A 143565-nucleotide genomic window follows, 5' to 3' on the forward strand; every position below is an offset into this window, starting at 1 on the left:
GGGCTGCCGGGAGGCTGTTTAACTGCTATATTAGGTGTTGGACATGACAGCATTTACAGCACATACCGTCCTCACTTTAAACACAAATAGTGCAGCATATGAGGGAAACCTCACAATATTGTTTCCAACGGCAGTTGAGCGGCATGAAATTGTATCCGGACCTCTGATTCAAAATATCTTGTAATTACTTGATAGCATCAAACAAAGGTTTTCGGCTGCAGAATCGCGTTTGTTGTTTTGAATGTATTCAAGTAGCAAAAATGAGTGTGACAAAAAGATCATGGCAAAATTTGAATTTCACAAACACAATGTGAAAAGCACTAACACGTTCTGCCGGATAAAATTACATCCGACACATTTCAGCGTGAGCGCACGGCCAGAGTTGAAGCTGTGCAGATATATTTTTCACCGGACCGCTTGGAAGAATAATTCCGACATGCAAAATCAGACATTTCAGCATACAATTTGAAAACCTCTGTTGTGCCGTATCCATGGCGATTAATTATATCCATTTGTGCCCTTTCATTCCCTGTCTAAACCCGCTATCTACGTAGAGAAAGAGAAGAGAAGAGAAAAATATAGTAAGAGAGGAAGTGGGAGCGATGGTGAGGCAGTTCAAACAACAGACAGGCATTTAAGAAGGCAGCGGTTGCCATGCGACAGCGCCATACAGAGAGGTGATGGCTGTGGTAATGCTACCTGGCATGCTGTTCAGTGATTTAATAAGCTCGCCCAGGCCAGCCATAAATCATCATCAGGCCAAGTTCTTGAAGCTTAAAGGAGAAACGCGGACAAATACTAGAACCAGAGGTAGTATTAAGATTTTATTACATTTTTAACGAAAATTTGATTTTAAAAAAAATATTTTTCTAAAATAGTTGGTGTATATTTCCTTTTATACGCTGTGACTTCTACCCCTACATTTTTGGGCATTTTCGTATTGATAAGGGCATCGGTATTTGGTGCAGTTGGATCGCTGCATTTCCTGTGCGGGTGGGCGCTGAAAATAGTTTAAAATGTCACTTCAGCCAACAGACAGGTAGCATCGCCTGCGTTACTCCTTGACCACACATGTTAGTCCCTTCTGCTGCAGAGACTCCACCAGAAAGGTTGTTTAGCTGTATATCAGAAATGTTGGTTTATCTTATGTTTGGGTATAATTGGTGGATCACTGAAATGATCGTACATAGCAAATAGGAAGAGACTATCTCCCTTTTTAAAGGTGTTATGTCATTTTACCTTTTTTAACGTTTTTTTCTTACAGTGTAGGTGTCCCGCTCTGGGACACTAAACAAGACCACGGTCCGCAGTCTTATGTTGGTCCCCTAAAAGATTTATAACGTATCATTCTTGATTCTACTTTTAAATAAGACTGCATTATGTTTGATGTAATAAAAAAGTTAGCTAAATTGAGATCTGAATGTAAAAATACACATTAATATAAAACTAATATGATTTACCTTAAAATTACAAGGAAAATTGCTAAATTGTTGGTATGGACATAAACCTTATATAACGAGGTAAATATTGTTATTTTACATTATTTAAATGTAATTTAAGAAAACAGTAAAATACTTTAATTTGTCATTATTAGCATAACTCTTAAATTTAAGTAGCGCCCTCCAACTCCCCTTTTTGTCAAGTAACCTGTTTCAAGAAACGCACACAAACACGCCTGCAGGCAGACATGAACTGTAGGTCTTAACAGGTTGTGTCTCCAAACGCTGGCCTCCACTGCCGGTCTGTCGGCCCAAGTTAAACTAAGGGTGTTGAAAATTAGATTTAGCATCGATCATTTCCCCAGCCTGAAAGGGGCCCGATGTCAGGGGCCGGCAGGGACAGTCCCTCACCCACTGTCTGTCTGCCTCGCCTCAACACAGCATCAGTCAGGCCCGGGAGAAATTGCGGTAGGATTGGGGAGAGAGGGAGACAGAGGAAATATCTTGTGAAGGAAGCAGTTGGGAAGGAGGTAGAAAAGAGGATGAGATGAAGAAGCTCAGACCGAGATGAGGAGCAGATGGTGGAGTTGTCTGGTGTAAGAGAGAGAGAAGGAATGAGTGATGGGTAGAAATGAAAGACTAGAGGAAAGGAAAAAGAGACGAGATAAAAGATACAAATAAAGGCAAAAATAAAGTCCTAATTTTACCATGTTGGATCAATTTCAAACATTATTTTTCTTTTAACCCTTCCATGGCACACTGTTGCCGTCAAGCAACACAATACTTTTTTGGGACCTTACACTGCCCCTCTACATTTGTTAATTAAAAACAATTTATATAATGTCAGCAGACATCTCTGTCCAATCAAATGAGGGCCCAACGTGGGTGTGACCTTTTCTCTTGGGGTGCCTTTTATGGCTGCCAAGCTGCATGGGACAGGGTGCCACAAATGGGTAAGACAAATTTACTTTTTAACCTGTTTAAATTTAAATAAGTTGTTTACATGTGCATGAGTATGTAAAGAAGTATCTTTGATGGTTAATTCTTTCTTTACTAATACTTTTTTTTGTGTTTGTTGCCTCAAGGCAAGCTGTGCAGTTTTTATCTGTACCAACAACAGATATTGAATGGGAATGGACACAGGAACATTTTATGGGCGAAAGGTTCAGGATCAAGCAGTTAGGGCCGTTTGAAAGGAGTCAGGAAGATTGGATCCCCGCAACAGTTTTGCCAGACAGTTTGGAGATCAGGGGTCAGTCAGTAGAACAATGTGTGTCATTCATTTTAAATGTGATGTTGACATTTGTGCTCTCTTATTTCCTTTAGGAGAACGCGAGTCAGATGACAGTGACAGTGAGTCTGTGGATCAAGATGAGGATGAAGATATAGTAGAGGTTGAAAATCCACGCCCACCCCGGTGGACAACACCCCACCCCACAATGCATTCTGGTCTCGCCCGTAACATTTCTTATGATACCATGTCCCCCCCTACAGTATTTTAAGGTGTTTTTCTGTGAAGACATTCTGCAGGTATTGTAGGGCATTCTAATGTTTCAGTGCCCACGTAGCATATTGCCCTGAGCCCAAAGCAAATGAAATAGTTTTCATCCCCAATATAAAAAGTCATGCTATATACGGGTCGTCGTGGTGCAGAGGTAGAGAGGGTGCACCGGGACCCACAAGGTTGTTGGTTTGAGCCCCGGCTGTCCCATGTCGAAGTGTCTCTGAGCAAGACACCCAATCTGTAATTGCTCCCCGGTTCAAAATGTAAAAAGCTACGGGTTAAAAATGCAATGGAAGTTGCTTTGGATAAAAGCGTCAGCGAAATTACCTGTAATATAGAGGGTTAAGAAAACAGGTATTCCTTGAAGCAAATTGAGGTTTGGGGACAGATTAAAATAGTCACTTTTAATTATCACATGCATGTGAATAGATTGGGCAGCAGGTTTCTGCAGTGGTGTTATTTACAAGAACTATTTGCATGGTAATTGTATTTCTCTGCTACGTTTCCTTTTATGCAGTGTCCCTGCCGAGTGGAGGAAGGTGATCTGCATATTGTCGCGTAACAGGATGTCCCCTATAGGGCAGGCTAGCAAGGGAGCTGAAAAACAGACACAATCAAAAGTGTGAAATAAAGATTTACTGATTATTGCAAAAAAAGGCAATCATGACATCGGCATTTATGCTTTTGTAGTCGCCAATATCTGATACTGTTACATTGCATGTAAACACAAAAGAACATTGACTTTTTAAAGTCACATCTCTAATATCTGACCCGTTCCAGTCCATCAGTAGAGCCTTTTATCTATTTCCAAGTATGACATTCACCCGTTAATGCCATCCATCCACCACACCTCACTTACGGCTTGCAGCCGTGATGCCCGCTCTCTGGACTGTGGTTATTACCATCAGCATCCTTGTTATGTTTGTGAGGCATAGACTTGCCAAATGCAAGCAACACTGCTTTTTATACCCCTGCTCCCAACAAGGTTTTGTTAATGTCTTTCGTCTCCTTGTCTGGCCTCACGTCTGTGATATATTTTCATGAGCTCGGTAATTAAGCCGTTAAAATACATTTGATTGGCAGTATGGTCACCCGTTTCCCCCCCCCCATAGAATAAATACCCAAATCTGTTTTTCTTCAGTTGAATCCTAAAGTGTCTTTCTCATTACTGTCTTGATGACTTTTCAAATGGAGTTACCGTCACTTTGAATTGAGAATGAATTAGCTTAACGCTGCAGTCTCTGAATCCAACTCTTTGCACAAAGGGGCCATTCAGTGCGTGGAAATGAGTTATACCTCAGGGACGGAATCACGGGGCTGTTACAATAATGAGAGACTAGACAATGACTGTAATATAATGTAGTGTGAATCAATGGTCCGGCAATGTGTACAAAATGGGCCGAAAACATTCCGTTCCTGTGCACGCAGTAAATGTATTGTGTCTGTGCACACACATACGCACTTGTACTTTTGATTTCTAGGCCAATTGTGTTATTTAGTGTACATCTTATTCCCCCTAGTTCAGTGCAAGTTTGGGCCGATTGCCTCGTCCCTGATTGACCAAAGTGAGGTGAAGAAGGCTTCGGTTGAAACATCAGTATAACCATCATCAGGCAGCTAAGTGAACTGTTCTACATGACTCCCACAACTTTCTGTTTAATATTGAGCGCGTCATCTGTTCGACTTGCACCAAATTTAACACGGCTCTCTCTTGGGTCCCCACCAGTACGTTTGCCAAGAGTGAAATAGATTGCATTAGCGGTTTCTGAGATATGCATTCACAGTGCAACCTTGAAAGTCTTTTTATGAAATATATTGAAAAATACCGGTTGGTATAGTCAAGAAATTTGGGGCTAACAGTAAGTCAGTAAACATGAGAAACTTAAGTTTTTAATGTCTATTTGATAAAGTGACACACATTTGGTACAGATATTATGGTGTTTCTAGGAATCCTACAGACTTTACTGATGTCATGACCTGTCCTCTGGTGGTTTCCTCTTGGTATCCTAAAAATGTCTTCATCTGGCTTTCCGTTTTTAGAGATTCCCGTCATTTCTGATTGCAAAAAGCCGAAATGGCATTAGCCTAATCTTAATATGGCCAAAATGCAAACTGAAGGCTTCAAAAGTACAATCAACCAACCAGTTTGTTTTGTAATAATGACTATGTCCACTTGTATGCAAGCGCCTTCATGCAGCGGTGTAATTGTATGCATGCAACGTACTGCATGAGAGGACAGTCCTGTTTAATAATTAATAACGCGTCTTAGCCGTCTCTTACAATATCTCTCCTTTACATCCATCCAAACTGCCTTCTTCCCTTTCGACCCCTCTGCGATACCCATCAATCCCTAACTGTTGAGAGACACACTCATTTCACAGGTCAATTAATTTTAATCAGAGTGTGTCAATTTAATCTGAGTTCAAACCACTAGACGGACACTTTGTAAAAATCTCATTAACCTTCCCATTTGCAATCTGCTCGCTTCATCAGCGGGGTTAGGGCAATGACTCAGTCATTTTCTAACCACATCTTTTCGGTTTTCTCAGTAAACAAACTCCTGAAATTGGATGGTGTCAGAGGAAAAAGAAACGCCAGGGAAGGGAAGCACACAACATCCTCTCACACCAAACACGACACTGACATTGACTTATTGTCCTCCCGTCTTTTTTTAATAGCAATAACTCTGGAAAGAAAATCAATGTGATCTCCAGATAAGGTTAAGGTTAAATGATTGCCGTGAGGATAAGGACGCAGGAAGACAGTATAATATAGAAAGCACAACAAAGGAGACAACGCAATGTAAGACAATGTAAAAGAAAGTATTGAAGGTCAAACAGCAACAATTAAAACAAGGCATGTCTTCATCAGAGCAACTAAGAGTGAAAAGGCTTTTTACTAAGTCGACAATGAGGAATACGTTTGTCCTCGCGGGGGTGCTTTTCACTACATGACACACATCAGACGTTTACTGGGATGTTCTCAGATCTCAGTTATATCACTGCACTCTGTAACGGACTAAATCTGTTTCCAGGTGAAAGACACACATCAATCAATCGAAATTGAAATATAAAACTAGTAGGAAACTTGTTGTTCACGTGTGCATAATTAGCTCATCACGATTATCAGATTATCAGAACTATCACAAACACAATACAGGTGATCCAAGGCTGGTAATCATTTACATGATCATATTGCTGCTTTCACTTAATGGTTCATTCAATATACATCAGACTACAAAAAGAAACTACTGCTGAAAATATTAGATATGTATATAGAGATATTCGCTGGCTCTTTCTGCACAAAGATTACATCCCGTAAGCCGAGAGTACACACACCCCATTAAGCCTGGCTCTCATTGCTACTCCAGCTTAGGGCTTTATATTCTGCAGGTTTCAATGTGCTTGACAGACCAAAGCAAGCGCACCCGACCACCATGGCCAGGATTCATTATTTTTGACTCTGGTGTCGGGACGAGCTGATAAGATGCGAGCTCATTTGCATGAGGGGCCAAGACAGCCTTCAGAAGCCACAGAGCCGTGCAGACCAGCCGCTACAGTTAACGCTGGCCTTTCATCTCCATCGCTACCTACTTTACTCTCCTGTTCGCTTTCTTCGCACCGGCATGCACTCATAGGCCCAAACTCCAAGAAAAGAGCAAGGTTGGCAAGAAGTTTTATTTGCCATCAGCTTCTTTTTCAAGATTGTTAGTCAACTCAATCTACTGCAGACTCACAGAGTGAGAGTTTTTGTGTTGTGTAATAGGTCTTTGAGGTAAAACTAGAAGAATTTAAGAGCAGGAGCAGCATTTTCATGAAAAAATACGCACGGGCAAGAGTGAAGATTCTTGCTACAAAATACAAGCCCTCACTAAGCTTGTAGTTTTTACAGTGCAGGAAGGACATGATCCCTCCCACCCACTCCTGTCCCCTTTATCTCCCTCTGTCTTACACATTAAAACACTCTCTGGTCTCTTTAGTGTTCTGATGAGGTTCGTGATTCTCTGTCAACATTTGACTTCACAGGCATGGGGGGGTGATCAGACTGCGAGGGAGACGCCAGCCGCCTGTGGCTCACGGCCCGCAGAGGACTGTGGGTGGAGCTGACGGGGAGGGAGAGACCCTCCGACGGGATGACATACAGACTCCGTCCTGCTTACCACTCGACAAGCAATCGGTTGAACTGTAGCTGGTTCCTGACCCCCGTGTCCTGTCTCATGACGGTGGATTGTGACGTCCGATTGTGCCCCAAAAGAGACAAAAAAAGTGCCAATAGCAGCGGAGGCCTGCCGACTTAATGCTACTCGGCAGTAACAGTTATGGACCCTTTAACATTCATCTCACATGCAGTTTGCTCAGCTCAAGTACATTTACGCCTGACATTAAAATGCGACTGTGGCATACACAGGGAAATTGGATTTCTCTTTCCCTCACCCAAATGCCGAATGGGTCCTTTACGTCCTACAAAGCTGACAGTAAACATCTCATCTTGCTTGTTGTTCACCCACAAGTGTCCCATATTTTACTAGTATTTTATAACCAGAGCTGCCTGTTGGCAGTTTGTTTTGTTGCTGTCTTAGAGTTGGCTTTATGTCTATGTTTCTTCACATGAACTATTTAGGGTGTCTGAGTATTACTGAGTGCACACGCACACCCTTGTTCATAGAATAAGTAATCAAACGCGCTGGTGCGGTTGTATGCAAATAGCCAAAAAGCTGATGATCAGCGGAGCTTGTGAAATGTCAAATATCTCAATACACACGTTTGCTAATGGCTCAAACCTCCAGTGGAGGGTGACGGAACGACGAGGGCTCTGCGTCCTCCTCGCTTGCCACTCCAGTCTCCTCGAGCAAGGCACGTCGGTTGTGTCTGGTGCAGGTTCTTATCCCTGCTGTTATGCTCAGGGCTGACATCCCCATCTGTTTCCATTAGCCCAACACACACTTCTATTTCGTCATAATGCATGAGAGAAAAGGGTGAGAGGTGGGAGGGGGGGGGGGGGGGGGGTAGCATCGCGTTGTTGGATGTCACCTCCCATAGAGAGCTGCAGGAGCAACCATGCACAACACAAAACAACACCGGTCGGTCTTTGTGTGTCACTCAGTGTGTCATCAGTCAACGCGGTCGCTATGACACTGACTCTCTCAGTACGCTAACAGGGGAAAGTCTGTCTCAGACATAAGAAGTACTTGTCAGCAATAAGGTTTCCCTGTGTCTAGTGTACTCTGGTAGTGTTACCGCACATACCTCTTTTGATCACTTTGTGACGCTTTATCCAAAAAGTGGCCTCAAGCAGCTCGTCAAAAGTCTGCTTCATATGACTGCCTTTTAATTCAAAGTTAATCATTACTTCTTGCGTCATGTCGTCTCGCACTTTACGTTTGCCTTGAGAGCTCAACGGAGCTCTTATACTTGGGAAATTGTCTCAACCTTTTTCTAAATAAAACCTGCTTTGGCAGTGGGGACTTCCCAAATGATAAGAGCACATTAGCAGAATTGGGTAGATTGCCGCTGGTCCCAGCCGGATAGATAGGTGATTTTGTTCACACAGCCTCAAACAAAGACTGCGTTCCTCTTCCTCTAATTGGCAGAAATTAATCCGAAACTAATCGGGCTTAGTGTTGTACCGTTGTGGGGGACTAGCGTCTAATTCATATTTTTTTTCCTAACAACTAATCCCGCTATCACATCACCATATTGTGTCAACTTGATTACGTTTGTGGAAACGCTTCAGAGGGAAAGATAAAGGAAATCTGATTGGGAAGTGGTGTGTTTAACCTTCTGTGTGCACCCATACAATGTATGTATATGGATGGGAATTTTTGTGTGTTTGTGCAAACGTCATTCAAGACACGCAAAGCTTCGAGGACTTGATCTTGTGTGTGAACACTAAAAGGGAGTGAGGGATTTATCCAAAAGAAATTCTTTACTTTTTGAGAATAGTTCAAAAATGTAAGATAGTTTTTAACCATCAATTATGATTTGAGCTTACTTATTAAAGCAGCCAACAAAGGAAAGGAATGCATTCAATGTTTGGTAAATAACACTGTACGTAAACATTGTTTCTTTACATGAACTTTGCAGCAAACTTTTAAATGTAGTAAATGTTAAAAGTTATTTAACTAAATTCCAGTCTGCGTCTGAATATCACTATGTCATGTATAGTCTATGCAGCTTGAAGCATATTTAGTAGTCCAACAGCAATAAAACGAGCCTATCTGTAAGCATGATTGATACCACCTGCATTTTTGTTTGTCTTTGAGTAGAACTACTGCTTGAATAATTCACTTATCTTGAATTCTGAGCTCCTCCAGACCATAAGAATTCATAAGATGCAATTGAAACAGAAGCTCCCTGCGTTTGCTGGCTGTGTGACTTTAAATCTGGTTTCCACTTCCTATTAAGAGGAAGGGTGTAGATTGATTCATTTAATTAATTTTCATGCCCGTGAGGAGCCGCTAATCCCCCTAAAACACTTTAATCAGACTCTGTTTCATCAGAGAGTTTTTGTTGGAAATCCTGTTTGAAATTCTGTTCCAGAAGATTTTCTGTCCATAGATTGTACGTGTGCAGGCTGCGCTTATAAACTACCCCTGGGCCACCATCACCTAAAGGCGTGGGCCACCACCGCTGCACGGTGCTAAAATGAATTTGCTCTCGCCTCTTCTCTGTCTGCTGGCCCCCTCTATCCTTCTCTCCCCTTGTGCTGCCCCTACATACATTTATCTTTAGTCTAGTGGGTGCTCTGCCTCTCCCCACCGTCTCTCTCTCTCTCTCAGGTTTTGTGTCTTAGTCTCCCTGCGATGTCGCAGCAGGCCGGGCAGCAGCCTCTATCAGGTTTGTGAATGCCCGGCGATGGGGGGCGGGGGCTTTTAGACACTTAGCGGCTTGAAAGCATTTGCAGAAAAGTAGGTCCGAGCGTGCCTGTGTTCTCGATTAGAACCGTGCTTACACACATCCAGCATGCATTACTTCCTCGCATTGTGCAAACAATGTGACGGTACCTCGTGCAACCGTTGCAAATGAGCGCTCGCCAATCAGCCGATGTTAATATTTAAGTTACGGGACGAGCACGAGAGTGGGAAAATGAATGCAGAGTCCTTCAAGTCCTCAAATGAGACAACTTCCTGTTTTCTCCACAGCAGGCGATTCTCCCGGGACGTTGTGATTCGACCAATTAAAATGACCCCCCCCCCTCGATCTGCAGCCCATTCCCTCATTAGTTCACCACTATTTAGGTCCCCGCTCTTGCACTTGCCCTCTGCCAGATTGTCTTGTGTGTTATTGCCAAGCTCTCAGCGTATCTTGATTTTGTTCCTGTTCTGACCCTGTTTGCCTGACCACTCGACCTAGGATTTTTGCGTGCCCCCCTATTTGGATTTGTTTGCCTGTTGGACTGGCATCCCGTTTTTCACCCTGCCTGAACACGAGTAAAGAACTTTACTTGCATTTATGTTTCCGAGTTGTGCTTTCATGTTCTTGTACCTGTAATCCACATACACACACACACCGCTGCAGTCCACCCTCATCAAAGCGTGCCGTCTGTAAACACAAGAGAAGTTTAAATGTCCTCATGGGCTGAAACTAATGTGGCCATCCCCTGAGTTTCCACTAGTTTGTGTGTAATTGCAGCCGACTAAGATCTCTCCCTTCAGCCTCGTCTGTCTATGATGGTTCACAACCAGTCGAGAGGCTCCATTTCATTCTAGGCTTAAGAAACTACTTGAGGATGACACTGGATGAGTTTGCCAAATATCCATGACTCCGTCGATCTGTACACCTAACAACCCATCCATCCATCCATCCATCCATCCATCCATCCACCCATCCGCCCAATCATCCACATAATAGTCGTGATATTTACAAAAAAATTGTACAAAGACAATTTGTATTAGATTGACCTTATCGTTTAAGGCGATCTGTTTGGCTTCACCAAAGTACGGCAAAGGTACGTACAACACACACAACACAGCACACCTTCAAGAGAACAGTTGCCTAGCGAGGAGGATGTCTCAGAGAGGCTTTCTTCGTGCAGAGAAGGCCTACCATTACGACCCAAACAACTTATTAAGCAATCACTGCTGTCGAAATCAAGATAAGAAATTCATCTTGAACTGTGTGTTGTTGACTGCCAATGTGATTCGTAACTCAGTTTGTATCAGGGGACAGAAAATCATTTGATTGCAACCACTTTACTTAGCGAGGGCTAATGATGACGCCAATCGGTCCTCACCATCTCTTTCTCTCTCTCTCTCTCTGTCTCTGTCGTTCTCTTTTTCAATAATAGCAGTGCCACTCTGAATTTTGAGCACACTTATGTTGGCCTCCACAGCATGATACAATCACACTGACCTCATGCGATTTAATGCAATCAGCCCTCACAGCTTGTGTGAAATTGCATTGTTCTGTTTCAAAGGAGAAGGGCTGTGAGTCTGTGGAAACGATCCTGCAGCGTCGCCCCAGAAGAATTCTGCAGCGAAAGATGTGGCGATGTCATTTAGCAGATGGCTGTGTATGAAAAGCGCTCCTTCAGAGATTACTGAACGTGTTAATCATTGCATGGAGCAAAAAAATGATTGTGTAATAATGGAGGTTTTCAAGGCAGCTGCAGCAGGGGAGGAAATTCAGTTGTTCAGCCGTTTCCGATGTTGCTGGTCGTTAAATAAATACTCTGCTCCCCCATCAACGGCTGCCATTATAATTATGATGATTGTATTCATCATTATAATCACAAAGACGTTCAGCATGTTTGATTTATGGATTATTACCTGACTGCAGTTTAATACTGTTTGAAGGAGCTGCACAAGACTAAAATCCTAAACCTAGAATAACATTTTTTATATATTATTAATATTTTAGGATTTAGGATTTTAAATCCAAACTAAATTCAACTTCATAAAAAACAAGTTATTTCCAGTTTGCACAATAAAGGCTGAAGCTAGGTCCCTGTCTCGAGCCACAGTATTTCCATACTCATTTGTATTTCTCACACCTCTTGGTCTCTTTTGCTCTCTTTCTCTCCGTGTCTCTCTCTTTCCCTTGATCAAGTGTTTCTTTCCCTTGGGTTTTTGGTGAAGTCAAGCTCGGCTGCTTGACATTGGCTTCCCTTTTAAATGTTGATTCTATTGCTCCACTGTCACAGATCACTGGCCAGGGACTGGAGTGGCGATGGAGGCTTTCACACTGCTCATACACTTCCAGTGATTCTCACTGAGAAGAAGATTTTCTGCCTGTCTGGAACAATAAGACGGCTTGACATATTTGAAGCTCTCCTGCGAAGAATGATGCAAAATTGGGTCACTCAAGAGCAGGATTGTAGAATGAGAGTGAGGTCTGATGCGCAAACAGTCATTCTAATTGTACATGTATCATAAAGGGGGCTTATGCAGGATTGGAGAATGATGAAAGGATTCTGTTGTATTGCTTTGAGAACAACATGCTATGTACTACTAAGCAACAGTTGTACTACCACATATTGCATTTGTGACTCTCTGTTTCTGCCAACAGTTTAAACTTAAATACATAAAAAAATTGTATTACATTGCGTTGTACATGTATTCATTTTGCGTGTACTAGTTCTTAAAACACGTAAATATATGATAAACACATGTCACAAATAGTATAAACCCCTCCATCAGTATGAAGACCTTCTAACCTTTCCGCCCATGTCCTGCTCTTGTGTTTGTCAGGGATCATTTTGACACACATTTGGGGACATCTGTTCCACTGTTAAGGGGATACGACACACTGACCATTGCTTGCGCACCACGGAACTACTGTGGTAAATAGTTAATTAAATAGTAATTGTTTTGTTGTTATACGCGTGTCTGTCCTTCTTTTCACAGCCTAAGAGTTTTAAAAGATGTTATCTTCTGAGGCAAAACTGGACTAGAACATCTCAATGCAGGCGCAATGCATTCAGCATGAAGCATAAATAAACTATACTGTTATTTCACAGATATTTCAGTATCAGTAAATCATCTTTCTTGAAGCACGTCTGTGCATGTAGGCTTCAAACTAAATTGATAATGTTACTTTGCATTATGTTTTTGGATGAGGAGAAGAAACAACTACGTGGACTGACTTAATGGTTTTCCAAAATGTAACGTTGCATCATGAGGCGTTAAAATTATATCCGTATCACACGGGCGCTCGGCTTCTTGTCAGGCGGCGTTTTACGGCAGTCAGTAGTTACGACAATGAAAGTAGCTTTACGGCAAGCGTGTATCCGTATGGAAAGCTTGTTGTTAGCCGTGTAGCTGTTGAAGTGCCCCTTACGCTCTTGTTTTTTTCATGAGCTCGACCAAAACACTCTCACGTTTAGGTTTTTAACCCGCTGTCATGGATGTCGGAGAGCTTCTAAACTATCAGGTAGACACTTTATTCAGCACACTCACGAGGAACCGAGCTAACAGCTAGCCTCAACAGCTAGCGCTCGTGTGTTGCTCACAGTAACATCGCTAGCACTCAACTTACCGGCGGCCGCTCGCGCGCTTCAGTTCAGTCTCGGTATTTAACGGTTACTTTGTTTTGTGTCTCTTTACGTCCGCTTTGTGAGACAGCCGACCGAGCCTCGCTTTGTTCCTCCTGCATCGACAAATAGCGTTAGCATTTAGCTGCGTGATGCTGCGACACCGACTGGCACCTCAGTTTGCAGCATTCTGCCAAACCAGCGTTAGTTTACGGACTGACGCAGATCGACTACTAACAAAATGCTTCTGCTCACACGGACTCAGATGGATTAGGAAAGCTCTCCAGAAGTTGTCATTTTTGTAATCAACCAAAGGTAGTAACGTAGTAATAACGCCATGTTCGCTCTCCTATGATTCATGGAGATAATGATACTTGCATGTGCGATTAAACGATGCTTTTATATTGAAAAGTTCTACCTCTCTCCTCCTGCGTTTCACAGCACCGTGCTTGGCCACACCGTGGTAATCCCTCTTTGTATCGACCCGTCAACAAATTAAATGATTGTGTTCGATCGTTAATGTGAAATGTCTCCATCCCCTGTCACCTGGCAGCCTGATAGAGGAGCGAAGCGCCCCAGGGGGGAGGATGGAGGAGCAGCGGGAGGAGGTGAGGAGACCAGAGGAGGGAAGCAGCAGAAGGGACTCAGTGCCAGGGAGCTGGCCCGATACCGGGAAGCAGCAGCAGGAATGGAAGGAGGGGGGGGCGCCGAAGATCTGACAGGGGACAAGAAGAGGATCCTGGAGAAACTGATGGACCGAGACGAAGAAGAACCTGAGGTGGGAAATATTATTATTGATAAATTCTTGATTTTTCTCCATGTCCAGTACCTTGTATTTGATACCCATTGAGACGCAGGATAGGGAGAGCAAGCTTCACCCCCCAACAGTCACACCATTCCTCTTATAAGAGCCTCTGCGTAAATAAGGGGGGGGGTATATGCGTACACGAAAATGAGATGTCTTCCCAAAGATGCTTGTTTTGATCAAGATTGAACACATGCCAGCAACAAAATTTCATCTAGCCGAAAACAAACGTGCTCTCTGTGACAGGTTCCAAGGGTCCAGGTTACTCATCCGTGTTCACTCATTGCGAGTTGGGTAGAATTGCAAGTACTACAGCAGTAGAACAGTGAACAATCTGTGGATCTGGACCAAGAAAGTTTCATTTTTTTCTTCAGGTGAAAAAAAGAACGAGTTGTCAGTCCCGGTGTTGGTGCGTCACTTAGTGCATTAGACAACTGAATATCTATTATTCTGTTCAAATTATCCCACTCGGCAGACTTTTCAGGTGTCAAGAGCTACTGAGAGTGAAGTGCTGCACTCTTCCATAATGTCACACGATTGCAATTTCCCAACCTGTCATTATCCGTCTAACACTTGACAGGCTTTTAAGCCATCAGCCAGTCAGAAGCACTCAAAGTTCTGGCTGCTTTTTCTTTTTCTAGACATGTATTGCATTGTTGCTGGAAAATGCACATCCCATATGGATCTTTCTGGATCTAAGATATGCAGAGACAAAATGTCCTCTCTATGGGTTGCGTAAACGCAAAGTGGACATTCTTTAATTTTACAGCGCTGCACTCTAACTCCTCCCCCCTCCTTCATGTAATCAGATCTACTACAAATCCTGTCAAGACAATCTAATAACCTTTTACAATGAAAAGTGATTTAACAGGAAGTTGTCATGAATTTGAATGTGCATTGTCCAATCTGCTCCAAGTCTCCTTAGTGTCTTGAGATTCCAGGCCTGAAGACACCTACAGACCAATATTCCTACTGGGAACAGGAGGTTGTTGTAAATTGAACATCCATTGTCCGTTCTGCCTCAATGATGATTTTTCCCGTCCCTACACTTCAGTGCCGGCCCCGTCCGAACCCTTAAACTCTCGCAGAGACGTTGCATTCAGCAGATTTATTGTGCCGCCTCAGGCATTTAGCCAATACCTCTGATTCGAGGGGAGATGTGAGGGGCCCGCTCATCGCTTTTAGCTTTAATGGGTCTGTTACTGCAGCAGTTTCCTTCCTTAAAGGCCATTTCAATAATTGTTTCTCTCCGTCTTCCTTGTTAAATGTTTTGCCTCTCCCGTATGTTCTAAACAGGCAGAGCCGGTGGATGAGAGTTCAGTGAAGAAAATGATCCTGACCTTTGAGAAAAGGTCGTACAAAAATCAGGAGCTGAGGATTAAGTTTCCAGACAACCCGGAGAAGTAAGCTCATTACTGACTGTTCAGTGCTTTGCTTTCATGTTTGAATATGAGGATGTCATTAAAACTCATTTCTACTATGACAAAGCACTTATGATCACCTAATTCATTTGGTGCCCTTTAAAGATGCATGGTCCCGTCGAATGCTTACATGTTTTCCAAACCGTCTTCCTCCTTTAACCAGGTTCATGGAGTCGGAGCTGGATCTGAACGACATCATCCAGGAAATGCATGTCATTGCAACAATGCCGGACCTCTACCACCTGCTGGTGGAACTTAACGCAGTCCACTCCCTGCTGGGCCTCCTCAGTCATGAGAACACTGATATCCTTTCACTTCTCAATGAGAGCATATATATATAACAAGAAAGACGCAAAGTAGCTGCTGGGGGAGGAGTTAGCAGGCAGTCAGTTGCAACGTAAAACAGTCCATGAAGGGTGTATTAAGAAAGCATGAGTCACCACAACCCGGGGTGGTGCTTAAAGCATGAGGACTTAACCACCCAAAGTATAATTGCTGCATTAACCATGGCGAGTGTTGTTAAATGGGCGGAGTACGTAGTCCTTAGCCTGAACAACATGTTGCCATAGCAGTGGTGGATCTGCTGCAAGAGCTGACGGATATCGACACCCTGCAGGAGAGCGAGGAAGGTGCTGAGGTGCTCATAGATTCTCTGGTGAGTTGAGTATTTGTATCCGTCTTTGATGGTCTGAATGAAGCAGCACTTTTTGGACTGAATGCGTAAGCCTCTGGGCTCCAGAGTGCATGCGAGGCACATGGGGGCTTATCAACCACATAGACCAGTTTAATGGGATGGAATTGAAAGGCAACATCTTGGGTCCGTGTTTACTTCCTGTCAGCTGATGTCATTCAGTGCAGAGCTATACAGTTTTCCTTCTGTAGGGGAGATCACTAACCGATCATTTAATGTAGAATTAGGTTGTAAAAAATAATAGTAACAATAGTAATACTATGCCATATGAATGACTATTTACTGTTGTAAAACAAATTGTTTGACTGTGAAAGCATCCTGGAATTAAACTGCGCCACAAGGGAGAAAAACAACATTTCAAAGTGAGATGTCAACCATATAAATATAGCTACTACGCTCACACCTTTCAGTTCTCTAAAGTTCCTCCAGTTGCGTCTGTTGGCACCTCTCTGTGTTCATCATCTTCTATCGCGGTCTTTCCTTCTCAACTGTACATTGAGCCTCTCTGCCTCTTTCTTTGATACCCCAGTACAGAAGCTGACATTTAGAGTGAGACAGACAAATGTCAAACTGCAAAAATGTGCTGATATTCCTATAACTGAGGAACGTGGTGATTTCCCCCCCAATACTTAATTCATTATTTAAGCGCCAAACATTACAGGAAGGCACAAAGTGAGATACAGTAATCCCTCGTTTATCGCGGGGGTTACGTTCCGAAAATGACCCGCGATAAGTGAAATCCGCGAAATAGAAAACTTTTTTTTTTTTTTACAATTAGCAACTATTACATGTATACAAATACAGTGACTCGCGTGTAGGCCGTTTCACTGCTCTTCAGACTGGGCCGCTGCATCCTGACTGCGCTCTGCAGTGTTCTCTTCTTCTGAAGCCCGCGGTGCAGGTGTGTTTGTTCGGGAGAAGAACATAGTGATAGGCAGCTGTTGTCGCTCTTTTTTCTTCTTTGCAAAAAGATCCTTGTACACCGACATGCCACCATCGATTACGTTGGAGAACTGTAATGAACGGCTCGGGAGTGAGTTTTTAGCGAATCAGAATGCAGAGCACAATGCACCAAAAAAAAAAAAAATGCAATATGAAAATCCGCGAAATAGCGAATCCGCGATAAGTGAACCGCGAAGTGGCGAGGGATCACTGTATAATATATATATATATATATATATATATATGAATGAAGTGGAAAAATGTATAATGCGTTACAGAACACATTCTTCACAGCCAAAAAAACAATGGTTGGCTTTGTAGGCATTGCAGAGTGTTTTAGAGCTAAGAAAGAGATTTCCTATTCGCAAAGTATATCTACGCGACAAGCTCTCTCTCTCTTGCTCTCAAAGGTGCAAAGTACATTTTCCTCCCATTCTCGCGCCGCGTGTAGTTGGCAGCTGTTTGTCACGGCTCCCACAAACACAATGAGTCATATTATCGGGTTGTTTCACACACATGTGCTCGAGGCTGCAGTAAAAAGCACGTCATCAGCTCAATAGACCATCTCACATAATGAGTCTTTTCGTGTCAGCATCTATTGATGGTTGAAATACTATAATGTCATTTTCAAGGTTTCTGGGATCATTTATTGTCATTATGCTACACAGAGATGCGCAACAAAATGCAGTTGTTGCCGATTTTTGACACAATGAAAAATATGACAAACAGAAGCCGCCTAGTGCATTCCTGTCAGGGATCCTTTGGTGATTTGCATTAGGAGGAATTTAAACCACAACAACATAAAAACACCAAGAAAGCATGTCCATGTCCACAAACTGACTGCACAAACTGAAAGCATCATGATCTCCACACAGATTCCACGTCCTTTGGTCCTACTGGATCTTTGCAAATGAAGACAAAAATGATTAATGGCTGGATGGATGACAGATGTCTTGACTGAATTTCTGCTGTGCCTCTGCTTGAGAATTTGTGGGTGCGGAGCGCCGGGGAGGCGAGATGTAAACGCGGTCCGTTTACCATGCAATGGAGCGCTGTGCTTTGGGGTTGCTTCAAAGGGCAGCGAGGTGCGCGGAAACCCATTTGTCTCTCTCTCGTCTACGGTGTGAGCTCAGGCTCCTCTGTCCTCGCTGCCAGAAGACCAGGTGCTATCCTCGATAAGATCAATCAAAGTGATCCACGCCGGGTATCCGGTGGCTCATGAATCAATGTTTACTTCTTTCATCTGTAATGGTACTCTTATCCAGCTGTTTGACACCCCGAGGGTTCTGTTTAGTTTAGAGTCTCCAGTCTTGCCTTGTAACTCCAGGACTTGTTCATAGACGCTTAGACAAGAGCCAAGCTTCTTCTGCCAAAACCGAGGCTCAGGAGTAAAGCTTTCTAACATCGCAGCACGTTGGAAATTATAACGACACGGACTCTGTCCAGATCCAGTCAAAATGACGTGTTTGGGGAGGATACATTTTATTTTAATACGAAAAAGAGCTTTGTGAGGGTAAGCCTGTGCTTGATTGTGACTTGATCTTTCTGTGTGTGCAGTTGGAGGGTCAGGTGGTGGCCTTACTGGTGCAGAATATGGAGCGCCTGGATGAACAGGTGAAGGAAGAGGCTGACGGCATCTACAACACGCTGGGTAAGGAAATGATACACTGGGCCTTAAGCCTAGTTTATGCTACTGTGTTTTCAGAGAGACACAAGGACACGCAGACTCAAGAGCCCCTTGAGTGTCCCTTGCGTGTCCCTTGCGTGCCTTTTCACACCACCTTGTGTGCGGCGACCCATTTTTCTAGGCTTGCGTCACTTTCAACGCAAGGCTGCGACTGGTCTGCTAACTACATCCTTTCCGCGGTCTCACATTTCCGTTTTCATAGCACAATACCGCCGTTAATAAAACAAAGAATGTTTACGAGAGAACGGATCAGATTGAAGAGCTTTTGTCGGAAGAAATGCGGAAATATGACCGCTTCTACAAGCCGTCATTGGCGGACTATAAGGACGCGCGGATGGCCTCTGATTCATGGAGGGAGATCTCCGCAAACGTCGGTTTGCCGCTCGAGGGGAACAAAGTTGTGGAGGAAAATGCGGGACAAACAAACGACTTCCACACACACAAAGACGTGACTCTCCAGGTCGTCTTCAACAAAAACACGTTACTCCAACTGTTGTTCTGGCGGCGAATTGCTCTGCAACACACGCAAGACTTTTAGAACCATGGATTGAAACGAGTGCGTTTCAGGTGCTGTTAGTCACAGAGAATCACAGCCATCATTAAATGTGGACAGGAGGGCGAGGAGAGGACTCGGGCCAGCAGAACTTGACTCTTCTGCCTCTCGGCTCTTTTATGTGTTGAATGACTCCACTGAGATGGTTTCTCTCTTTTTTTTAGTTTTCTTTCTTTCTTTGTTGCCAAATTGAGGCTGTGTGTCAGGAGAGCTGTTTCGGTGTGCACATTCAGCTCTGTGTGCGAGCGTGGCTTATATATCGAGAGAGCAGCTTTGTGTGTGTGTTTGTGTGTGTGTGTGTGTGTGTGTGTGTGTGTGTGTTATCAAGGGAGCTCTCCAAGCTTGAAAAAGCCTTTTGTCTGCTGCTCTCTGCTCTGAGCCTGCTGTCCACCAGGACGCTGTCTGTCTGCTCCGTTTGAATCCCTGATAAAGGCCCTTCCTCTGTCCCCCTCGGCGTCTCTGCCTCGCTCATCGTTCCTCAATCTACTGCTGCCCCTCTCTTCAAATGTTGCTCTTTTTTTCCTTTTTGTTCCCCCCCCCCAACTCTCTGCCCTGTTTGTTGTACCAAGTTTACATCATTCCCTCAGCTTTCCATTCCTCATCTTTTGCCTCCCTTCTGCTTTTTCACACCCTCTCTAGTTGCCTCCCCTCAGCCCCTTAGTTATTTTTTTTCTTAGTCTTACCTCTTCTTTATCACCGCAGTCCCCCCCCCCCCCCCCTTACCCTCCCTCCCCCTTCTGCTGCAGTCTGCTTTGATAGAGATATCATGTAGCAAAGACTTTTTAGGCTTTCTAATATAGATATAGTATTATACGTAGCTGGGACATGACCCAGACAAAACCTCTAATAAAATGATGACTGTTACAAAACGTAAGACGGTGAATAGTTTTCCTCAGATTTGTCTTTTTAACAGACAAACGTCACTTTCAACTTTGACTTTCCTCTTTAGATTAATCTCGTGTCTCTCATAGGTCAAAATTGCTCAAAAAGGGCATTTGAATATTCTCTTTATTCGTCAATAACAGGACAAATTTACACGAGACATAACTACTTGTATAGGTAATTTCTTTAAGTTTAAACCTATTTAACAACATATTACCTGCACAAAAATAAGTAAATTAAGTAATGGCCACGACCGCAGATCTCACTCTCTCTCTCTGCGCAAAGCGGTTTAAATTAACGACAACAATAAACAAATGCTGAGTGCTGATAAGAGTTTTGTGCAAGCAATTTAAGGTCGCGATTCATTCAGTGAATGAAATGTAAAGTTTTACAGTACCGACATTGAACGCTCCGAACTTTTTCTTTGCATGAAACGGCAAATAATCAAACCAGTGCATGAAGCTGTTGTAGCCGATCTAGTCTGTTTTTATTCATACAGAAAATACAGTTTTCTCACATTTGAATAGTTGTTTTCAACAACTATTTGAATATAGAATATTCGTTGACAGCCCTGGTCTCTCATGCTTAACATTCCCCAGCACACATTGCGCAGATAATGCCCCTTCATGCAACCACTCGAGTGTGTCACGTGGGGGCGTGACCAATAAACCACACTGGAAGATACTTGTCTAGAAATATTACGTGTTGACGGCTGTCAAGGTTAATAAAGGTTGCCATTTTATGTCAGACTACAAAGCCTCCACGTTACGTCGTCCATTACCTACATACAGTCTATGGGCGCAGCTCAGCCTTTTCCGCACAACTCGATTGGTTGTTTCCTTTATTCGCAGGGACCAAAAAGTAAAAGAGATGATTATATATGGTTCAATAATAGATTCTATTTGTAATGGCAGAGGAAAAAACAACCTCTGGTGTGTAAAGTCCTTTTAAGTCTGGCACCTAACCGGTAGTGTCCAAGCAGTTTTCTGTCCCAATACCTCAGCTGAGGATATTTGCTGACACTGATCTATTAACCACACTCATTTCCCCCCCGCAGACAGTGGACACGTCGAGTTCTATGATGACCTGAGTCAGAAATGTCATGTCGATAGCCTGTCCACTTAATGAGATCAATGTCGGTACGGATATGGATCCCCCTTTTCACATCCCGACTTACTTGACGTCTTGTTGGGAAATGCTAGGTCTCAGTAACATAGTTACTGAATAAAAATATAGAAAAACCTTAGCATAGGGTAATAAGGTCCTGATACTGAATAAGGTTTTTAGTCCCTTAGATGGTCAGGGAGACCACTGCCCAGCTCGGGTAAACTTTGGCAGTGCAGACACCGAACATGAAGGTTGGGTTTTAAATTTGTGATGTCACTTCTTCAGCAATCACAGAAAATATGGCGGAGTTCAGACCGGGCCTGTGCACCGAGGCAGCTCAGCAGGGACTGATGCAGTGGCTGCTCAAGAGAATCAAGGTGAGGATGTAATAGATCTATCTGGAATATATTGATTTTTTTAAAGTCATAATTTAAAACAAGATCACAATATTCTCATGGCATTATACAAATGTTGTACCACAGTTAGTTTTAGAAAACAAGACTACTCTAAAACTCATGAGAACAGACCTAAGATGATGGATTTGGGGCCTCTTTTTCACTCAGGCAAAGATTCCCTTTGATGCTAACAAGTTGTACTGCAGTGAAATCCTGGCCATCCTGCTGCAGAACAACGACAGTAAGTGTGCGTCACTAAAGGGCTCGTGGGATTTTAGCTTCTACTTCCGCCATCTCAATCTGACATGGAATCACATGCACTCTTTCATGTTTTCCCATTGTGTTCGTTTCTCCTTTCCTTCCCTCCCACTCCTTCACCCCTCTTCCCGTCTCACTTCTTCTCTTCCTCTCCCATTTGTCTTCCCCCTCCCCCATCTAAAACCGTGTGAAGCCTCAGGGAGCCACAGGGCCATCAGCTCTGTTCTCACTAATGATACTAGTCAGATGTGGGAGTGTCATTTTATACTCATTCTCTTCCGCCTTCATTCGTCCACCTGCTGCCCCTCCACCACAAAATAACATTTCACAACACATATTTTTTTTTTTTAATGAAAAATGTTCCCGATTATATTACTGTTGGTGTCTAAGGAATAAGGCGAATCACCTGGCCTAGGAAAATGATCATTTTGGGAATGTGTAACTTCCTGCTGTCACATTCGACTGTAAACTCTGAAGGGTTTATGTGTGAAAATGTGAACCAGTGCTGCGAGATCAGCTTTACTAATTAATTATGACCTGAAGATTCACTACATTTCTCACATTGAAATCTACTTTAGTTGTGAACACCTCATAGAGAAAGTCTCACAATGTGAAGCGGTAAGAAGCCTCGTTAAAAAAGGTATTTTAGTACTCACTCTTGGATAGAGTACCTTGTGAGGGGGTATTTCTCAGTGCGCTCTGCATGCCTTTGTAGTGATTCTGTCATTCCCTCAGTCTCTCTTCCTTTTTTTCGTTCCTTCATGTAAGCGCTTCAGCTTTTTATTCTTTCTCTTAGTTTCCTCTCCTGCTTCCTGCTCCTTTTTAAATGTCTATTTTCTTTAGTTTCTTTGCGACTGTCTGAATTGAATCTTTGTTGTCCTGTTACTCCATTTTAAAAAATTTTTTATCTTAGTGCTCGCTCTCCATTTCTTTTCCCCTCTACAGATACCAGAGAACTATTGGGAGAGATGGATGGCATTGATGTGTTACTGCAGCAACTATCTGTAAGATTTATCTTTCCCTCTATTTTCAGTGTGCGGTTTGCTTTGGCTCGCAGGCGTTTGTCAAACATGAGCCCAATTTTTAACCTTATTTGCAGTCTCACTATTAAGACCAATCCTATGGATTCTCATTGAGCAGTGGCTGTTGGCTTTTTCCCACCCACATAATTATAGCACTAACCTCGCTAATGGAACCTGTTTCCCAGGCATATATTCCTTCTCATCTTCAAAGTACCTCACATTGCTACCATTCCCAAACAATCGGTCCCCCCCCCCCCCCCCCCCCATCTCTCCCAGGTGTTCAAGCGTCACAACCCGTCCACCGCCGAGGAGCAGGAGATGATGGAGAACCTCTTCGACGCCTTGTGTTCATGCCTCATGCTGCCAGCCAATCGGGACCGCTTCCTCAGAGGGGAGGGGCTACAGCTGATGAATCTCATGCTCAGGTGAGGCTGCCACTACTGCCTCCCAGGCTTCTCTACTTTGAGAATGCATTTCTTTCCACATAAAACAAAACATCTGGTTTCCCAGGTACAATACGCTGCGAGGAATTGCATTGCCTTTAATGTGACGTATGTATAGATGGTGAGGGTTGTTGAGGATTCATTCTTTGCAGTTTTAACTATTTTCTAAATATTCTGATAGATTTGCTGTTCAGCAGTCAACTCTTGTCCGCAGTCTTAAGTACCAGTAAAGCCTGTTCAATGGCATGCCGGGGTAACGAGATTCCAGCTTAAATTAAGATACCACACAGAGATGAAATCCACTATTTTTAACGCAACTTCCTTGTTTGCAATGTTTCAAATGTGCAGCAGGGAATACTGATGGAAGCTGATGTGATTTTGACCCTAATTGTTTGAGGAAAAAAGGGTACCGCCGTTGCTACATTGAGGAAAAGCCCTACATTTTTCCCCAGAATGTCCAATGCGAGTGACTCCCATGATCACACGTCACACAAGGCAAAGATTCCCTTCACTTTTGGTGTGAGCAGACAATACCACACACGCATAAATCCACCGTTGATTACTAACGTTCACCTCATTCCAAACAAATACTATGTTCTGTGCAATTCAAGTATTAATTGTTTACAGCCGATACGAATGTGTTGTATCGGCCTTGAAGTTTTTGCTTTTGCACTCAAATCATTTTTCTAAGCTATTGTCATGAGTACAGAATGCTGCTCGGCAAGAACGGTTTTGTTCATTTCTGAAATGCCAACATTCTGCCAACGTCGAGTCAGTGATACAAGAAAATATTTGTTGCAACGCCACAGTTAATAGGTTTGAACTTCTGCGACGTATGAACTATTTTCCCGGAGAGCTCAACCTCCCTCTGTAAACAAAGTGTGAACACTCCTAAGAGCCTGTAGCTCGGCACAGAGCAGCGCGTCTCTCTGCCGTCGCATGATTCAGCAGTGGTGTGACCTTATGGAGTCACATTTATGAAACCTGCACAGCCTCCACGCCGCTGTTCCCATAATCACATCATTGAACACGTGTATTTAAGGCAGATCAATATCCCATCATTACATGCAAACCCCCACCCCCCGCCCCAAAAAAACGTTACTGGTAAATGATCCACCAGGCAATCCGAGGAGGAGGAAGACCAAGCACGGTGGAAAAACAAACCTTTTAGAATGACCTTTAGAAACTAATTGTGGACTTCTAAGAAATCAACCTGAATTTAACTTTGGATAGTTTGAAGGGATGCTAATCTATATGATTGATAGCTGACCTGATAACGAATGGGACTTGTGCCTTGCAACGATAACCAATGCATAAACAGACTAAATCCGCCGCGTGCGTGTGGACCATGTGGCGTTTTCGGGTCATAACGAATTTGGGTCTAATCCAAACCCCTCCGCTGGCGTCGTGCCAGCAGCGACTTGGCACCTGCGACGGCGTAGATAGCGGCACCAGACTGCGGCGTTAAGTCACCTGTCTCCCAACTGAATTGCCTAGTTTCCTGACGAAAAGTACACCGTGTATATCGGCACCACCTCTCGCCCACCGGCCCCTCCAGCCGTCCATCATACATAATGTGTCTGCCTGGAGAACCAGACTTAACTGCTTGAAATATGTGTCTCTCTTCTGAGATAAACACTGTCGTCTGTCATTGGCAGAGAAGGAGGAAGTGACACGATGACAGACAGCTACATTTCCCGAGAGGAGTTGTGAATTCGGGGGGTTGAGGGGGCCGGCGGTGTGGACAGAGCATGAGACTGTTGGTCTCCGATATCGCGCCAGCACTTTGATGGTGGAAGTGAAAGGATGCGGCGTTCAGACTTATGTGCTTTGACAGAACAATTTTAGTTCAGTTTATTATTTTGCTGAATGTTTTCAAGATTCCCGTGGAAACAATTGCTTGTTTTATCTTATTCAAAGTTCTTTAGTTCTCGAGGTTCCATTGTGATAACGATTGAGTCTTTTTCATAAATACCAATTATTTAAAAAATACACAAATGGCAGCTTACACATCTTATAAACCTTTTCAAGGACCCTCATTACAAATATGTGTCTTCTTTCTATCTACTGTGTTGGAACAAAGAGTAACTGTGACACCACCATTGTGTCCCCTCTGCTGCAGAGAAAAGAAAATGTCTCGAACCAGCTCGATGAAGGTCCTGGACCACGGCATGATTGGACCGGAGGGAGCAGATAACTGTCATAAGTTTGTGGACATCCTCGGGTTACGAACCATCTTTCCCCTCTTCATGAAAACCCCAAAGAAGATGAAGAAAACGGGCGCTTCAGAGAAGGAGCATGAAGGTTGGTCACTAAGCAAAACAACAGCGGATGCGGTTCCTTCATGAAAACCGCACTCTGCTGCAGATTGTCACTTTGTCACCTTGTTTTAGTAGAGTGACCCATGTAGACCCAGCGGTGGAAGCCATGGTCTGATATTGTGCACTATCAATAAAATGCCATCAGCAATTAGATGTGATAAGAAACCGATCGAGGAAACAAGTGAATAGAAACCAAGCCACCGAGGTAACGAGATCTTAGTTGTTTGAAATCAATATCTTCCACACATCCAGGGAGAATGGGATTTTTAATTTTGGTTTTATTATGTGAATTTGGATTGAGGACTAATTATTTCAGTGCCAATTGGCAGCCTTTACTTCAATAGTAAAATGCACTTCTGCCTTGTACAGCGTGCTAATCCCTTAATCCATTGTTGATTGTCTTGGTCACGATTCGCTTAAAAATCGCTAATTTCAGAACCCACACACTCCACATTTTTGCCTACACATGAGGCGACAGGTGACAGTGAAATATATTGACGCACTTTCTTAGTACTGCAGTTATTTCCATTTCAAATATGTACACATTGAAATGCTCCATGCAGCATGTTACTGAAACGTTCTAACGTGAATAGAAGGTGTTGATGGTGCAGATGTTGGCGCTTTTTAATTCTCCAATTTTTGTCCTTTTTAAAGACGTCTTTATTTTTCTAACTGTGTTAATGTAAATGATCGCACTAATCGCCGCCGATTCATTTCTCGTCCTCGTTCCTTGCAACATGCAGTCCGCCCCGCAGACACACTCAATCCTTATCTGCCTGCGTGCCGCGGTTGGCTGCCTCTTCGGCCCCTCAGTTTACACGATCCATCCAATCTTGATTGATTTTTCCTGCCCGCTCTGAACGTCTCTTGTCAGCGGTGAGAAATGAGAAGAGCTAACAAGAGCTAGTCAGAGAGAAACTGAGAGCACGTCCACAGGACAGAGGGGGGGTGAAACTGAGAAAAGAGTGAAGGGACAAGAGGTAGAAACCCCGTCCATCTCGCTGCTCTTAGTGAGAACCCACATATCAAAATGTTTCTCTCCCTCCGTCTGCTTTAATTAAGTTTGATTTGTCCGGCGGGGCTTCCCGGCCCTGCAGAGGAGAACAACTTGTCTTTAATTGTGTCTCGTCTCGCCCGCGCACCGGTCTCATTAACCTTGGACCCCTCCTTCGTTAGTAGGGAAGATAACCCGTACAAACAGTTGCGCCTTCGCCCCATATGTGCACTTGGGCTTTGGGAATCCATCCACGTGGCTCTTTTTCCGCTGTGTGGTGTAGACTTATGTGATTTTTCAACCAAAACTATATGTCGAGAGGAACAATATGATGATTCATGACGAGACACACGTTTTTTTGAGAGGTGATTATTGGTGCTTCACTGGTGTCTGTTGACACCTTCTGCTTGCAAAGGCCATTTATGATACTTCAAAGCTGTAAACGTAACCACATAAATATAGACTAATTCTTTACCGGCAAATATGCCCGAGGCATCTCGTTGCCACGTTCCTGTTAATGCCTTCGCATCTTGTTGTCTTCAAATCACTGAACTGAGAATACTGCGCTACAGCTGCACCTACAATAAAGCTCAAATCCAGTGGCAAACTAAAGCAACGTCTTTCTACGACTAAATCTTTATGAAATCTTTATTCCAAGACCACAGTTTCTGCATAATGTCTCGAAGCCGAAGGAGAAGATTTCCACCCACATATTTTAATATTTCTAAGACAACATCCATTGCAGTCTTCAGATTCATAATCATGAGCTAGAACATAATGGAGATTAACCTTAGACGAAAATGACGTTGTTCTGTGAAGCTTGTGTGATGCCATGGAGTAAAAATTGAGTAGTTTCTCAATAGTCAATGTTTTGTGTTTTACTCTGAAATGACCTTTGCGCTGTTGTGCGGCTCTCAGCTGTGAAACAACAAAGGTGGCTAGGCTAATTTTACCCATTGTAGCGCTGAATATTCCCCTGGATGTCAGAGACAAACATCTTTTCAGACTTAATACGCAATGGAATTTTAGCACTATTGTTTTTGGATTTTCAAAAAGTTTTTCAGATGATACAGAATAATCCTGTATTAGCCAGACAGCAGGGAATCCGCAAGAAAACAAACTATGAATAAATAAACTCTGTTATAGCAGACAAACTGAATGATTGATGGTTACTTAAGGTTATATTTTTGGCAAGTCCTGCACTACAGGAACAACAAAAATGTAATTTTAGTATCGACTTTAAAAGTGAAAAGATGAAAAAAGAGGGGTGGTCATGAATAGTCACACAGTGGGCGCGATCCGGCAGATCAGCCCGTATTCAAACGTACAAATGAACAGTGAGCGCAAGCAAATTTAACTTGGAATGCGTTTTTAGTTAAAGCCCCCCCGTTTAGGGTTTCCCTTCATGCCTCCATTGATTAGTCCGCTATAAGCAGGTTGAGATGCTCGTCATAATACAGGCCTCTCTCTTAGGCGACTAATTGAAATTGCTGCTAATCAAGTGGTTCTCCAAAATAACACAATGACATCGTAGATTAATTATCGGGCGCTTCAAACAAAAGTAATTAGGAGGCAGAGACCTCTCTCTCTCTCCCTCCCTCCCTCCCTCCCTGCGCTGCGCATAGATAGATCCCTCTAAAAATGCCGTCTGACATTGACACAAACCAAATGACCGCGGACTGCAGAGCCCCCGTCGGCGTACAGAGCAGCATAATTAATAGAGAGTTTGTCAGGAGATTAAAAAAGTTGCATTGCTCCGTCAACATTCCGCTCACGACTCGTCTTTACGCCGCCCGTTCGTTCTCGCATGTGCTCCGAAACGGGGTCTGTTTTGGGATGAAGATTGGTGGCAGCCGGCTGTTTATATTCCAGCTAATGATGCGTGAGAGCAGGAGTAAACATCTCATTTACAATAGTCCCAGCACTAAAGAACGCTTTTTATCGTGGGCAGATGTTTGTTCGGGGGAGAGGTCGTTGAATGCCACACGGACGCCTTCGATTGGGGCGGACGCCCTCGCCGTGAACCTTATTTTCTAATGAAAGCACTCCGAGGTAATGAGCGAGGCATGCTAGCAGGAAGAGGCATATTGCCATATTTTCTGGCCGTGGTGTTGGAAATATACAGCGGGGGGGGGGGAGCAGATGTGAGGCTTTTTATTAAAACCTTTTCCCTTCTCAAATTATGGCAGTTTCATTACAAAGACTAAAGGGGTTTTATCAGTCCGTTATTTTACAAAGGAGATTCAGAGAACTAAGTAGCAGAGTGGATGAGTGTACGATAAAACCTGCGTCCGACAAAAGCAGAGAATCAAATGGAGCCCTCGTTTGATCGTCTCCCCCCTCAGCACTGTCCGCCTCAGACTCAGATCATAATCATTTTACACGATTCAAGTGTGATTATAATCTGTGTTGTCAGAAGCACGCCGTGTAATCCTATTATTAGTCTATTTCAGAGCGAGAGATTTGCCTTCAAATCTCTGTGTAAAAATCCAATTGGCGTCTTCACGTCTGCTGCCGGGGATTGATCATGTTCTCTCTGCAGTTCTGCACACTGACTAAATATCCCGAGGTACATTTAGTTGTATCTGAAAGCATTTACACTGAAATATAATGTTAAGGGCCGGATGTGCTCGACATTTAGAACAATGGTATTGTTTAAACGTTTTAAGTCCAACTGCACTTTGTTTTCATGCATATCTAATTTGAGAACTGTATAAAATGTATTCTTCCTCCAAAAGGCTTGATCAAGTCTATGCACAGACGGTGAGCACAGAGTATCACATTGTTTCGTTTATCAGCAGATTTCCCGGCTGCCCCATGTCCCATGTCGAAGTATCCCTGAGCAAGACACCTTACCCCTAAGTGCTCCCCGGGCAAAATGTAAGAGCCATGGGTAAAGAATGTCTTGTAAGTCGCTTTGGATAAAAGCGTCAGCTAAATGACCTGTAATGTAATTTATGCCACATGGGAACATCGAAATCCATTTGTGCATCCGGCCTGACGCGTACCGCAGAAGGAGAACGAGTGAGTGTTGGCGTTGGGCAGCCGGTGGGCAGCGCAGTCCTGTGTGGTAGACAGCGGAGTAAACCGTTATTAACACCGGTTCTGTTGATTTACATCATGGTGCGTTCATGCGCGATTGAGAATAAAAGGCTCTCTGCACGCTGGTGCGAGCACCACGCCGCCGCATACACAGACGCATGGCCATCGGAGCACACAAGAAGCCATTACTTATTCTCAATTGGACCTAAATGGGTCAAACCCTTTTGGTATCAGCCATTTTTAAAAGTGGAACTTGTTTGTACGTAGTAGAAATGTGCGAACGATTTTCTATATCTCTTGGCAAAGCGATGAAAGCGACCACGCTGTTTAATGTAGTCTGGGGCTGCTACAGATTATCTGGGGCTCCATTTAGTCAACAGTGCATGATGGTAAATTACAAAATATAATAATATAATCATTTGTTCAGCGTTCTATTTGCAGCCTTCTGAGAATTCAGTTCAATGTGGACAGACGCTCACTGGTTCTTTTCACCACAATTTTTTTTCAAGCTGAAAGCAAAGCCTGAACCCTTCTGTGACCATCATCTCTGTAGCTTCCACCACTATTTCAGAAAGTAATTCTGAGCATTACAAGGTCCCCGGGCCCCAGGGAAAGTTCCGAAAGCAGAAAGGCCCTCAAAAAGTACTTTCTGTGTCCCAGGAGGCCTAATGGGAGGAATATTGTATTGGGAAACACCATGTGTGGACACGTGTGAAAGTAAGCGTTCCTAGTATATGGACACTTTAAAAGAGTAACAGACAGGAAGAATAGTTAGGCTCATTGTAATTTGAATTACCTAAATGTTAATGCAAAAAAGTATCCATTCTAGTCTTAGCTTTTCATTCTACGCATTGTGTACTCTGTACTTCAAGCTGTTGTTATTTACATTGACTGCCAATCACTACATTCTGATGAAAATAGCAGCAATGTGTACATCAGATACAGCTGTTATGTGTCCTTTGCTTTCCTTTTTCCTGGGAGTTGGAGGGAGAGTTCATTCGTGGTCCTTGACACACTGAGTGCTGTCTCTAAAAACCCAGAGCGTTTAGTCTGTGGTGCTGGAAGGGTGATTGCTCCCCCCAGGGCACCGTTCTCCCGGTCTCTCTGCAAAGCACCACACATCTATCCTCTTGTTACTCAGAACTACACAGCACTTCCTTCAGCTGTCAATCCGTACAGTCCAGGCCACTCAGGGTTATTTGCATGTTAACTTGGTGCTCTGGATCCCCCGAGGTAAAGGCGAGGTAAAGGCGAGGCATGCGGCGAATGGTTAGTGGAGGATGAGTGAACGGCAGCTTTCGGATGTGCAATCTGTATGCAAACCTCCCTCAAGGAAAAGGTAGTTTCATGTTTCCAGGTTTCAAGGATCGTTTATTGTCACTATTGGCGCGTTTCCACTGAGCGGTATGGTACGGGTCGGGTCTGTTAACCACGATTTGGCGAGTGTTTCCACCGCCAGCAGTACCCACTTGATAGGCGTGGTGTATTCCAGAAAGTAGTGATAACGTCACTTGATAGGCGTGGTATATGACGGAAAGTAGTGAAAGCTAACCGCAAACAACAATGGAGGACATACAGCTGATCCTGTTCTTGTTTCTCGATATGCGGCTGTTTGTCACAAGGAGACGACAATCTTTGTTTGAGCAAAGGCTACATGCTGCAGGTGTGTTACATGTGTTGTCTTTCCCCTTGCGCAGTCTAGCTCCACCCTTTAGTACCAAACAACTGTGCCAGGTACCCCAACGGAAGGGTACCCAAAAAGTGGTACGGTACGGTTTGGATTTTTGGTACCATTCTCATCTTTTGGCAGTGGAGACACACATAAAAGGGTACCGACCCGACCCGTACCGCACCGCTCGGTGGAAACGCGCCATCTGTAACGGAGGGCTGCCCAGCGAATTGGAATCCATACACAACCGATACTGCATCTCTACCAGAAGGTTAAATTATAACATGGCAGACCGCTGATAAATGAGAAAGCATCTACACTTCAGCCAAGCTACTGTCAGTAGCAACGCCCATTATTTATTATACTCTACACAGGTAAAAAAATAAAAAATGGCATTCTGCAAAAAGCCACCGAACAGTTTGCGGGGGTTTTAAGTGGAAGCGCTTCTGTCTGGTTGCCAATGAAAGGATTCAACAATTTTAACAATGAGGCTGATTGCGGTCCTTGCAGTTTCTCGTAGAGTGCATGGGAATCAGCGAGAGAGGACGCCGAGGACCTGGTACCAGATGAGCCACACAGAGGAAATGAGGCATATGCGACACCACTATGCAACAAATTGGTCTTGAATGAAAAGTCTTATTATATAAAGGTTATTTATTTGATTAGTGTCATGAATAGAGATTTTGAGATATTATCAAGGGTAGAAGATTTAACCGGTTTCTTGTTTTTAAACTTTTAAAGAAGTGTGTGAAGCAAAGCATGTAAATAAAGTATTGATCGGGCTCCTTTTAGCAGCCTTGCCCTCCATCTTGTACCCAAGCTGTAATCCTGCCTCCACCCCTTCACGGATCTCAGCAGAGCGGTAGCTCTTTGTAAACTCTTTGAGAGAATGTTCCGCAGCGAGCGATCAATAGCCTCCCCGGCAGGGTGTCGAGGTGTCGACATCAATTACCACTCGGATCAAGTTGAACAGTAGCGTCCTTCCGGAAATGGCAGTTAGCCCCCTTGTCATTGTGTAAGGCCGGCTACATTAAAATAAGGGGACGTTGTGCTGAGTACAACGTTTTAACGGTATGTCGAACCAGAAATGCCAATCACACAGTACAACTGGGATTCAGTGTTTACAGTTTTTGTATCATTCATTATATATAGACATTTAGTGAGCATCATTTATTACACTATTAAACAAAACAAACCTTAAATTCCCCCCTTCAAACACACCATGATCCATCAAGTCGTTTAACACCCTCCGTCCTTTAACTTAAGCACTCATTCGGAAAACTTGCTGCCCGGGTACCTCGTTCTCCAAGGACCACGGCATTTTTTTTGGCAATTCTTACATTATTTGTTGAGACCCTTATGTTGAGTGTTTTGGTTCAATGAATGAGAGTTCCAAGGGTTGAAATCAATATCTCTGAGTCAAAGGAATCTGGCCCCGACTGAGGGGGTTGAATTGGCAGAAATCTGATTGAAGTCCGCTTCTGGTAGGATATATTTTTAATGGACCTCCTTTGTAAAGGAAAACCACTCCGGTTTTGCTTCAATTGTTTTACCGCGCATCTCCCTTCTTTAAGTGCAGCCACTTGTTTGTGTGGATAGATTTGTGTATATTCTGTAACATCTGACACTGGCAGGTGTTCTGGCCTTGAGTTGTTCTTGTTAGAAAGGGCCCCGCGGGTCGTAGGGGGACTGCAAACAGCGAGCCGACAGCAAGCACGTCACCCTTTTTAAAAGGAGCAGAAACGGGATTGATTTCTGTTGTTGCTTAGCAACTGCATAGCCTCGATGCGAGAGGATATTGACCTCTTGTTGATGAAGTCCAATTACATTTTCTCCACACTGTGTATCCAGAGATTTTTACAGTGTCACATTCGCCCCTACTGTGTGCACAGTGTATCGGCCATTCAATATAATAGAGAAATATTACACGGTGATTGTCCTCGACTGGTGCAGCCTGTGCGCGAGAAGGCCTTGAATGGGGTATCACATCTCGCACAGCATGAATTGGCTTAACAATGGCACTGGATGGAACTAACTAGCTTTTGTCGAGGATCTCGTAATTAGCATATTTCCTTAGACCTCCCCCTCGCTAAACGGCCCCAGAGTGCCAAAGACATTTAATGTGAGAAATGTAATTCAGCCACATCCCAAACTGTTCCACTTGTTCCAGCGTGTCCTAAAAAAAAAAAAAAAAATCTAAATTGATTTCTGAATTTCATTAGTTTCTCCTCCTCCTCCTGTGCTCGGTTTCACTGTCATCAGGCTTAGCTGGGATTGCTAACCTTCGTGTGCTAATCGATTTGTACTGTCTGTCTATCTCTGTGGGTGTCAATGAATATTCTCTTTTGAGTGTAGCAGCCTGTTTATTGGTTAAAGCACACACACATGTGTTGGGTGAGGTGGAGGTACAGGGATCCTAAACCCTTCACTGCCAGCGGTGTTTGAGGTGTTCGCTGTGACGGCTTGTTCTCACACTTCACTTTACTCTCCGCAGAACACGTCTGCTCCATCATCGCCTCCATGCTGAGAAATCTCAAGTCCCAGCAGAGAAGCCGACTCCTCAACAAGTTCACAGAGAACGACTGTGAGAAGGTGAGCTTTCCCCATCTTCATGCTCTGCAATCCTGCCCTCTCATTTCTATCGACCCGTGCAGACGTAAAGAAACCTTATTATAAGCAGACATACACAATATATTCATATGCTTACCGTAGTTTTACATTTGTCAAATAATAAATTCATGTTTTACCTCCAGTCTTTGGCACTTTGCTTTGGAGGAGGAACACGGCTCGTTTGCTTTGATTGTTCATTATTTGGCCAGAAAAATAATATTCAATGAACTGCAATTCATGGACTCTTGGCATAGTCGTGTATGTGTTTATCAAGACCGCTGACTTTCAACGACATAATATACAGGACATTGGCTGTACAATGACCATAGCTGTGTGTGACATTTCCAATCCTATATTTAGGAAAGAGGCAGATCAAATACACTCACTTAGTCCGAGAAGCACCACTCAGACCCAGTGCACACTAAGCTCTGCTACAGGTTACAGAACTTGACAAAGACACAGACATATTATTTCAGCTGCAATTTATCCCACAATTCCCTTCACACACTTCATATTCACTGTGCTGATCGAGGCCATTTCAAAGGACGCACGACCTTTGGTGTAAGAAAGGTGACATCTTCATTTCCATCATCCCCATCTTTGGTTGTTTGTTTGTTTATATATGGGGTGCTTGATGGTTCTGACCATATGGTAATGAAACAAATTATATTCTAAAATGTGTTTCCATGCCAGTGTTCCCCTTGACAACCCTTCCCCTCATCAACCTACAGCAATTGGTAAAAAAAGAATCAATGAATAATTGATGTGAATATTTTCCTTATTTTCTCCCTCTCTCCCTTTCTTTCTCTCTCGCTCTCTCTCTGCGTCTGCCTGGGTTTTGTTTTCCCTCCAGGTTGATCGACTGATGGAGATGCATTTTAAGTACCTGGAGGCTGTTCAACAGGCCGACAAGAGGATCGAAGGAGAGAAACACGTAAGTCCCCCCTTCCGCCTCTTGCAGCTGTCTTGTTTACTCTGGCGTTGTATCGGGCAGCTTGTTGGATGAAGGTCTTCAGATTTGCACAGTATGTTTTAGTTAGTATTTTATTTTTTAGTAACCATGTACTGGTTGTAGCGACCCTTGGCCAAACCTCCTCCAGCTCAGACCTAGAGACGTAAAATTGCAGGATTCATTATTTCAGACCATGTTGACTTCACATCATCAGCATCAATTTGTTCCTTCCAAAAAATCACCCTCCCAAAAAGGTTCAGTGTACCTCTCCCTATGCCAAACTGTGTAATGATCATCATCAGTGTTGTCAAATTAGTGGTAATGGAAACCAGTAGAATCACAAAATCTTTTTACATTTTCTTTTGTAAAAATAAGTTTTAGGAGCAGTTCAGAGGTCTTCAAACCAGTTTTAACAAAATAAATCAAATCCATCAAATAATATGGTGGATTCGAATTGTCTACGGATAAAGACACTGTTTGTATCGGCACAGGAGGTACAGTTTAAAGAAGTGGACTGGAGTGAGACGTGGATGAGGGGGGCAGAGGGATTTGAGAATAAGGAAGGAGGTGTGGATGGACAGTCATGTGTGAAAGATCCCCATCTGAAGATGACCGGAGATTAATTTCTCTGGCAGACATTGTGGTGGGATTGCAAAGAAAACACAGTTTGACATTCCCTCTCACTCCCTCTTTTTTTACTCCTCTTATTCTCTTTTTTTAGAACCCTTTTTACATTAATAAACTCATTTAAAAAAACAGGGGGAAAAATTCCCGAAGAGAGACCAAAGCTTGATTGTATGTTGCTATGGTGCTGGGAATAAAATTATTATTACTATAATTATTATAATTTTTGTTTACTATTTCATATCCTTATTCTGAAACGGCACATGGCTCTAAAATGAAGCCTTCTCCTAATATTCATTGCATTGCATGTTTAAACCATTTCATGCAGGTTTCAGTAAAAAAAAAAGAAAAAAATTGTGTCATCACAAAAAACCTTTTGTGTTTCTTCCTCTGCAACATATAATCCACCGATTTCTCAGGAAGAGAGCAAAGGAAAAAAAGCTGTGTTTTCCGACTCCAGCACGGCCCCTTTTGATAAGCTGCTTATTTTCCTCCAACCTTGGTATCTCTCCTCTTTCTATTCCCTCAAAGCTACGTTTCCTGTCCCTCTCTATTTTCTGTGTCTTCGTCTTTATTTTCCTACGGTCTTTCTTTTTGTCGCATTCTCCCCCGCTTCTCTTACTTGCTTGTGATCTCCCTCAATCCCATCTTCTATCGTTTTGCGTCCTTTCCTCTCAGTCTGCCGTGGCCTCCTTCCCTCCTTCAATCCTTCACACCTTCTCCCTGTCCTTCCCTTCCCCTCTAAAGCAACTGCTCTCGCTCGTCCCTTTTCCTCCCAACCCTTCCTACTTGCTCTCCGCTGTTTGGTACCTTCTCTTGGAGATTGATGAAGCTCAGCAAAACCGGGCCGGTCTGACCTCAATACTGTAGAATGCCCGAGTGCCTTCGCAGAGCCTAAGAACCGCGTGCGTGCAGCACACATGTGCCAGTTGAGCAATGCTGATGGTAGACGTTTTTTTCACAGGTCTAAATTGGTTTTGCACCTTGATAGGATATATTTAGTGTTCTTAGAATACATTTCCTCTCTCTCTCTCTTTGGATGTCCTCATTGTTCTTCAAAGTGGACGTGATCCCTGTTGATTTGTGGACTGCCGTTTCACGATTCCTTTTTGGAGCCAGAATTCAGCAATATGTTGACTCGGGAGTAAAGCTTGGGATGGGTATACATCGCTATGCGCTCTATCCATATCAATGTTTCCCCAACCATTATATTTGAGGGTCACGCAACTCTCCGCGCTCTCTGTACCGCGCATGGCCGAGTCGCCATCCGATACACAAACACACAGGGGAGCAAACTCTCACTGGTGGACAGAAAAAGTGACAGAAAATTATGTTCAGATCCAAACATATTTGTTATGTCGTGTACGTTTTGGAGGAAACTGCACCCTTTTTTGCAACACCAGGAGCCCCGGCGAAGGACAGGAATACATTGTCCTTTGTTAATGGCTCCCCTGACAGACATCGTGGGGGCTGCTAATTCTGCCGGGCTCTGTAATGAGGGATCAGTCGTTTTTCTTCACCTTTTTGCTTTGCTTTGCCCCACTTTGTGAACCAACTCTTAATTGATGTGCGTCCCCAAGCACAGTGCAGTTCTTTTTCTCTTGGAAATAATCATGAAAGTCAGCACGCTGCCTCCTGTAAAGTTCATTTTTGATGTTTTTTTTCCTCAAAGTTTACCTCATTATCAACTTCTGAATCTGTTTTTTTTTTTTTTTAGTGAGGATATCTAACCCCTCTATCCGTCTGGTATTTTCTTTAGCCTGATAAAGCATTACGTCACACACACACACACACCGTGTTTTTTTTTTGCTGACAAACAAAATCAGTATCCAAGTATCCAAATTTGAAATACACACACACACACACACACACACACACACACACACAGGAAAGCAAACCCCTCTGCACACAATTGTGGAATACTTTCTACATTTGAACACAGACTTGGAGAAAAGGTCCTGGTTCAGAGACACACACACACACACACACACACACACACACAGGCACAAGCACCCGGTTTCTAATATGTACGACAACTCCTGCATCGCACACAGCGCCTTCCATAAATCATAACCACCCCCCCCCCCCCTGCTGCCCCCATTGCACAAACGCCTGCGCCGCCACGTTACAGTAAGGTTACTGAGACTGGAAATCACAGCTTATTACTTTGTCCGTAGTGCAGCCGGGCTCCCTGAGGGGGCAGTAATTGACTTCTCCAAGCCCCCCCCCCCTTCAACACCTCATCCTTCTGCGGCTCTATCTGCTTGCTGTTTGCCGGAGGGACCGAGGCGCCACGCTGAAGGTATTAGACGCCTTGTCAAAACTCACGGGTGGACAAATAGCCGGCCGCTTGTAATGAATGCTGCCCACGCAGCACCGGCTTTTTTTAATATCCTAAATGTCCCGATAATGAGTATTTAATGCACCTGTCATTCGTGCAACCCCCCCACGTCATATCGTGTGTGCCGAACATCTCTGCTAAGTTCCATCAGCATTTTTAAACTCTTTGATGGGGACAAAACTTGTCTGGAAAATATCAAAATCCTCTTCGCCCCCAGCTAAACCTTCAGGTGTCACTTTCTAACTAAGCGTGTGACGCTCCACTACAGTCGCAGTCAACGTGCGGTGGTCGTCCCCAAAAAAACATTTGACGCCACAAACCACTAAGTCAGGCTTGGGGATATGTCAAAGCTTGGATTAAAAGAGCTGTCTTTGTTGAAGTGCTCACTCGGGCCTTTCTTTGCGCGACTCGTCCGTCCTACTTTCAACAAAGCCTGTAGTCGTCTGTCTTTCGTTGGTCTCTCATTGGTCAGGTGTAATGGTAAAATGATATGTGACCCTTTTAAATGCTTCATTTGTATAACCAGTTTATTAGTTGCAAGTGCTTAGGTCACAAAGGCCCTGACATAAGAACTGATGTCTCCCACTTGGATTAGATGTTTCCAGCGTCATAGCTGTAGAGATTGAACAAAGTGTTTATGTCTATGACCACCTTTGTTTTAGCATGTTGGGAGAGCAGGGACACGGTCAAAGAACTGACGTGTCTTACATGGATAAGATGTTCCCAGTACCCTGGCTGTAGATACTCAACAAGATGGTTAACGGTTTCTGTTGACGCCACCGATATCTAAATTTAGGTATAAGAACTGCCTCGATGTGTTGGGGCAAAAGGAGGTTCTTGACAGTCTACTGACCACGTAGCTGTTGTGACCCTTTTTCCCTTGCAAGGAAATAAACGGAGAAAAGACACACTTGACTCAGAGCCTTTGTTTCTTACTTAACGATTGTCTGTGCAAAATCTTCCACCACACAGGCCTTGATAAGCCACACATCACAACAGAATTCTCTTTTAGAAACGTACTGTAGCTGCTGAAGCACTTAGGACCGTAATACAGACGAGACCTTTTCTTGTTCCTGGCTCTCGCTCCTCGTGTTATTTTATCTACGACATGTTTCTTCGTGTGCACTGATGAAACTGAACCGTCTCTGACTAGATGTCGCTGGTTAACCAGGTTAAATCCTCAGTCATGCTTGTGTACTAGAAAAGTTATAAACTCTAGTAATTTGCAATTCTGCATCGCTGTGAGATGATTCCCCTTCTTTAAGATGACCTTCCAAATGTGTTACTTTCCATTTGTTTTAGGGTTAAGAAGGTCGTTTAAAATTAGACTGTATGTGGATATTTTTGTGAATTTATTCCTACAGTTAATTCAATTGTCATTATCTCGCTTGGTTTTCTATTCACACTGCTGCTGCTTAGAGTAGAAGAGGCTGCTGGCTCTCTTTCAACCAATGATCCTTTTCTTTAAAAACAAAATGCAAACGGGGGAGGTCGCAGATATGCACGTATATGTATTTCCTGCTATTGAGGCCTAATTTGACTTGTGTTGCTTTTTCTAACTTCAACTCAAGCGTCTGTATGTACTGTACTCTTGTGACAGAGTTGTCCTGGAAACTGGGATCATTGTTTCTACAGGGTAGAGCGAAGACACATTTTAATATCAAGTAACTTTGTTTTAGTTTTGGGGGGTTTATTGCATCCTTAATGCAGCAATGAGGACAGGCCACTGGGAGTGTTTTACAATACTTTATTATACTTGCTTTGTAATAATACAGTATTCTCCCCAGAGGACCCAGATTGGCCTACATATTGAATTATCTCGTTTTAATCATCAGCATTGTATTGCATCTTTAATCAGCTGCGGTTGACGTCGAACAGTAGCGCTTTGTTTCCGAGTGTCTGCTTGTATTCTTGTATCAGGACGGAGGCTGACGTCTTGCTCCAGGACAGCGTGTCTCATATTGGAACTGTCGTTCTGCGTCCCCGCGCTGCAACATGCTGCTCAGAGGTTTCCCCCGAGCAGCCTCGCGCTGTTTTCCTCAGGATTTGTCCTTTGATTGAGGCATGTTAATGAGCTGAACTTCATGACTATAATTGGCGTTTGCGGTGTAATTGATCTTTATGGACAAGGCCTTCTGAAAGCTTTCTCAGAGATTAAATCATTGGGATGTAAATGTCATGTGTGTGGTACCCTTTAGCTTGACGCTGAGAGCTATTTGTTCTCATTAGGACCAGTTTGAAAACCTTTTTCGTCATTTACTGATTCTTGTATCTTCTCTCACTGCAACAGACATGGAAATATGTAGTAGTGCATCTCACAATTGTCAATATTGACATTTTCAAAAGGTACACCCTCTGTGTAAAATGCGTCTTTAAATTAAAATTAAATCCTAAATTTGATTTGGAAATGTAATCCTCTAGTTTAAAGCATTTTTTATTTTATTTTATATATTGAGAGCCTTCAAAACTGATAATGCCCAGAAAAAAAGAAAAGAGCCCGTGCAATTCTTTAATTGGGCCATAATGAAAGGGGTTTCATTGCTTGATAATATGCTACAATAGATGAGTGTTTAAATGTGACCTCAGTTTGTTTAGTGGCCTTTCTGTTGTTATATTGCCCTGTTGTTTCTGTACTGTTTTTGAATGTACCATTATGAAAAGTTGTAGCATTACAGGGATCATTATTCATGAGGTAGTTGTCCTCCTTCTAGCAGTAGTGAGGCACTGACTCAGCAGTTCATGTGTTTCGGACAAGTGGCTTCATTATTCAAAAGTTGCCTTCCAGCTTTAATGTTGAACACCAACATGGTTTAGTTGTTAGAGAAGTCATCAGTGCTAAACATCACCCGTCACCCTCCATTACCAATTCATAATGTATCGTTGCCAATCGCAATTTACCGCGACGGCCGATGTCTCCAGCGCTGCACATGCTGTATGTTTGCCTGCATGAAAGAGTATGTATTGAAGATTTGGGTTTAGAGGAAGTTAACATGCTTTGTTTTCCTCACTGCAAGAGTTCAAACCTCATGTCGGGCCTGCACTTTGAAGGTAAAGGTAAAGTGTGTGACAGCACCTCATTCATTCCGTGCATGTGAGCCCCTCCACCGGTCTACATTGTAGACCCCTCCTCCTCCTACCAGGGCCTGCTAATGATGATGAATGTGCCCTGTGTGCTCATTGGCAGCACGGTGTTATTGGCATTCTGACAGGGTTGTTAAGATGAATAACTATGCAAGAGTGAGCAGGCATGAGAGCAACACACCTTTATGCTGCTTGGCCCCAAAATCAATTGATTAGTGTGTCTGGTCGATCGAGAAAAGGGATTTGTGGGGGAAAAGCTGAAAAACATCTAAATGAAATAGTGTTTTGTTTTTTAAGGGTTCGGAGAGCAATAATAAAGCAAACGTGATTTATTCACAGAGTCATCCTGAGAAATGAGTGGTGTTTTTATTTTTACACGTGTGTGTGTGTGTGTGTGTGTGTGTGTTTGCAGGAGATGGTTCGCCGGGGGGAGATCCTGGACGATGGCATGGAGGATGAGTTCTACCTACGCCGCCTGGACGCCGGACTATTCGTCCTTCAGTTGATCTGCTATATTATGGTAGAGATCAGCAACTCAGGGATTTCACAGGTACACACGCACGCACGCACACACACACACACACAGAGGTTGATTGTTGTTAGGGCATCTGGTCAAAGATGAATCCGTTTCACTCTGTTTACGGAATAAACACAAGTTAAAACCCTGTTGTGGTAGACCGTTCAGGTGTTTGAGCTCAGGCGTTGCTAGGAGACGCGCTGTCGTCTTCTGTGTGTGTGTTGAGCCCCGCGTAGCTTGTAAACGATGATACTATGCGTCGCTTTCTTTTTAATAAGCCCACATAAACGTTCTACGTGACGGTAGTCAATATTTGCAAGACCCATTCAGTTTGTATTTCCTTCTGACCAAATAATTACACAAATATATATAAATATATATATATATATATATATATATATATATATATAATTTGCAGAAATGAATTTTGATTTTACAATATCTTCCTATTCTATGGATTTAGCTGCAGCAGAGGGTGCAACAAATTCTCAACCTAAGAGGAGGCTCTGTGAAAGTAGTGCGACACATCATGAGAGGTAAGTTACTTAGTTCTTAAATACAATCTTCTGTTAACAGCAGTGAGAAATGTCGCTATTATGTGTACCATCAGGGTTCACTTGGTAAATGAATGCCAATGTTTGGCCCATCCACTCCAGTGAAGTGAAGAACGTTTGGCTTTTAACGTCCAGCATCCATCAGCAAAAGGGAACTGAAATGAATCTGATGCTGTGGCCGAATGAAGCCTGCGTATATCAAGTTTATCAATATTTACATTATATTACTATTATGTATTACTACTACTACTACTTCCATCGATTCTACTTTGCTCTTCACAACGAGTCATCACTCCCCTCCACACTGCCGGTGTACACGTGACACTTATGGGGGCATTGAAAAAATCTACGTATAGAATGCGGTCTACTAGAAATGAAGGCATTTGCCGTGATGATTTTGTGGCTGTCCTCAACCGGCCTGGATGTGACTTTGGTTTACACATCTCAATGAGGGAGAACAAATTGAGCATGGAAAAGGAAACGTGCAATTAACTTTTTAATCTTGATTCTTCAAAGTGCTACACACAGGCCTTTCTTCAGTTAAAGCACGTATTTTTAATATGCTTCTTTGTTAAGAGATATGCGGTTATTTTCAATTAACCTGAGCTTTACTTGTTTAATTTCAGCATTGTACTTTACGTTTTATAAATGAACTAGGTATTGACCCCATAAAATTAGTATCTACACCTACAAATCTCTATCAGATTCAATAGCCCCAAAAACCTAAATCCTTTAGCCAGAGGTGAAATAGGCTAGAACTGTGTATATTCACATAATATCTACACTAGCTGCTCCAAAATCTATTAATATTGCTTTCAGAGAAGTGTTTTATTGATCATTTTTTCCTCGTTTCTTCAATCCTGCCCTTTTAGGGGGAAATGCTGCTGTGCTAGTTATTCGATAGTAAACCCCTGCTGTTCTCCTGCCAGAGTGGCCGTGTTGGAATGGAATGTTAAGAGTAATGTCACTCTTCCTTATTCTTTTTAAACAAAGTTTAACGTCCACAACAAACTTAATGCGAAAAAAGACTGCTTGACAGTTCATCACGTTTTGTCCATGATTCTGCTCTTTGCAACCCTCTTTGTAATAATGCAAAGAGGGTACAATAAATAGTGTTTCCCACAGATCCAACGTCAATGTGTGGGGGCTGACCGGGGGAGAGGGTTGGGAATGCTGGAGCTGTAGTAAACATTTCACACCCTACACTACTTGTTGTTACAGCCTACATGCAAAGTCTGCAGCTTCTGTCAGAGCGGAACGCAGAACGGATTTTACGGGGCTTGCTAAAAAAAAAAACACGCAAGACAGACGTGGTGTGCACGGAGGGGAGGGGTGTGTGTGTGTGACAGAGAGCTGGGAAAGGAAATGCAGCTGAACGAATACGCTGCGTGATTTAAATAGCGTTAAAAAAAAAATTAAAAATACACCAAACGCAATGTGTGGCGACCGGTGTTGAATCCGTGGCGCACCGCCACATATTAGTCTATGTGTGGGAAACACTGCAATGTGCCTACTGGAGCCGAGGAGGATACGTCTGAATAATAACGTGACTCCTAAAGGTCATAAAATACCGAGTGCACCTTGAGAGCAAATACAATTTGAAATCTATTATTGCAGCAATAAACAAACACAGTAAGTTTCTGCATGTGCAATGTCCAGGTTGAAGCATTTATTGCTTTTTCTTCATTTTCCCTGTGTACGGATGGTAAAACAATATGCACGCTTCCCTCTGTGCTGCATCGAGAGGGGCAGGGACTGCCTGGCTGCCATTCGTTCTTCACTTGTGCACAGTTCTGAATATTTCCTGTTCCGCTGCATTTGTTTATCCGTTTTGGTTTTCAAAGACCCGAGCAGGTGTGTTGTGTTCCTCCCCGGCGCAAAATTCATGCATCCATCCATGCCGGGTGGAGCCTGAGGACGAGTCTCTGCTCACACACCCTCTGGCTCTCTGTGGCGTGTAGCACCGTAGATGAAGACATCCGTCACGCAGGGCCATGCCAGCGAGTGTGGCAGTTCTCCAGTCATCAGTGTGTGTGTGTGTGTGTGTGTGTGTGTGGGGGGGGGGGGGGGGGGGAAATGTGCTGGTGTGTTGCTTTTGTTTTCATTTTGAGATTTGCGTACACGTGTGCCGGGCTTGTCTGGGTAGTTTCCACAATGCGTTCCTGTGAAACACCTTGAGCAAGGTTTTTTTTTTTTTTTTTTTTTTTTTTTGTTGACATAAACGACCACTTGGACTCTTCACATTGTGGGGTGTTCCCGTCATGAGCTGCGCGGTGTAATGCAAGGTGGTGACCACTAAAATCCCAGAACCCGCGCTTCGTAACAACCGTCCACAAACCACGATGTCGCGATCACTACGTCCACTTATGTCGATGGCCGTAACTTGTGACTCCTTCAGTCAGTATTGAACAGGATAAACCGCAGCATGACTCGTTGGCGGCGGAGAGGGGCGGTTCTAGCTGCACAAAAACCATGTGCGTGTTTGTGTCCCATGAGCACCTCTAGATCTTTACATGTGCACACGTTTCCATGCTTTGTTTCTTGTGCATATGTTTCATGTTTTAACATCTCTGAGAGGACGACTGCATGTGTTTGTGTGGGTGACTTTAATTTTCCTTTGTGATGCAGCTTACGTAATTTATTCATGTGCTGCGTGTGTGTTGTGAGATCTTGATTTATTTATTGTCATGAACCGTCTTTGGGACACAGGTTTGTCAGTGTACATGACATCGCTGTGTCTAGCCTTTCAGATAAAGCTTATGAAGCACTTTATGAAGAGATACAAAGGGGTATTCAGGTGTACAATGACAGAACAAAGAAGTCCTTTTCTCATTGACTTCTATATAATCTGACTCTGATCTGAATTTAAAGAATGTTAGTTTAAATGGATCTTAGCTTAGGTTTCACTTTCAGACAGGTGGGTAGGTTTACCACCTGGTATGAACCCCGATCAGCATGTGCAGCGGCATCTCCCCACCAATGAACTGATCCAAGTGGCTCTTTTATTAGTTGGCTCACTTGCAGTATTTGCTAATGCCTGAGATAAACTATTTTCACCAAACGGCTAAACAGATGGCTGACTATAAGTAGCCATTCTAATTTAGCTTATGATTTGATGACCATATTTTAGAGACATTTCCGACAATTTCCCATGTCACATTTATAGAATTGTGATGCACGGTATGACTTCACAGAACACAGGTTCATTCATTTATTTTTTTTGATGATTCAGCTGACCTCAGTCAACATGACAACTTCTGATGCATTTGAAAGCATTATTGCTGTTGCATTAACACAGCGCGGAATAAGAGGTGCCAGCCGGTGTCAGACCAGTTTCACACTGTTAAAGTGTTTATACAGGCGCAATAACACTCAGGTCCTACAGGGAGTGCCGATCCTCGGCTGCTGCAGACGACTCCTGGAAATGATTCTCCTTGTACTCATGGCAGATCAGTCCCAGTCACGGACCTGAGTAATGGCAACGCTTAGCACTGTATTGTCCTCTGCCGTGTTGCCGTGGTGACGGCAGGAGAGAGTAGCAGAATGATAGAGAAAAGCTTCTGCAGAGAGTTGAAAAGTCACAGAAATCTGTGACCTTTTCTGTCGGTGTGGCTGACTGCGCCGCCGCATGTAGACACACACAGAAGCTCCACGACCGGCTGGCAATGAAAGAGGATGTTTGTCTGCATGTTTTCACTGTTTCCTTCATCTTCCCCTACCTGCTTTTCTCAGTATCCGACGCATGTGATGGAGCATTGTCTTTATTATTAAAATCATGGTGCGAGAGAGATACAGACCTTTTTTCTGTACCACTGCTCTAAGAACGTCTAAAAACTGACAGTAGGTTTGGGAGTTGATTTTTAGTCCATGTTCAACCTGAAAAGGTGATCACAGACTTTTTACAATTTTTGACTTTTTGGAGTCAGTCAGATCGTTTTTTTGGCCCAAAGAAGCTGCCTAATAATTATGCCCACCTTGATATAAGGTGTTGATCTCCTTAGGCCACACCGCCCCTCATTGCACAAATGCACATCACCGGATATACTTAAATCCAGTTAGCCCTCAGGCTTAAACAGCTTGGAGTTGGGAACTATGCATACAAATGATGATATGGTCAAAATACTCACTTGCCTAATTGTGCACACAGTGTAAAGTTTGCACACGTTTTCTCATTCAATTCAATGAGAAAGTGTGTCCAAACTTTTGACTGGTGCTGTATGCTTGTGATCTTCCAGCACTCGTACACAGAGGCGGCGTGTGCTCTGACCTCTTTCCCAATACGCCTGTCACTATCCTGTGACTATTCTTTTCTGTCTCATAACATCTGCAGCGCCTCCCAGAGAGAACTAGTCTTTTCCATTTCTCCGTCTCGACGTCCCCGGGTTTAGTGTGTAATCCCTGCCTGAGGAGGCCGGCTGGCAGAGAGACGCAGCGAGATGCCTGGACTCCGCGGGGGAGCGCGGCAGCTTTCTCTTTCTGCACATTAGACCCTCAGATGGAGCGCCGGTCAGAGAGGACGTACTAGCACTGGTTCCTGCTCGCAGAAGGAACTAGGGGGGGATTTTAGTACCGTTTCTATTCGGCATGAACCGACCGGAGACAGTTATGTTCAGAAATGCAAAAAATAGTAAACACATAAAACAAGAACAGTTCTCTTAACTTCTCCTGCGGAATATATTAAATGATGAATAGTTAATTATTCATTTTAATGCCAGAGTATAACCAACTACGAATAATTTATGTTTTCAAGCAAATATTTGCTAATTGACTATTTTCTGCTTTGCTTCCTTTTCATGTAATTGTAAATTGTAACTATTTTTCTTCATTGTTCAGTTTCTGCTTCCGTGTTTCTACATAATCTGTCTTTGTTCTCAAATACTAACCCTGACCCTTTTTTATTCGTCCCCTTCGGTTGTTCAGTAAGTGGAACTTACAGCGATCCTGACCCCTGTGTGGTTTACAACTCCCATTCATGCTTTCTTGTGAGCTGAAAGCGCCTGTTCCCCTGTGACCTCATAGATCAACCCGTCCTCTGAACCGTCTCCTTCTCTTTTTGTCTGTCGCAGAGTACGCAGAGAGCATCGGAGACGGAAAGACTGACGAGTTTAAAGAGGCCGAGCGGAAGCGGATCATGGACCTTGTAGAAAATTTCTAATTCCTCTTCCTCTCGCACACACACACACACACACACACACACACACACACACAATATATTCTCACACTTGAGAATGTCAAAAAAACGTGCCGTCTTATTTGGACTGATGGTGACCGTGAACCGTTCTAGGAACTAAAGCGTTCTTCTGTAACATTCCAAATCAAGTAAAGCCATTGTGCACGTGCACATGCACAGCAACACGCAGCTACTGGACCGACTCAAACAGTTTTTTTTAAATTCACTTTAACTTAATCTTTGGCATCAATTGTCTGATCTGAAATTGGCCAAATGTAATTAAAAGGTATTTTTTAATGAATTCAGTTAAATTAATCTCAAAAGCACAATACTTTTGTGCCACATAACTGGTTGGAGTGAATGTTTGCTGTGCATGTTGCGCTGCTCCCTGTTGGAGAGCACAAGGCTCGACCGAATCTCTCAGCGAACAGGACGTTGTTCTCTGAGCCGCGGCGATCTTTGTTTTCAGCCCAGCGGAATAATTACAGACAGATCTGCAAATTCAAACTTCAATCCCTCAGCTCTACCGCTTGAACTCTTGCGTTGGTTTTGGATTCACGTGTAAGATATTTTTTTTCTAATAAAACATTTGCTGATAAAATCCCAACTGCGTGTTTGGTTTGTTTGATTGGTTTAACGTGCGAGATTGTAACCGCTAGTTAAGCCGCTACATGCCGTGCTGGTCGTAAAGCTTATTTGTAGTTTAAGAAACTTGTGGATGTTTCGCTGCTTCAATTGGTTGAACTTCTGATTATTAGTAATACATACATACTGATCAACCTCCACGTGCATATTCAAACTCCTAGTTCTATATGGTCATCCACACATACATGGATATACACACATAGGCATATATCCTCATTGGTATCTATTAATTTGTATAAATTAGAATAAATAGAATCTGATTAGAATGATAAGGCACTTAAAATGAGCCTATACATTTTACCAAAACTTGCGCATTTTAACGAAGATATTTTATGGTCTGGAACTCCTCATAGGCGTTCATCATCTCCTCCTCGTCTTCCGTTCGTTTTATTTGCCGTTGTGCTGTCAGATAATCATGGTTTCTGTGATCGACTCTTCCCCCTTTTATAAGTAGGACGCGCACGCACGTGCGATTATCCTGATGACTGACATCTGGTTTGAATTAACAAGATTGTTTGAGCCGGATCAGCCTCTGAGGAACTGAGAAAGCCTGACATTGATCATCAGGTTAATTTAAGCTGGCTAATTAGGACATTTGATTGACTTGGCGTTCAAGGAATGGAGCCCTGTAGTGAAGACATCAACACACAGACACTCTGCAGTGTTGAAAATGGAACAATAGAAAGCGAAAAAACATCTATTCAAATGGACTTTAGATTATTTGGTTTGATCAGAGTGCAGGCGGCTCCAACATCAAGATGAGACCCATCCGTCGCTATAGTTACCTAACCGCTACTGGTGCCGAGCTTCGTCAGATAGTGGCTATCAGACAATAGAATCTGATCTTACAATCCTTTTTAACACATTGTTTTGTTGAATCTGATTATTTTTTTATGGTTTCTTTCTCTACCTCTGAAATGGCCTTTGGGCTGTTTGGTTGTTCCATTTCCATCAGTCTATTTCGATTGTTTTTTCTATTACATCCACTGCAATAATAACTATTTTGTTTTTATCATTATTGCTTTTTTAAAGAAATCAGCTAGTTCACTGTAGTGATGTAGTTGATTGTATTCATTCTGGTGAAATGTAAAGCCGGATGACAAAGTTGAGTTCCATAAAAACAGAAAACTGCAGCGGAGGAAGTTGTTTTAAGCTGTTGAAATATAACCAGTGAATAAGAAAAAGGACTTTGAACAGAGATCGTTTAGTACAGCACTAAAGTCAAGAATCAACAGTCAAACTGACTGAACTTGTAAACAATGTGGTGAAAATGTGCTTCAGTGCTCCAAACCGTAAAAAAACGTAATATTTTTTGGGGAGGGGGGGTTATTGAAGGAGACGCTGCAGCTTTTTGCTCAAAGGGACCAGGGAGGAAGAAGATGAAACTGCACTTTCTTGTTTCTTGTTCTTCTGGGTTTGTGTCCGTACCGTTGAAATGCACTTATCGTAAGTCGCTTTGGAGAAAAGCATCAGCTAAATGAAGATCAGTGGAAGACGTGCTGGATTTCATCTGAATGCTATAGTCTGATGTCAAAGTTCTTTTGGGCTCATCTTTCATAGGAAAATACGGGGCGCCGCCTCCCTGTGCTTCTTTATACATTATGACAAACAAGAACGCCAGGCAGAGCAATCAGCCACGTTCTGAGCGGCCCTGCTCTAGTAGAGCAATGCATTTGGTTTACCAGCTGTGCTGCTGGCGTTTTCAAGCTTTTGCCAGTTGAGTCACCCACGTGTGTCCTTGAGTCGCCCCGAAGTTGAACAAATTAAACAAATTGGCAAAAAATAAATGTTTTTGGGGCTCTAAATCATAATGAAACATGCCCAATAACATTTCCCTTGCTTGTCGCTGAGGTTGTGTGTCAGACTGCAGATAGTCAGATTGCCATAACATCACAAGGAATTACTGTATCATGACCCATTTCACACTTGCACCCTCGGTGATTTCTTGCACCCTGGCAACACGTGAGAGCTGAAATATGATTGAATAAAAGCTCTCACATAAACACCACCCGGCCAAATCTCAACCTGAGGCAGCAAGAGCAAGGCAATGAAATGGAAATTGACACCAGTAGAGACGGCCTTGCTGACCCTGAAGGCCCGCCGTGATTGCGGTTTTCATTTCTTGTATTGATGGGTCATTTGAGTCGATGCTTTACAACAAACCGCACATCGTAATCGGTTTGTTGCAATTTAAAGTATTACTATTTTGTGCAGACGGCACTTAACTGCCTCTCAGTTGAAACCAGACGCAACATCCATATGTATTAGCGTCCTGTCAACGGTGTAATGTTGTTATTAATCACTGTTAGTGTGCCACGCCCACTCTGGTTCCCCTGACCGAGGTCTGGCAGGGAGCCGCAGTCAACGGAGGCGCCGTTCGCTGCCACATCTATTCCCTTTCCTAAGTGTCTTAAGGAACTCTCATATCATTGCGTAACAAGATGGGTAGAGCGGCGGGGCATCGTTTGCATTCCGCATTGCCGGAGCGGCCCCGGCCCCATGCATCTCTTATCAGTGATTATGACTGTGGCGTGTTTAACAGCGGTTGTACAGCAATTTCACAGCCGAGGGGAAGAAGAATAATTGTATTTTCCGAATGACTGAGTGCCAACACTGTGCACGGCTGTGCTTTAGGGGCTCTTCTCTGTTAGCAGGGGCCGAGAGGAGACGCTATTCTGTTATTGAGATTCAGCGCAGCGGTTGATGAAAGGTGTAATAACAGGTGGCATTTTGACTTTAAAGTCACGGTGGTGCTTCCTTCATTCTATCCTGCCAACTTGTGTGTTCCCTGAAAGGTCGTTACAGTTAAGTCAGTCGACAATTTGTCAACGTCATTCGCTGATTGCAACAAAATGATTAGGCTCAGGAGTTGTGCGTCTAGGGCATTTAAATTACCTAGTAGACCTTATGGCAAAAACAAAAAAAAAAAGGTCATATCTTGGTGGTGGGGCGGCTTGTGAGCCCTGCGGAGCATGTCGGGCCGAAATTCCCACAAGAACTCAAATAAATGCCCTGTCAGATATTAAAACACATTTGGGGGGGGGGGGGGGTCATTTCTGTTCTTGAATATTGATGAATGAAGAAAAAAATGGGCTCCAACAGAAGGACTAGACATCTATGGGACCAGAGGAGTCATTCAAAACACATGGTCGCTTAATGCGACGCTTGGAGCGTCTTCCCGTCCTCACACTCACCTCGTCGATCAGCTTGTGGGCGTTCGCGGTGCTGTAATCTCAGGCGAAGGAGACAAAGAGGCAGGACTCGTCGCTGGAGATCCAAACACACTTGAACTCGGCCTCGAGGCCCGGAGGCGGCACTGACTCCAGGATGGCCGAGGCCTCCGGCAGCAGGCTGCAGTTGGTCTCACCCACACGCGGCATGACGTCGTAGAGCTTGCTCCAGCTGTTGTTGAAGACGCTCAGCCCGGCGTCCTTGAAGTGGAAGGCCAGCTCGGGGTAAAAGTACTGGAAGCAGCCGAACCTCATGCCCATGGACAACTCGATGATGGGCTGCGTGGCGCAGCACAGGAACACCTCAATCTTCTTGCAGTCCCGCGTGCGGAACTGCTGGCAGGCCACCACGCACTTGACGTCCTTGCAGTCCCGGAAGAACACGCTGCCCGAGCACGATGCGGCAGTTGACACAGTCGTCGATGGTGACGGCGGCCGAGTGGTCGAACACGTAGATGTCGCAGTTTTCGCAGTCCTGGATGACGAACTGCGGGCCGTTGAGCTTGCCGAGGAGGCGGCCCACCGCCACGTCCTTGAGCCCCGTCAGCATGTAGTCTTTAGGGTCCACCTGAGCGCAAAGTGGTCACGGGTTCAGAGGTCACCTGCTCACACGCCATACTACATGTGTAAATTAATGTACGCTAAATGAGGTACAAGTACAATCAGTAAAGGGAAGTACAATGAACAGGACCGACCACCCTGTCAACACATCCAGTCGTCCAAGGAAAAACGATTGAGAAGAAGATTATTTATAAAAAGATAGATTATTTATTTTGACAACATAAAAGCAAAAATGCTGCAAGTGACTACGCTTGAAGCCATTTTAGAAAAAGCAACGACATGAATAAACTGAATTACAGATTAAGGTCGGGACTAACGAAGCACATTGACTCAAGTAATTCACATAAGAACATATTTACCAAGTACTTCCTCCTTCTCCTCTACTGCATATTGTACTTTTATAGAAGATGCCATGCTGTAGATTGAACTGGCCAACGGGACATAAACGCGCACACACGTTCACTTGTATGCTTCCTCCACGTGTGTTACTCTCCTAGCCGTGTGTGGTAGCTGATGTTATTTGATTTATCGAGCCGTTTCCCCGGCGACAGTCTAATGTGGTCGATCACGGTTTTACAGTTTGACTCCCTACGAGCAGAAGTTGAACCACCCTGAAGAAGAAGAAGCAGCCATGTTGAGTGTGTGATAATCCCATAATGATGTAGAAGAGTGAGAGGGACCAGCTGAGACCTCTCGGCCCAGAGTGCAACATGTTGTCGCACGCCACTCAAGCAACGGGAGGGGAAAAAAATCACAAGCTGAAGACAAGGATTTGTAGGATTGTTTTTTTGGTTTTCTTTAAACACAAATCTTGCGTGTCCCTTGCGTGTCTTTTCACACCTCCTTGCGTCCTTGCGTGCGTCGACCCGTTTTTCTAGGCTTTCCTCCCGCAGCGCACAAGGCTGCGATTGGTCTGCTAACTACATCCTTTACAGAGTCTCACATTTCCGTTTTCATAGCACAATAACGCATTATTAAAACAAAGAATGTTTACGAGAGAACGGATCAGATTGAAGAGCTTTTGTCGGAAGAAATGCGTAAATATGACCGCTTCTACAAGCCGTCATTGGCGGACTATAAGGACGCGCGGGTGGTTTCTGATTCATGGAGGGAGATCGCCGCAAACGTCGGTTTGCCGGTCGAGCTGAAGAAAGTTGTGGAGGAAAATACGGGACAAATGTGTCCGTGATGAAAAGCGGCAGTGGCGATGCACGGGGCAATAAAGTCTATGATAAATAAATAAACAAACCAACGACTTCCACACACAAAGACGTGACTCTCCAGGTCGTCTTCAACAAAACACGTTACTCCGCCTGTTGTTCTGGCGGTGAATTGCTCTGCAACACACGCAAGACTTTTAGAACCATGAATTGAAACGAGTGCGTCGACGCAACGACGCAGAAGCACGCGCCAGCCTTGAAGCTGTGTTTCAGCACCACGGACAGTTGCTGTCGCTGTCCAGGGTTCTGAAGTTGAGGAGGCGGCTTGCAGCTCCAGACCAGGGTGTTCATTTCAGTTCTCTTAATGGACCTGTGTATTTATTTAAACCGGACTTTCAACGTCACAGTGCAAGTAGTCCTTTTCTTTTGCTCTTTAGAAATGTACCTCCCACTGGTTGAGGCAGCCGGTCACAAAAAAAGCCGAAACAAACCTTAACCCAAAAGTTGTTTACTCCAACCAAAAAGCAAATAAGCCCATTTTTACACAATACATTATTGTATTGCATTTTGACAGTAAAATGTTCTTTATATCAGAAGAAAAAAGACTTTTCATTGTCTCTCTCTGCCAGTGTCCGGCAACCAGCGTTCTTGACCACTCTTAGATATTTTCATCACGCAATTGGCAGCTATTTGAATATCTAATGTTGCTTAAAGAAATTGATAAACATGGCAACACGCGAAAACCAAGATGGCTGCGGACAAACCGCCAAAGTCCACAAACCAACGGGTGACGTCACGATGATTAAGTCCACTTATATACATCTTTGTGCTATAAGCCAGATGCGCATATCCGGCGAAGTATCCCGCCGTCCCAAAAAATAAACGTCATCATGTTTACTGACAGCAAAAGATTTTTTTTAATTTCATTTTTAAAAACTAAATTGAAGCGATTATTCTTTTTCTTTAACTCTAAGAAAAACAAAAGAGAGAACATCAATTCCTTCTGTTGGCGCCAATAATTTGTCATTAGTATTCAGTTCTTATCTTTAATTAGTATTGTTTAATTATTTAGGTTTGATTGAATGATATATCAAGATTGCCTTTCTGTTTGCAGTCAGCCACTTATAGGCCCCGCATGCACCGGGGTGAGATACACCATTTTACCAGAAGAGCAATGGGGGGGAGGCAGCGATCGGATTTATATGTTTGTGTGTTTGATTGTCTTTTTGGCCAAATACATATCAAACAAAACAAAAAGCATGCATGGACGTTGTTTTCTTGCTGAGTATAAGGAAGAACATCAGTGGCCCTTTGAAGTTGTTATTGATCCCACAGACAAATGGCCACCACACAATCCTTCGGGGTAAAATAACTTTTTCCTTATAAATTTGTTTAAAAAAAAGTCATAATAAATTACTGACCCAGCAAGCCAGTGATTACTGAGATAACTTAGGCTAGAGTAAAACACTTTGTTGTTGCACTCGTATGCTGCCGTCGCCCTTTAAAGTCTTTAAAGGAAAGATTGTCAAAATAATTTCTTTGCAATTTTACTTTCAGGGCAATAATAATCTTATCCTATCTTTTTTTACAACAATATAGCTCAATTAAAGTAAAGATAGAGATGGGTTAATGAGATTAAATTAGGGTCAATACATTTTTCAACCATGTACAATGATGACAATCGTATTATTAGCAACTATAATAATAATAGTTGAGTCGGAGTCGACTGTCGTTTCACAAAGCGCATTGTCGTGTTTCTAATATCACTCCTCTCAGAACTGACATCCCCCGTCGAAAGCCGCGGCACCTCCCATTTGGGAGGAAGTCCCTCCGCTGCATGTAGACCCGACTGAGCGGAAGCGGAGCGTCAGTCGGTCCCGCTGCCACACCGAGAGGCTGCAGCCTCCCCCCGCCACTCTGCTCCTTCCTCGCCACAACGACTCATCTGGATTTAAAAAGACAGAGAGACAAAAAAAACCCAACAACAAACAAAGGAGAAGAAGAAAAACAAAAACCAATTTGATTTCCGACGTTACATGAGAGGGAAAGGAGAGCGGCTCCAGCAGAGAGAAGAGACATGGCAGCGTTCCGAGTGCTGCTGGGGACTTTACACTACATGGGACTCTACATGCAGCTCGGAGTCTCCACGAGGCAGCCCGCACGCGGCCAGCTGGAGAACCACGTCTCTGGGAACGGTAGGTCACGTGTCCTCTGTCCGACCCCCGCGGTGTCCCTTTGGACTTCGGACGTGTGTGTGTGTGTGTGTGTGTGTGTGTGTGTGTGTGAGCGCGCGCGGAGAGGTGACTGCACAGGTGACACCCATCTGCTCCCACGCCTGCGGGAGGAATTAAACAAAAGATGCTGATCATAAAGGGCAACTGATGCTGATGTGTGTTCCCTGTGACTGTGAGCAGCTTGTGGTTTCTGGCTGGGAATAAAAAAACTAAACTTCCAAGTGTGCGACGAGAAGATGAAGCCTGCTGACACGTTCGATGCTCAGATCGTCATGGAGGTGGGAGGCTTGGCTTCTTTGTAACAGTGGTTCAGGCTCAACCTGACAGTCTTTTCTGAGACCTGCAGCGACCCCCCCCTCACCCCCCCCCCCCCCCACACACACACACACCCTGATCCATGGAGCGTGAGGTGATGTCAGCTGATGGATGTCATGACATGAACGGCCCCTTCCTCAGATCTGCCTTCTTAATCCGTCTCACCAGGATCTTCCCTAAACGGCCTTACGCTTTGTTGCATCACACACACACACACACACACACACACACACACACACACACACAAAGGGTCACGGCTCTCCCCCGGAAACTCCGGCTCGGCGCCGTCATCTCCTCGGGTGTCTGGCTGCTGTCTGCGTGGGTTGCAGTTGAAGTCAGGAGGTTGAGGTTGCCTCATCGAGTCTCTCTCACAGTGTGGACCTCATCTTCATCAGGCGCTTCCCAGCATAATGGATAAAGGTTTAGTGACACAATCAGGATCGTATATTGATCAGCTTTATTTTAGCCAATGCCTGAAGCCTGATCATCTCCTGACTCTGACTTCATTTTCTTGCCATAAAATGGGAAAATTAGTACTTTTCTGTTGACCTTTTCCGTAAACGCAAGCATCACTTCCCTGCTTTTCTCCCCTGACCTGACGATCTATAATCGGGGCACTTTTCTGGAGCTGAGTACAACCAATGTTGAATATGTTTTTTTCAGGCAACCAAAATGTTACAGTTAAAGTCCTCACAACTCTGTGGAAGCAGCCTGTCAAAAGGAAGCCACACCCTGCTGGACGGCCTGTTCTAGTCCAAATGGACTATAATTTACTAAATAAACATCATGCTGTAATGGAGAAGCCTTGGAAATGGTATTAAATCCATCACAGAAAACCAAGCTTTCACACGAGAGCCTGACCGATATACCGCTGAAGGATGTCTCGGCGTTTCTCCATTCAGAGCAACAGCAGTAATGTCTGGTGGCAGCGCGGCGCATCCGTAACACAAGCCTGTACCATCTTTCAAGCTGAATAATGCGCTCGCGGGAAGAGATATTTTCTCATAGTGGGTGTGGGATTTTTATGGAAATGAGTGCGTGCGGATACACTTGTTTTTTTGTTTTGTCCCAGCGGCAGAATGGAAGTTAAGAAGGGCGGCAGTTTCGTGTAGTGCGATATACCTAACTTGAAAGTGTTGCCATGACGACGAGCAAAATCGTCAGAACCCGGTTATTTGTACCACAGCAGAGGAGTCTTTACCTCGACTGTTTGGATTGCAGACATGCAGACAGTCAGTATCATTAAATAAGTGCCTCGTCATCATTTATCCCCCTTTTAGCCTCCGATGGAGCAGAGAAGGATTGGGGGGGGAAAAGGAAGTGAGAGAAACGAAAAGAAAACAGTTTAGACATTTTCAGGACGTTGTACATCTGTTGAAACTCTGTTTAAGTCATTGATCGGTTTCAATTAATCCTAATTACGGCACGCTTATCCAGCCAGGCGATTATTCCAGCCAATCAATCGCCTTCGCTAAGCCAGGCGCCGGGCCAATACGATGCTCAGACTTCACCAAGGAAAAGCCATTGAGGTTTGACAGCAGGAGCAATGTTACACACACATTTAGAATGTTCATCATTTCTCATGAAACCAGATCTTCCCTATTATTTCAACCACTCTACCGACAGGTCTACAAAAATGCATCCAGTCTTCCATCATCACTCCATTTTGACCTCCAAACACCAGAGAAAGCAGCCCCATATTAGATTTGAACCATTCTCTCCAATCCAATAGGTGGCTCATTTAGCATTCAGTGAAGAGAAGAAGCCTTTATGGCTGCCGGGTCTCCTTGAAAGGCCTCAGGCATGACTGCTCCTCCTGCATGTGAGCGGAATATACTGGAAGGGTATGTGAGGCTAAAGCCAGGACGGTGCAACGGTTGAGCCTCCGTCTTTAACACACATGTGCTAAACTGTACACGGCAAAATACCAGAAACATTTTTACTGTCGTTTTACCATTCCTATTATTAACAGGCAGTATTGACTGTCACTCCTGCAAAAAGCAAAGTGGAGCACGAGGAGGCAATGACATCACGCTACTGTTTCCTCCATTAAAGATTTAACAGTGGCCGATGCAGTAGCACTGGCAAACATTCAGCAGCAGCTTGTGGGGTTTACTCGAGTCTTCCGCACAATTCCACGCCAAATATCCCCGTCTGCTCCTCGCTCCCACTTCAGATCTGACGGCGGCGTGTTGCCATGATAGCGGCGATCCAGACATGGCCACAGCGGGGAGTGCTGGAGAGCAACCGCTTCAATGGAACCCAAAGCGTGGCATGCTGATGAGTTCTTTCGAAGCGTTACATCATGTTATTTGTTTCGCAGTAATAATTATTAGAAAAACCAACCAAACCTGAATTAACGCTCATGATTTTCCCGCTATAAGTAACATTATGATTTTACCCAATATTGTGATATTCAAGTTTTACCGTTGGCCACCAGCAGCTGGTAGACTCCCGAAGATCTCGGCACCCTGCTGTTTTCTCTCTGTGAGGCTGCACGCACGCACACATCTGTGCAGAGAAGAAGGCAAATGTAGTTGTGAAACAAACCTTGAACATCTGGCTGGTTGAATCAGCACATCTGGATGTCTGCTGTAGAACTCCGTGTTACAAAGGTGAAATTTAGAGCAATAATAAATTGTTTTATCTCTATAACTAACACAACAGCTACAGGTGGTGGAATATTTTATACAATAGATAAATTAGTCGGCCGACCCCTACTTAAAGGTCGCTTAGCTGTTTGTCACTGGCTCAGTCTTCAAGCAGACAATCGCTGGTCCAATCCCGGGCTCCTCTTGGCGCTGCCGATATGTCCTTGGGCAAGACACTTAAACCCAAATTGCTCCCGCAGGCTTTTTTTTTTTCGAGTCCTTTATGGGCAGCTGGCCCGTAGCATGGCAGCCCACGACATCAGTGCGTGAATTTGTGAACGATTGCATGTAGTGTCAAAGCACTTCAAGTTGTCTGAAGACTAGAAAAGCAATATGAAAGTACGCTCCATTCTCTAAACACAAGCTAAGAGCACACTGGGTGCAGAGTCAGTAGCTGCCTTGATGTTCTCTACGCGGTGCAGCCTAAATGTACTTCAGACTGAAGGTACGTGGGCTTGCTTGGCTGTCGTCGCTCTGCCTGTCTGCTGCTGTGTGTAAACTGAACAGAGAGAAACGTTAATGGAAGGAGGGCCGGTGCGATTCAGCCCAGGAGAAGCTGTGACAGGCTGGCGCTTTTTAGCAGCGGGTTCCTGGGATTAACTACAGGCCAGAAACGATTACAGTAGCCGGGTCCCGTCTTCACGCGGTGCCCCTCACCTCACCCACAGCTGTCTCAGCGCTTCCATTTCAATCTCGTGTGCATCGGCTTTCTCTGCATACCCTCTCATACGCTTTGTGCGCTCAAAGTAATAATCCATTTTATTATTAATGGGTGTTGACTTACTATCCGCCATTCCTAATCCCGACACGCTTCCACAGTGATTCAGGTTCTATCTTGTTCGCCATGGGACTATAGAGGAGTCACATAGACATTTTCTGAGAGATGATTGACCCGGAATGAAATGGTCAATGTATTGTATGGACACATACAATACACATTATGGCTTTCAAGTTATTGTTGATGCATTTTTATTTGTGGAGCCACAAAAAGTCTCTCTAATACCCACTGGGCTCCATAAATCCATCACATTGCGATTGTTAATTATGTTGCTTGGGACATAAAGAAAAAAGCAAACAAACTGAATTGAGACTGGGAAGCCTTTAATAGTTCTTAGTCTTGTGTTGTTGCAAAATAAAACACCAAAAGGTCCCAGCAGAGCTATTGATATATTTGTGACTATGACTTCCTGCCATATTTTATTCTCTGTGAACATACTGTGTATCCGCCTATGGATGCAGAATCTGAAGGCAACGGAGCAAGAACTTTCATCAAAAGCGCTCTGATTTACGTCTGTACTTGGTGGAATGAAAAGAAAGACTTTGAGAAAAAGGAGTGCAATTGCTTTGCCGAAATGCAATCTGAAAGGTTTTTTATTCATTTGTATTTTTTCTGCATGTGTATTTAAACATGCCAGGTGGGATAGAATGGAGCTGGAGGGGAAGGAGGAGGGGAAGCCCTGACCCAGGGTTCCCCATCAGTGGCTGCACCAGAAGCTCTGGAATATTGGTCGTTGTCCCCAGAGGCTGAATCGCCGTCGTGTTCTCATGCGATTTGCAGTACATTTCTATATTTGCATGCAGAAGTACAAAGGATTCAGTGGCGCCCCTGAATTTCTTTTCTTTTATTCATATGAAAAGAAAAAAAAAGGTCCGCGGCTCAGATGAGACATCCTATTTAATAGTGTAGTGGTTCTGCAGTACGATAGGTCTGTAAATTAATAATGAACTCGCGGAGAAATAGAGCAAAATGTAAAAGAATTATTAGAATATCCCCGGAGCATAAACTTCACTGCAGTTTACAGTCGCACCGTAGCTTTGGTGTGTGTGTGTGTGAGTGTGAGGAAAGTGGTAACTTCGACTGGCTGATTGAAGTACCCCCCCCCCCCTGCCCACCCTCCACACACACCACACACACACGAACTTCACGCTCCAATCAGGACGGCTTTTCAGAATTGGCACAAACAAGCTGCGGGGTCAGCAGGCAGTCAAGGACTCTTCCTCTGTCTTTCTCTATAAGTGCCTTCTGCTGCTCCGCTCGTACTTCAGTCTCTTGCAAAGCACTTCTCTGTAGTCTGTGTGTGTGTGTGTCTGTGTGTGTGTGTGTGCGTGTGTGTGTGCGGGGACGTACTTTAAAGGAGCGAATGATGGCGGGCAGCTTTGAGCATGGCGATCCGAAGCTACACGTTCTGAGGTGTCCCTCCGTGACTAAAACTCATCTCCGGTACTCCTCATCCAACCCGCTGGGTGTGTGTGTGTGTGTGTGTCTAGTTGTGTTAGTGCACAAGGCTCTTTCAACTTTGTGTGAGAAACGATAAAGGCAGCTTTGAGATGGATGATCCAAACCGTCACTCTGGTATTCCGTGCATGTTTCTGTGCGTGTGTTTTTGTGTCTTTACCATTGGTGAACACAATGACGTGTGTGTGTGTGTGTGTGTGTGTGTGTGTGTATTGGAAGAGATGAGTATTCCCTCTATTGCACTCAGCATGATGATGATGTTTTAGGGGGGGGGGGTAGCTTGCGCTTGGGGGTGAAAACTTGTCTGAGAGAGTGTTGCGTATCTTCCATTAGACACATTACTGCCAATGTTGCCATCAAAGTGGAAAGACGCACACACTCAGATTTAGAAAGCGAGAGAGAGACACGCACACAATGCTCTTGGGGAGGCACTTGGCAGTGCTCATCTGTTGGCGCTCCCGCAGAGGCAGGAAGGAGGAGGGGACGTACCCGTGGTCTGCAGGCGAGACGACTCCTCAGCACCTCGTATTGTAGCGAAGAGTCACTGTTCCCTGCAGAGTCTCTGCAGACTTTGTATGCAGCTGCATCTGTTAGTTGAAGCACGTCAGTTTGTCATTGATTCTTACGTTTTCCCTCCTCACAATGCAATACATTCATCTGACTTACAGACCTTTTTTTGTCTTTATAATAAATGTGTGTTTATTTTTGTCGCATTTTAAAAGACAACGAATAGGGCTAAATGGCTTCATTATCTAGCCTGCTAAGCTTGATTATGTCTCAGGCTTTTTCTAACAACTCGCAACCATATAACTATTCAATAAAATGTCATTATCTCGAAGACAAGGGAACAGGAAGTGCCACATTGCAAACTCGGACAGATTCCTGTAGCACTCTGTCCGAGCTCGTCTGTTGTTTGCGTGGCCGGTCTACGTGACCTTCTCTCCTACCCTAATCACTAGCCTTCCTGCTCCGGATAAACCATCTCCGTCTATCTACAGTAATGCTAGTGTCAGTCCTTTGACTCCAAGCGTTTGGGGGAAACTTTGAAGATTGCTTCTTTAAGCCTCCCAATGAGCCCAGACCCACAGAACCAGCCCCCTACTGCATGCAGCGCTCCATCAGACAAGGTTTAGGAAAAGAAGAAGAACCCAATGAGATCAAGAGGATTTTATACTTCTGTATCAAGCAGCCTCGTTTAATCCTAAAATCTTTCACATAACTGCAAACGTACCCGCGAGGTCAACGCGTCACTCAAAGTGTTTTGGGAACTAGCATTAATTAAAAAAAAAAAGTGGATCAGATTGTGTTCTCCCCCTTGCGTTGCTGGGAAAAACAAGTATTGATCGTCAACTTCAATATCACCGAGGAATCGTCTCTCCAATAGATAATGAAATTGATGAGAATCTATAAATTAACTGGTTTTTAATCCATCACAGATGCAGTCTTTTCAACTCACCGCTGTTCTCCAACACGACTTCCTCTGGCACCTTTTGGCTTGTTTCTGTCACCTCGGTTCCCCCTCGGTTGACTTCTTTGGGATGGTCGGTGGTCCGTCTCAGATGTAAACCTTTTAATTCATCAGTCATTTTTCAAAACGTTGATCAGTTACCTTTTCGCAAATCTACATTAACTTCTCACAATCGCCGTGCGTAACCTCAGTCCGATGCGTTAATGACCCCCGATGACGTCATTGGGTGGAATCGGTCCCGGTCTTTAGTGACGCTGACCTACGTATAAACGACACATTCAAACAGAGGCGTTTTTTCAGCATGAAAATGGTCAAACTGAAACGTTTCGCTACTCGACCCTCGACTACAACAACGGCCACACAATCAACAAGCGCACGAAAGCACGAAGACGCTAATCTCCTTTCATCTTTTTGTGCCTGGGTGCTCTTAAACTTGTGGCGTTGCTCGGCCTTGTGAAGCTATTTCCTTAAACATTTTTCTGACGCGCCCGTGAGACGTGTTTTTTTTCTGGCTGAGAAGCGTTTTCTTCCCTGGATGCATATGGGAAGTATAAACATGTCGGAGTGGAGTCTTTTTAAAGTGAAATGTCAGACACTGCAGGGCTTCAGTCCCCCGTGTTCACATACTGCAAGCACGCTGAGACAAAAACTAAGTGAGCCGCGCGGTTTGCCGTATTTGCAGCGCTCCCTTGTGAAACACACACACACACACACACACACACACACACACACACACACACACACACACACACACACACACACACACACACACACACACACACACACACACACACACACACACACACACACACACACACACACACACACACACACACACACACACACACACACACACACACACACACACACACACACACACGCACACACGCGTGTAGACACAGCATGCTCAATTATGTGTGCAGCCCCCGGCCATTTTAGACAGGGTTATCCATTACAACGTCTCTGCAGTGACCAGGCCTAATTACACCGCTGTGAAGAGCCTCTTTGCTACACAGCGGCTGTGTGTGTGTGTGTGTGTGTGTACATGCTTGGGTGTGTTTGAGTGTATTTGTATGTGACTTGTTGGTTCCGCAATTACCCAAACTCAAGGCAAACCCACTGGCAGACACTCGTGTAGTCTTTCAAAGTATTGTTTGTAGTTGTCACACACACACACACACACACACACACACACTGAGGGTAATTTTGCCTTCATATAATCACGCTCTTTTCCGCCTTCAGCCGGCTGCCAGTAAACCCTGTGTTCTATATTACATGTCCAACTAATAGGCCCTTGGTGGTATTTTAGCCCCATCTTGCCATTAACAAAGGTCTGTTGGACGGTCTGATAGCTGCGGGCAGCGTAGAACGAAACATGTCAACATCCACATTGACACTCTGCTCGGTCGACCAGCATTGGAGTAAATAAGGTTTTCTCAGTGGGGTTTGATGCACCGCGGATGAAACGCACTCCTGCTGGTTAGACTTAATTGTATTTGTGTGTGCGTGTGCGTGTGCGTGTGTGCGTGCGTGCGTGCGTGCGTGTGTGTGTGTGTGTCAGATATTTTTAATTTGTAATGGTATAATGGAAAGACGGCAGTACATTTTAAAACCAAATATATACATTAATATACAAGCATTTTATTTTTAATTTAAGAGTTACTGATTAATTGCTGATCCTCATCACTGCATCACAGCAGCGTTTGATTGAAATCTGTAATGTATGTTATCCAAAATCTTTATTTTCGATTAAATCAATTAAACTCCCATATGACAGAGTTGAAGGACTAATTTGAGACGATCACTTCCACAGAGTTAGAGGAGACGATCCCGCTGACGGCTCTCGCCAAACCGCGGAAAGAGGAGCTGCTGAGCAGTTTATGGAACTTTTGGACAAAGCCTGTCTAGCGGCTGCCAGTCTGAATGCTAAGCTTAGCTAACTTCCTCCTCTAAAACCCAGTATCAAGACGGTGAGAGAGGTTAAAATGAGCAAAGGGTACAGTTGGCCCTGGAGCGAGCTGAGCGGCAAAGCAGCTTGATGCAGGAGAGAGTCCCAGGCCTTTCACAGCTGAGACATGCCGAGGACGTTCGGCGGAGGAGCCGTGGACGAAGCCGCTCGGCGCTGTGATTAACTGTTCCCCGGGTGCGTTTCTGTCTGTCTGCGGCCGGCTGTGCTGCTTAGGCAGGTTTGGCCCGATAAGATGCAGCTCAACCATTGGAGCTGCACAGCTCCAAACATGGCATGGTATCAGTAATGCGAGCATGCGGCGTATCCGGCCGAATTGCTTCTAGAGGGAGGCTTTAACTGTGAAAGCGCTCAGCGGTGGAGCCGTTACTCCTCACAAGGGATTAGCGATGAGTATATCCCGCGTATCAAATCACCTTTTGGACTGCAGCGACGGTTTGCCCCGCAGTGCATTTGCACTCGTGTCCTAGTTGCCTCTCCCCGGATTTTCGGCTTCAGTCCATTTTGCCTTCTTTCCGGTACAATTTCAAGTTAAATGTCTTCAGGCTCTCAGAACGGTGTAGGACCAAATGAACACGGATGTGCGAACTGGTATCAACAAAAATTGCTTCAAAGGCCAGTTTGAAGTTTAAATTTGCCCTCGTGCTGCTGCGTCGGCTCATCGTCTTCTGCGGCGTGTCTATGGATTGACAACAAGGTCATTCTTTGTCCTAAATCATCGCATGACTCTCCTGGAAACATCACTCACAGTTCACAGGCTTTCATCCAGTTTACGTAAACCCAGCGGTGTGTATCAAGCATAGTTTTCCTCGCAGGGCCAGATTTTTCTCCAAATAAATTGGTTCAGATTCTCCAATACTCATAGCTATTGGCTTGTTGTTTGCGCTGCACAATCTGATGATCCGACTCGATGCACTTGGTGTCATGATCTTATCCTGTTTCGTGTGTATTAAAAAGACAACAAATTTACTGCAAACCTGGGGTAAGTCGGCTGTTTCCAGAGTGAAGATCCTTCAGATTACCTCCATCTTCTCCACGTGTAAATTTCTAGTTGACAGAACTATCAAACCGTTATTTGAATATCTCCAACTTTACCCATGTCCTAATACATTCAATTGGACGTTGTCCTGAGCCGGGAGACGCATTCGTTGGCTCGACCAAACGGCGGTTTGAGACTTTCCGGACCCCAAAGAGGTCTCCTGTTAGTGGAGATTACCGAGGCGGCTGCAGGTTGTATTCCCCACGTCGGCTGTGATTAGCGCGGCGTCTTTTTCAGACAGTTGTCGCCGCCTCAGACCTTCGCTCCATGTGTCCTTATTAGATGTGGTGCCTTTCGCGCCTGTTATTCCATTTAATCTGCGGCGTCAAAGTCACACTCCCAACTTTGTGTCTCGTCTTTTTCCGTTATGTTTCTTGGCGCTCCCCTTTCTTCCTCTTCTTCTTCTTCTTCTTTCTCGTCTCTCTACGCGTGTCCTTGTGGCAGCCGCTGAATGCATGGAGGGTCCAACGTGATTTATTTCAAGTGCCTATGAGTTGGGAAAGTGGGCCAGATGCCTCGTCAGCGCTTTGTGCTGCTGTCCGCCGTCTTTTAGTTTGATTTCTTTTTTTTTTTTGACATATTTCTTAATGTAATGAGCTGTACTCGACTGAGACTGAGTCATTTTGACAATAATGCTCCCATCCTATTTATCCCGTAACTGTTATAAAGAAAAAAAGATTGTATTTAAGATAAATATATCATTTTCAGATTAAGTCTTCAGCTTTACATTCAGGACATTGAATAAGTGCTGCTTTTACTCTCTAAGCAACAATAAATCTCCGTCCTGCAACACTGCTAACAAGCTCCAAGGTTGCATCCTCAGTCCCAGCACGACGCGTCGCTGTCCTCTGTCCGCCCACCACAGTGAATCACCTTGGTTCTTTACCTCTGACAGCTGCAGCCTGACGAGATCATGAGTTTGGTCGCGTGTATTTGTGTCTCCACGGTGGGGACGTTCTCACGCAACCTCGTCCTTTTGTCATGATGGTCATGATTGGCCTCCTGAAGTGATGCCAAATTGCTTAATTGTTGTTTGGGGGGGTTTCGTTGTGGTGGGATTGCGACAAACATCTGAATCTGAGCACTTTCCTCTTTTGATTCATGTTGAATGTCTGAATGTCTGAGCAGCAACTGAAACTAAATCACCTTTTTTCCCTTTATGACTGAATTTGAGCTCTGCTGCTGGCAGCTGTAATTTGTTTTGCTCTTTCAAATGGCATTTCTCGAGCTCTCCTGCCTCGCGCCAAAATGTGTTTGGCATTTCCCGTTCATTGGATACTGGAACGAGGAGGAGAGCAAAGACGTCACAGCGTGTAATTATCACATGACTGCATCAGCCCAAATTAGTGTTAACGTCTTTGTAGGACAACTGTAGCTCTACTGACTCTCTCCTGTATCTTCGCTCCCTGCGTCGCTATGCCAACGAGTTCATCTTCTCTCATCCGCCAAAACTATATGTAAATGTAGTTTAGGGGCTACGTCCGTACACTGACCATATAAATCATCGAACAGGGTGAAGCAACCGGCTTTGTGTGTCGAACAGCTCGTTCCAAGGGGTCTCTTTTTGGGAAAAATAAGTTAACCTTAAATACTCGAATCTGCATTGTGAGGGAATTATTCTCGGCACTGTAATTTGTTTTTGCGAAGATAAGTCCGAGCTGCAGTATCTGCATTCTTTTATCTTTGCGCTTGTCGGCGTCAGACCGCAGCGATGTTTGGTTTTATTCCAGCTTATCCGAACAGGAACAGATTGTGTAGTGTTCGTTTTATGAATCTTTCCCTTCGCTGCGGGTCAGTGAGCCCAGCGATCCTTCTGGCTTCAGCAGGAGCGTCTTTTTGAATCCGGCGGCTGTGTTCAAATGTGCACACAAACCGTTTTATAGCTCGACATCATTATGTTGCCGTTGCATTAGCTCTACTGACGATACACACACTGCATGAAAGTAACACAACACAATACTGCTTGGTCCTTGCTGGGCCAAAATGCGGTCTAAGGGGACTAGGAAACAAAGCACCCTTTAATGTTGACAAGAATGTCTGAACGTCCTCTATCGGTGTATTTGGTGTGTATTTAAAAGTCATGTTCATATTCCCATGAATGGTTTGCTGCCTGTACTGCGCAGATGTTTGACCGTTTTGAGAGTTTTGTTCCAGTTTCTATTAAAGTTCTTTGGTAAAAATGTGTCATACAAATCCTTGATCATTTGGATTATTGTGGAAATGTGCACCAACAGGCGTAACATTAGTTGAGTGGTTTGGATCCTCGTGTACTCTGTCATCGACAGTGACTTCAGAGGAAATTCCACTTTGTATTTCAGTCTGTTTTCACAAATGACCCGGCCTTTCATACCGTCCGTCCTGTTGCAGAGTACGAAATTGCCTCCGTGCTCTCCGGGCCTCCTTTTGATCCCGCTCATTCTGTGATGAAGCTAAACGCTGGTCTGTCCAGTAATGTCCCTCATCCATCAACGTCAGCCTTAATAGAGACGGAGACGAAGGGAAGGAGCGAAGGAGCGCCCTGCTGGTCAACCGCCTCGTCTCAAAAAAGCCCTTTTTGTGATCCGAGTGTGCGCCGACGTGGACCTCAGTTCAGTGAGTGCGTTTCTCTGGGGGTCAGAAAGATGCGTCAGACGACAAGTGCAAAGAGGTGTGGTTTGGGCGAAGGGGGATTTCTTGATTTCTTCTCTCACTCCCTGCCAGACAGTGATGCTCGTTTCCAGCTGTCTGCCAACTAGCCCCCCCCTCCCCCCCCCCCCCCCCCGCCCCCACAGACCCGCTCGCTGCCCGCCTCCAGCATTGGACACAAAGGCGTTTTGCTCAGCGGCGGCTTTTAGCAGCGTGGAGACAATAGAGACTCGTCCTGTCTTCTCAGCTGAGAGCATCAATCGTTCCTCCACGTCAAGATGTAAAGCACATCCGGGACATGTCCACGTCCTCCCGACCAAATATGCACAAATGCGTCCAATGCAGCTCGTGCTCCGTTTTATATTTTCAACATTCCTCGTCCTGCTCTTTTCCAATCCTCAATAACCACGTTGTCCTTCATTCAATCACAGACTTCGTATGCAAGCAGTGTGCCTTTCACAAACCCTCACACATGGCTGTTCAAACCTTTGCATCATCCATCACTATTTCATGGCTAGTTAGCCCAGCTCCTGCTGCACTGCCCACACACCCCCCCCACCCCCCCCCGCGGGGCGCTTTGCACTTCCAGGCTCGTAAAAAACATTACACACCTCGCCGCGGTGCGCTCTCCTTTTTCAATAACGTTCAAGAGCCGAATTTTGATGGAACACTGCTGTTTCTTGCGGTACATTCTGACACGTTACATTTTTCTTGAGACATATTTTGCAGGGGTGCAGCGAGGGGGGGGTTGTTTCAAGGTGAAGCACGAACGGAAAGAGATTCATGATGCTAGAGGGCAGGTCGAAGTTAACTTGCATCAGTGTTGCAGGTTTCTTTTTGACACGGAAGGTTAACACTGAAAAAGGCAAATGGGTTTTCTGTATTTACACGGACAGTTTGGTTGTGAACGCTCTCTTTTCCAACATGTCTTGAGGCGGCGTCTCTCAGTGACCCACAGCACATCGTGTCATTGCGTTGTTTTGAGTGCTGATTGACCTTTGTGACCTTTGTCCTGACCTTTTTTTATAGAAATCGGCAGCAAACTCCACTGAATTCCTGTGTGGTTCCTCATTACAGCCCCTCAAGCGTTGGGGCTCCCGGCAGGTTCTCTGTGTGTCTGACGGCAGCTGTTTGCGGCGGCGCTGTGGCTCCTCAGCAGAGCGTGACGCCTGTTATGAGGCCTTGCGAGAGACTCGTTAGTCGCTTATTATTTCCGAGGAGCTGCCTGGTGATTGCGGGATGGAAATGAGTACGTGGAGATGAACAGGAGGAGGAAGAGGGAGGTGCTGTTAAATAGACAGAGGTCCAATCACTGCTGTGTCTGACCTGTTGGGGGTTCATTCCCATTCAAGCTTGGCTTTTAGCCATATGGGTCTTTTGTGGTACATTTTTTTGATAAATATGAACTATTGTACCTTTTTTGCCCCCGATCGTATTACATTATCTGCTGATCCCGATCTGATACTTTTCATTTTTTGAGACCAACACTTAAATTGAATCGATTTTTAAAAACAATTCAATTTATGGATATTCTGTTAAATAGCTTTCATTAAGAAATGGATTGACTGTGCAGCTTTTATTTGGAATGCGGTATTAAATAAGTCTTGTTATCTTTTGGTTTGCGGTGCTTTGTAGTTTGGCTCGTTGATGTAATGATATTTCACTCTACCACACAGTGAAATCCCTCGAATTTACAGAAATATCGTTCTGTTAAAACTGAATTTGAGTCGCACCCGTTCATACTTTCCTAATTCTTTCAGCCGGTGCCCCCGTGTCTCATTACCTGGATCATCAGCTTATGAATCTTTGTTCTGGGTTCTCTACATTTTTTATAGTTGGTCGTGCACAGCATTTTTTTTAGGCATGTTGCTACGGTTTGCCAGCAAATGAGGCGACAAGGAGCCACTTTCACACAAAACTAAGTCAATGTAGAGCGATGAATTGTTTTCTCCCTCCGGCGTGGGCAGATTTCAATGCAGCTTTAAATTAATTGTATTATTATCTCACTTGTTGTTGTTTCTTGGTGCATTTAAAAAAATAAAGCTCACTAAAAGTGAAAAATCAAGAGTAGCTTTCAGATCCATTCAGGTGGTGAGACAGTGTCTCTCAAACCAGGCCGTGTCTGGACTGCAGGCAAAGGAAGCTGTGTGTTAATGTCCCCTGAGTTTCTCTCCATTTCCAGACAGCGGATGTTGTCGCCATTCAGCCCTGATCAACATATTCTGTAAATGTCAGTTGCTCCACCGACTCGATCTCAATCCTTTTACTTGCTCTCACTCTATTTTAAACACGGAAAGTTTTATTTTAAGTTGATTGAACCACCTGCACATTTCCTCCAATGACACAGAGCAGTTTGTGTGTGTGTGTGTGTGTCTATTTTTCCCTTTTCAATATGTTTTGAGTCTTTTTCCCACAGTCACATGAAAGGACATTTTAATAAACCAAGTGGGGATTTGAAAAAAGAAGAAATAAAGATACAACAATTGAAGTGAAGATACAGCGAACATGTTGAGGGTTAGACCGCATATAAAGATGTAAGCTGGAATATTTTTACCTCTGATTCAAAGGATTCTTTATATAACAGCGATGGACTGTTTCAGTCTGTGCGTCTCGCTGTGTGGGGAGAGGCGAGAACCGGCATCTCACCAGCTGCATGTTTTTTTTTTTAATGTATAGCACAGAGGACAGATATAGCTTGCGTGTCTTATTGTTCCAACCTGGAGCTCTGAGCCGGGCGACGGATGTGCTCCTTCAGAGGAGAAGGATCCTCCTGCATGACGAGACCGATGCATGTGCCTGCGTGATGGAGAGGAAAGGCTGGAGTTTGAGGGCTGGAATTGAAAAAAGAGAAATACTGCATCTAGATGTATCCTTTAATGTCGCTTACTGATGGCACATTATTTGATGTCAAGGCTTTGTTCGATCTCTTGAATGATCAGGCGAGCCTCTTCATCCGCCCGATGCCCTTCTCAGATACGTGCGCTGAACACAATAAGCGCTTAAAGTCCACTCGCCTCAAACAGCTTTGTACTACAAAGGCCCCGTCGGTTTTCTGAAGTCACCCAATGTGTTTTTGCGGGGAAGTAACCGCTGGGTGTCGACGTGATAATCGTTTCTTGTGCAAAGGTGGCACCTTTTAGTTGTGTTGGATTACAGAAGGAAGAAAAGCTGTCCTGACCCGTCCTTGGTGTTCTGGCTGAACCCTGTGGCTCAGGAAGCCGTGTTCTCCTTTTAACCTTTTTCATCTGATCAAGAGGGAAAACAGTGTTTGACCTGCGCCGTGGGGAGGCACGCCGGCTGCTGGGATTAGGGCCAAAACAGCAGGTAGCTGAGCTCATGTAAGGGGAGCTGGCAGGGCCACGGGGGGTGAAGGTCCACATGCACGCACACGCATGCATTGTTTTGTGTGTGTAACTAGAGGCCCAACAACCAATAATGTCGTCTGCAATGAATCACGTGGAACCAGGAAACGAGCTCGGCACTAAAAAGTGAAGTCTGTGCATCTTAAAACGTGGACTTTCTTCACTTACCAGCAGGGGGCGACTGATCTAGTTGTAGAATTAGGTCAGAGAAAATGACCCTATTTATTACTAGTAAACACTGGTAACATGAGGTTTCTCTAAATTTCTTCCTTCAGTTCAACGTAATATTCATTCACCAACTGCAAATTCCTTGTATGTTTGACATATTTTGGCAATAAATGTTTCCTGATTTATTACATTACATTTAGCTGCCACTTTTTGTCCAAAGCGATTGGGGGAATTAGGGGTTAGGTGTCTTGCTCAGGGACACTTTGGCAGCCGGGGCTCGAACCACCAACCTTGCGGTTCCTGGCGCTCCCTCTCCCTCCCCTGCGCCACGACGACCCCCCCTTTTAAATAATGGTCAAGCAGAGGAGGCTTTGGGGCGGGCGTACTGTGAAGTTAGTGTGAATAAATCAGCCCTTCTAGTGGTCGGTCATCGGTCAGTTCACGTATAAAAGCCTGAAATATTAGTTGGGACCTTAAAAAGCCCAAATAAAGGTCAGTTGTAATCTGTGCTGTAGCACTCACAGCCTATTTAAAGCTTTCTCCGGTTTACCCTTGTTCTCAGGCAAAGAGAACTCGTAAATGCAGGAGTCTCTCTACACTTCACTACACTATTGTCTGATTTAGTTGTTTGTGTGGCATGAAAACCAAAGGCAGACCAACTGACCGTAGTTTTTTCCTTGTTTCTGGTCTGGACTACAGCAGTGGTAGCTACAAGAAAACGGTTCACAGGGCAAAATCCGTATGAAGAACGTTTCCTCAGCTTTACACATTCTTGCTTATTGCTCTCAATCACTAATAAACATGTTTACTTTCGGATGTTTTTTAGTATTAAAATCACATGGAGGTGAAAACCTTATTTGACATATGCATTGTTCTCCTGTTGTACTGTAATGTAACATAGTTTGCAGGAAGTGGAACACTTATAACTCCGGCTGTACTTATGGAATGAATGCTGTGGAAATGTATAATAAGTTGGACTCCTCAGGACAGAAGGGGGGCTTTTGTCAACTGAGGGTCTATAAGGGGACGGCCTGCTAATTGTGGTGGTTTGTGGCTCTGTGTTAGCCGGAGTCTTTTACGTTTTAAGTTGTGGTCAAATGACTTGGGTGTTGAATGGTTTTTATATTCATACCGGCCTCTCTTTAAAGTAAATAAATAAACAAAATGGACCGATAATTAGTTATTTACTGTAGACGCTGCGTAAATTACCGGTGCACCAGCTGCAAACACAGCAAGGTTCTGTAATGTATCAAAGGGAAAACTCTGTGAAAATGTTGACAACATATGGCAAACTCAAAGGCTGCATTGCTGAAAACTCCAGTGTACACAAGTCCCCCATCTGCTAATCTGCAATAAGACCATACATCACACAAAGAGCCAACCTACTTGGGTCTTATTTGGATCCAACGGCAATTTGACAACTTCTTTGTGAATTTAAAGGAGTACATTTCAAGTAACAGCGACTCTAACGGACGGCACAATAGCCAAACTACACGTAACGTAACTACATTCAGATTTGGTTCCTTTTTTCATTTCAGCCATTTAGCACATGCAGAACGGATACAAACACAAGAGATTTTTACCCTGTCAAGCCGTAACCGCAGCGGCATTTACATTTTAATATATAGAGGCTATCCCTTAGGGAATATTAGCTAAATTAGCATTGTAATGACAATACAATTGTACTCAGCGGAGGTGTAATTGTACAAAACAACAATATAGTATATACCCTTCTCTTTGTCACAGTGCAGCGGAAGATGCCCGTAAATCACCCCAATCGATGCCCATAAATCACCCTAATTGCCGTCATGGGGGCGAGTGAGCCATGATAAAAGGCTCTGGAGAGTACAGTCTGCCGCCCAATGCGCCACCAGCCGTCTCACACACCTCCCAGCATTGAAATTCAGAGGCCGATGCCGCTGACCCCCAACCCACCGCCCCTCCCTCCCTCCCAGTAAACCGTACGGCATGTCGCCGTTGTTTACAAAGGAACGCGGCAGTACGTGGAGCATGGCCACACATCTGAGGCGCCACCATCCTGGCCTTTCAGCCGCACCAACAAAGGATCCTCGCAGCATTGAGGGAAGAGTCCAACCGGGCTAAAGCGATCACGGCATGAATTGATTATTCAGTATTGACTAAAAGAAGATGGTACCAAGTCAACATAATTCATGTTGCACTTGAACAGAATTGAGTATTGTTTTATTTTGATTTTTTTTTTTTTTTTTTTCATTCGAGTGTTACTGTCAAAATATTGATTGGCGGAGCAACAAAGTTATTTCTCATACCAGACATAATGTTCAATCTAAAGCGCATTGATCTCTTGCCGCAAATATTGCCCACCGACTCATTAAGTGAAACATGAGTCCAGTGTGAACAGTACATCACTTTTCAGTGTGTTAGTGTGTGATGGTTTCTAACGTAAAATAGTCCCTTTTTTCCTGACTGTTATCATTTGGGTGTGCAGCGCTGTCCAGAGGTAGACCTGCTCGTGTGAACAGGCTCCTCGAAGCGGTGTGGCGCATGTTTAGGGAGGCCGGAGTAACAAAGAAACGTCTCCCGCTCCCCTTTTATCACAGCTGTAATTACTGCATTCCATTTGTCAACGGAATAAACAAAAACAGGCGCCTGCCCGCAGCTATCTACAACCTGGCACGTTGTCCTCCTCCAGTTCTCTGTCTCTGTCTCTCTCATAATGATGATGCTTTATGCTGAGCAGACCTCAGCATTGACAGCGTGGGCTTGGACCAAGCGATACAGCATTACGCGTGTGAATCAGCCACACCAGAATACAAATTTCCAGAGAAGGACATGGTGCTTACATTTCTGTGAGCTATTTTTAAGTAATAAATGCTGACATTTGAGAGACGGGCCGAGCGAGAGAGCGTTATCTGATTAGCATCTAATGCGTTGATTCAATTAATTTCCCGGTGAACCTGACTTTACAATGGGATGGCGATGATTTGGTCGAGAAATGCGCACGCATTTCTGTGTTTTTGGCTTCGCCGCTGACGGACTGCCAAAAGATGGATTTGGTTTGCATAAGTGGCTGCAAGCTTAGAATGTCGTCAACAAGTGAAGCGGCCGTAGACACTGTGGCTGGCTCCGGCTGTGTAATGTCAAATCAATATCCGGTGCGCCTCAGGTTTCACGAATGAAAAATACAAGCAGATTTGATCAATGGACAGGAGGGATGTATGACTAGAGGCTTGTACTGCTCTCATAATACCAGACGGATCCTCAGAGGTAGAACAGCCGATGTTAATCCATGACTGGCACTCAGTGGCTGCAGCTTTGACTCGCTCTTATTGACTGAATAAGACAGACAAATCTTTGAGCAGGACTTTTTCTTCTTTTTTTTGAATAGCCGCACTATGGAAAAAAAATGCACAATCCTTCTGAAATGTCACTCTCCTGTCAGGAAAGAACTCAGAATTCCAGATCTGCTTCAGGAACATCTAATTTGACTCAAATCATGTGCTGGAATAAAACTGCTGGATTTCCCCCAGAGGGAAAACACATCTCCATGTGTCCGATGACCGATTTGTTTAACACATTCAACATGTTTGTTTGATCGCGTTTGAAACCCCCTGAACGATTACTGGTTTTCTACCGCCAAGACCAACAAGGAGGACTGTCAAATGAGTTTAAAAGCCCCAGAACAATCCAGTAAATGGACCTGTAGTTATGTCAAACAAGGGGTTCGCATGGAAAGAATAAAAGGGAATGACTCAATTCTCTTGGGCATCATCCTTTCTATATTTTATTGTTTGGGACTGGTTGGGCGTAAACGTATCCATGTAATTACCATCTGCAGGAAAGACCTGTGCATATTGTCCACCTGGCTTACACTACTCATACCTGCTCTGCCTTTTCAAAGTAAACTAAAGAGTGTGTTAGAGCAGTAAAAAGAAGCCTATACACAACAGAAGTATTAACATATATGTTGTATAGCGAAATGGCATGTCATAATGACACCGTGTATTAATTAGTCCCCTTCTTTGTCCGTCCAGCCATGTTCACAGAGGTGCCCCACGATATGACTGCACAGAGGGGTCAGGACGTGGAGATGGCGTGCTCCTTCAGAGGGGCGGGGATGCCCTCGTATTCACTGGAGATCCAGTGGTGGTACATCAGGAACCATCTGGACTGGACGGACGGACAACCCTGGACGACCAATGAGGTAGGTTCATCCGTTCAAAGGAACTCTCGATCAAGCAGCCGGAGAATCATCCGTCAATTCTTAAAGTACCTTGTTCTAGTGTAACCTTCATGGATTCATGTGTTCATGACACTTGGTTGTTACTATATATGCTACTCTGTTACGTATCATATAGTAGAACTGCTTGGCAACTGTAAAAAAGAATGATTTCAATATTTTTTATAGGTGGCTCCTGAGGAGGAGACGCCTAAGGATGCTACAAAGATAAGCGTGAGTAAACAACTCATCTCACCCTGGTGAAAAACACCCTCATGCTTGCATCGGTATTAAGTGATACAATTATGCACAAAGCCTTGGTGATTAGCACTTTAACGAATTTCCCCGTTAATTTACAGCCAGACACATTTCCTGTATTCTACAGCATACCTACTGTAAAGTACAACAACAGCATAAAACTAAAAAAAGAAAACGGTACACTGCTGCAGTGCAAAAGACATTCAAAATACTTTGAAACTGTTCAATACAATTGAACACTGAACACATTCTCAACAATCTGCAACCAAACAAATTCTGGAACTACATTTTCCAGTTGGCCTCCCTTGTTGAAAAAAAAAAAAGCATGATTAACCATCAGGTGAGGCTGTTGTGACGACGCTGCTCCCCTGTGGTTGCTCAGGACAGCGTCAAGGGAAGCCACGGAGTCGTTGGCATCACACCAATCAAATCACAGTATGTCATCAATGTCATTGAACGAAACAACGGAATATTTGTGTTGGTAAGCTAGCGAAAGTATTAAGCGCAATGATGAAGGGAGGAGATTTGGAGTATTTAGTAAAAAATCATTTGACTAAACTGCTTTTACAGCAGCAACTCTGAATTAATTGAATGAATTTAATTGACGGCAGGCCAACACCAAAACTAGAGCTCCGTACTGAGAGGAAGAAAGGTTCTCAGACTTTCAATGAGGAGAATTACGTCCGCAGCGAGTGGCTACACGTAGAGCGTTGTGTTTGACGTGGACGTAAAACTTAATGGCTTCTGATTGTGTGTGTGTGTGTGTGTGTGTGTGTGTGTGTGTGTGTGTGTGTGTGTGTGTGTGTGTGTGTGTGTGTGTGTGTGTGTGTGTGTGTGTGTGTGTGTGTGTGTGTGTGTGTGTGTGTGAGAGAGAGTGAGGTAAAATGATGCGGGGCCTAAAAGTTCACCCGACTACATGAAATAGCAACATATAAATTGCAACATATGAATTTCTGTAAAACACACACAGCTTTGAGGTTGTGTTTCACTTGGCCTCCTTGAAAATGTTCCCCACGCCACTGCTGAAAGTGTTTTGTTTTTTTTATCCGCGTGAGAGTTACCGCCTTCTTGGACCAGCTTCCCTGTCCTTGTAGACACCACCGTCCCCTGGTTGTCCCTCTTTCTGGGTTCAGCCCAAGGAAGCGCTAATATGTAATAAATTATAATGACCTTTGTGTCTACTAATGAGAGAATATTATTGTCATCTACGTAAATATTTTATTTATATGAAATAACATGTGCCCCTCTGTAAGAATCCAGCATTTTCACATAAGTCTAATTAGATTTCAGAACATGAATAAAGGATCATATCTTACGTGGGACCATTGAATTAACGCGGTTCAGCAGAAAGCTAACGTAACGTTAGCTTAGGTTAGCACCGCAAATAAATGTAGTTCCATCCGCAAATATGAATCGTAAAATGTTATCCTAAATCCTTCTGTGTGCATTTGTATATCGAATACATTTGTGAGTTGTTTTGTGCGCATTTGCAATTATTGAGACGGATCTGACCCCATATATCCGCCCGCCCACCGATCTCTCATCGTCAAACAGGGGACCCGCTACGGACACGAGTTGCATCCGCCAAGCAAACGCGCCTTTTCCCTGCAGGCAGCTGACAGGCAGCTAACAGACAGCCTACATTAGGACCCACGGGGTGATTAAAAGGGGGGTGGGGTAATTACCTGGGCCTCTCCTTCTCAACGCAACTTTGAACGAGACCTGAACGCAACGAGCAACCACCACGAGGCCTTTGTTTGATTTGGTAAGTTCTTTTTCTTTTCTTAAATAGGTTAGAAAGCTTGGCACAAAGATTTACAGCCTATAAATACTTTGTTTCTCTAATTGTTTTTTAGTCTTAAATGCAGTTTTCTTTCTTGTGTGCGTGCTACGGTCGCTGTTCTTACATTAGTTAATTCACGCTGTGCTGCGTGTCGGTGTATTTTATTTTAGTTCTGTTTTGTGTGCTGCTTTAGTCGTAATTTACCTTCTTATTCTTTTGAAGAATGGCTCAATTTTATGACCTCCCAGGTGATGCTGGTTGGCCTGTCTGGGTGTTTTGCTTTCACGTAAACTGTGATTTCAACAAACGGATCCGCTGCATTTCAAGTGAGAAGCCTTTTTGTAGGGAAACGTTTTCACAGCAACCTTTTTGGTAGGTAATTATATAACGTGTTAATGCTATAGTTGTGCCTAGAGCTACAATTATCTCCTCTTTTTTTGTGTGTGTCTTGTGTAGATAAAATGAATAGAAAGACAGGGCCGGTCTCCAGCTCCACCATAAGACTGCGGGTCCATCAAGATCTTCAAAAAGAGACTTGAACAAATTAGTCAAAAGTGACCAGTCCTCCTCCATCCTCCTCCATCAGCTGACACCACAAAGCAGAGTTGCAGATGTCAGTGGAGAGAAGTGTCTGCGCAGATGTCAGACCATTCCAGGTTGCCCCTCCAACCTTTGCCCCTCTTCCACACACTCCTCCACCCGCACAACTGAACAGTAGACGACAGGCAGGAGGAACACCGTCTTCAAGCCAGTACAGGCCAACTTGGCGAGAGCGGCGGTGTGGATCTGGCACCGTTGCCTGCTGTGGTGAGCATGATGATTTCATGTATTAAGTGTAATCAGTCTTAAAATCAGCTGTCAAATTCATTTTTTTTTAACCGTATTCAAATTTTAACAGCTGCTCACGTTCAGATGCTGGGTTTGCTGGAGGATATGAAGCAGATGCTGCGACAATTAACGGCGATGGTTGAACAGCTCGCCACAAACAAAGATACAACCGGCCAAGAAGAAGTGACTGGGGACCCGGTTCAGTTTCTGTCTTTTTGTTTCTGACACTTCAGTCACCCGGAGGTCTTGGGTAGTCTTAAAACTTACAAAGTTGCATGTTTCCCAGATCTTTATCAACCTGGCAGCAGTCCGGAGGGGCTCCAGGAGGCGTGCCGCTAATATTCAACACTCATGAAGATGTATTCAAATGGTGTATACTTTTGAAGATATACAAATCTTTATTAAAATGTTTTGATTAAGTTATGTGTGCATTTCTTATGTATAACTGTACACATCTTATTGTTTGGCGCAGTCATGGTTGCATTTCTTATGTATATTAAATTATATTTCTGGGGTTACTTTTAAGAAATGGATCTGCTGTGGATCGATTTTTTTTTTTGCCAAATGAGAAGCTTGTCCAAATATGGGCGGGGCCCGGCGCAGTTAATGCAGGTAATGAGTGGAGAACAGGAGGGCTTCCTAAAGACAAACGAACCGGTCTGTGAGGGCCGGAATTGTTACGCGTTGGTAGGTCGATCAAATACTCCTCATGCAATAAACTGCCAAATATATATTTTTAAATCATCCATGTTTTCTGTATTTTGGTTTTAGATTCTGTCACAGTTGAGTACCTGTGATAAAAATGAGACTTTGTAAATGGGAAAACCTGCAAAATCGGCAGTGTATCAAGTGCATGTTCTCTCCACTGTATGTAGTGCAGAAAGGAACGCACACATTCCTCCTCCCAAGAGACCAAATGCTGCTGATTCGCTATCATGAAAGCACCAGCTGTGGATTGTGCGTGCGTGCGTGTGCGTGTGTGTGGGCGGAGCCCGAACACTGCAGGCCGTACAGCTGGGAAACAATGAAGAGCTTTCTCTATAAAATGAGTGTTGGCCCACATTCATATAGTACAGACACACACTGATGACTGGTGCCACAAAACATCATCTAGCTTTTACATGCAGTCACACAGGCGAGCAGGGACCGGCGCTGGAGCATCCACCAGGGGGGAGGAGGTGGGGGACAAACAAAGTCCTATTTATATCTGGGTACGTCACACGTCTCGATGTCCCCAGACTCTCCTCATCTCAGCAGAGCTCTGATGTGATGCGACTTGCAAAGCTTTTATTGGGCGATGTAGTCTCTTTGTACTCTCAAGGCCCCGAATAGAATTGGTTTAAGCAGCACCTCGGTGTGTGAGAGTGTGTGTGTTTGAAGGGGTGAAGCTGCAGCCAATGAGCGTCCAGGCTGCCTCAGTATACTGTATATACAGTATATACAGTATACTGAGGCACTAGTGCTGGTGTTTGTATCTGAGTACAGTCGCTGTCTAAATACATGCTAAACTCAGTGTCCTTTCAAACCATGGCCACGTGCAATCCATCAAAGGCAGCTGTAAAGCTTTTATACAACTGCAACTTTTTTTTTTCATCCGCCATAAACTATTTTTAATGAGATACTTTCCATGATGTTTTGATGACATGCTTGTTGTTAACAATATCAATATATTAATGGATTATTTGACTTATTTTGTCATAAAATAGACATGGTATATCATAACAAAACAAAAAACTACTACTACTGCCTCATTTCAACATGCCATACTACATGTACTTTTTTTATATGTTGAACTGACAATTTTAGGTCTTCATCTCAGCACGCCGTACTGTGGCTATTTCAATGCTATTCTCAATTCTGTATTTTTCAAGTTACATTGGTATATCATACTGCCACGACATTTTTACATACTATTTTATCATATTGTAGTACATCGTTGTAATGAAATAATATACCTAGCATGGTATCTGTAGGGCATTCATACTTATGAACTATACTGTGACATTTTCTATTATTAATTTTCTGTTTTTGTGGTAACTGTATTTTATGTGGTACAAACAGCCTAACAACATTTACGCGTTGAGCCGATGCTTGTTATAACAGTTGACACTGCGGGTGTGAATCATCTGCTTTGCAGCGATTGAGCTGATGAGTGGTTAGTGTGAGTGCGACTGATTTCCCCGTAGTGCTTCGTTGCACGCTCTCATTACACACTCTTTGGCAGCGTTAGTGGTGTTGGATCATGGGATGCTCATCATTAAAGAAATAAACCTGCATACTTACAAATTCTGAATAGCGTTTCAGAATGACTTCTCCTTCCAATTAAGGATTTTATTCCATTGCTATTTTGCAAAATACCTATACCTAATACCCCCCCCCCCCCCCCCCCCCATTTACATTTCTTGAATATGACTACTATTAAAAGTTATTGCTGGGGGAAAAATAATAAATAATACTGAATCTTTCCTGTGAGGTTTTTCCAGCACAGCTTTATTTATTTATTTATTCTTATATGACCCAGTAGCTTGTGGTGGCTATTGTTGCAAAATGGAGATTTCTTTTATCTGATATTGTCACTATTAATTACTTCCAATATCCTGTTATTGACACGCATGCTAATATCTCTTATTTCCTCTGCCTTTTCCAGGTCGTGAAGGTTGTAGGAAGCAACATCTCCCATAAACTCCGCCTCTCCCGGGTAAAGCCATCCGACGAAGGCACCTACGAGTGCCGGGTCATCGACTTCAGCGACGACGCGAGTACCCGCCACCACCGCGTCAGGGCCTACCTGCAGGTGGTGCCGGAGGGCGCCGTCGCCAACGGCAACCGCGACGACAACTTTGAGGCCCTGGACGACACCAAGGGAGGGGTGGCGTTCGTCGGCGGGGACGACGCAGAGTCTCGCGGCGGCACAAAAGAGCAAGCCCACGGCCACCACCAGAGTCACGGGCACCACCAGGAGCACGCCAGGCGGCCGGCGTCGCCGGCCCACCACGGCCACAGCCACGGCGGCGGCGGCGGTCAGCAGCAAAAGGCGGGCCGGGAGCTGAGGAAGAGGGACGCGGACAGTAACCACAGCCACAACGACTGCACCAACGAGCCGAGCTGCGCGCCGTAGACGCCCGGCTCCTTCCACCTGAGCGACAGCGTCCGCAAGGGCCGCAGAAGGCGACGCGTGGCACAGCATGAACAGCTACTATTCCCACACTGCACAAATGGAGAATCTCTCCAGGTGTCCGGTCGGAGCGCGGCGCCGTAAGCTGTGCCGGGGGAATGTAGCTGTTTCTTGCTGTGCGTGCGTCCGGGTCGGACTGCTCGCCGTCAGCAAAGCTTCGCTTTGCGACACCCGGCGGACAAAAAAATAATAATTAAAAGACTTGTCTTGCTATTTACCCCCTTTCACTCTTGTACTTTAGATACTGTACATGACACCACCCGGCTTTCAGGCTCATACTCCCACTGCCTTACTCGTTCGTTTGATACACACTCAGAAAAAAAGTATATTAGACGTTTTGTAACTAGGTCTGTGCCCGGTGCAAGAAGGTTCCTTTTCTTCTGAGGGTGCAGCGAATGACACCAAACCAGTTCGTAATCCTTCCATGGAAATACGGTCGCAGAATCTGTGTTTGCCCCGAAATTCAGCAATTTCCCTCCATCTCTATTCCCGGGGGGAGGACAACACGCTGTCTTCAGCAGACGCTCATCAAGGTCCCAGCGCAGCAGCGCTCATCAAGGGCAGATAAGGCCTCAGTTCATTTGTGTCGGAGTAAACACAGTGGCAAAATCACAGGCTGTATTTTCATCACAGCTCCTAGCTTATGAACCTGCAGTGCAAGAGCAGAGATGATATTTGCCCCCCTCCCCTCGCTCCTTTGTGCTGTTCAGGCTCTGTCCCATGTTCCCCCCAATCTGGTTTGAAAGCCATGAAAAAAAAAAATCGGTGCCACTGAAATAACCCGGCATGGCGCGTCTCTGAATTCGCTCTATGACGAGACATCTATGGGAAGAGTAGTGATTTATTCCCACATCCCAGGTTTACTTCCCACATCCCAATTCTCCGGCTCGGTGATCAATCATTTGAAAAGCCTCAATCCACTCTGTATATATGACTGTATAAAAGGAAATAAAGTGCATGTTGAGTAATTTTACTAAATTGTTTTCAACCAACCAAAAGAAAATGTGTTAGTTAGACAATTTGTTATTTGTTTGGTCCTTTAAAATTTTTTTTTCTTCTTTATTTGTACTTTGGAAGTCCTGTTGAATAGAGCTCTCTATTCAAAAATCCGTTTTCTCTTTCTTCACTGCTCTCCAGAAGTGCTGTACAGACCGATGAATGACATGTTCTCTTCTTAGCTGCTCACAAAGGGATTTCCCTCGTGTATCTTAGTACTTCACCAGTGTTCCTCAAAGCAACCGTCCTGTGAGTGTTTTTATCCGCTTGAAAGTGGGATTCTTTTGGTTCAGGTTGCGACTGTGGTTCTGAAAAGATACGAGAGGCCATCTTCTGCCAACGTTGAAACTGGATGAGGGTCTCGCTCTGTTCAGACGCTCGCTCCGAGGGGATCAAATGGAACCAGGTGAACGAGGGGTAACGTTCAGGGGAAAAAAAGCCCCGAGCAGCGATGGGCGAGAAGCGAGAGGAAGCTGTTGTGAGTGAAACACTGAAATTGTCTCTCCGTCCAGCCTGTGTCTGGAGGCCGTGCGGGGGCTTCACCGCCCCGCTGTTATCCATCACACCAACTACAGCCGGCTGTCCCTGTGGACTGAGACGATGTTACGCCGAGCGATCACTGTAAAGAAGAAAAGGGGGAACAGCGGTGTAATGTACATTTCTTCTAGAACGTTCAATCTCACACTAAGTGTATGGCTTTATCAAATGAAATAAAATTGTATAGGAATAATCAGTGGCCTTATTTGCATTGATTTCGTGAGGGGCAGAATCCACAGGCTTGGATTTCATTATACTTTTATACATTTATATCTAACGGGTTACTGAGGGTGTTCAGCTTCTGGCCTCCTGCTCGGTGTCCTCGAGCATTAAGGGGAAACCGTATTCGGCGCGTTGCTGCCGCTGAGGAGTAATGGCTCTATTGTCCGCACTGGCAGCAGGATAAATAGCGGCAGCGCGGCGTGAGATAAAGAGGCCCAGCTAAACACAACACACGTGGCGATCTGGGTTCACGGTGTGGAGGACTCGCATTCATTATGGCGGGCTTCTCCCGTCAGTGAGGTGAAGCGATAGCGGCGAGGGGGCTTCCTGTTCCCTTCGTTTAAACATCCCCAGAACCCCGGAGGGCTCCAACTGATAACGGCTACAATGACAGATCGGCCGGCACCCCCGTCACGTGGCGCTCAATTCACACAAATCCGGTGCACCCGCTTCCCTTCCGGCTGACAGATGTTCTGCCTGAGCGTGTGCGATGTGGGTGGCAGGGCAGCTCCTGATGGAGCAGAGTTCCTCCATCCTTTTCCCAGCTAGACCAGCGTTCTATTCTTAAAGTACGAGTCTGGATTTATTTGATTTAATTCTGTGGATAAACCACAAGCAGCGGCGCATTAATCCGTCTCTCAAAGCGTTCTGACTTTCCGACCCCGTTGGAGGCAACTGGTCTTATTTAAAAGTCCGGTCCCATGTGTGAATGAATAGGTTATGTGGGGTTAGAATATTACCAGCCTCATGCTTTAATATTAGGAACTCGCCCAGGTGAACTACGTACTTAAGTCTGCACCATCCTTTACTTAAACGACATTTCTATGTGACCAATATAACTTTCATTACCTGAAAAACCGTTGCAAGACAAAAATACACACAACTCCCAAAGCGCAGAAACCTTTAAATGACAAAGTAGCTCCGCCCAAAAGCGATCTCTGCATTAGTCATGTTTACCCAAAATAGGACCATCATTTACTTAATAATTATCATGCTGTATTGAAAAATACTTGAAACTAAAGATTGAGACCATAAACTCGTGTTTTTACAGCCTCTGATGCATCAGCGTTTGTCAGAGACTCGGTGTTCCGCTCGTGGCGGCTGACGCGGCGATGTCAGGTAACGATGAGGAGCAGGCGTCTGAAAAGCTCCTGACTGCAGTTTTAATTTGTAGTTTTCAACCCTCAGCTCCACTCGCTCCAGTGACATCGCTTGTAGGCATCAGACTTCACATCAAGAGTTCCCTCCGGAGCCCCAAAAGCCTTTGTACAGCTTCCATTCCATATTCAGGAGTCCTCCAAGAGCTGCCAGCCGCCTTCAAAGTAAAACCGGTGAAGCTCCCCGTTAAGGCCTTAAAAATAAAAAAAGATCCTCACTTTGGCCAGACACAGCTTTTCCTTCGTGCTAGAGACACGTTTTAGTTTATAGAAATAACATTTTAAATAGGAATGTTCCTATCTAGGTCACCAAGTTAAATTGTATAAAAGAGCCCAGAACTACTCTGAGACTCCGTTTAAATAATTCACACCATCAAGGTAGGAATAAGGTATTTCTTGACAAAATACAGAAATAAAAAGAACAGCAAGCATCACATTTGCACGCAGAATACGTCTACATATTCATGGGAAAACTCCTGCGCTGTGAGTGTTCCTGGTTTCTACCCCAGCAGGCAGCTTCATTGACATTTCCCTTTTGCAACTCGCTGCTTATCCGAGCCGTGTAGAGCATGAAGGTTATCGCGGCCCTGTCTGATGGCCGTCTCTTCGGGCACAACGGGCCGATTTTTCTTCCGGCGAACTGCCTCGTTTGAGTTTAGTGGTTCGATAGGCCGCCCGTGTAAAGGCACAAGTTCGATCCCGTCACTCGCCAGCCCGTTAGCTGGCTGCCTCGCCAACCGAGCCAAACTCCTCCCTCAGCAGCCGGAGCACGTTGTCGGAGTACTCGTCCCTCGGACGGCCCATTCCGCTCAGCCGCACAGGCCGCAGGTCCGGGTGGGGCGGGACGTAGGAGCACGGGCAGTGCAGCTCGTTCAGAGTGAACCAGAAGGCATCGGGATCCACCCGGATCAAGTGCTGGAAAACGCTGTGGGGAGGAATGCCAGACGCAGAGGACGACGATTATCTATCTGCATGGGTCAGCCCATTCCAACCAGCCAAAAACATTTATTTGTGTCCTTCCCCACACTGATATATGTGGTGAATGCATTCTAAAGGCATTGCAGGGCTTATAGACACTTAAGTATGCGGAGTTCCTTTAAAGTGCATTCAGCGTAACATTCCACAACGTGGGGTCGTGCGGGCGTGTGCCTGCACTCGCACTCTCATGTTAAAGAAACTCATCGCCATCTTAAGTCGGCCAAAAGCATAAACTGGCTAATCGCTTAGTCGATCATCAGAATATTTAGTGACGACAAAACAAGTCGTGTCGACGAACATTTCGTAACTTCTCAGACCACGTGCACACTCACTAAAGGTGGGATCCATCAGCCTCAAAGACCCACACATTATCTTTCGGTAAGAAATGCCACACCTGGTGTTTCTCTACATGGCACCTTTAACAGGTAGGCGGTGTTTGAGCTCTGAAGCTCGACCGATGGAGGTGGAGATAATATCGACTACCTTATATAATGTCCACTTCGTCTACAACGAGACGTGATAGTTTTATATGTGAAAATCAATGCAGCCAAACAAATGTATCGACCTAAAAACGATAAGGTACAACACTAGATGGAGGAACTCGGATGAGGGCTCACCTCCGGCCAGCTTCCTGCAGTCTGATTGGCTGTCTGCAGCTCAGGTAGGGCAGGCAGGCCTCACAGACAGCATCCAGGTCAGCGTCACCTAGGAAACCCAAACACAGGAGCGTCACTGCACCTCATGCTTCCTCATCGTCCTCTAGAGCCCAAAGCACGCACGGAAACAATAACAATAGATGGCATGGATGAGGCGAGGTGTGTGTGTGGGGGGGGGATCCTCGTCTAAATCTCTGGATTTCAAACATCCACTCCCCCCCTTTGAGGGGTGAACATGCGTGAGGATGACTACCCTTTCCTCTGCACCCCACCCTCTCTCGCCCTCTCTTTATCTATCCCTTTCATGGCCAGCTCCTGCTCCACGTCTCTCTCCCTCCTCCTCCTCCTCCGCCCCTACGGTTCAAACACTCGGCTGGAGCCCGCTCGCTGTGCCTTGACAATAAAGAGCGGCGGTACAGATTTCAGAGTTAAATGTGATTATTCAGCGGCCGCTTTCATCGCCTCTCTTCCTCTCATTTGTGGTGCTGCCCTCGTAGCCTTTCATCTTCGCTGGAATCAGGGGGGGCAGAAAAGTGAGAAATACCAAAGGAGGAAGTGAGATTGTGATTGTGTGGTAAATGAATCACAGGGTAGAATTGGAGCTGAGGCTGGAAAGCATTATTTGCTTCAGTCAATCTGTGTTTCTGCCCCCCCCCCGTGACTGAGGCTGTGTAATTGGCTTGCTGCAGGCGTCCCAGAGGTAAGCTGCAGCCACGATCGGTATTCACATGAGTACAGGCTGCTGCAGCCGCTGACTGGTTCTCTCCTCTGACTCCAAACCTCTCCCCCCTTTCTGATATTAAGGAGTGCCAGAGGAAAAAATAGGAAAAAAAATGAAACCCACGTTCTTCTTTTAACTTAAATACATTCCAGGCGTGTGGAACTTAAACATTTGAGGTGAGATAACGTTGCGGTGGTCATTCACTGATCCATCTGCCAAAACCACCACACGTAGTCGCCACAGTAGAAGAAAACTCAATATCCCTTAAAGACTTTCCAGCTCAACACAAGTGGAATCCTCGTGTCAGGTAAAGAGGAGCCGGTGCACGGATAGGCACAGGACGCGCTTATTAAACCCAGAGGGAAAATTGTGAAGCTATAAACCGTCTCCTACACCAAGGTTGGACACGGCTGGATGGCAGAGGCTGCTCTACCGCCGGAGCCTCGGCCGCGACACCATCCCAGCACGGCGGAAACAAAGCTTGGATAAACTGAGAAGAAAAATTATATTCTTGCATCAACCACTTCAGGCATTCTCACTGCCGTTGGGAAGTACCAGACCAAAACACAGATGCAAAGAGTCCCGCAGTGCATTCGGACACTTTTGGTTTCACAATAAGTGCAGCGTTTGAGGCTTCAGCAGTGTCAGAACATTGGAGCAACCTGCTTAATGCTTAATGGGGGTTAATGAAAATTAGACAACTAGCTCATATTCATACAAACACCCTTGAGAGAGCATCTTCTGGTAGGATATTCAAGATATACAAAATAGTGTAAACAAATTGATGAGAATTTTTTTGATGGTCGTGCAGGTTCAACGCCGCTTTGCTTGGTTGTGTATCTAGACGCCGACTGAGGATTCTGCAGCAGGCGTTCGGCTTTGCTGGTTGTGGTCTATATGTTCAAAGGCGTCATGAAAAAGGGTTGAATTCGAGCAGTGCCACGGCCCGAAGGCCTTCTGAGTTTCACCGCTGTGATTCACTGTGCGAGTGGACACGGCGTGGGACGTAAGCTGCACTTGCTTACTGACAAAGGAGGGTTAATAAAACAATAGATGGACTGAAAAATATCAAAACACAGCGAGCATGGTTTCCAAATCCAAGAGGGACAAACACCAAAAAAGAACATTTCAGAACTCGTGTCGAGGAAGGTCCATTTTTTCACAATCTAACACTGGATTGTGTTTTTAGTTCATAGTAAGACACAGCAGGAAAATTGAGATGCATAAAGTCCTGCCTGGTTTGCACTGCTGTACAAGACTGCCACCTGGTGGTAAGAGACAGCAGCACCCACAGGAAATGAGGTGGGCATATTGGGAGGATGGATGATTTCAGTAGACCCATTACAAAATAAAGCATCGGAATTAAGGCTACAATTCAAAATAATAAACTGTAATTACTATTTGGGGAAAGTAATGAATAATTGGCCAGAATTGGTCAAATTAGTCCGTGCAGAGACCAACACAACCAAGTGCAGTTTGTCAAAATAATATTAAATTATTAAATTGCCATCCGTACATCTGTGTGTCCATGAATGGGTGTAACCGACACGTTTATTTACTGCTGTAAACCAAACAGCACGTCGGTAGGCAGAGTTACTCTGAACAGACCAACAATATTCTGACACGTACTTACGTACTTATGTACTTGATGCACAAACACCAAAATAGCATTAATCCTCCTCTTCCTCAATCTTGGAAAACAAAAAACTACTGGATAATAATTCATTATAATGCTGCCGTTAGAGGGAGATTTGCATGAACCCGACTCCATGCAGAGTACTGGCTGGCTGTTTGTGGGTAACGGCTGGACTCATTGTGATCAGATGCTCAATGTATGCGACACAGCATGAACATAACGTCATTACATGATTTGTAATATTGCACGTAAAGGATGTTCCTGCTTCATGTTGCACCGTGCCGCTTGTGTGTCTTGTGTCTCACCCAGATTGAGCCTGAGGCACAGCGAGCCGAGCCCCCGCAGCACCGCCAGCTGCAGCTTGTAGGCCAGCGTGTGCGTGTAGACGGGACCGGCCTTGGCGCTGATCGGAGCCTGCCGCACCAGAGAGGAGCTCAGCTTGGGCAGAACCTCTTTGGACACCCTCCTCCTCAGGAAGTCTCCGCACGTTTCACCCAGCGTGCACAGCACCTGGCGGACAGAGTGAGTACGCAGCGGTTCCGTCAGGTTCTGTCACTTCATCGGGGAATATCTCAGATAAAAGATACAACACTTGTCCAAATGAGGACAAGCGGACAAATCCGCTGTGACAGGAGACTCAGGGGACACAAGCAAGCCTGAGGAGAAAGCTAGAGGGATTTCTTTTTAAATAGTTTGAAAAAAAACAGTTCAAGGATGAAAAATCAGTGACTTTTCTGTCAGGTTTGTTATATGTTCAAACTGCATCAACTAGCAAATCAACAGTTTTCAGGGGAAGCCGATTTTACCGCTTAGTACGACAACTGAGTGAATAGACCGAGTGACTTGTGTGACGTACCCTGAAGGCCCGGAGGACAGCTAGGGGGTCATCGGCGGTGAGTCTCTGGAGGAGGGCGGGCCAGCAGCGATGGGCCAGAGGCAGCAGCTCGTCTTCCCGCTCACTCAGAACACACACGCACAGCTCCAGCACGTCCAGCGCCTGAGGACAGACAATGCAAACTGCAAACTGCTTCAGCTGAACCCGGGCGGTGGATTTAATCTAATTTCGGATTATTTTCACTGATTATCACTGATGCAGAAGATGTATTTCCCCCTTTTTACTGTCTTGGGTCCGTGACTTCACAACATCAATAAGCATTCTAGCCACCTAAACTAAATCAATAAATAAAAAAAATTCTGTTCAGTTCTCTGTAGCAAGGCGGTCCGACGCCGAGCAAAGTGGTGAAGATGTTCTAAATATAGCGCTCACATAAACGGATATTGATTTCTTTAAGGTTCTGTCAGGTGGCTGAAAACAACACATTGCTTTGTTCCCGTCTCATTCCTCCTTTTATACCCACGGTGTCAAGTGTGTGACACAATGACTATGGATGAGTACCAAAGAACAACTTGTAATAATTCATAATGAAGTTGAAGTGGTTTTCAGCCAGCTTTAGCATGAGGTGTTATTACCAAATATCATACTTTTATAACTCATTCCTTTCTACAGTCGCTAAGCACTTATTACAATAAACGAACAATCCCCATTAGGATTATTATCCTCAAACCAACGTTCCCTTCTGCCCAGAGACGGCACCTTGAGTCGCAGCCTGAGACACGGGTCCGACAGCAGGTGAACGCAGCGCTCCATGACATCTTTGGTGGTGCTGAGGTGGGCGGGCAGCTCTACTTTCACGTCAGGACCACCGATATCATCAACATCCTCACACTGGGTGGGAGGAGGGACTTCTGGAGAGACAGTGACGGTCAGATCCACCCACTGCTTTTGGCTTTCATCATTCACACGTCATTGTTACTCATGCTACTGTACAACAGTTCCTCTACAACAATATGAATCCTACACTACAAGCAAATATCACGGTTGCGTCCCCGTACAGACACAGCGCTGTCTTACCGAGGTCTTCGCCGTCGTCCTCCTCTATTCCAACGCCCTCTGCCAGCTCCTTCTGCTTACGGAGATCCAGCAGGTAGTGGCGGATGTCGAGGACGTCCTCGGGAGAGGAGGTGTGTTTGGATCCGGCAGATTCACGGGTCTTTGCACGACTAGAGGGGAACCACCTCGCTAAGAGGAAGAAGAGCAGCAAGAGCAGGCTGGGTCAGCAACGCAAAGCGCCTGCATGCGATATCCATTTCCCTTTTTAATAGTAATGTTTCCACTATCATTGAGTGGAATTCTCAAATACAGTGAGGCCCAGTACGGTGCGGGCCATGAGAATTCATCCTTTTAGCCCACACCACATGGTGGTAAAGAGAGAAGGTCACTGTTGAGGGCTCACCGAGGGCCTTCATGAGCGCGTGCAGCACCGAGCAGAAGAGCGCGGCCGTGTGCGCGTAGCTGAGATCCAGAGCCGTCAGCACATCCTGAACGACGTCCCCGACCAGAGGCAGCAGGCTGCAGTCCGAGTGCGTCAGCATCACTGTCAACACCCGCGGAGCCTGGCCAACGACACGTGAACATGAGGAACCACATGCTTGGTGCCGCTCGCAGTGTCCACCTGGGCCAAAAGCCTCCAAACATCGATGTCATTAATGACTGTAGACTCGACCTGACAAAACTCAACACCAACTTTAACCCCAATGACTGAAAATATTAAAGATATGTGTCCTGAAACAGAGGAAGAGGGGCTCTGACAACAGATGATTAGTAGATTCAGATATAAAACAAAAAAAGGAAAAACATTCAGATTAGATATTACGAATGATTGATGTGTCATGTGAATAATATCAGGTACCAAACCTGAAATTTGTTGCCGTTTATTTGAAACCAATGAATCAAACGGAGCATTTATGATTATTCTTAAGTTACTATGCTGTTACTGTGTGACAAATGAAATGTAGTAAAGGCTGCGTAATTACATAATTAGTACTCAAGACCCAATAGTTTAGGAATTCAACTAGAATCTTGAAACTGGGAAGATTTAATTGTATGAACCGAGCAGAAATGACAATAAAGTCATATAAAAATCAGATGGCCGAAGTATTCTGATGTGGATTAGATGTTATCCTAAATCCTAAATACTGTTACCGTTTTGTAAATTGGACTTAACTAGATGTCTCCTTCTCCAACCTATGGCAGCTTATTTTCCTTATTTTATTACATTCTTACTTAAAATGGGCCAGTTGGGTCAACAACACGAGCAAATAGATGGATCATCAATAATTGTTAGTTGCTGCCATACTTATTTTCATGCAACTATATCCACTCATGTAACATCACAATGTATTTGGACTAAACTATAAAATCCACTAGATTTTTGTGCATTTTCTTTTTTTTCGTTAAATGACCTTACGAGGTCTGTCTCTCCTCCTAACGAGGAAGCAAGCTGTGGTTACGTTACCTGTGGGTGCTGGCCGAGCCTCTGCAGGTTGAGCGATACGTCGTTGAGCAGGTAGTCGGAGTTGTCGTTGATCAGCTCCTTCAGGGAGTCGTAGCCACAGGCCTCACTGACGTGCCGCATGCAGCCCAGCGCTGCCTGGCTGACCAGCAGCGTCTCCTCCCCGGCTTTCTCCAGCACGGGATACAGTGATGTCATCAAAAGGGGCCGAAAGTCGGGTCCCAGTGCCTGAGCAAAGTGGGCGACGCCCTCGAGTTGGATGCACAGCTGCCAGATGTTGCTGTTGAGCTGGTGAATTGTGGAGGTTGACGACGAGGAAGGTGGAGCGCCGGATGAAGAAGGAATCACTTGGAGAGAGTTCGCCTTGGTGTTTGTGGCGACATTATTGTTGGATATGGAGAGGAGTCCCAAAGGGCTGAGTAGCTACAGAAAGACAAATGTCACCATCATGCCTCAAATAGTTTTCCTGAGCTATTGACAAAAGGTCCATAGAAGAGATAATGATGAATCTTTGCTGATTAAAGTCCACCGAAACACAGATTCAATGGTAAAGTGCCTCAAGACACCACACACTGACAGGAGCACGTGTTTTATGGTGAAGGAAATGCACTCAAAATGTTATTTAAGTTTCAATGGAAAACCCAATGCATTATGGGAATAAACAAGGAAAGTCTACAGAAATAAAAACAGCAGGAGAACTGTTACGACATAGAGGCACGAGGTGTTCTGGGTCATCTGATAGTGAGAACGCTTGTTCGTCGATGTTTATAACCTTGTGGTGCCAAAGATGATTGTCCACATCCGAGGTCGACTCCCGGCACTTTATGCCCCCCCCCCGTGCCCCCCCGTTTTAGCATGTTTATCTTCCACTTTAGACAACTTTATGATCCTGCTCCGAAGATGAAAACCTCTGAGTCGGCTTGGCGTGATGGTGGCACATGGAGTAGAGAGGGTGCATCCAACCTAACCTAACCGCCGGCAACCTCTAGGTTGGCAGTTCGATTCCCGGCTGCTCCATGTCCCATGTCAAAGTGTCCCTGAGCAAGACACCTGACCCCTAATTGCTCCCTGGGCAAAACTGCAAAAAGCCATGGGTTAAAAAAATGTAATGTGAGTCGCTTTGGATAAAAGCGTCTGCTAAATGACCTGTAATGTAAATGTAATATGTGTGTCAACTTTAACTTTCTAGTTGTTAACTTTCATTTTACAACAAAACTGTATTCCAAGTACATTGTACTACTATATTGTTTGGCTTTCCTGTACACAATGATTGTAACTAGCATCAGCCATCTGTAACCTGCTCACTGCGTTCATGTATCCACTATAATGCTTATTTAATGTAACCAGCAGGACTTGAGGGAGGAGTCTCCCTCTGCAGTGGACAAACCTTCCCTCTGACAAGTGTTTATTTCTGTGCTTAGATTCCTTTTCCTTGGGTGGGGGGGCCTCTGGGCAAACATTTCAGCTGACAAAGAGAAACTGAACGTTTATCTGTATGAGAACATAACGCTAACAATGTTTTCAGGCCCTGTTGGCCTCGAAAGCTTCGAGCTGTCCCTTGAATCCGTGAGCTAGAGGACCTTTGGCTCTGCACTCACGCTTTCCTTTAGCTGTTGTTTGATGCACCAGCGGGAGGAGGGACGGGTGAAAGGGAAGGTTTGCAGATTAGCTTTTATAATCCACAAATTCATTCACTGGTGAGGCTAGCTGGTCCCTCAAAGTTATATTTTACTCGATTACTTTTTGCAACCAGTTACAGAAGCTAAAATTGTCACTCGTCACTTATTATATACATCATCACGTCAGTTATGATCATTTCATTTGCATAACAACTAACTAACCCTTTCCTGATTTATGCCTCATTCACCTCAGAAGCAACAAAGCAACCAGCCATCTTCAATGGAAGCTGGTGATACGAAACAACAAAGTGACTCCCAACGCCAGCTTAATCGTCCCTATAAAAATATTCAACAACAACTAGGGCCGCGTGGGCAACTGTGGGCCTCCTCACCTGCTGGTCCTGTCGGTCTCTCTCCGTCTCCTCGCTGACGGTTATCAAGTGCCAGTTGTGCAGACTGGTGTATTCCTCCATGACAGACACCACCGCCACTTTAAGGTCCTCCCGGCTGGCAGAGTGTCCCCGAACTGGACTCCCAAGACCGTGACCCGCTGTTGCCACGGCGATGCCCGCTGCTCCCCGGACAATCTCATTGAGCGCCATGGCCGCCTGCCTCCTGTATGCGGAGGACTGTTGGTACAGATCCAGGAAGTGATCCGTCAGCAGGTAAATGTTGCCGTAGTAGCCTGAATATTGACAGGAAAAGCTACTTGTTATATTTGTGATATTTGAAGGAGAGCTGTTTGCATAATAAATGTAAACCAAGTGGCTGCATTGCAGATTCAAAACTTCTTGAATTTTCCCTCGGGGATCAATAAAGTACTTCTATTCTAAAACATTGAAATATGATGCATTATTATTCATTAAACTTCAGCATCTTATTAGAATAAAATGCTCCACCTTGACAGAAATGACGTCTCTTTCACTTCAAACATTACAATGCAGGCACTTGGCACTCTTAACAGTTACTATTAATGGTTAGTTTGAATTATTAATAGTTTAAAGTAATCACTGCCAGTCGCAACTATACCAGCTTGACAAAGGGTGAATGGTAAAGCCAGACTATGTTTCCCTGGCACCCAAAACCACTAAATATGTCCCTGAAAGAACACACGGTGGGATTAGTCACAGTCAGAAAAAGTGATTAAATACGAGAAGGGATTCACAAATGGAAAATTACTGGTGGAAATAACCACCAAAGCTTCAAAGTACTCATCTAATTAGAAGAGGTATTTTGCTAGCAGTGCAGTTTCAAGTTAGTATTTAAAAATATAAACAGAGGTTCTGCACAGAACAGAAAGTGCTTTGTGCCATTTTAAACATGAAGCATATACAAATTGCACTAAAATTAAACGACTTCCAACTTCAACTTTCTCCAGTCCAATAGTCGTTTTTTATGCTGGTTAACTTATTTCTGAAAAAACTAACAAGAACTTCTCTGAAAACACACAATTTTAAAGTCATGCTTTTGTGTGGATATTTCTTAAAATCTCCAGACCTGTTGATTAAACCGAGTAATGGATCGACAAATATGGATTAAGAATTTCTCAGCACTAGCAGCAATACACCTGGGTGGAGCGGATTGGGATTAGCGGTTACTGACATACGGGGAGAACAGACAGACAGGCTCCTTGCTTGTTAGATTATGGGTCAGTATCAGTGAGCTGAGCATTAGTCTGTTCAGTTCTTCATAACCCTTTTCCATTAAATAGCGTTATATTTGCTGAGGGATAAGGAATGTGCTGAACATCATCTACCTCAGGTCCATGGGGAAACGCACTCGTACCTAATGTTCGACAGATCTCCATAAGCGCAGAGAAGATCTTCTCATCTGTGAAGTAGAGAAAATGCTTCCTCTGTATGTGAGCAGCATAAGAATCCTGAGATCCTGGGCTCGTCTCTATGGCAACAGCGTAACTTCTTTCCTCCACAATGTGGACATCCATCACATCCAGCTCAAGCACCTGCAAAGGCATACAAGGAGGCCAGAGGGGTAATAATGCAAGTACCAAACCAAAAGAAATGTATGACATGAGTCTAGTCCTCTTTGACATTTGCTGCCTTTAAATAAAACTGCACTGCAACTTGTATTCCTGTTTGTTGTTTTAATGTCTGTTATTACGTTATTCTTTTCACGTTTGCCTGATGTTCTCATGGTTTCATGTGAATCACTTTGAATGGCCTGATGTAGAAAGGTGCTAAACAAATGATGTGCCTCACCTTGTATGCGACACATACCATGTATAAAATATACCTTTGTAATAGTATTGTAAATGTATTTGCAATACTAAACCGGCGGCATACAGAAGAAAGTTTTGAAACGAAGCAGCAGCACGGGGACCATTTCTTTTTGCATGCACACATGTTGCAGTAGACAACCCAAATACAGTCACGCACCCGAGCTTATGTCCCTTTAAACGACAATAATGAAGCAACGCTTAATCAGCTGACAGATTACCTGCATCAGGGCTTTGGAAATCCTCTCGAGGTGCGCAGCAGAGTTCAGCACCACGGAGACGGTCGGTCCCAGGACTTTCAAATAACCCAGGAACACGTTGAGGACAAAGAGCTTCTTCTGGTCATCGGATGTCCTCATCAGTCTGGGCAGAGAGGTGGCCAAGGAGTGGAGATTCTCTGAAAGCACGTCTGTGAAGGTCTGAGCACTGCTGCCGGCGACGCCGCTCTGATTCCTCTGTGACACCTCGCAGAGGACACCTTCGCATCTGGAGGACAAGGACGGGACAGGAGAGGACTTTCATTGACCATCTTGTTTAAGTAGTTTGGTTACTTAGCGTTGTCAAATCAAACCTTTTCCTGACTCTGGGCTCCTCGTCGTTGACTGCTCCCACCAGTGCTTCCAGTAGCGGCCCCACACACTCTCCCAGTGACTGGCTACACCTGGCCAGCAAGTGGTTATCCAGCTCCACCATCTCTAGTCGGACCCTCCAGTGCAGGTGGGACGAGGTGCAGGAGATGATCTTCCTCAGGAGCACGGACAGTTTCCCTGCCGTGCTCTTCACCCAGGCCGGCGTCCGGAGGACCATCAGCTGAGCGATTCGCCCCAAGTCTGCTGAGGGAGTTTCGCTGGGCTCGCCGGCCCGAATCTGGGCATCTTCCATGACGAGCCCCACAGTCCTAGACATGACCTGAATGACAACAAAAGTGATACAATCTACAGTTCACTTTGCGCTCTTTTATACGTGTTTAGTTAACCATCAATTAGTCAGCAAATCCAAAGAAATGACTTCCCATTTAACAATATATTTGTTTTTGTCATTTTCTGTGTCCTAGCAGTAATTTGATGACATGACAGTTTTCATTATGTTAAGGTCGAGTGAGGCAAAAAAATCTAACTTTATAACATGAATACTGTATTTTGGCCCTTAGATGATATTATATGTCAGCATTGAAATGCCTCTGGAACCACATATAGACTATCTAGAGACACTCTCTTTTCAGTAACGGATTATATAATATAGTGAATATTTATAATATAAAGTTTGAAGGTCAACTAAATATTAACGGAGAGTTCATCTAAAACCTAAAGCAATCAATAAATAGTTTTAGATTCATTTTGGAAGGAAGGAATTGAAAGTAAATTGTTTTGCAGTAAAAATACCTTGCAGAGGTACCTGACCGAGGTCAACAGTGACACAATTAACCTGCATCGTCACAAGAGGGATTATGGATCAACACAGAGGTGCGTTACCTTGATGGCCCTGATTGTGACTGCGTGTCCTTGTCTCAGATCTCCGGTAATGATCCTGGCCACGGCCACAGTGATCCCAGGTAAGAATGAAGCCAAGGTTCTGCCCATCGCGCATCTCTCCTCCGTGGATGGGACCACATGCTCCTGAGTGCAGTCACACTGCAGAGTCAACGACTGGAGGCACTTCAACGCCGCTGCCTGCACGTCTCGGCATTTCTCCTTCTCCGCTAAGGCCAGCAGCAACGATATGGCAGCGCCGAGTCCCGGCAGCATGACCGGTTCGAAGAGTTTGAAGACTATATCACCGTAAGCGGCGTGAAGCAGCGCGTCCAGGCACCTCAGCACTGACGACTTAAGCTCTTCCGACGTGTCTGCGGGTTTCCCGGGATCCGTTGGCGAGCACAGGCAGAGGCAAAGCTCCGAGAGGAGCTCGCGGAGGGTCTCCCAGCTCTGGACACAAGTGTTCTCGAGGACGTGGCTCACGGCCTCCGCCACGGACTGCACCAGCTTTTCGTCCTTGGGCCCGGGGACTTTGAGGACAAAGCGAAGAGGGAAGAGGACGTACTCCTGCAGCTGCTGCAAGGTGGCATCGTTGACTTCTTTTAGCTGGCCGCTCAGTGTCTCCACGTTGGTCACAGTGGGCGCTCGGGTGAGGAGGACGCAGGCCGGGCGCAGGTAGGCAAAGGCGATCTTGGGATCATTGATCTGAGCCATGACCGGAGGCATGACAGCAGGGGCCTCTTTGTTGAGGAGATGCTGAAGAAGGACTGGGAGGTGAGAGAATTGAGTATCAGGAGGAATTTTCTGGTCAATGGTATCATATTTTGTTAATGCCATCACTGAAAATAAACTGCTTCTTGGCAGGTATACTAAAAACTTTATTGTGTAGGAAAATAAACTGATTTATATCAAACTCTCTCTGCGGTCATCGTAGTAACCACTAGCATTACCTCAACCCTGATGCTTCTACATGCTAAAGAAGTCCATGATACTGTATAGTCAGCATTGATGGTGTTACATGTTGCCTGAGACTTACGTACATTCTGGAGCTCACGTTAAGTCTGTATTGAGCTAACTGTATGTACAATGCTAAGTGCCCACCGTGACAACGTTGAAACTTTATTTAAAATAAGATCTACACACATAGGACATTACGTCGAGGCAGAAGCAGCAGAACATCTACCGTTGAAGTTACACCTTCGATGTAAACGATAAGTTAGTCTAAGTTAAGTTAGTTATCTGACAACATTGACCATGCGGCTAAAGCTGCTAGCCTACCTTCACATTGGGAGTATTAGGTGGACCAGCTGCGCGAGGCAATAATCCATAGAAGAGGTTTCATTTGAAATGGAAAAACATAACATCAGACACACATGAAGCTGCTGAACGCCATCGAGGCGTGACGTCATGATTCTGCGTCCAAGGCACATGTGCGACGGAAAGCAAAGAAAGACTTCCGGGTACGGAGATTTATCTTCAAAATAAAGCATCGGGTTTTACAGTGAGAAAGAAAAACCTTTCCCTGTACTAATGTGTGAATCTTGCAATGTTAATGAATGGTTGCTAATTGAAGACAATATTTGAAGTTAATGGTTTTATACTTACATTTCGGAACAGAAATTTCAAATGTTTCATTATAGAGAATGGGGATGTATTTGTTCAAACAGGCCATCGCATGACATAGTCTAATAAAAAGGAATTATCTGGAATTAGGCTCTAGCTCAACACTTGAAAGGTGCATTTGTACCTTTAGTGGTGGTTAGAACAACAGACACATGTAAATAAAGGTCCATATCTACGGTCAGAGGGTCGGGACCATCGTATGTCGGAACACATCTGTTTTATTTTGACAGAGGAGATAATTCACTCTGCGGATCCACCAGTCATTCTCTACTGTTAGCTTGATACCACACCGGTTACGGTGGTTTTCGGCTGGCTGAATTTAGAATTAGAATTACTACATTTCGTAACATAACACATGTTTTCATGGCTGTCACTTTTTCCGTTGGTGCAGTGGACAGCAGACCGCCGGGCTAATTACAAAGGTAATGCTAGTTATTGCTATCAATTGTTAAAGTTAGCCTAAATACGGCTAACATCGAGCTAAAACTAGCTCTAAAAGGAAGCTTGGTTCTCTATGCAAAAGCTGTGTTACATATTACTCACTCCATGAAGCCCCTTTAGGTCGAGGGGCGTCATGGCTGAAGCTTCCATAACAGACCTTCAGTGTAGAAAGTAACGTTTCTTGTACCACACAAGTTACTTTGTAGCGTTCATTCAGTGGAAACATGACGTTATTTACGTGACCTAACGTTAAATCCTTGATCACAGTCACCTGCTCTGCTGCCGTGTAACTGATTAAAAACGATCCCGGGAAAGGATCTTGTGTGATAATACGTACCCAGGTGTCTCGGAGGCTTGATGCTGTCCATTCCTGTCCTCCCCTGTGCCCAGTATCATCATGGATGAAGAAACCCTTGAGGCAGCCATCAGCTCCTATGGCGCCCAGCTGCAGCAGGTGGAGGCAGCCCTGTCAGCTGGCCTGGACCCTTCCCATCAGTCAGACCTGCTCAAGCTGAAAGACGACCTCCGTCAGCTCATAGAGCTCACCGAGTCCAGCCTGGTGTCTGTCAAGAAGAGTCAGCTCCTGGCCAGCCTCGAGGAGGGTCATGGACTGCAGGCAAACACCTCCGAGGCGGCACGCGCTGACACAAACGGTGCAAACGGTGGTTTGGACGGCGAGATGGCAGCTTTCTACTCCAAACTCGGGGAGTCATCAGGTAGTAGCTCTGATCCGAGAGACAGGGACAATGGGGACGACGGGGAGGAATATGACGAGGAGGAGGAGGAAGAAGATGCCCTCAGTGGTACGAAAGTGAGAGCGCCCTACCGGACAACATGGGGGACATTAGAGTATCACAATGCCATGGTGGTGGGGGCAGAACCGTCGGATGGAGAAGAGGCAAAAGTAAGAGTGCTCTACGTCTGCCCCACCCAGAAGTCTATGAAACCCTGTCCATACCACCTAGAGGATAAATGCCGCTTCCTGGAGAATTGCAGGTAGACTACCACTGTTTTGTTGCTCATGCTGTATGTTAACTGGCCCATTTCTGCCTTCTTTGTGTTTGTGAATATCATCCAGCACGTGTCGCCCGTCATCCACTTAATAGTGACCTCGCAAAACAAAGCAAAAAACAAACGAGTCGTGGGAGATGTTGTTTTCTTTGAACTTTTTAATTGAGTCCTTTAATTCTCACCATATTAATCAGCACTGGTCCATTACTGTATGAAGGATTTCTTTTTTTCCACAAAGAGAAACTTTGTTTTTGTGTGTAACTTGAACATGCCATGATTGTTAAATCCCTCAATCACCTACTACATATTATACTCATATCGCAGTTGTGTTTCCCTTTTTTCATGCATTTACTTTAAAGGTTTTCTCATGGCGAGGTGGTGTATGTGTCGGAGCTCAGAGAGTTCCTAGAGTTTGACCTCAGTAACCTTGAGGAGGGCTCCTGCTGCTTGGCTCGACATGAGGACGGCATCTGGTACCCCGCCAGAATCACAGGTATTCCGCTGAGAGGGCAACTTCGGTTGCACTTGAATTGTGTTTCCTTGTTGAAAATCTTCATCAAGCATCTGAATACAATTGTACAATCATCACAAAACAACCAGAAACGGTCGTCCTGTTGTTGGCACGTTTTGCTGATTACATGTTTTTTTCCCTGCATGTAGATATTGACAGTGGTTTCTACACTGTGAAATTTGACTCGGTGCTGCTGAAAGATGTTGTGGTCGAGGCCGACTGCATCATCCCGCCTCTGAGGGAAGACGACCCCCTCTCGTCTGATTCTGACCTGGACGACACTGAAGACGGGCATTTGGCTTTTGCGAAAGGTGTTTATGGGTTGTGTGTCGCCATGCTTCTGCTAATCAAACCATTAGCTCGTCTTCGAAATCGTGCAAAATATCAACCGTGACGTTTGTGTATTTTCGTAGAACTGTGGAGGTGAGTTATAACCCTCACACAGTTGTGTCCTAGTATTCTATCCTACTTCCCTATATACAGTAGATATTTTAACATTCAAATTTGTCTGAAAGTTGTTTGACAAAGTGACTCACCGTTTCTACTTTAATTTTAACCTGCTACCCAACAGTTATGGACACCGCTGTGGAATCCACAGAAACGGTAAACAGTGCAAATTTTGGTGGCTGGGAGGCACATACCAGAGGCATCGGATCAAAGCTTATGCTCAAAATGGGATATGAATATGGGAAAGGTAAGTGCAAGTGCACAACATTAACCACATTTAACAAAAGGCACATTTTCACCACAAAAACAGAATAACTTTTGCAACGGTATTTATATTGCACTAACCAAATTTGAAGTTGATCAGATTAAATCTGTTTGAGAAGTCTTTAAAGTTAAGCAAATGTAAAAAAGAGAAAATTACAGTTTTACATTTTATAAATGTAGGTCAATAGATGAATTTGCACTAATAGTGATTTTTTGCATTTCAACAGGGTAGTTATGCCAATGTGTCCCACCCTTATAAAACAGTTTTTATTCTCTTTATCACATGCAAGCAAAGCTTCATAGCCAACGCAGCGCACAGTCCGTGGTGTTGTCATAGCAGGACGATGCCGGTTTGAACTCACCCGAGGCCGACTGGGACACATTTACAATGTTCTCCATTGGGTTGTCTCCTACCCCAAACGCATTTATGCCCCATTTCCAAAAGCTTTCCTCCTCTGCACTTGACCGAAGCATTTAGACTCAAAACATGAGTTGCTCCTTGGGCAGGAGATGTTATAGTGCACATGTTGATGGGCATACATGTATAATACAGTAATAATAGTTAATAGTAATAAGGCACTTGTTGACAAGACACCAAGAGTCGTTCTGCATGAACCTTCCTGTTTCCTCAGGCTTGGGGAAGATGCAGGAGGGTCGAGTGGAGCCGGTCATGGCGGTGGTCCTTCCCAAACGCAGGTCTCTGGACCAGTGTGCCGAGCTCACCCACAGACGCACCCAGAGCAAGGTCTCCGAAGACGGCACCCCAAAGGGCCGCCGAAAGAGACGCAGGAAGCCTCGGGTGGCCACCGGAGGGCGCCGTACCGTATTTGACTTTCTCAACCAGAAGCTCGAAGGCAAGAGCACTGCTCCTGTCAAGGAGGGGGCCGCCGCGGCGGCGGCGACGACGGCCACAGCGGCGGCAACAGGGGTGGAAGCTTACAGGGGGGGGAAAAGCACCAAGAGGACTCTGAACGTGAAGGTGTTCCAGGCCGCGGAGAGGGTGTCCCAGACCGAGAGGGAGATCCAGAAACTGACCGACACACTCAGCAGACAGACGGGCCGGTCAGTCCACACTCGTCACTTATTATATACATCATGACGTCAGTTATGATCATTTCATTCGCATAACAACCTCCTCCATGGAGAGTGCAGACACATAAGCCATTGCCTGCACACAAAACCAGACTGTAAATGAGGAGCCTGGTGGTGAGACGCTTGTTTTCCGCCTGCTTATTATGCACAGTGCATCTGAAACCAGCTCGTCTCCCCTCTCCCCCCGCGTCCCCGCGCTCTAACCTTCCTGTGATTTGTGTGTGCAAAGGGACTCCTCCAGAGTGAAGCAGCTGGAGGAGAAGCTGTCGGCGGCTCGGCGGCTGCTGGCCCAGCAGAAAGCCCACGAGCTGTCCATCCAGAGCGAGCACAGGAAGGCCGACACGCACAAGAAGATGACGGAGTTTTAAGATCGCTCGTCTCATAAGACTCTGACGATGAGGAGAAGCGCTGCCAGCCTGAAATGAACTTTTGGCCCCCGAACCGTTGTCTTGTTTTTGCCATATATTTTTAAGCATCATCTCTCGCCTCAACTTGGCTGTTATGCCCATTGTTTGCTGAACCTCCTTTCTGCTTGTCATTATAAAGAATTCGAGGACTGTGCAGTTTTATTTTGTGCGTACAGCTGTTGGGTTTCTTATATATATTTTATTTGTGATGAGCATTTTGTGTTTTTCTTCATCACGACTAAAAACCTTGTGTTTGGAGAAGCTCATGTGCATTCATTCATTTCATTCTTTTCTCACTATACCATCAAATGTTTTATGTGTTCTTCGGTTTTACTTTTCAGAAGGAAATTTGAATAATTCTAGCTTGAGGCTGCTCCTCTCTACCTTTTTCTTGCATTTCAAACTGACTTTTAAAAACCTCAGGACTTTTAAAAGTCCTCCCAATCTCAGGTGTTGGGAGACCTTTGCTCAGTTTTGAAGTGAAGCTCACGCCTCTTACCGGCTGATACGCAGCATCTTTGAAGCAACGACCATAACCCTTTTTATAAAATAATGAATTTGGAGAGCACCTTGTCTGACGCACATTGTGTGTAGGCGGTATGTGGGTTGAGTGGGGACTGCATCCAACTTTAGGTTGAGGTGTTAGATTAGGTCATTCTTATGAACAATTTCTTTTTTTTTTATGCGATGCAGCATAAAACGGAAAAATACTGTATTTGTTCAATTTTTTTTTTTATAAAAAGGCCTTTCTGAAGAATCAGTAAGGTGGACATTTAAAGTTCAGTGTGACCCTGAGTACATAAAATGAAGTTGGACAACTGGTGACCATCAGCATTATTCCCTGAGGGGAAAGCGATAGTGAATACCTCATGTTGAAGCCATCAGCTGGGAGATACGGAGCACTCTGTAAACCCCTCTGAAGTCTCGGTGTCCCGAGGGAAGACCCCGCTCGCGCCGCAATCTGTTAAGTGGCAGCACTTTCAGATTGCCGGTGTCTGGAAGGATCACACCGGAATGGCTGATCGTTGGCGGGTGGCAAACAGGCAGCGCGTGAGCTGATTTAATGGGATCCCTCGAGGGCCTGTGCTTCACACTTTACCCCGTCTCCGGGTCCCCAGCGGTGTCACAGCACAAGCAACAGCAGAGTCACTGCGCTCGTGTCCCAAGTTTCTACATCCTTGGTTGGTCTGTATGCAATGCACACACCCGCCGGCGTCGGCCTGGTGTGTGCATTCAGGTTTGGCCTTTTAGGGGAGTTTTCTCTGCTAATCGGCACTCATGAGGGCCTGGATTATGTGATTAACGGGATGTGATGATAAAATGGATTGGAAGGCCACCGTGACAGATGTTTTACTCAGGAATTCACTTTGGGCTGTGAGGGTTGCCAGGCTACGGGGGATGAACAATGGCCGACGAACGAGTAGAGCAGGTTGTCCTACCTGCTTCCCTGCGGTTCCAATTGAGATCACATTCTCTAATATCTAACAAAGTTGCACATCTTTGAACTATTCAACCCTTTTTTTCTCTTTGTTAGAACCCCCATGAACGATTATTCTAGATCCTGTATATATGACAGTCATGGTGTGGAGTGGTTTCAGGGTTCACGTTTCGCTCTGTTGATGACATAAACCAGTCAGCTGACATATCACATCAGTATTTCTGTGACGGTGGGGTTGAAGTTGTCGTGGCGATGAATCTGTTGACACGGTGGCACGGTGGCCACTTTGGCAGCACGACTCGTCTTTGGCAGACGGTCAGTCTCGCTGCTTCGGACCTCAACAAAAGCTAAAGGAATTGGCCAACATTTGATATAAACCTTCATGTTCCTCAGATGATGAAGCCTAATGACTCCGGTGATCCTCTGACCTCTTCATTAGTGTCACTGGTGATATTGAATTATCTTGTGAAATATGAACCGTATGGATTGGCACGTTTTTAGCGTATTAGGCATAATTAATCTGTATTACAACCAAGCTAACTGCTTAAACTGAGGATGTTTATGTGATATGGTTCAATTCTTATGAAACCACATAACCAGGCAGTAGAACAGTCATAACCAGCTGCTGACAACTGTCCACATTTTAATGCAGACATTGCACAGACATATGCTTCAAATAGTGTTTGTATTCAAAATAGTGTACTGTATTATTAGGACCACCTACCTTTATCCTCAAAAAACAGTGCCCCTTTATTTCAATTTCTACATGCATCTTTACCTTTTAAAATTTTGCTTTTAACATCGTACAACAGTAACGAGTCCGTTGGGATACTGTAACTAATATGTGTATCCACACTTATATACATACAATACTTATATCCATAACTAACGTGTATCTGCAAAGACAATCCCTTAATCAAAACTAGCATTGGCGGTCTATTTTTCATCAAAGTAAATTGGACAAATTAACATTTAGCTGTAATATCTTTCCTTACTTGCGTGGCATTTTGCTGAGCTTTCTTAAGGGCAGCCGATACGGAGGACCTTTATGGAGCTCCATAACGTGACCTGCACATTTGTAATTTGCCTTGGTACAATAGAATAATAATACCAGAATTTTAAATATGGAATCCCTGCTGAAAAGACATGGCTTATCATATCATGGAAATGAGCTTGTAGCTTAATATAAAGACCAATTCTCGTTTATTGTGTTTCCAGAGAAAACTGGTAAGATAAATGGAAAGAAATATTCATTTATATATGACACTTTGCATGCACACAAAAGAATAACTTAAGCTAATCTGGGTTTTTTTTACAATTTGCAGCAAAGCTACTATGTATTTCAGACCATCATTCAGCCTTTCTTCTGCAAATGATGTGTTGGATTGAATAAATAAATATATAGCTCCTCTTAAAGTGCTGTCTTTCCATATTGTGCTTGATTGCAATTTTCCCCTGTGGGTTTTCACATAATAATCAATGGTTGGTCCTGTGCCATTGGAAATATAATAGTTTATTGGCAGAGGTCAAGATTAAGGTCATCCCTGTGGGCATTCGGGTGTAACGTTACATGCTTTTAAATCTAATGCAATCAGCGATGTTACAGAGGTGGAGCAGCAGGATGCAGGTGTACGGGGACAGACATCCACTTCAAAAGCATCGGTACTCACGCACCGTGCTGTGAATGGATCGGGTCTAGTCTACATGGTTGAAATACACTTATTATAAGTCGTTTTGGATAAAAGCGCCAGCTAAATGACATGTAATTTAATGTAATGTAATCATATACAGCTAGATGACCTGATGCGATATTCTCGCATGGCCATTTTGAGCATCACCTTCACAGACGTCCCCACATGATAACCCTAAACAGTTGCTAGAATTCAGCACAAATGTTGTATTTTTGGCAAAAAAAAAAGGTTTATTTGAATATTTCTGCATGGGCCCCTAATTTGCAATTAGAAAATGCAGAAACTCTTGTGGTGCAAATGCGCTCAGATGACTTCTTGTGTGATGATGTGAGTCTCCATATCAGCCATGGGTCTGATTGAAAGTTGATTTCACTTTAAAATGACCTGTTGTGACCTCTCGGATAATCACAGCCTCATGAAACTGTACATCCACACATTAGGGACCATTGGCATTCAGATGACTTATGGATTCCTAGGAATATTGACAATAAGGGAGTTTCACAGAGAGGGCAGAAGCACTTGACATTCACTCGACGAAAGGTGGAATTCTCACAGAAATCTTTCAAATGTCAAAACCTCCAAATTACAGTATATTTTCTTCTGTACTGCTCCTCGTGGTCTTACTGCTTATTTTTTAGCAGTTGCAGATATTGAAAAGCAATTAAGCAAAGCTGCAAGTCATCTCTATTAACACGATGATGGTCTTATGGAAAGTTTGGAGCCTTTTCCACAATAAGTTCAGCCTCATGTATTTAATAATAAATAAAAAAAAATACTAATAACTTTTTTTGTATGGTAACGGGTGAACCGCATTTTTATTGTCAAAGTATTTTTTTTTGTTAAGCACTTTTGAAAGCAATACAATTTCCTCCCTTGTCATAAAATGTGTTACCTTGTACACTATGCAGAATACAGTGTGGAGGCTGGTTTTCTTTATTCCAGATACGAATATAAATATATCCCCAAAAATAATGCGGCAGTTTTTTATTGACATTCATCTTTAAATATCAATACCTAAATTGCATTATTATGGCATTGAAAGGCATGCTCAAAAAACAAATAGAAGGAAAAAACATCAAAGCAGACTACTCATTGAACTCTTATTCTACTTATTTAGCGAGCATTTGGAAAGATTTGCAGAGCTTAAGGGGAAGGAAGGGCTGTACATGACTAGAGGGAATTACTTTAAACTCCCTTTTAACTAGGGCAACAACGGCAAGTGCCGTGGTAGCAACATAATAAATATTCAATGGTGTGTTTAAGCCAAACGTTCAACGGGTTCTTTTTATTCTTTTCTTTGTTTTTCTTCTGCAGTTGTATGTATGTCAAAGGTGACAACGGGAGCTACACAGCTCAATGTCGAAATGGAGTGGTGGGGAAGGACTGTTGGCCTTTTGCCCTCATAAAGAATTCATAAGGTGAATAGAATCAATGAGAGATATTTCATCCTGTTTCTCCGTGGGCAGCCTTCTGATAACCTGGGCCAAGACCGAGACGTGTCACTTGCAACTTGTAAAAATAAAATACCAGTCTCTTTTTCTTTTAAGAGGTAAGATAGTTCTGCCCTTTAATGACGGGGTTCTAGATCATTCCAGCCAGCCAAGGAGGAAGAAAGAGTCCCACAGATCCCAGTATACACACCAGTACAAACATCCAGAGGAATATCCTGTCAATGACCATGGCCACATACTTCCAGTCCTCCTTCACCTGGCAGAGAAGAGACACAGAAGTTAGTTTTCACCCTTCATTGATTTCCCACGAATGGCTGTTTGTTTCATTATGAGGTGGCTACTGCCTGAATGTCAATCTCTCTCATGTAATTCCCCAATGTCCCAAAGATGGGCTTTTTCTGGCAGGAGAAAGAAAGTACATTGTGGTTCTGACAGTGACGAGTGTCAATGAATAATATAACTTTTCCTTACTTCTTTTATTTTAGATAACTGTACACATTTCCAAACTTCATCACTAAAAAAGCTTTCATTATTTTGCAAGCAATTAACACTGAATCAGTGATGTTTTGTAAAATGAATTCTTACTTAATTGTTACTGATTCATTTCAAAGCGATTAACAAGGACAATAAACCCAGTTTTAGTAGGAACATCCATGATTAGCCTCTACGTTGGGAGTTTTGGAGAGACATGATTTTGAAGAGACAGATGATTAAAGATTGGATATTTCTGCGTGTGGGATCGTACTTGTATACAACATAATTTAAACTGCCAAACTCATTGAAGCCATACTGAGTTTTTATGGCTGTCAAATAGAGATTTAAAAACTATTATCTACTAGATCGAGGCTTTACTGATTATTTAAAGGAAGTTTCAACTCACTGAGAAATCGGCATCCTCTGCCCTGAGATGATCGGCGACGTACTGAACTCCCTCTATGGCGCGTTGCACCGCTGGGGAAATAGTTGGAATAACGATGTCTTGTTGGGTGCTCGCGTCCTTCGTTGACTCGCCCGTGACGCGTCCTGCCGGGTGATTTGTAGGGGCCTGTTTCTTCACCCACCCTGCGACCGCCATGAGCCCAGGCCCTTCACCGTGCAGACAGCAGTACTGGAAGCTGCGGGAGCGACACCGGTGCCCGGCTCTCTGAGAGAGATCCCCCTGTTGGTCGAACATCTGCTCTGCGCTGAGGGAGCGGCCATTTGGGGCCATTGCATTTGGCTCTTCCTGGGAAAAGCTGCGGAGCGGACCCAGCGGCAGAGCTGGGGGAAGGGACAACTGCGAAGAAGATGAAGCATTGGAATTGTGCCCACGTGGGGTTTGCTTCTCAGAGGGAGCTGAATACCGACTGGATGTGGTGCGGCAGAAGACGTTGGCCTTCAGTAGGCGATCGTCCTCCTCGCAATCCTCAGGAGGGGAGGAAGGTGGAGCGGGCGAGCAGACGTGGATGCTTGGACTGTCGCAGGGAGTCTTTGGGAGTGCATTCTCCGCCTGGCACATCTGCCTCAGTCCCGTCTCCAACCCTGTCCAGTAGGCCAGCGAGTTGCCCGTCGCAGATATGGCGGTCGGGCGGTGCATCATCTCGATGAGCTTCTTGCAGTGCTGCTTGGCTGTGCCCGGCGGACGCTTCATGAAGAGGACTCGCGGCACCATGTCCAAGAACACTCTCCGCACCCAGTGGGGCATGCTGTGGGTTTGCGGCGACCGATGGTGTACGTTCAAAACAAAGACGGTAATTACGATGGATAGGGTGACGAAGACCATGGTGAACAGCAGATATTCACCAATCAGAGGGATCACCAGCGACGTAGACGGTATGATCTCTGTGATCAGAAGGAGGAATACTGTCAGGGACAGCAGCACCGAGATGCACAGGGTGATCTTCTCCCCACATTGCGACGGCAAATAAAACACCAGCACGGTCAGACAGGAGATCAGGAGACAGGGGATGATGAGGTTGATGGTGTAGAACAACGGAAGCCTCCGGATGATGAAGTAGTAGGTGATGTCGGAGTAGATCTCCGCGCAGCACTCGTACTTCTTGGTGTTGTACTTGCCCACTGCATTGATAATGACCCACTCGCCGCTCTCCCAGTAGTCCATCTGGTCCACGTCGCTGGCCATGCTGATGAGATCGATCTTGGCGCGGTCATAAGTCCACGAGCCAAACTTCATCTTGCAGCTCTGCTGGTCAAATGGGAAGAAGGTGACATCTATGCTGCACGAAGACTTGTAGATGGCCGGCGGCATCCACTTTATCCGACCGTCGTGGAACAGATGTGCCTTCGTGAGGTGAGTCACCGCAAAGTCGCCATCAGCGCTGCGCGTGGGAAAACGAGGTATGAGAGGGGGGAATAGAATCAAGGGTTGCCTTTTCAATAGTTAAGGCAACACCATTAAATACACATTCTGTGAAATGACCTTGTTTCAACACTAACTAAATTGAACCTGTAACTTGGCACAAAGCTCAATTTCAGCAAAATGTCGCCACAATGAGCTGCTTTTGGTGCCGGAGAAGAGATTAAGTGATCTGGACAACTGCCCCATTCTCCTCCGTCATATCCTGCCTCTATAATCTGATCAATCTTTGTTTAAATCCTTCCATGATTTGAGCCTTCAATTACACACTTGAATCCCTCCCATTACTTCCTACTTCATCTGACCTAGTTATCGGTCCACCTTGGTTCAATTAGCTTTAGTACCCAATGAAGTGGCTATCAGTCGCTTCGGGCTGCCTTTCCTCTGCTGTGTCTGCCCATCGTGGCCCTCTGGATTCCTACAAGGTTTCCCTTTTGTCTGCTTCACTTTTACATTAAAGGTGGTCAAACATTTTCGTGTAGTCCTGGATTGAAGACCTAAGAAGACGCAATAGTTTACCTCCTCTTTTATCTAAATTGTCCGCAATTGTATTCATTTTGTGTCATTTTTGTTTTCTCATGTAATGAACTTTTAGACGTGCTTTATTAGTTTCTTGAAATCTTGAAATATTTTGTCATGAGAAAACAAATCTTGCTTCAATCTTGACACCAATTTTCTTTGCAGCTGTCTTACCTGTTTCCTACTCGGGCTCCCAAACTACATGTCTTTTATTTGAGGGCCTTTGAAACACATCCATTACTTTCCATCTTCCAATTCCATGGCTAATGTATCCTTTGCACAATGTACCGAGCTGTATTTGTACCCACATCCATTAAGGCTGAACTTGTTCACATTTATTCTCTCTAAATTACTTAGTACAGCATCAGCACAGCAGGATCTTCAAGTGTTGCCTTCAGTCATACCTTCTGTTGGAAATAAATCACCTCAATGGCAACATCAGTTGTGGCTCGAATGTGGCAACATTTAAGATCCCAGAGTCTCTTACGGTTTCTTCACATAAAAACAGCTTATGACAGATCCTCACTTGTTGTAGAGGACAATGTCTGGCCTCCAGATGATCTCTGAGGGTATTCGTATGGAGGAGACATTTTCGTAATCCTCAGGTTTCCAGCGAAGTTTGTAATCGCTCCATTCCTGTGGTAAAATGTCAATAGATTACAATATTTCAACTTTATAGTGGACTGTAGCTTTAGCATCATGTGTTTTATCTCTATATTTATTATGACATACCTGCTTGACCCAGACGTTTGTGGTCATCATTTGGTTCTTCTCATCCTTATGTCATGTAAATAGCAGAGAACATTTTGTTATTTCAATGTCTGTACATCGTCATCACATAATTTTGTATTTATTTCAAAGCTACTTTTAAAATAAATAAACATAGCATCTTTTTATACAGTACAAGTATCAAGAAAAAGGTAATATTTCATTCTTGTCTCCTTGTGCCGGCAAGCTGCTATCTCCAGCTCTCTCCTATGGTAACATCTGAGACACAGCACATCACCTAATTGTGTGAAGAAAACAGAATCTTTCCTCGTAGCCATGTGGGCTCCTCGTATTCTACTGTGTGTTGAAGCTGCACCATGAAACTTGACAGTTAGATGCCTTATAAAAAAGGCTTGTACAGAAGCCCTGCAAAATAACTTGTAATGAAAAAATAAGACAAGAAGCAAAAGGGAACGGAGATGTTTGTTGTTGAAACCAGCCGTGTCTGGATTCGGATATTTACTGCCATCAGTAGCAGACTTGACAACTGAATTTAATTTGGGGAAATAATCTCTTCCGTTGTTGGTTTAATTTCCGCTGATAAGTGATCCGTATATTTAGATTCTTCCTTCGGTCCTGGTGTGGCTTTGAGCCGGTGTGAGCATGACGCATATGATATATAGAGATTACTCTTGAAACTATACACAAATGCATTGGACCAACCTGGGAAGGTCCACATATCAGCCTGCAACCTGGCATTAGTTTTCCACATTTGGCGCTTTCGTTCAACAAGTTAAGGTGGAGGAGGGGACTTGTGGTCAATGTTTGTAAGTTAGATGAGAAAGAGAATGTCTTTGGCTCTTGGCTGTACTGCTTCTATGTAGCATTGTTAGGATTGTTACATAACATTACGTCAGAAAGTCTCTTAATGCCGGTTGTTGTTTATTTACGCTAGTTACGTTACATTTTATTTTATTATTGGTTACAGAAACTAGGATCTTTTTTCCAACCTTACTAAGTAGTTTAGTTGCAGAAAAATAACCGATCACAATGTGGCCTTGTGTGTGTTGGAGTTATGAGACAATGGGATGAAAACTTACTTATGAATCTTATTTTTGGTTCAGAAATGATGAGATTTTGTGTATTATAGATGGCATTATGAAATCATTTTATTCTTGTTCCCTTTGGCTATTGTTTGGTTTTTTTCCCATGAAAGGGCAGCACAGTGATAGACGGAGTAGATACGTGTGCTGTAGCAAAAACAAACACAAAACAAAGCAACATATTCCAGTCGGACTGTATTATGGATATCTGGGGTCGGCTACTGGTGAAACGCAACAATGCTGCGAGCTGCTACTCACCACATCAATGAGCTGGGCAATAGACAGTCCGAAGTGGACTAGCACAGTGTCTGAAGTGTTCTCCACCGGCCGGGAGAGCTTATTGTAACGTGCAAACAGATCCTGGAGCAGCCTCTCTTCGGCGTGGGCACGAGGTCGAACCTGAAAACAAACTGGGGGAGGGAAGAAGAGATCAGAAGCATCAGTAAAGTTTGGATCAATGACCCTTTTTCTAAAATATCTTTATAGAACTTTAGAAGAACACATTTGCTTAAAACTGCACATAATTGCTGCTCCTTTGTGCTCATTCGTGACAGAGGCCGTCATTTGTTTCTCTTTCCACTCTTTTAGATTTTCTATTGAATATGCACAATACTAATACTGAATACATTTATCTTTAATGGATTTAACTGATCCATCATTCCACGAAGGACCCACTGTACAGAGACTGGTCTGAAAGGAGGGTGACCTCTATTATGGGTGGCGTTTGGTTACAAGGGACTGTATCTCAATGACGGGAAGGAAAAAAAGCGGAAACATGAATCGCAGTCTGAGGACATCCGTAGCGTCTCTGAACAGACGTTCTGATGGAGCGATCAGTTGAGATGTCTCACCCCCCTCCCCGCCGCCACCTCCTCTGCCGCGGTATCGGTACGCCACGCCGCTCTGATGAAGCAACTGCCCCTGCACCGCCTCCACACCCCCCCCGCCCGCATTGAGGATGAGCCAACAAGGTCTCTGAACAATCGAAAGGGACAGAGATTGTCCTGAGACTTCTACGGCTGAATGTCCTGTTTTCCAAACCTTTTTTTCCAGAAATTTCTATATTATGGATGAAGCCAGTCTGTAATTTATTGGCACAGGAATTCATCACAGGCTGGGATTTAGTTTCTCCAGCCTCAGTGATATTCATTCCTGGTCCATCTGCATATATCAATGCCTTTCTTGTGCGTGATGCCGTGTAGTGTATATATTTGGTGCTGCTTATTGAACAAAACATACATTTCTAGTAGTATCTTCCGATCTAGAAAAATGATGCTGGTCATCTTGAAACAAGGACACGGATGTTGTTGTAATGCTGCCGTTCTCCCACACACTCAATCAAAGCTGAAGGGCCGTCCTTCAGCCAGAAGACCGGCAATCCCGCTTTTTTATAAAGCTTGAATAAATCCTTCTTTATTAAATTGATCAAGTGTATTATTCCAACAGCATTTTACTTACCCGTACTACGTAAATGTGGTCAACATTTCCAGATTGTAAACAACCTTGAAATGTCTCTACGTTTTTGCAGATGAAAGAAACCTACACAGGTACACCTCGTTTCATCCCGTCACCTCGGAGCGATATCTGTTCAATGCAGATGGTGTTAAATAAAACTCCAAAGCAGCGTCCCTACTAATGTGTTTAGACGGGGGAGCTTGCATGTCGCCACGGCTTTGACAATGTTGCGGGTCAGAGCAGAGCAGTAATGTGTGCAGGTGAAAGTAGGTGACTGTATTTACTTCCGTACAATGCGCTTTACTGGACACTGTGAACAGCACGTTAGGTAACCAGCTACTCAGAATGAGAAACCTGAACCCTTTCTTCCAGCTTGAATATACTTACTCAAATTTCTCTTGTCCTATTTTTGTGAGGGTATCCTGTTCCGTGGAGACAATCATAATCTATTACGTAAATCGGCCGGAAAATAGAATAAAATAGAATAAAATTGCTTAAAATAAGAAAATCTCCAATCTCTATCTCTAGCATTATTTTAAGTTGTTAACTGTTTTCATCTGCTTGTTTATCAAGACGCATAATGAAACCCAGTTCTGTCCTTATTTGATCAATAAACTCGCAATGCAAATATCAGTTTCTATACAAGTGATATAAATGAGTTCTGCTCAGACAAAGATTTGCTACCAGGTAACTAAGCAACGGAGGCAGTTTCTACCTCCAGTTTCTAGGTTTTGTCAGGGATTACGTTTGTCATTTTGTCAGGTTTGCCTTAAGAAAAAAATAATACTGGGACTGAAGCTTCATTAGAGACTGGAGGAGTGAGGACAGTAGGGAGGGCGACTGAAATAAAAGTTTGTTGCCTTTTAAAAAATATCCTCCTTGGACCCTTCACAAGAAATGCCTTCATACCACGACATGTCACGGCGAGACCAAAACTAAACCTCAAACCAACTCAAATAAAAAGTGGATTGGGCATCAACTTTGATCACACTAACAAAAAAAACTAATTGTGACGAATAACTCCTGCTCTTTCAATAAATATAGAGCACATATATATCCCTTGAGCATATATTTAAAAGACACAACTCTCCCTCTTTCTTGATACCCAATCATCCCCAATCCCCTTCAGTGGTTCACATAATAAAATGTGAAGCAACAGATTTACCTTGTGGAGGAAGAGTGATGAAAAGTACACCAAGACATTTGTATAAATCCATTGTGAACTCCCTCACAATTCCCGTTGGATCTCCGTCCCGATGGTCAGTTGTGCGTCCAGGTTCGCTACATCAGCCGGATGGAAAGGTCACGTCGGTCTGTGTCAGCCAGCCGGGCCTGGCGTTCCTCCGTGTGTCCATCTCTTCCGTCTGTCTTGTGTCCCTTCTGTGTCCAAGTGTCCAGTCTGAAGGAGCCCCAGACCTGTAGCTCCGTCCCCTCGACCCAACACGTCCCTCCTCACTCCGCTGGAATCCTTCATCCAAGTGTGCCTCATCCCGCTCTTCTCCACCCTCCCTGTCTCCATTACTCCCTCCCTCGCCTCTCATCTCTCCGCCTCCTCTCCTCATCTCCCTCTCTCTCTCTCTCTCTCTCTCTCTTTCTCTCTCTCTCTCACACACACATTCACCTCATTTCTCTCCCTGCATTCGCTTTATTTGCTTTTCTCCCAGTTACACTTTCTGTCTCTCCTCAAGTTCTGAAGTTTGTTTTTTCGCCATGAAAAACAGTGAACTTTCTTTACTGTGTGTGAAAGGGAAGTATAGAATATATATACGACATCTGTTGATATTGTTCTTACCAGTCTACAGTATGCATAAGCAGTGTGTGTGTGTGTGTGTGTGTGTGCAGCCTGTCGATGCCTGTCAAAAACTGGTCTAGTAAAAGTGCTTGTGAGTCATGGAAACTCTGGATACTCTGCAGTCTCCTCCGGGCTCCGTTTTCCAGGAGAATTTAATCTCTCACCTTCACCCCTCCTTTTATCTTAGCCCCCTGCGTTCTGATTTAACCACCTTTGACCCTCATCTTCTGTCAGACAGAGATTTTATCGTTCTCTCTGTGCTTCCCTTCACAGCTTTTCCACGTCAGCCGAGCTCAGTCTGCTGAGACCGACGCTTTGGGTGTGTTTACATTTACTGCATCCATGCAAGTGAGGGGGAATAACTGGAGACATTCAAATAAAACCTTGACTCGAGAGTCATGTTTACTTGAGATGAAGAAGCCCAACTTTTGACTGTTACATGATCGAGTGCAACAAAAGAGGTCCGGGAGGAGATATATTTTGCCACTGTAGATGTGTTTGTCAAATGTGCTTCTTTTCAATACACTATGAGCCCACAGAGATGAAGCCCCCGCAGTGTACACATTGATTTTTTCTAATCAAAGACGCGGCTCTATTGATGCGGCGATGACTAACGGTGACTTGACAGATGAAGAGATTCCTCTCAGCTGTGTGCTGCCTCACAAAGATGCAGACTCTTACCAGAGATTTGACAGCCGATTATTTAGCTGGATTTCTGTCAGAAGTCCAGCAGGAATTTGTAAGTGGGACAACGCAGCAGCAGCAGGGGGGGGGCACCGGAAGACGGAGTTTCACAGGCTGTAAATGTACAGGGTGTGTACAAATAGGCCAATAACAGCCTGGTGGGTGACACATACATCAGATTATCTCACACCCACGTATGGACACATGCAAGATCCTTCCACCTCAGCTGATGAGACGGACCATCTGCCCCCCACCAATGGGGTAGGAAATGGACTGCATCAATACTTAGGCCTGGGCAAATATCCAACGAGAGAAAATATTGTCTTTAATTGGAATTATATTGTGACGATATCATGTGGAGATATGATAAACAATTATTGAGCATAAAATACAAACCAGCTTGTACCTACTTTGAAAATTGGAATCGATAAAAATTGCTCAATGATATTTGAAACAGCCCTTTTCTAGTTTAGACTAACACATGCCAGCTTTTATCTATTAAAACATATTCATACACTGCAGGCTTTCACACAAGGTCATCATCAGAAGTGTTAAACATTCACACGCACTCTCGCACACACTGGGGGAAAAAGCCACTGGGAGAAAATTGTGGTTCATTATCTTCCTCCCGAAAGACACTCCAACATATTGACCCCGGGGAATTAAACCACCCACCTTCTGATTAGTGGACAACACCTTTATATCCCGAGCCACAGATTTCAAGAAATAGCATTATTCACCTCCGCAGGCACACTCCTTAATAATTCAACTTATCCTGATATTGGAGAGGATTTACAAAAAAGCATTTTGACTTTTGCATCAGGTGGTCAAAACCCACACACAGGTTGTTTGCTGCTTCATACACATTTCTGAGAAACCTTTGTTTGCAATTACCGACATCATACGTTTCCTGTAGTTCTTGACCAGGTTTGCACACACTGCAGCAGGGGTTTTTGCCCACTCCTCCAACCAGACCGGATCTCCAGATCCTTCAGGTTTCGGGGCTGTCGCTGGGCAACACAGACTTTCAGCTCCCTCTAAAGATTTTCTATTGGGTTCAGGTCTGGAGAGTGGCTCGGGGTTGTACTCATCCTTCTTCTTCCTCCAAACACGGCGAGTGAAGTTCAGACCAAAAAGCTCTATTTTGGTCTCATCAGATCACATGACGATCCAGATGGACATTGGCAAACTTCAGACGGGCCTGGACATGCGCTGGCTTCAGCAGGGGGATCTTGCGTGCGCTGCAGGATGTTAATCCTGTGTGTAGTGTGTTACTAATGGTTTTCTTTGAGACTGTGGTCCCAGCTCTCTTCAGGTCATTGACCAGGTCCTGCCGTGTAGTTCTGGGCTGATCCCTGACCTTCCTCATGATCATTGATGACACTTCAGGTGAGATCTTGCATGGAGCCCCAGACCAAGTAAGTCATCTTGAAGTTCTTCCATTTTCTAATAATTGCGCCAACAGTTGTTGTCTTCTCACCAAGCTGCTGTTCTGTAGCGCATCCCAACCTTGTGCAGGTCTACAGTTGTATCCCTGATGTCCTTACACAGCTCCCTGGTCTTGGCCATTGTGGAGAGGTTGGAGTCTGTGTGGACAGGTGTCTTTTATATAGGCAACGAGTTCAAACAGGTAATGAGTGGAGAACAGGAGGGCTTCCTAAAGACAAACTAACAGGTCTGTGAGAGCCGGAATTCTTATTGGTTGGTAGGTGATCTACTTATGTCATGCAATAAACAAAATGTGATTTTCTGTATTTTTGTTTTAGATTCCGTCACTCACAATTGAACACTACCTATGATAAAATTACAGACTCCTACATGCTTTGTAAGTGGGAAAACCTGCAAACTCGGCAGTGTATCAAATACTTGTTCTCCCCACTGTATGTATGACATTATTCCCCATAGTCTATTCTCATTGTTCAGTTCATCCCCTCCTGTTGGTTGCACTGCTTCCAGCCTCAGGTCTGGCTGGCATTTATGTGAGAGCTTTTATCCAATCATATTTCAGCCACTACGTGTTGCCACGGTGCAAGAGATCTGCCATCAGAATCAACAATGCGGGCGCTTATAGCTCAGAGAGAACGGAAGGATTTTGAGTTGGCGCCACCGGGGCCAGCTAACAAGCACACAATAACGTCTGCGCGTGCACGTCTTTTGATTGGATACACACTAGTGGGAGGTGGAGCTACGCAGAGCCGGCAAACCTGAACGAGCTAATTTGCATAGATCCACAAGCAGTTCTTTTCAACCCTTTTCAATTCAATGACTATGGGGGACATGCACGGACCGCAACTGTTACATTCAGTCCAAGTCTTATATGTAGCTATAAACCGCTTATTCTGAGGTACGGAAAATAATAATTTAGGTGATTATACACTAAAGAAAACCAACCCTTTTATTCAATTTTTGACAATAATTCCCAAAATGCTAACCATGTTGCTTAAAATGTAGTTGAGCACTACAATCTTAAAACACTGCAGTGCCACCTCGCATTGCAGTGCTATGTGTCTTTGGACTTCAGTGCGGGGCCTCAAAGGTTATTTCGAGCGGAGTCACATTTGACTTGCCAAATCAATTATACAAAATCTCAGAACTCGTCTTAAACACTAACGACTCAAAACTCCACTTGAGCTTGAAATGAGTTGACACCCTGCCAAAGCCAGATTAATACTTGTGATAATGTACTGCTTGTCATTCACAGACAAGCCTGTTAAATGGATGGGGAGAAGGTGCAGGAGAGAGATAGAGTTATGACAGATGCAAAGGGAAAAAACATAGTGTACCCACACAAGAAAAAACATTCTCTGAAATATACTGATTCTGCATCAATGTCCATGTTATTTTATATTAGAGAACCAATAAATAACTGATGTAGACTGGTAAAATTCAAGCAGGATCTTCCTGTCTGGCAGGGATGGACAATAATACATCAAAATGTATTTTGATACAAAACATCCCTTGAATGTATTAAAATAAAATGTAAAATATAATAAAATAATTTAAAATATAGGAAATAATTATCTCTGGATTTTCCGTTTTCTCACAATTTGGTATACAAAGTATTCAGGTTTGGGCTATATAATGTACACAAACAGGAAGAACAGTCACAGAATGTCAGTGTAACATGAATCGTGAACCTATTCCTATAGCTACTCGATTGATAAGTTAACTTGCTAAACACCGGCTATGCACTAGCCTAGACAGCATGCTAGCTTTGTTAGCAGCCACGAATGTTTGATATTATAACCATCACTATGTAGATACAATAGGCTTGATATTATAACCATTACCATGTATACACAACAGTGTTGGGCAAGTTACTGAAAATAAGTATTTAGTTACAGTTACTAGTTACTTCTTTTAAAGGTAATTGAATTACTTACCAGTTACCGTGTATCAAAAGTAATTGGTTACTCCGGAAAATAACGTTTAAGTTACTTTTATGTCTGCTTTTTAAATGTAATGAATATAAATAGTACTGAACAGTCAAACACAATAAACATATTTTTTAGACCTATTTATTGTAAATCAACGGGACAACAGGCCTTCAAATCAAGCAATAGTAAAAAAAAAAGTCTTTTTAATACTTAACTTAATACAAAATAACTGTTTCAGGCATTTGCCTGAAGCCAACTGACTCGGCAGTTGACAGGATGCATCTCATCTTCAACATAGCGAGCAATCAATCTATTCAGCTCTGCCCGGTTTATCGGCTGCACTGTAGTCCGTGTTCAAAGTTCAATTTCAGTAATTGTTGGAATGCATTAAGCATTCCAAGTATTGTTCTTCGAATCTTTAATCAACTTATTCCTCTATTTCTTTTGTGGCACCTTTCAACTCCTTCACACTTTCAGCTATAAAAACCTTTCAACCATTAAAATATTCAGCTCCTTTCCGGCTTTCCAGCTATGACTTTTCAGCTTCCTACCTCTTAAGCTTGAACTTATATAAATCAGTAATCATGAATATTTCTTCTAATGGTTTTCCTATGGAGATCGTGTTCAAATCCTCTTAAACTTCAACTTTCAGATCTTTCAGCTAGACACCATTTGAACTTTCAAATGTTGACACAAGTCAACCATTTTATGAAAAAAATCTGCTTGTTGATATCTATTTTTTCATAATCACTGATTATGTTTCACTAGTGCTCCGAATTACAGTAACGCGTTACTCCCAACACTGATACACAAGCTAAAATTGTACATCAAGGTAGCGGACGTCTGTCACTTATTTAAAGTAAATATTTACCATGATAAATCTGTTGAACTTGAAGATCTTAAGACTGAACTTTAAACAGTGGAGAAAAGAGTATAAATAAATTCAATTTTGTTTTTATATTAGGCCCATCTTCCCTACCTGAAGGTAATCCATCAGTTTCCTGTTGAGAACCATGGCCTCAGATTGAAGTCTCTAGTGGACAACTCACTGCCGCGGCTTGTTTTGAACGCACACTACTCTGGTTCAACGTCCCCTACTTCCACAGGAATATGAGAAGCTCACGAATGACATACGTATATGATATAAAAGCAATACTGCACATCTTTGCACTGGCTGTTGCCAATTTGAAATCCTGGTCAGCTAAAAGGCAATCTGTTCTGGCAGGGTCACATCTTAGTGCTTTTAGTACCATACGACCCTACTAGACAACTGCATAAATGCGGTTTACGTGCGATTTCTAGAGTCTGAGGATGGGAGCATTTAGTTATGTGGAACTGGCTTCCACAGTTTGTCTGGTGCCCCAAACTGCTCGTATTCAACAGTTGCCTCAAGACTTCAATAACTAGAGCTGGCAAGCCAAACTCTTGGATAAGCTGCTATGGGCCTAGACCACTGAGGCACGCAGAGCACCTTTCCACCCCCCTTCTTTACAAATTTGTGTCCCATTTATTAAAGTCACCAGTTCAGCTTTTTACCGACAATCTGTGCTTGCCTCACAGGTTACCATCGATCAATATCCACCCCCCCAAAGAGAAATATCAAACACTAAATTTAGGAAAAAGCTTTATTTAAAGCAGTGCTAAAAGCAGTTATTAGTTGAGTATCAGTGCAGTAAAAGGGTGCCGTTGTTGCCGCTCGGGCCGTCGTCGCCCAGGGTGCCGTTGTTGCCGCCCCTGACGTTCTGCGCAACTTTCAGGTAGACAGCTGATGCCTTGACTTTGACTTCATTGGTTTCCAGTTGGACTGAAGTAAAGACATTGAATTAATGAAACCAAAGTACCAAAAGCCAGACAAAGCCTCAATGAAATTAACCACATGACATAAAAACCTCAGTCGTACATAAACCCAATAGAGTTAAGCAGACGTTTGCTCACCTTCTTTCGACTTCCGCAGGATGACAGACTCATGGGAATGGTGACGCGTAAGGGCCTTCTTTATGGAGGGGTCATTAAGAGACAGATCTATAGTCCAAAAATAAAGTCAGAATCAAGAAGAAGCTATAAAAAAAAATAAAAAGTACTAGCCCAATATTCTTACCTCTCATTGTCCTCTGTAGCCCATTACTACTCATTTAATTTGTGTCACCAACCGGCAAACCATCGCCTATGGATAAAGCAGTTGCTTTTAATCAAAGGTATCTTCATTAAGTCTTCAATTTACTATACTTCACTGCAGATTAATTGAATCGAAGTTTCCAACAGAACAAACGGAAATACCTTTGGTAAGCCAGACAGTCAGCACAGCAACAAGCAAGGCCCAAAAAGCTGCCATTACTTCAGTCACCAACAGAAAACGCAATTTGAGCCATGTGGCAGGTTACATATACCCATCCTGCAGGTGTCACAGGTGTTGCTGATCAGCTGTAATTGGATCTCTCTTCAGGAGTCAGTGCTCGTTGAGATGCAGCCCTTCCTTTAACAAACCTTTGTTTTGCATTCATCAGTTTTATGATTTAAAGAAACAGACACCCTCTCTAAGTCAATCCTCTTCTATACTGCTTATATACAGATGTTAAGTTATTTCATTAGGCCCAAAACTACTCCAAAATCAATTATCTAGTAATAGGGTTTCTCTAGATGGCGTTTTACTGGTATCACAGCTGCTGCACCATAAATAATGTTGGAGTCATCTTGAGTCAGGATGTGTCCTCTGTCTCCCAGATCAAATAAAACTCAAAGAGAGCCTGTGTTCACTAAAGTAATGCATTGACAAGTCAGGCACTCCTTGCCTCAGTGTTGCAGACAGATTTGTTCATGCATGTGGTACTTCTAGACTAGATTAATCCTTGTTACCAGGCTGCTGGTATCCTGGTGCCAAAAAATGTAACAAAATATAATATATATATTGTGTGTTTAATATATAATATAATAATACTTTCTTCTGGATTTTCCATTTTATGCTAGCATTGTTAACATGTTAGAAGCAACATATGATTGCTTGATATTGTAAACATTACCATGTATACAATGACTTATGTAGACAGACCCAGACATAAAATATATATTTAAATTGACAATCCATTGAACTTGATGATCTGAAGACAGAACTCGTTAACTGTTTTATTTATTCTTTGAGACAGTATTTTGAGTATTTTAAATAAAAAATGACTCCACTCTTATGTATTAGGTTACAAATTACGTTAGACTTGGTATTGGCTCTATCAAATACAAATGACAAAATACTGCCCATCTCTGTGTGCCGGACTCTCTAAGCAGAAGAAATGAACTGCAAAGCAAAACGTATCATTTAAATTATTTGGTGAGGAGCACATAATGACATTTGAATAATTGAAGACTCAACAATGAAAGTTTTGGCCCTTAAGCATCACTTGGGGCTTTGATGCTTCGATGACTTGAGACTTGACAAGGACCAACTCAGATTCATTGATGCAGCTTCAGGTGATGTTTTTTCAAGGTAAACAGTGCAATTGGGATAAAGCACAGTCTTGAATAGCAACACAGTTAGATTGAGTGTAGGATAACGGTAGCCTACGCTTCCTAATTAAAAAGAGCCACACGTTTCAGTCCAGATAAATAAAAATGATAACAATAAGGGCACTCAGAAAGTATCAACGTCACCAAGGCTATTTCCATAAAGCTTCATTGATTAAATTATATTAGTATAGTACATATTTGCTATGCTCCGTGGCACTGGGGATTACCTCAAAATTAAAAGGTTTCACTGCTAATCTCTAAGTAGAATGGACTTGAAGAGACACAAGATTGCATAGACTGAATAAATTATCTATGGTTCACAACAAATCATGAGATTCCGATCTTTCCGCATGCAATGCGGGATTCTTGCAGCAGCACAAAGCGGGCTGGGTTTAGAATAGTTGATCAGAATGTTTATATTGAAAGAAAAGGGACAGAAACTGATGCGTCAATAATGTAAAAAAAGAGAGCTTGAGAGAGAAGATGAAACACGCTCCTTTCTCACCTTCATACATACGTTGAATTGTTGTTTTGGACAATCTATGATCGAAAGGCGTGGGTTCCAAAAATATATTAATACAAGTCTCTCCCAAACCAAAAAACTACAGGTTTTGTGTACCATTTGAAGCATGGTGATTCATTGTTTTGTAACACAGAACCTATAAATTGTTTTAATTTAAAAAGACTTGAATCTTTGCTTTTCAACAAAAGAACCAGGATTAGCAGCTTCTCATTACTGAAACCATCAATTTAGCAAGAGAAGTTCTGCGCCGATCACACAGTAGCTCCAACCGCAAACCCTAAATGATTGTCCTTGACAAAAAGTCTCACTTCAGAACAGAACCCTCACATACCGCTAAAGTTGTCAGGACACTACTCAGCGGTTATTATCCATAGTGAGATCAATGCTCTACGTTGCCCATAGCAAGGATACACATGCCATCAAGGATGGTGCAGGGTGCAGTATGGATTTAATGTTAATCAGGCAGTCGTAGGTAACCCAGAGGGGATTGAATCATACAGGAGAATGGGAGCATTATTGATGGGCTCCCAAAATCCAGTGAAGCATCCGTAGGAAAGGCAGATCACGGATCAGTGTTTCCTCTGAAGCCTCTGCAGGGAAAGCTCCCTCCCTGGAACAGCCCCAGGATCTGAGATGACCAGGTCAGCTAGCGCTGATTCACAGAGCTCTCTTTGTTAAGCACACACTAACTTGCATCCACACAAAAAAATACCCACACAGATCCAGGGATTCATCCCGTGCAGCAGCCTACGTGGGTTGCCGAGATCACCTGTCAATCATGGCTTCCGCTTCCTTAAAAAGAGAGGCAACACTTTTTCTGGACTGTCTTTGTAAATTAAGGTGAATTTGATTCTCCGTGACTGACTTACAGGGATATTAATGTAGATTTGTAGAATGTTTCCGGCTTGGATAATAAAAGTGTTTTTGCCCTTTGCCGTCAAATAGCCTTCTGTTTGTCAACTTTCCTCGTGGGATGGAGACAAAGTGGACGGAAGCAGCACCCTGAAGTGAATAAATGTTTCACCTATCCGGAAAGCTGGGGGCAATAAAAGAATCTTGACATATTTGGATGACAACCTTGAACCCACCCGCAACAGCCATGGGGGCCTGACAAGGCCGGTGGACCAGCAACAGCCAAGATGGGGCACCTGGAACATTTGTGAGGGCTAAATAGACACACGCGACTACAACAAAATTCATTGAAAAGGATGATTATTTCTTAAAAGATATCAGGAGCAAATCGATGTTGTCTTATTACACTGGCTCAGTGCCAGATGTTGGTCTCTGTGCTGTTTGAGATCAATAACATTTTGATTACAGTGAAAATCAATCGGCAAAAACACCATTAAACCAAATGACATTTTGACAGGGCCCATAGTTCCCGCTGGCTTTATGCGTCCATTGAGTTTGTTAATTGATCGATCATTGACATGATATCAGAGACCCATTACAGCTACCTTACCAGCCTGGAGTCCAAGGCTGTTAGTAAAAGCAACGATACATTAAGCAGAATATTGCATTGTGTCAGGAAACACAGAGTGTATTACTGGGAGAAGAAGACATTTTATTTTGATAAAAGTTTGCAAACAGGTGAGACATTTTGTTTTTCATCATTCTGTGTCATGAGTGCTGGAATATTATTGTCAAAATGTGAAGTTTGTAGTACTTTGAAATATTAGACGGCCTCTGCCTTCCATTTCAAACAGAATACTTTATTCCAACAGCATGTTCAAACATGCCGAACAGAAGGAGCATTTCCTTGTTCTCCATACTGGAGAGAAAACAGCTGGGGACAGAGAATCTCCTCCAGCCTCCACCACTCCTCCACCCTCAAGTTGATACTCTGCACGGTCCCCCACTAGTCTCTCCCTTCCCCGTCCGTCTGTTCCTGCTAGAGGCAGTTTTAAGAGACGTGTGTCAGACTTCATCCGTATGGCATTTAAATGACTTGATGAATTAAATGGATGTAACCTTGTTATTTTTCCCCGAAACTGCTTCACTACAGATTGTATCAGATCTTCACTGGCTGAGAGAGAATCCTTCTGTCAATTTAAGTCAATTTAAACATACGTTTGTTTTAGATGGTACTGGAACACCCAGAGTGTATGAATGAATGAATGTTCATAGACCTCAATTAAAGCTATTGTACAATTGCTAACAAACAACTACATTGTTGTTGAAAATAGTGGAGCGACTCTCAATGGAAGGCTGATGCCAAAGCCTTTTAATGAATGAGGAGCGATCATCAACCACAATTATTGATTATTAATGTGCTGCCTCACCGCTTTGTAATTGGAACTTGGGCTTTCGCTGGTTTTGTTGAGATTATGCAATATCCATGTTGGACTTGATTAACACAAAGGCCACCTGAGGTTTAAGCTAATACAGTAAAATCTCTTAGTACGCAGCGAGCGCAGCAAAATTCAATTACAGTTTAATTACTATACACAAAAGATACATGGCCTAATCCTCTGCTGCTACTGCTGACTCAGTATCATCCGTGCAAGGGCATGTACGTGCTATTGACGTCTGATGGAACATTTTAAAATGTAGAGTCCAATCCAGCAACATTGTTGGTTACATTTCTCCATAGTGTAACATTAATGTATTTGTCATTTACAGTCAGGTGGGATCTCGAGGTGGGGGAAAGAAACGCAGGACTTTCACTCAGGCGCCTTTGTTGGAATTTCGTGTGCAACCAAATGTTAGCACTGGGTTATCTTAATTATGAATAATATTAAAATATTAAGCCCAAAATTCTATCTATTTCTATTTCATCACTAAAACCTAACCAAGAAGCTTGGGTGATTTTTTTGTCATGATTTAATTTATGCTGATCATTATGCACGGAAGACTGCAAAAGCAATACGAGAGGAAACTATATTTCCCTCTCGACGTGATTGGGAATGCAGTTTAGTACTGTGGGGAATTCCTTTTGTAGGAGATAGTGTTGCTCTCTGAGGTATTAGCGTGGGCCTGGTTGAGGGGTAATCCCTCAATAATGCAATATCGCTTTGTACGACTCGGGTTTGCATCATAATGAGCACGTGAGCGCTTGGAGCACGGCCTAATTACAAATGGGAAATAAAAGTCAACTGTAAGTGTCGTTATTATCCCAAAGGTGTGCTGCGTTCTTTTCACCTCCCACTACAGTGTTGATTTGCCTTCAACACACAAACCAGTGTCATTTTTATCTTGACCCTTTATCTTGACCCTTTATCTTGAACTTTACCCTGTGATTGTCTGATTGTTTCTACCTGTGTCCAATCATCTGCACCTCCCTAGTGTATTTAAGCAGTGTGTGTCTCTTGTCACTTGTCGCGTCATTGTCTATGGTCCTGGATGTGTCTCGTTCCTGCCTGCCTGTTTTCCCTGGTACTTGTATGCGCTTTTGCCCCTTGGCCATTTTGTGTTGGAGTTTATGACTATTAAAGTCTTTTTGCTTTTGACGTCTGCATTTGAGTCCTGCCTCCCCATATCCCTGACACCGACTGCACTGTAATAAGAGCAAAATCACTTATTACTAATCGACCAAATATGTGTAAAGGTTTTTCAATTTCCATTTTGTCCGTTTTTTCCACTGTTAGTCGTTGCTGGTCTTTGATTCATATCTTGAAAATCAGTTAAAAAAAATAAAATCACCAGAAAAATATTACTATGAGGGTTAAGCGTGGACACACGTCCCTCCCATGTGTCTTTATTGTCTTATAATGCAATAAAAACATTGGCCATATTGCTATAAATAAACTAATGATGTTCTCCCAGTGAAGCAGTGACGGATATCCATGCATCATCTCTATGGTGTGGTAGCGGAATGTGATATATCTGGAGGATGTGTTTTAGAGGATAGTGTTGTGTGTGGGGGAGTATGGTGTGAAGTCCCCGGCGCGTCAGCAGCATTTCAGTAAAAACAGCTGAGAAGGCTCCTCTGGGAAATGGTGCTCGGGCACAAAAGCATTAAGAAATTAAATATATTTTTTCATTTATTTAACTGTATTTGCATCATGCAAACTAAAACTGAAAATACCCTTTAATCATTCAGAAGAGAAAAATAACGGAAATATATTTACATCATTGCATTTTGCACGCATTATCACACATGACATATACAGTATAGCATTACATACTATACATTTCTTGTTTTTGGATGTTGATGGAAAGAGTTGAGCCGGTGGATTTCTGAATATTTTGCTATAATTTTGTTATAATTATATGCAATTATAATTATGAGCAAGGACACTGTTTACCTCGTCCTGGTCCAAGAGAGTCGGAGCACAATAACATTAGAACTAGTGCCCTGTGGGAATATTATTGGAAAATGTCAGATTGTCAAGCAGCATAGTAAATAAGAAGCTACTGCAAATATGTAATATTGTGACGATCGCAGTCTAAATAATGGTTGTCAAGATTTGATTTTCACATATTATGCATACCGAGATATGCTTACTTTAAGCTTCACCATATGAAAATCACACTGCCTTCTGCGTTTACAAATATATATACTTTCTTTCAAGTGTAAATTGGTACCACAAGACTGTTGCATGTAAATGTAATTCACGGGCGATGGGGTGGAATTAACGAGACGTCTCCAAAATGTCAAGTGAATTAGAGTGAAATCTCCAATGCATATTAAGAGTAATTTATCTCAGCTGAAGTGAGCGGCCCACGCGGCGATGCCACGATCCTGAACATCCCAGGCATGTTGCAGTACGGCTCCATCATCCATCACGTGTCCTCCTCCCTGCCCGACTTCCATGACTATTAGCCTCTGATCCCTCATTGCCCATCCCGCTGTGTTTCCCAGCAAGCCATGCGTGATTTACGTCCAAAATGGTCATCCATCAATGACATTATTAGTAGAGGCAACATTTCACCACGCTGGCCCCTTTGTTTCGTGGACCCCTCTATGACAAACGGACATTTACGAAGCGTCTTTGTAGTCTCCCCACAGCTCAAAGGGTTTTACACCACGTCAACCTGCTCATCGGGATCAAATCTAATTCACATTCACACACAGTGTTCACTGTCTGGACAGAGGACACTTGGACATGTGGACCTCTGTGTGGGAGTTTAACCTAGACTTTACTTGACCGATTGAACAGAATGGAGCCACCATCAATCTAATTGTGTGCAATTCCCGCACTGACAAATGGAAATTGCTGCTGTAAAAATGTATTGGTGAACAAATGAGCAAATAAACAACCGGAAATACAATTATGAGTCTTTTTTAAAGTAAATTTCAGCATGACCTAGGATATGACACATATTATATTTTCAAGTAAATAATGCATGTTAAAACTCTTTCAGTTTTGGTTACAGACTCTCCTTCCACCTCCCTGCACTCGTATTTTGATTTTCAAAAAACGATTTGAAAAATGCACAATAAACAAAGTTGAAGATGAAATTGACTGATATTGTTTATTTTTTTATTATGGGTTAAAAATCCAATATTATGCAGCCCGTCAGTGCAATGGCAATATTACATTGTCGCCCCATCAGAGCCTCCCCTCCTGCCCCTCTGAGACAGAATATTCATCAGTGCTCCTATTACCAGACAAGTAGCTCAAGTGGGTTCCCGCCAGCTGGAGCAACAATACGCACAACGGAGCCCATCTCATTTTCTCGTTGCCTGTAATAATGGACGGGGAAGAGGCGGTTTGACTCCAGGCAGCGAGGCTCCTTACAGAGGAAGTCATTTGCACTGTCGAGCTTTTTGGGGTGTCAACAGCCAGAGGGCTTGTTGTCGGGAGTTTCCATACCCACTTTGTTCAACAGTTGAAAATGGCGTTAGAAGTCAGGGAGAGCGCATAAACAGCTGCGTCATCATTTGAGGCATCTCTGTGCTCATTAGAAGCCGCTGTAGATGTACTGGCATTGGGATTTGCTTCCCTCTGCATTGTCCATACGGGCTGTAAGTCATCCATCAGAGTCAATTCTCTGAGAAGTTTTTGTCTGAATTAAATACTTCCAACAAAAAGACCTTGAACACTAATTACTGACAGTACTGGTTAGCCATTTAGAAATGCTTAAATGTGTCTTGACTCTAACCATTATACAGATAACCCCAACAACTCAACAACTAGCGGACTTGCATTAACGCAACGTCTTGGAAGGGGAGTTCAGTTCAATCTGAAACCACACTGGATGTCACCAAATCCGACACACTGTCCCATTAACGATGGCCTCTGGCAAGACTCACTCAAGGGCAAGCTCGCAGTTACAGGGTTAAGCACTACAACGTGCTGTCCGCCATAGTCCTAATGCATATTAGTTCCCAAAGTTCAAAGTCAAGTGTCATTCCTCGGCCTCAATCAGGTCTTTCCAAGAACTCTGAGACAGATTAACTAAAGCTTTCGATCTGACAGGTTGTGCCCCAAAGTATTTATCAAGCAGGCAAAATGTCTTATACTTCACTTCACTTATAGTTTCTTTTGTTAGGCAAAAAAACATCACCCAGCCAACTGTTTTTACGTTGGGAGCAAATAGAGATATCATCACACCACTCCTCATTCGGTCATTTGAATATTGCAGATACACAAGTTTAGATTAGTAAAACGTGTCGAAATGAGTGAGATCAAATTATGCTGTGATAAAAATTACAGTTTGAATGTTGCAAATTTGGCAAAAACCTTTTCAATTTCACAGTGACGACCAGACACCGCATGGCACCGCATCCGTGATGACTAAGCTGTCAGCAGTCAAGTGTATTGGGTATTGCTTTCCACGTCTCTAATATGAAATGTTGGAGACCCTTTGGCTGTGCAAGGAGGGTGTTTGTTCCTTATTTTATGAGAAAGAACCCTGTGATAGACACTACCACAGTCCAGTGAAACAAAGATGAATAAAAAAGTTTTTAAAAATGGCGTGTGTCCGCCTTCTGAATATGACTTGGGTAAGTCCTTTGTGTGGTACCAAGGTGAGATATGAGGATGCTGCTGGTGTTTTTTATGTCTGTGTTCTTGCTCTACTCAGCTACATTGCGCACAATAAATATACAGTATGGTATGAAAAAGAAAAAAAAGCCCATGCATCGTTTCCATAATTTATCCAATTTTAACAAAATTTTTAATGCTTTTATTCCATTTGTTTTAGTTATTTGTCACTATAGATACAAACAAAAAACGGTACGTTATTCTAAAGTAACTGAGGAACAGTTTTACTCAACATGGGTCAGCTTAAAATGTCATTCCATTTTACGCATTAAACACATTTTTAGGATAACACATTATTAACACAAGTGCCATCGCTGCCCTATCTTCAAATTTGAAATCAATTTGATAAGTAATTTGCCTGTCTGTCTAATCCCTACAACTTGCCTGGTTTAGAGAGATCCCCATTGTGATAGCCTTAATTAAGAATGAAGAATACTTAAGTGCAACTTGAGTGGCTAATGCTGTTCCCCCGATGTTCAGTTCCCCATATAACTTCCAGTGGGACTGGGCTCTTGTCTACACCTCAACACTTTTAACAGTGGATTAGTTCTATTTGGACAAAGGCATTACACGCCAGTGCATTTTGACACATCTGTGTTTTTTTGTTCATCAAAGAGAAATGTGTAATGCTAATGACAATAAGCTTTGTCCATCAGTCTATTTGGGCCATGCAAAGTCTTGCAAAGTCCCTCTGCGATGCAGTTAGTTCAGACTACTGCTTAACCAAAGCTCTAAGTCTTTATACGCAATTTTAATTAATTTCATGTCTTGGGCACTCATGCCTTCAGGCTCTTATCTCGTGCTTTTAAATTAATGGAAGTTGTTTCAATGGACAAGTGTTTTCCGCTAGTCTTACCCACATAGGGTAGCGTCTAACTAATCATACATTCTGGTTCAAAGGACTATATAACAAAAGTCTAATCATCTGAATGCAAAGTAACTTACCGGTTGAATTGCAACATGAAGGTAACCATAGCCTTGTTGGCTCTTCCCATTAGACCTGTTTCTATCGAGGCATTTGAGCATTTTTTTTCTAAAAACTTAAAGAATTGTTTCACTCCCTTGAGGACGTTTTTGCCTTTGGTAAGTGGAACTCATTGAACAAATAAATTCCGATGTAGTGAACTTTAATTTTGCATGACTGATCAGTTGTTTCTGGTTATAGCATCTTCTTGTTTGAATTTATTCCAGTGCTGGGCAAAGATGAAGAACTGAACTCAATCAATCGCATGGTTTTCTGTGATTAACAGCAATTAATCGCATTATGTGCAAAATTCAATAATAAATTAACAAATAGTTAAGTAATAGCATGCTTTTGTTTTAAAGTAATGTTATCAGAACCATATAAGAGGTACACTTGGTTTTTCAAAGTATTTAAATTTGTTTTCTTTTTGTCTTTTTTTCAGTTCAGTAGTGAGGGTCCCTGTTAGAGTGAGCTAAAGTGGTCTAGCACAAAAGAAAATATTTTTTTTGTCTGTAAAGACTGTTGAATCTCAGTCAAAGAAAAAAAAAACACTTTCAGTGATGCAGGTTGAGCAGTTACATAATGACAAAATTAACTTTTAACATCCACTTTTTTATTCATTCATCCAACATTATATTTGCTTACTCTGCACCAAGCCAGTTGCTAAGACACATAAGGTCATGTACGTTTTCAGATGATAAAGAACCTCCTGTCTTATGAACAATACGACCGGTAAGAGAAAAGTGCAGATCTTGTCGTCAGTGAGAGCAACAGTCGGTGCTTGTTTTAACGCCGTCACTCCGTTTCATACAAGTCATGTGTGTTTGGGGAGGCTCGTACGCGCCTCATTTGGTAAGATTTTAACGACGCTTCATTCTTATTACGTTGATTTGTTGACAGTTCTACCACACGCTGCATCCAACGTAGTCTGGCTAAGTCACGCTCCACTAGTTGTTTAGGTGGCATCAATGTGATGGGCTATTGGGCTGCAGCAATGCTATGTAACGCCTTCAAGCGGTACTTCAGGCGCGTTAACCTGCCCAGACGTAAATGTTTGTCTTTGTTTTGAACAACAGGAAACACGGTTAGCACTATCTGACATAATGGGACAACTGTAGACCTGCCCAGTTTAAAACTTTGCATTATCTTCCGTTAGTTGACACTTAGTTGGTCAAGAAAATTGGTTTTGTTTCCAAATAGGAACCTCTTCTTCTACTCTATGGTGATTATAGCCATTGGCAAAGTGTAGCCTATAGCACTGACATAAGCATTTGTGCTTTCAATTTGGATTATTGAAATACTACTACTTAGAACCATGTCATTTCTCAAATAGCCCATGCTTGCTCTTGGATTTCTGTTCAAACTATGTTAACTAAGTTTGTACTGAGATATACTGTTGCTTTCCTGCACTCCAGCCCTTCTCCTCACACTTGGAGGCTCCTTGTGTGTGTTTGTAAAACATCTGCTCTTACAATAGAAAATGATGAACCCATTCTTGGCAGGACCCTTCCTATGTGGCTGGTTATGCAGGGGTAGTTGTAGACCTCATCAGCGTGGATGCTTTGCCCATCCTCGGGCTTGAATGCTACACAGGGTGGGTATTCTCAAGAAAAGCAGTGGGATTCATAATAATGCTTGTCTGACACAGCCCAGTGTTGATTATTCTTTTGGCTTACTAGCTTGATGTAATGTAATGTAATAATAAAGTGCGTTCTATAATAATTACATTTTGAAAATTATCGACTGGTTTCAGAATCAGACACGCCTCATTTTAACCTCTAAGGCCTATGGTGTGTCTTGCCTCTTACCTTTTATTTGTACATACCAGTATTATTTTTAGAAGAAGACCAAATATCAAATTCCACCTTTTGAAAGCCAGCTGTGATAATAACTGCAAGGTGTCAGTGGAGATGGAAAAGACGAATGAGATATTGAAGATGGATGAGTGCTAATTGTGTTGAAGGGATTGACTTCTTTGAAAGACTTCCTGTGGTTCCCCAGAGTGAAGTAGCGCACCACCCACTGTGGTTTTAGGCACACTTCATAGCACTGCCATAATTGGCCTGGTAGAATGGGCCATAATTCATGTGGAAAAATGCATTCTTGTTTTTAGAGATTATATTTAGGAACTGATATGAAATGTGCATACTATTTGAAAAATATATAACATTTAGCTTTTTATTTGATGTTTACAATGACAGAATGGTTGTAAACCTTTGGCTTTCAGTGCAGGTCATTTTGGCCTTTTACTTTGGAAACCCTTGTTTTCATGAGTCACCTGTACACTTGGTAAAAGCTGGTCTGACTACATAGTGAGAGGACATTTCAGCAACACAGCAATTTCCTGCTTTGTGTCCTTGGAACACGTTGATACTTCTTAAGTATGTAGCCTTTTCCAGGAAGAGTGCATCTTATCTTACCTTAACCTCAAGAATGACACAATGACTCACAGCTCTCCCAAATAACTCTAATGGATCAGAGATGAGTACATCTCACTTGTTTTAATGTGGGTGTCATAAATCATTTTCAATCCAAAGGGGATGTCTAACATTTAGCATTTCACATATGACATTTGAAAGCTTAGTTTTAAAGACATCCATCCTCCTCAGTGTACAACACAGCTATTTAATGCCACCTATTTTCTTCTATTCCTCTCCGTTTTAATTGGGGACAAAAGTTTGAAACCTCCACTGGACTCAGTCCAGACCTTGAAAAGATGAGGGACGCTACATCTACGATTACTCATACAAACAAACACCGTACAGTTTGATGTATTGAAAAATGATGCCAAAAAAGTGAACCCCTCAGACAGTATGCAGTATGTATACATTTATTTCTTTAAAAAGCCTTCCCTGTAGGATTCCAGAAAAGGCACCTGTCAACCACTACTAAAATCGCCATGACAAGTGGCAGAATATAGCCTCAATATGACCAGTCTGCTCCAAAAACAGAGGGGTAGTCAACACACTGGAATAACCAGCAGTCTCAAGCCCACACCAAAGACGGTAAAAGACTTTGTGTGAGGACAGCAAGAGAGAGGGATCAAGGAAGACATTCACGTCCAATACCAGTAACCAAACTCCACTACATACGGTTATTATTAGCAGTTAAGGGAATTAGTAAATCAAAGGTCCCAACTTATGCCATGTGAGAAAACTTTCTTTTCTATTTTTGTTGTCAGTGGACCATGAACCATTAATTATGTTTTTTATTAATTGCGCAGTTGAATATGTAGATTGTAGTTATGATTTTGCAAGAAAAGACTTCGAAAGCATCACACCAGATTGTAGAGGGATATCTATTAGTATAAAGGGCCTAGTTTAATATCATCTTTGACGTTGTGCATTTCAGCACCATGTCCTAGTGAAGATCAAGGTCTCTCCTCGTTAAAACAGATTAACTAATGGACTCACACCTTTGTCTTAGCTTCCATTCATTCCCCTCGACGATGACAACATCTCAACGGACAAGTCTCAAGACGAAGAGCCACGATGCCATCTGCGTGTATTTATGGCAGGCTGCTCACTCAGCTGCCACTCAGTCCTTCACTGAGCAGAAACAAGCTGGACAGAAGGGTCCATTGCATGTGGCCTTATTAATTTGCTTCGCTTAAAATCAGTATCTTCCAGTATGACAACCAAAAAGTCTCATCTGTTTTTCAGAATAATGGAATCAGTAACGTGTGTACACACCTATGACCTCTATGTCTGTCTTTAGCTATTCTCCCATTCTGCAGCAGCCAACTGCATGATCGTTTTACAGTTATGGCTACATGCTCAGTGACCTGTTCACGCTTTCACAGCTTTTTATTACCTGTTGTACACAGACATTGAATGTCTGCGGGCTTCTCACTCACATTACCGCCATTCAGCGCGCAGAAAGCTTGGTGAATTTAATTTAGTTTGAGGCTAAATTATTACTTATGGGACGACTTAACATACATGACCACTTGTTTAAAAGATTTGATGTTTATTTTATGTGTTGATTAATGCATACACAGTTTTGTTTCCCTGAATATAATATATAACTATTTATATGATTGATCCATCTATTTTTCTTCTTAATTAAATGTATTTATTTACTTTAATCCATCCGTAATGCGACTTCCTGCAGCTTAATAAATGAATCTGTCAACAAACATCAGAGGCGACGTAAACGCCTCTGATTGGTAAATGTCTTGCCAGAATACCCCATCCCTACTTGACCAGGTGTTCCAGGTATCTGCTATACACTAGCATTGGCCCAGCTATGATGCTAACCGGTGCCACAAAATACACAAGCCCGGCGGGGAGAGACTCAGTAATGGCCGCTCAGGTTTTGGTTCCTCCAAAGGTGTGGAATCAAGTCCGAAGACATGAGAGAGCCGAAGAACAAGGTTTTTGTTTGTCTACAATTTGGGTATGCTATTTTACAAGTCACTTCACTTTTTGGAAGTTTTTGAGGCAACACATTAACCCTGTAACTTCAGATTTAATGCAAAAATTGCTTCAACATTATTGTGAGTTGTGAACTGCAAAACGGTTTACCGACGGTCAGGTAAACGGGGCGCGCAGGGGTGCCCACGCTTTTTTGGCTCCCGTTCTACTTGTCATTGAACTTCAATTCAAGTCATGGTGATCTACCCCCTCCTGACGTGATTTCTTTTTCTTATGGCAGGAATCTACCGTGAACGACCTGATCCCCAGTCTAACACCTCACAGAGCGTGGACTTTTTAGTAATACCTTTGAGGGTGCCTCCACCCCTGTGTTACTCCAACTTCTATTCCTACTGGAAAAACAATGGAATCAATTCAATTCAACTTCAACTTCAATTCAATTCCATTTTTGTGCCACATCATACTTTGAGCTTCATTCATTCCATTTACCTCAGTGGCACAATTGTCTCCTGCTGACCTTCAACGTCTATTGAAAGAAATAAAGAAACTCTTTCATCAGACCTCACTTGCTCTATTCAAGCACTGTCTGCAGCCACACATTATACTGAGAGGCCATCATTTGTGTGTATGGTAGGCGGGATGGATGCCTACCATACACACAAAACTTTGGGGAAACTACAGCGACTCAAATTGTGTGTCTCTCTCCACCATCCCTTTCTAATCTCTGGACCAGGTCACCTACACACACACTTTAACCAAGGATGCAACGAATTATCAACTTATTTTCCATTTGTAGATACAGAGCGGCCAACTCTCGTGGTTTCGGCGTGTGACACACGCTTTTGCATGTTTTCACACACACTCACGCCATACGTTAACATATCTCACGCAAAAAAATAACAGACCTCGGTCTGAGCCGCGTTGGTTCCTCTTCAACCTCCCTGACGATAGGTGGCCCCCGCGTTGGTTGTACCGTAGCTGCCCCCCCCCCCCCGTCAGCCGTAGCGTCCCATATAATAGGCTACGCTAAGCTAGCTGCTAGGCTACTTCCAGCTCAACATCTAACGTTACCCTGCGACCATGGTTTGAAAACGTCCTGGCTAAATGTGGGGAGATTGTTGGCATTTCAAACAGAGCCGTTAAATGATGCAGCAGGAAGAGTCGCTAGTTCAACATGTTCAACTCAGTGGAATTCTGCCTCCAAGATGATCAAATGTGTGTAGTTTGTATTTGAAATAACATTAACAGTTAAACAGCAATTACTCATTAATTTTAAGATAAAAAAAACATTCATTAAAAACAACATAGTAACAACAACATTCATTGATCGCCATTAATCGAGATTAATCAGAACGATCTATAACCAACTGTCAAGGTTATCCTTCTAGTCCTTTCACAGTCGTTTTGGCTCCAGTGTGTGTCTGATCAGTACAGTCTCGTCTGTGCTGAAGATTAACTTGAACAATTCAATTAAGGTCCTTGTAACATGGAATAAGCTGAGAACTTTACATCCAGCACCATGTCCTTAGAAGTAAAGAGTTACAGCTAACCAAAGACCAAAGACCCCCAAGAGTATGGAGACCAAATATGTATCTGCCTTTTTTGACTGAAGACAGAAGACAGACGTAACATCTGGCACACAAATTGAGAGCATTATAATCAAATATAAAATATATATTTAGTGTAAGAATTGATATCTTTCTTACCGTCCCAAATATATTTGGCTCGATTTTTAGTCTTTCACAAATTTCAGTCAGTTGTTCGAATACATTGTAATCATATTACAATATCATTTTTTCCCCCTTATTCTGTTTCACAATTATATTACCGTAAGCCAAACACCGTATGAATGGTGTCGCCCCACCATTGATCTGCTGCTCTGCTGAAAGTTAAAGGGATCCTTTTAATTTCCTGCCTTGAAAGGAAACGTGCTCTATGCAGGTCAGGGACTTTTTTCTGCACAAGGTCTACTTCAATTTCCACCACTTTCCTTTGCTTTATGTCCCTCCAGTAATATTTATCTCCAGTGCAGGTAGACTTCAGTAACCTGTCTAAAAAACGAACGTTGACTGTTTAACACAATAGTCATTCTTTGGGTTCTGCCCCGGTAGAATTGTTAGCAAAACTCACCGTGGGACTCCCAGTAGCCGCTAACAGCGACTATCTGTCAACTATCTGTCTTCATATTGACATGAGAAGACAAGCTTGGTACCCTTTTTTATACATTTATCCATCCATCTATGGCAAAAAGATTATAATACAATACAAGCTCAGCACTTCTTATAATTGTATTTTCTATCTTCCTCCCTTTAGAATTGGAATAAAAAAGGTCTCAAGCATGATCATATATATTGTACATGTATTTTCTTAATGTGTGTGACTGTATTTCAGGATTTTTTCAATTTCTTTGGGTCAAAGAACTACACGTGTAATTTGAAAATAGTGTAGTTTCCAGCAACAACAGGTAGCTTCAGTAAGAGATCTCTTACATTAAACCCACTGCAATACCCACCGAGCTAGTGTTGTTTTTAAAGCTCACTCTGCACTGCCATTTGGCCACAATTCAATTACCAAAGGTTCAAACCGTATAAAATGCAGACTTACATTCAGTAACATTGAGATAGTGGGAAGTATACTGTGGAGCTAATGGAGGTCACAAGTCAGTATGCTGGATCAGATGAGATGGATCAGGTGATTGGGTAATTCTACTGTACAGGTTCTGTTCAGTTTTCATTTACAATGACGACCTCACTCAAAAAACTTGTTACAGACAAATAAAATAAAAACATCTTTATCAAAATCATAATATGTACAATACTGTACATAGGTAACAGTGCTCCTGAAGAAGAGGAAAATAGTTGGAATTTTGCTTCATTTGCAACTCATTTGAGTCGCTCGGAGAACCAAACTGGAAGGAGAAACGGCCGTAGGCAGAGCAGACTTTTGCAATGACCATGTTGAAGAAATTGCAGATCGTAAAAGATTGGTTACTGTTGGAGATGATGAGAAGAGACCGGAGGTATGTGGGGTTTTACCAATGATAGTTCAAGTAGATTAGCTGATTGATCTACAGGTATGGAGGGATGGCCAGTTGAATATTACATGCAAATGTCTCACATTAAAAAATCTATATGTTAATTGATCATCATCATCATCATCACTTGTATTATCGCACAAGGTTTTTAAAGAGGTTTCTATGGCTGAATCTATATAGCAAAGGTGTTTAATATATAGTTATTTTCTACTAAATTATTGTCATTATTAAGGATTTTTTACTATGACGTAGTTTGTTCAGTTCCCTTTTTTATGTCTACTAACTAGAATATAAAGCTAATTAGTCAAGTCAGTAGATCTACATTGATAAGAATTGCCATATCCAACCTCTGATCGAATAAACAATGACTAGACTTGCTTCAGACAAACACCTTCAGGAAATTAAGATCAATGCCATTCTGTAATTGTCTTCTGATTAATGATATGCTCAGCACTCTCAATTAGGTTTAGTCCAAGATACAGGAACCGATATATGGATTCAAGACTTTTTTCCTCATCTTTTACATTGTTGTTGACCCAGAACTGAAAAATTGTCATATTTTAAAAAAACTGTCACGCACAGAATCATATCATAGTTACACCTCCACACATGATGAGAGTAGTAATTAGAAATCCCTTCTGGTGACCATTTGCTGCTATAAAACAAAGGAGATCATTTATTTTTAAAATTTCTGGCACAATCAATTCAGTCATCATTTTCTTGTGAAAGGCTGGAATGGAAAGTGTAACCATGAGGCCGCTGCATGTGCTGAGTTCTTACTGCATTCCTGTTGGTGCACTTGCTGGTGAACCCTACGGTTCCATTACCAAAATGCATAGTCTGTCTGATTTTGGCCTCTCGTTCGATAGGTCCCCCGTAAGAACCGGGTCTCTAATGGGTTCATTGATTGTTGGGTCTTGTCATTCATCAGCAGATGGTCAATTTCCCAACTCTATCTCGTGATACATTGTTTAAACTTAAATTGCTCATCTTTGAATCAATGCTACGTGCAAGGCTCTAACTAAAAGTCTTGCCTCATCAATGTGCTTGTGCAAGAATCCAAATGACAACCCAGGGTCATTTAAATTGGTTGCGATTGGTTTTGGCGCAAAACCCTCTCTGTCCACCCTGGTAACATGATGATACAATAACATAATCCCTGCTGAATAGATGTCAAAAGCGTTCCCTGCTGTTTTGTTTTGCTTCTAAACTGTGCTTTGGCTGATCAAGACATCTGGACTTGGGTGCTGTGTCGCCATCATCTGACTTTTATATTGAATCAATCCAATTTGTATCACCCTCTCAAACTAAAATCCCTCCCTTACAACACTTAACAAATTGGCAGACTGAGCGTGTGGTGTGGAATGGCTCCTTTGCCGTTTCACTGCCATTAGCCAATTGTTGTTAAATAGCTTGTTAAATAAAATCTGCCAGGCAAAAGCAATGAATAAATCAACCTTTTTTTCCGCTGACGTATAGCGAAGAGTTGCAGTGGTGTCATCTTGTCTGTTGCCAAATGTGTGTACAAATACCTTACGGACAAACAATGTCGGACCCCATAAGTTTCTCTGTCCCTCTTCCAAATCTGATCAGGGACGACATTCCATCATTCTGCCGCTGGTTCTCAAGGTGCCGTTCAGCAAACAATGTGGCCTTGGTTGAGCCCTGGAAGTTGTTTTGGCGAGAGCCTGGTCTGATTTGGAGTGACAGCAAACATCCCACTTGGGGCGGAGGTGATCTCATTTCAACAAATCTGACCCAGTTTCTATAGGGGACCAAATCCATGAAAACCCAGAGGTCCGACCAGGACGCAGAGTTGCAGTCTTACACACTTGTCTGCGCTTCCATCAGAGCAGCCACCCACCCATACCATAATAAACCCTATAGAGACTCTCTTGTCAGACCAAACTTGAACGGTTTAGGACGTTCCAACAATGTAGAAGAATCTAGGTTAGTTTGGCGAGACAGTGTTGAAGCATATAATACAAGAGCATCACTCATCATTAAGAGAGAAGAAAACAACCCCAGTTCTCTTTTCAGCACTGTAGGCAGACAGACTGAGTCACAGCTTGTTGAGCCGCGTACTCTTATAGAACTCAATAATAATTACTGTATGATAAGATTCTAGCTATGTAAGATAGCCTCCTGCCTTCAACCAGTGCTGGTCTGTCCTCAGGTGGAGGAACCTTTGTTATTTCTATACTAGATTACTGCAACTTTTTATTATCAGGCTCCTTTTAGAAGTCTCTCAAGCCTTTGCAGTTTATTCAGAATGCTGCAGCTTGTGTATTAACTAAGAAAAGGGATCGTATTACTTCCATATTATACTTCTCTGCACTGGCTCCCTGTTAAATTAAGAATAGAATATAAGGTTCTTCTCCTCACCTTATCTTGAGAAGCTCATAATGCCATAATGCCATATTTTTGAGGGAGTTTTTTCGATGGCGATACGACGGTTTCAGGACGGAGGATGTTGCATGTAGTCTGTAAAGCCCTCTGGCCAACTTGTTATTTGGGGCTATACAAAATCAAAGGGATTGAATTTTATTCAAGTAATTATACATTTGGGGATCTAACATTTTGATGCGGGCGCTTTCAAAAACATATACTTTTTTATTTGATGGTCAAGAACATGAATGGCCTGCAGAGAGACCTGACCTCAAAACCATCTAAAGCCGTTGGGATGAAGTGAGAGGAAGGCCGTATTGCCCATCTGACCATGTCTGACCTCACTAACAATCCTGTGGCTGAATGGGAACAAATCCCTGCTGTCAGGTTACAACATATTATGTGTAAGCTATTTAATTTTCCTTTTTTTCTGATACATCAACCTTTATAAAGCGAGATAGATGAAGGGTGTTATTAATGGTTAATTAGTCCTTAATTAATGTCATTAATAAGTCCAGCATTTGGGTTGGAGGATATCTATCACTTTTAATAATTCATCCATCATGCTATCTATATCTGTCCATCCCTCCATCTCTCAGTCCTCCCACCTGTCCATCTATCCATCCTCAACTTTTCTCCCATACGTTTCACTGTCCTAACAACCCACTCAGCTGAAGCTCTTGGTTGCCATCTGCTGACACTTTGCCACTGTTACACCACACGGCCGATACACCGCTCACAGCGGGACATGTCCCTGCATTGATAGAGACCAAAGAGATGGTTTTCAGTGATGTACAAAGTTTTATTATTTAAGAAGATGTTGTTGCATGGTCATGTTGAATTGAAAGTTGTGGTGGTTTGTAAAACCATGTAGTTCCTTCCTTTGGCTTGTAGAAAACATGCCAGCAGATGTGTCTTTTTTCTTTTCTGGAAAAAGAAACAAAAATGGCTTGTGTAGCTTGTTTGAAACAGTCTTTAGTAAATCATATTTTCAGTTAAAATGAAAAAGAATGGAGGAATGTATAATTTGCTACGACGTGGGTTAGTATTAATATTATTATACTTTAATAACTGTTCATGCTTCAGATGTCCCAATCCCATGCTTTTAGCATCATTAGTGGCTAAAACAGTATCAGAACAACTGTTCTTAAGCAACAAAGGCTCTTATAATAACACTTAAAAATGCACCTGCAAAAGCTACTTTTATGAAATTGACAGAATGTTGATTCATTAACTTACAAAACAATATTGGTGTGAAAAATTAAGGCCAGGAGGAGGTTGGTTCTTAATTGCCTTTCCTTGCTTTTTATTGCGTTTGCCTCATTTAGTGCAGGACTGTCACTGCAGGAGTGTCTGAAAGACTGACGTATGCATCACAGGCACACATCTGAGTAAGGGTCTCATATTATTTGAATACTCCAACTGCATGTTGTGGGACAACAAAACAAAAAGATAGGAGTTAATGTTCAGCACCTGATTAAAGGGGTCGCTTTTTTCCATATGTGACATGGATATTTGTTTTTGGAAAAACATTGGATCAGCAAGCTTGGGCTGCATTTATTTTGATAGGAACTTAAATAAAGCTTTACCAAAAAGGGAACGTATGTTAGAACCCGGTCATGCACACATTTTCTTGTCTTGTTCACCTTTCTGTTTGTTTGTACAGATAAGAGACAATCATGGAATTTGCCGGCTGACTTTTTGTCTGGTTTTGTAGCTGGCTAAACACGGCCCTTAAACCAACAACACCTTAAACCATTAACATACCATGCAGCAGGTTCAGTGGTTTATCAAACGGGAAGTATCTTCAATGCATCGAAGGGAGTTCACCTGCAGTGCTTAGTGAACACCAGGCTGAATTAATGATGCTGAAAAGCAAGCATATTTCTTTTTTTTCTTTGCAAGAATCTACTTGATTATCATAGCTAAAGTATGGGCATTGAAACACCTCAAATCATCCATAGGTATATAAGATATATCAAGACACTATGCTAACCATGTGATGAGACCGAAAGTTTCCTGTGTCCTAACTCCCTTTATATTTTAGATGGTCATTGTAACCGAAAAAGTGCTAAATAGCACATGCTTATTATGAAGGAATGAATGTTTCATTTAGATCAGTTTACCGGATGGGTCATAAATCATACTCACCCATCTGGACTTTTTGTACCTTTCATCATCAATAAATAAATGAGAAAGAAGTGTCCCTAACCAGCTATTTTTGGATTAACCAAGATCTTGATTCAATGCAACTGTAATTAAGCATTGCAAGTGTTTGGATCACAAACAAAACAAAAAGGTTAAAAGGGACGCATCTTTAGTTTACATTTTGTTACCATCCTCAGTAATGAACTTCAATCATTACCATTCACTCAACCTAAAATAGACTGTAATGGCATCCACAGCAGCAACAGTCACTTGGCTCCTGATATGTCTTCTCGTGTCCTACTTCCTACCCGGCCACGCCGGGTCTCCACATGACACCTCTCCAGTGAAGGACAGCG

At 43.6% G+C, this 143565-nt stretch overlaps 6 protein-coding genes, 2 long non-coding RNA genes and 2 pseudogenes across 10 annotated transcripts in view; 4 read left to right on the forward strand and 6 right to left on the reverse strand.

Annotated features, from left to right (window-relative positions):
* Positions 1-13070: 13070 nt before the first annotated feature.
* On the forward strand, positions 13071-48101 carry ctnnbl1 (catenin, beta like 1). Its single transcript, XM_040193561.2, has 16 exons — positions 13071-13313; positions 13967-14191; positions 15515-15621; positions 15803-15942; positions 16197-16294; positions 18830-18923; positions 21787-21878; positions 22065-22137; positions 23100-23158; positions 23453-23601; positions 25742-25923; positions 34140-34237; positions 35109-35189; positions 41666-41803; positions 42234-42306; positions 47391-48101. The coding sequence occupies exons 1-16, from the start codon at positions 13284-13286 to the stop codon at positions 47477-47479; spliced, it is 1728 nt and encodes a 575-aa protein (XP_040049495.2). The 5' UTR covers positions 13071-13283; the 3' UTR covers positions 47480-48101.
* A 3145-nt stretch (positions 48102-51246) lies between these two features.
* On the reverse strand, positions 51247-52739 carry LOC144386234 (protein XRP2 pseudogene; annotated as a pseudogene).
* Positions 52740-54862: 2123 nt separating this feature from the next.
* vstm2la (V-set and transmembrane domain containing 2 like a) lies at positions 54863-83125 on the forward strand. Its single transcript, XM_040192792.2, has 4 exons — positions 54863-55285; positions 75168-75337; positions 75542-75586; positions 80869-83125. Exons 1-4 carry the CDS (start codon positions 55168-55170, stop codon positions 81337-81339), a joined length of 804 nt encoding a protein of 267 aa, XP_040048726.2. The 5' UTR covers positions 54863-55167; the 3' UTR covers positions 81340-83125.
* LOC120829039 (uncharacterized) lies at positions 75991-78640 on the forward strand. The gene is made up of 3 exons (XR_013451605.1): positions 75991-77765; positions 77850-78200; positions 78292-78640. It is a non-coding gene; the product is annotated as an uncharacterized LOC120829039 (long non-coding RNA).
* Positions 83126-83880: 755 nt separating the features above from the next.
* On the reverse strand, positions 83881-98421 carry tti1 (TELO2 interacting protein 1). Of its 2 annotated transcripts, none has more exons than XM_040192786.2 (14): positions 98258-98421; positions 96980-97746; positions 96079-96416; positions 95729-95993; positions 95057-95234; positions 93664-93956; positions 91656-92075; positions 90594-90753; positions 90212-90379; positions 89894-90045; positions 89156-89296; positions 88605-88809; positions 85904-85991; positions 83881-85233 (listed from the first exon to the last, which is right to left on the reverse strand). In XM_040192786.2, the coding sequence occupies exons 2-14, from the start codon at positions 97703-97705 to the stop codon at positions 85026-85028; spliced, it is 3342 nt and encodes a 1113-aa protein (XP_040048720.2). In that variant the 5' UTR covers positions 97706-97746; positions 98258-98421; the 3' UTR covers positions 83881-85025. The 2 variants fall into 2 exon arrangements, with proteins under 2 accessions (XP_040048720.2, XP_040048721.2); XM_040192787.2 differs by having other exon boundaries at positions 89894-90042; positions 98258-98403.
* A 66-nt stretch (positions 98422-98487) lies between these two features.
* On the forward strand, positions 98488-103036 carry zgpat (zinc finger, CCCH-type with G patch domain). Of its 2 annotated transcripts, none has more exons than XM_040192789.2 (7): positions 98488-99024; positions 99434-100039; positions 100414-100547; positions 100715-100876; positions 101137-101259; positions 101909-102338; positions 102598-103036. In XM_040192789.2, exons 2-7 carry the CDS (start codon positions 99441-99443, stop codon positions 102734-102736), a joined length of 1587 nt encoding a protein of 528 aa, XP_040048723.1. In that variant the 5' UTR covers positions 98488-99024; positions 99434-99440; the 3' UTR covers positions 102737-103036. The 2 variants fall into 2 exon arrangements, with proteins under 2 accessions (XP_040048723.1, XP_077941742.1); XM_078085616.1 differs by having other exon boundaries at positions 98868-99024; positions 99359-100039.
* A 3072-nt stretch (positions 103037-106108) lies between these two features.
* chrna4b (cholinergic receptor, nicotinic, alpha 4b) lies at positions 106109-115035 on the reverse strand. Its single transcript, XM_040192788.2, has 6 exons — positions 114662-115035; positions 112300-112451; positions 110963-111007; positions 110757-110866; positions 108236-109673; positions 106109-107611 (listed from the first exon to the last, which is right to left on the reverse strand). The coding sequence occupies exons 1-6, from the start codon at positions 114711-114713 to the stop codon at positions 107486-107488; spliced, it is 1923 nt and encodes a 640-aa protein (XP_040048722.1). The 5' UTR covers positions 114714-115035; the 3' UTR covers positions 106109-107485.
* A 1044-nt stretch (positions 115036-116079) lies between these two features.
* On the reverse strand, positions 116080-117541 carry LOC144386235 (uncharacterized; annotated as a pseudogene).
* Positions 117542-120960: 3419 nt separating this feature from the next.
* Positions 120961-121788, reverse strand: LOC144389512 (uncharacterized). The gene is made up of 4 exons (XR_013453624.1): positions 121627-121788; positions 121448-121513; positions 121285-121371; positions 120961-121153 (listed from the first exon to the last, which is right to left on the reverse strand). It is a non-coding gene; the product is annotated as an uncharacterized LOC144389512 (long non-coding RNA).
* Positions 121789-141842: 20054 nt separating this feature from the next.
* The window catches only part of LOC120829627 (potassium voltage-gated channel subfamily KQT member 2), a 21471-nt gene continuing 19748 nt past the window's right edge, over positions 141843-143565 (reverse strand). The window contains exon 17 of the mRNA XM_078086269.1: positions 141843-143565. This exon is cut by the window's right edge and continues 778 nt beyond it. Within this exon, the coding sequence (XP_077942395.1) occupies positions 143507-143565 (59 nt within the window). The 3' untranslated portion in view covers positions 141843-143506.

This window comes from Gasterosteus aculeatus, chromosome 2 (genome assembly GCF_964276395.1).
Source record: "Gasterosteus aculeatus chromosome 2, fGasAcu3.hap1.1, whole genome shotgun sequence".
Taxonomy (NCBI): domain Eukaryota; kingdom Metazoa; phylum Chordata; class Actinopteri; order Perciformes; family Gasterosteidae; genus Gasterosteus; species Gasterosteus aculeatus.

What these genes read in the sequence shown, in the direction of transcription:
- ctnnbl1 (XM_040193561.2), top strand. Translation starts at nt 13,284, where the DNA reads ATGGATGTCGGAGAGCTTCTAAACTATCAG. An exon ending in AGGTGCTCATAGATTCTCTG is followed by an intron (nt 16,295 to 18,829) that starts GTGAGTTGAGTA and finishes CTGTGTGTGCAG; the next exon opens with TTGGAGGGTCAGGTGGTGGC. An exon ending in AGTGCGACACATCATGAGAG is followed by an intron (nt 42,307 to 47,390) that starts GTAAGTTACTTA and finishes TGTCTGTCGCAG; the next exon opens with AGTACGCAGAGAGCATCGGA.
- vstm2la (XM_040192792.2), top strand. Translation starts at nt 55,168, where the DNA reads ATGGCAGCGTTCCGAGTGCTGCTGGGGACTTTACACTACATGGGACTC. An exon ending in GAACCACGTCTCTGGGAACG is followed by an intron (nt 55,286 to 75,167) that starts GTAGGTCACGTG and finishes TTGTCCGTCCAG; the next exon opens with CCATGTTCACAGAGGTGCCC. An exon ending in AGGATGCTACAAAGATAAGC is followed by an intron (nt 75,587 to 80,868) that starts GTGAGTAAACAA and finishes TGCCTTTTCCAG; the next exon opens with GTCGTGAAGGTTGTAGGAAG.
- tti1 (XM_040192786.2), bottom strand. Translation starts at nt 97,705, where the DNA reads ATGCCTCCGGTCATGGCTCAGATCAATGATCCCAAGATCGCCTTTGCC. An exon ending in GAGACCGACAGGACCAGCAG is followed by an intron (nt 92,076 to 93,663) that starts GTGAGGAGGCCC and finishes GTCTTTCTGTAG; the next exon opens with CTACTCAGCCCTTTGGGACT. An exon ending in CGCGCTCATGAAGGCCCTCG is followed by an intron (nt 90,380 to 90,593) that starts GTGAGCCCTCAA and finishes TCTTCCTCTTAG; the next exon opens with CGAGGTGGTTCCCCTCTAGT.
- zgpat (XM_040192789.2), top strand. Translation starts at nt 99,441, where the DNA reads ATGGATGAAGAAACCCTTGAGGCAGCCATCAGCTCCTATGGCGCCCAG. An exon ending in CGCTTCCTGGAGAATTGCAG is followed by an intron (nt 100,040 to 100,413) that starts GTAGACTACCAC and finishes TTTACTTTAAAG; the next exon opens with GTTTTCTCATGGCGAGGTGG. An exon ending in CTCAGCAGACAGACGGGCCG is followed by an intron (nt 102,339 to 102,597) that starts GTCAGTCCACAC and finishes GTGTGTGCAAAG; the next exon opens with GGACTCCTCCAGAGTGAAGC.
- chrna4b (XM_040192788.2), bottom strand. Translation starts at nt 114,713, where the DNA reads ATGGATTTATACAAATGTCTTGGTGTACTTTTCATCACTCTTCCTCCA. An exon ending in TTGCCCAGCTCATTGATGTG is followed by an intron (nt 111,008 to 112,299) that starts GTGAGTAGCAGC and finishes ACATGACATAAG; the next exon opens with GATGAGAAGAACCAAATGAT. An exon ending in CAGAGGATGCCGATTTCTCA is followed by an intron (nt 107,612 to 108,235) that starts GTGAGTTGAAAC and finishes CTTCTCTGCCAG; the next exon opens with GTGAAGGAGGACTGGAAGTA.